Raw genomic sequence first — 144,179 nt, 5'->3', positions numbered from 1 at the left:
ATTGTTTACTTTACAGCGTATCTTCCTCAAGGGTGTTACTGAGTATCATTTCCCTGATTTTACTAATAGAGAAACGGTGTGCTTATGTGCCTTGTTCAAAGTACTTACACAAAGTCCCTGAGGACTATGAATATCGCTGCTCAAAGTCTAGAAATCTGTCCTCTTCTCCCAGAGATACTCTTCAAGTGAATGGGTGCAGCAAAGCAACTGGTACGGCACAGAGGTGGAGGACTGGTATGCTGGAATTTCAAACACTTGAGACACTTTCTGTGCCCCTCAAGAAAACTTAAATCACTTAAATATATGTGGTTAAACAAAGTACGGATATATATATCCCCTTGGTTTATTTCATCGACATGAGAGCAAACAGGGTAAGTTGGTGAGAAGTGTATGTAGAAACTCTCACTGTGGGTAAGTGAACGGAGTCAGAGAAACTTTAGGAATAACATTCATCACTCTTCATTTAGCAACTTTCTGGCATTCTCCACCAAGGAAAGTAGAAAAAAAAATATACAGATATTGATGGCAGACCCCTCTTACTTCTTTCCTGATTTTGTCTGGAAATAAAGCTTGGAAATTGTCTTTCCTGACAAGCTTTCCTTGAAGAACCACTTGATGTTCCAAAAGTGATAACTGAGAATCACTTCACTGGTTTGTGCATCCTGAGCCAGGGCAATGCCACAGGCCCTGAATGTTTGAGGAGCACTGTCCTTTGGTCACACAACAGAAACTCGCATGAGGATCTTCATGGCTGTTTGCATACATGGTGACATTTCTCTCTATATTCAAACTGTCAGTCTGGACAACATACTCCCTTGGCATGAACCCACTAAATTGTACCAGTAAGCAGCAATGACAGCATATTGCAGAAGGCTCAGGATATTACTCTGGCCTTACTGTAGAAGTTTTCAGTGAAGCGCATTGCAGACACCTCAGCTCACCTTGCCCTGTAGCAAGTCATTTCGAATCACTGTGACTATAATGCTTACTTCTTCCACTATCAATTTTTACACTGAAACCTTGTCAGGGAAGGGACAGTCACATCCTACAGAGGGTCAGCATCAAGCACAGTGACTCTACAGCCAACCCAGCCTCCCTGATCTTGATTAAGACAAATTAATAAAAATGTTTGTTTAGCGTTTCCATCAACCCTTTCTTCTAGTTACAGTTGAAGAGATGAAAGGAAGTGTGAACTCAGCCTCAAGAATCGAAACCAGGCTGAACAAACCAGATGATTCTGAATCAGCCTTGGCTCCGGCTGCTGGCTGAGAGCTCTCTGTTCAGCTCTGCTGGGGAACAAGAGGAAGGAAAGGCACACTGGTGGGTGAGGAGAAGGGAATGGGAAGCAGGCCAAGGAAGGGACCTTTCCTCTGTTGTGTAATCCAGAATGCATGCTGTAGTGCTAATAGTGAGATTAGAAGTGCCTTCCAGCCTCCAGTCATCCTGTTGGTGACTTAAACAGCGCGTGAGTAAGATTTATGGGGAAAGATTTATATACAAGCATAAAGAAAAGTACACAGCCAGAATGCTTAAACAAATACAATAATACAAGTAACCTTGAAGCACACAGCCTTATGGGTTTCTTGTTTAACTTTGTTGGTTTAGTGAGAATATTTTTATAAACCTAACTCCACCTATGCAACTATATAAAATTAACTTACAGTTGTTAGAATCAGCATTTGTTCAATAAGGAAAAAAAAAGAAGTGCAAGTTCTCATCTTATCATTGTGGCTCTGTTTTTTTTTTTCTCCAGAACATTCTTCTGTGTTTGCTCCTGGAGCTGAGGTGTAAATGCCTAATAGCACAGTGTGACACCAGAATTGTTAAGGGCTTTTTCTATCATCCATCATTACCATGGTGGCATGCTGCAGCAAACTGCACTCTGCTGGCACCAGATATATGAGGCCTGAGACTACACTGCCTAAGAGGAAGTTTGGGAAGAAACCAAGGCTCACTCACATCCCAGCTCCTTCAAGCACAAGGGGGTAGATCTTCAGTAGGGTCAAAGCATGTTCAGGATGATCTGTGCTCTCTAGAGAAAGACCAAGAGTCTGCCTCCATCCCTTCCTAAGCACTACGAGAAACAAGTCAATAGGCTAAAAGCACTATGATAGGAAAAACATCCCAAAGCTATCTCAAGTGCTAAATGTCTTAGCTCTAGTTATATTATAAACACTTGGTTTTGTACTCTGATGTTCAGACAATTAAACACATCCTTCCTCTCCCAAAAAGCTTGCTCTGCAAAGTCACTTCTCATTGCTACACATGTAGGTAGGAAATTGTGCTCTGAGTCACTGTCACAGTTGGTTGCAGGAGTCAGGTAACCAGATCAACTCGCAGAACCAGCAGGTCTCACGGAAAGCTGGGAAAAACCATTGGCTTAAGTAAGCAGCACAGCCAGCCTCCACAAGGCAAGGCTGAAAAAGGCACTCAGTGGGCTGAGCATTTAGGAGTGAGCTCTGTAACCCTCTGAAATGGAAGTCTGTAAGCCAGAAATAAAGTGACCTGAGCTGACACAATCGTACACAAGCTTCAGCACTTGCCTTATAAGTCTCAGACCTGTGTAGCAACCTCTCATATTGAGCAAAAGCCTCACTGGAAACAGAGAAAGAGCAAAACTTCCACTACAGTGCACTACAGGTTTGCAGATACCTTTGCTGAACACTCATCTAGCTTCAGTGTTCTGGAGCAACTTGATCAATATTTTATCCCCATCACCCTCACGTTTCACTGATCTTTTAAATGTGGATTCTCTAGAAGAGTCACCTGATACTTTGTGCCTAGACTATACCTCTACCTTCTATAAATATTGCTTTTGAGAGCAGTGGATTGTAGTACGCTATTGTTACCGCTCTACCTCAATGAATTACATACAGAAGGCAGGTAAAAAGGGAGTCTGGGCTGCCCCGGATAAACACCTTTGAGCTGCCAAAGCTCCGAAACATATGTGTAAGGCTCCTCTTCAAAAACAGCAAGAAATAAGAGTCCAAGATCAGATGCACCTTAGTCCTTGGAACATGGGGCCTCACCTCGAGTACAGTTCAGTTTGGGGCATCTCAGTACAGAAAGGACATCAAGGTGTTGGAGAAGCTCCAAAGAAGGGTGACAAGGCTTGTGAAGGGGAACTGGGACTGTTTAGTCTGGGGAAAAGGAGGCTGAGGGGAGACCTTACTGTTCTCTTCAAATACCTGAAGGGTGATTGCAGTGAGTGGGGTTGGTTTCTTCTCATGGTGACAGGATAAGGGGAAATGGCCTCAAGTTGTGTCGGGGAGGTTTAGGTTGGATATCAGGAAACACTTCTTTAAAGAAAGGGTTGTTAAGCACTGGAATAGGCTCCCCAGGGAGGTGGTTGAGTCACCATCCCTGGATGTATTTAAAAAGTGTTTGGATGTGGTGCTCAGGGACATGATTTAGCGGAGGGTTGTTAGGGTAGTTTGGGTAGGCTGTGGTTAGACTTGATGATCTTTAAGGTCTTTTCCAACCTGAGCTATTCTATAATTCTATGATTAATGGAGAAAATCCCCCTGGATTAAAGTTGTCCAGGAATAACACATTCACACATGATTCCAGGTTACTTTCCCCATAGCTCTGCAGGCAGTGCTTTGGCTTGGGTGCTATATGTAAGGAAAGATGGAAACCATGTCCTTCTGTGCTGCTAAAGACGTTGGCCTTATCTGTGCTTTGTGCTTGTACTGGCAAATGAAGTCAGCTCAATGTATTCCTTTTTTAACAAAGAGAGATATATTCTTGGATAGTCTACAATGCAAGTGTGGTCAGATCAACATGAAAGTGTCTGAAGTTGGAAAAGCTACTGTTCTTTACCATGCAGCTCACTAATTCTGGTATGAATGCATCCTCTATGGGGGATGTCTACTATCACCACTTCAAAATAAACAAATGTAACAGCAGTCTATAAAAAAAGGGCATTTTCGTTTTGAGACAGCAGGGAGCCCTAGGAGGTGTATTCACTGTCAAAAGTTTTGGGAGATGTGTGATTGCTGCTCAGAAATGACTATCAGACCTCTACTGTTTTCCGGGCACCATCACTCTCTAAAAACAAGTTTTTTATGAGATTTGCACCCATGTCCTTCCTCTTTCCCTCTTCCCCCATGTTTACTCTGTGACCAACAGGAGACTGGAAGCCATGCCTATTCCCACAGAGAGCAAATAAGAAAAGCTATCAAGAGCACAAAGATTAGGTATGACCCAGAAAAAAAAAAAAAAGTGGTCTATTTTTCTGGATTAGTCAGTACATGCATGGATTGAACTTATAAATATGTGCTCATATTTCTTCAATTGTTCTGAAACTGTCTATTTGATTTGGTATTTTAAAATAGACAGATTAATCCACACTGGCACTGCTTAGCCCACGACTATTTGTATTTCTACTTACAAATTTTTCCTTCACAGGATGATTATCTGCTCATAACTATAGACAGGCTTCTCATTTTAACTTGTTTCCTCTGTACTAGCACCAGGAAGCAACAATTTCCCAAGCCATATTTGACTCATGCTGCTTGGAATTAGCACTTACTAATCCTGCTGGTACTCCAGAAGTTCAGAGAGGGGCATAAAAGCTTATTTTCTGTTTTGAAAAGCATGCTTTCTTTCTTAGGGTAGTTTTCTCTCTGATAAATTATTAATTCAGTCACATGCTGTCCCAGGGTCCTATAAAGGACCCACTCTTCTGCCACAAAGACTAAGATTTGGCTCATTTTGGTTGGCTGCCCAAACATCTAAAAGTCCCCAAAGTTGCTGCTCCTTCCTCCAAGTAAGGAAAGCCTTTACTTCTCCAAACTTCTTTGTGTGAAAGAACAATACCACTGGGCATTTCCTGTGGAATTTACCACCCAGACTGTGGTCATTTGCCACCATGGGTGGCTCCATTTGGCAGGTGCAGCAAATTTACCTCAAAAACTCCAGCCTTGCCATAAGTTCACTAGTGTAGTATTTCCAATCTATTTTCAGCCAAACTGTTGTTGAAAGATCTTTGAACCAGGAATTAAAAAAAAGAAAAATTCAGTAGTGATGCAACCACCCTGCAGAATACCTAAGAGAGATAAATGCAAGTTTTGATCGAGTGATAGTTTCTCCCTTACCTTCTAGCTGAACAAAACTGGAAAAAAACAGCAGGTGTAGAACAGAGCTAACAGCTCAGCTAATCTTGATGCTGGCTGACTAATACTTCTGCTCCACCTGTTCTCTTAACCAGAGCAATTTCTTGTGAAAAAAGAGACAGTTAACAGCTTTGCTGCTTATTTATTTATCAGTGGATAAGTGGAACTATAAAATTGACTCGTTCTGTCATGTCTAAAGGTCAGTGACAAATAAATGTTTTATTGTGTATAAATTATAATACATGCTCATATACATGTGTGGATACCAAAATCCAGAGAAATAAAATATCAGATGCATCAGACCTCAAACCCTCTTTAACACAGGGCACAGAGAGAGCACAGGCAGATGAGCAGGAGATACACCTGACAGCGCAGCAGATGCAAACCTATCTGAAGGAAGTCCCACACCGCCCATGCCCACCAAAATGTGGCCCTTTGTTTCCACTGGAGGTCATACTGTGTGCAACAGTAATGCATTCCCTCTCCAACACCATCCCATATGACCACAGATGCTCAAATTGTGCTACTGGCTGCAGAAAGGGAAGAGTTATTTGGGTGGCTTAAAGATGTAGAACAGGGTTTGTATTACAGAAACTATTTATGTAAGAAGCAGCATAGAAATGACTCAGTACCCAGCTCTGTAAAGAAGGCTTGGATCTGTATGGTATTATATAGAACCTGCTGCTGGCCAAAGGCAAAATAAATAAATAGATAGATAGATAGATAGATAGATAGAAAGATGGAAAGATATAATAGGCATTGGGTATTTATTTATAAGACAAAAGCACACAAGAGCAAGAAATAGCAAACAACTAAACTATGATATCTGTTGCTACATGAAGAAGTCTGGAAATGTGGGAAGGAATGACTTCCTTTCTGAGGTCTAAACCACAGACCTTAAAGATGAGGAAGAAGAGGCAGCTGGGGAGGAAGCTCTTTATTTGATTTGTGTGCAACTCCTGTATTGCACGTGGATAGTCTATTGGTGATATGGTTTCTGTGCATGGTTCCATAAATCCCTTTGACAGCTAACGGCACATATCTAGAATACACATATATCCATGACACAAGAGAATATGGCATATGCATTGCAGCAGTAAACACATGCTGCCAAGATATTTCAAGTCATTAAGCTTTATCTGCAAAAAAGATACTCCTTGGAGTAGTTTATATTAGAAATATTTAATATGTTCACAGTACAAAAAACAATTTTTGTTCACTGGTAAAGAATGTGATGATAACCCATTTCTTAGTATCTATATCTAGCATTCATTGAGTGCTGTACAAAGCTCATATGAGCTATACAGGAATTTGTATGCAGGGGCTGAGCATTTCCTGGGGTCTGAGTTAATACAAAGCTTTTGAGAATGCTCACAACATCCTTGTCAGCAACAGTGTTGAAGGCAATTGATGCTAGTATTGACAACCTTCTTCTGTATCCTTTAGGACTGATTAGCAAATTTCTCATTAGGAGTGGGCCCATTCTTCCAAGCCATACAAAGACACAGCAGACAGCCCCATACTTAGCAGTATGAGGATTCTTCCCTACTCAGCTCCAGTGTGATGCTTAGACAGTGTGACACTGTCACCTTGGACATCACAGTGTGACACTGTGATGTCCAAGGTGACAGTGTCAGAAATGCAAAGATTAACTCTTCCTACAAAGGTTTAGTTTTCAGTAGTAAATATCAAAGTTTCAAAGTACTTTGGATTACTAATGGTTTGGCATTTTCAGTGTAGCAGATAACAGGAATAATATGCCAAGCCAGTAGAAAGCTCTCACATCAGAACACAATACATTTATTTTTGATTCTGAGCAATTCTCAGCTCCTGCTGGAGGAAAAAAAAAAACAGTAGGACAAAATTACGTGGAAGGGCAATAGCATAACAGCCTTTTCCCCACACATAACACATAGCTGGCTTATCTTACTGCACGTGGTTTCATAATTACAGAACCCAGAAAATAGAAGTATTACATAGTCAGATAGGAATTAGGTGTAACAAATAAAGTTTAGAGCTTATTCCTGGTGATATGAAGCAGAAGTTTAGATGTCTTCCATACCGACCTATCTCATCTGAAAGCATTTATCCTGCTAATGCTCTAACAGCCCAACCAAGCTTTAACTGCAGATTTGGGCCAATCATAGAATCGCTTGAGTTGGAAGGGATCCTTGAAGGCCATCTAGTCCAATTCCCCTGCAACAAACAAGGACATCTACAGCTCAGTATGGCCTTAAAGTCCTTCAGTAGAGTACCTTGCAAGTGGGGTAAGACACGGTGATGAGAACCATCATCACTATCTCCTCTTCTTTTGGCTACTTTCTGCTAAAAGCAAAATGGCCAGATGAGGTGCTAACCTCACATGAAGACTCCAGAGTCTGCATGCTGCATGGACAGAGGATCCTCATACAAAGCAGTAACCCAGTCAAACTGTAGCATTCACATCAGTTTCCTCATACTGTTTGTCTGTGGGCTGAAGGCAGATCAGCTTCTTTCAGTCTCCTCCAGAAGGGCTACAGAGGGGCTTAAGACCCATCAGAGTGGTACAGAGGGACTTATCCCACATTATAACTCTCTCACATGGGCAGGCACAGCCCTAACAGCCTGCAGGGCTCGTGGTGGAGCAGAGGATTGAAAGGAGAAACCCTTCTGTCAAGCAGGATCACTACTGAGCTCTGAAATTGCCCCCACCATTCCTACAGGCCTGGGCATCTTCCCATCCTTGCCCTTCACTCCCCTGCAGCAGGCTCCATGGTGGAGCAGGCTGGCTGTGCATAAACTGCCCAGGGTTAGGACTCAGCAGGGAAACCAGCTCCTGATACCATGTCTGGCTTTACTCCATCAAAATGCTAACAGCAGTTGAAGAAACAAATTTTGGAGCAGGTACTAAAAAAAAAAAACAACCTAGAAATTACTAAATAGAAATCCTCCCAAAGAGGCCATGTAGCCTCCAGTGGTCATTATTAAGGACTGCAAAAGAGATATATTATATTATCTTCAGTAGTACTGTCTCATAAAAGAAATCAAAGAATCATAGAATCACAGAATCATAGGGGTTAGAAGGGACCTTTGGGGATTATCAAGTCCAGCCCCCTGCTCAAACAGAATACTGGACCATGATCACAACCTGGACAAGCTGTCACACTGGCTTTGGCTTCCATAGAAGTAAAAATAGAGTTAGATGTTATTTTCAGGGAAAAGACAGAACTTTACAATGTGATACTTCCCATACACCTGTAAGACAACAAATGTTTCTTCCTTCTGTTTAGGAATAAGATGTCACAGCTGAAGCCACACTGAGGAGAGCGGAGTCAAGTAGATGCTGGCAAACTTATGAAACAGGCAGTGCTATCTATAATCTCATGAGAAAAAGTGATATTTAAGTGGGCTGTGTCGTGCAGCCTTGAACTATATTAGCTGAGCATCTTCTAGGTCGTAAGCGAAACAACTTAAGAAGGCTATCACGTCTTGCTCAACTGTTACTCCTGACTTTTGCCTTATTGAAAAAGATGAGAGCTGTGGGGTTTGGTTTGGCTTTGTGCTGTGCAAAAGCTGTTCCTTAAAAATTGTAAAAGTTGGATAAGGCTGTTCATATGTAGCACTCAGTAGTGAGACAGCCTCTCAGGGTTGGCACTAGAACAAACACAAGACCCTTCTATCTATCTGTGCTGGTAATAGCTGTATTTGTTGAAATACACTGTGGAATTCACTGTGAAATACACTGAAATTCACTGTGGTGAAGCACCTCCTTCATCCTTTCAAATCACCAGATGCTAAAGCAACTAATAAATGCAAGCACCATTTGGCCTCCCATTGATGTGAGCATTTCATATCAAAGCTCTAGGCAGCGTGACGGGCAAAGCCAGACACTCCCTGAGTGGATCAGAAGAGTTTAAACACTAGTGAGCATAAGCTGTGAAGAACTCACACTGCCAATATTGCTGTGAGCTGCCAGCACATTCCCAAGGATATGGTGATACTGGAAAAGTTTGAACCAAGGGAAAATTTTTACCTGTCTCTGTTAGAAAGGCTTTTTTTTTTTTCTTGGCATGTAGAGGGCACCATCAGAATTGTGAAATGAGCAAGATTTTTTGGTACTTTGAATGTATATTCTCTGTACAATCGCACTATTCCTGAACAGTCAAAATCCAGTCCGTCACAAACCCGAACGAATAAAGCTGGGTTGGTATGTTTACTACCTGTTTTCATTCTTTGTAGTTAACAAAACCAGTTACTAGGCAGCAGTGCACGTATACCCTAACTGTCCCAATGCTTTTATAGCTTTGGTTACAGGAAGGGCTGAGCACCAGAGGTTTTAGTATGAGTGGGTATTTCTGGATCCACTACAAGAACTACACCAGTGATTTATTAGTGACACTTTGTTACAGGAGCTATATTGGAACTTCATCGTTTTGGCCCATTACTGCTTTTCTCCATGCCATCTCCAAATATTCAAGTTTTTCTCATTTCGCCCTTTATACTTGCATTTGTGATTGCTTACAGCATACATATCATTGTGACTCCATTTGTATTAAGTCTCTAAGACTTTTCTTTCTGTGAGTTTCAGAGGAAAAAAATCCCTTTTGTTGGGAAAAAAAAAAAAAAAAAAAAAAAAAAAAGCCCTGAAAGCCCTCGGCTGAAGTCATCTGCCAGCACTGGGATAGAGCAAAGAGAGGAAAAGTCTGCCAAGAAATTGAGCAGTTTTGAAAGGTAGCACCTCTATAATGAGTATACTACTCAGCTGTATACTTGCTACAAGCCCCGCAGTTCAGGCCCCAAGACAGTGCAGAGCAGACCAAAGCAGCCATTAGGCGGCTCTGTGCTCTAGGCTTTTCCATTAGACTGTAGCAACATTGTATTTTTAGTTTAATTGCAATTAAAGATTGTCAGCTCCTCTAACTTGTTTCCTTCCTCAGCCTACAAGAAAACTTTCCGAACAAACGTTAAAAAGTCCCCTCTTTTATGTTTTAATGGACAAGGAAATTTTCCAGTTACCTCAGCTATTTCCCAAACCCAGAGGGACCAAAGTTTGGCAACTTCATAATATCAGAGAAAAGAATAATGATACATGTTTTGCATCAGGTGTCAGCATTATGGTGTTCTCAGGGAATAATGGGGACAACAAGCACACATACCACTGATCTAAAGCGGCTCTTAGGAAGCAATGTTAGAGGTCAAAGCTAAATCTTCAGATTTTACTTTCATACATTTTTTTAACCTCTGTCTCAAATAATTATCTAGAGAGATATTAACAGAAAAGGTGGGCAGCAGGAGACTGGAAAGGGGGGAGTCAATGCTACTCTACCACAAGAGTTCTTTTTGGTTGCAGAGCTGCTTATGTGGTAAAACCACCCAATCACTGCTATGAAGGACTGACCACAGTGTCTAAAATGATCCTTCCAAAGCACTCAGGCCTTTTCTAAGCAGCAGACAACATGAAATAAGTAGGTACGGAGGGACCACACTGCACCTTGTATGTAGTACCTCCATCAAACAACCTGTTCTGTGCCTCAGAATGAGAAGGAGACACAAGGGGACACAGCAACAAGAAAGTAATGACTGCTGGAAGAAAGCAGACAGAAAAAAATGATGAATAAAGAAAAGCAGCAGCTGTACAACACCTACGCACAGATGAGAGAGGAAGTGCTGTGCTCTTCCCTGCTTTTCTAGAACCCTCGGAGACAGTAGATTCAAACTGGATCAACACATTACTAGATTTCTGTCATAGGGCTGTGAGTGATGAATACTCCTGGTCATCTTCATTGCAAAGCATGGAACTGAAAATATGTTTCTTCTTTGCAACCTTCAAGAAATAGACCCTTAATAAGCATATGCAAGGTGTATGCATTTGGTTCTTGGTAGTTGCAGACCAATGGATAAGTGTTGTGTTTTGAGTGGTCTCAATATTGTACTGACATTTGAGTAGCTCTTCAGAAGATGCTGCATCCACACAGTATGTACCTTAATACCTGCAACTAATACATTAGAGGAAAAAATAACAGTACAAAACCCAACAATAGGGTATGAGAGTGCTTTTATTAAGACACTACAATACAGTTATTCAGATAGTCACAATATCAGTTTCTGCTGGGCCTGCACGGTATCAAAAAGAAGCAACTGCTCAGCTTCCATCAAAGGTATAGCTCTGCTGAAATCAATAGGCAGATCTCTAGCCCTGCCACAAGAAGAGGCTTAGGATTGTACACACCACAAACTATAAAAATATTTTTAATAAAATAGGTTGAACTTTCACTGTGTACAGAAAACAAACCTATATTTGACAGCAAACAGTGGAAGTGAGGAGACACCTACATCATAAAAAGTTAACAATTGTGTTTATCAGACTTTAAAATCACAAAGGTAAGTTGCAGTTTCGTTAATGAATTGTAATCAAATCGATTTTTTTTTAATCAGGAGCTGAAAACTGATATTTCAGCAACAAAAAGACAAGTCCAAGATTTTTACTTCTTACAGATCCACTTGAATCAAAACAGAATATATAACATATACCTAAAATTAATTTATGGATCTTTAAGCTGTGTGTAACCTCTAAGATCAACCAGTCTGACCTTTCACAAAGCACAAGCCAAATCTTTTACCCGGCAGTCTCAGTACCTAACAGTATTTGGATAGAGGGACTAGAAAAGCAGAATTTCAATGCTATTCTGTACCAGCACCTAAATGCTATGGCTGGTATGAGCAGTTGTGAGTAGTTGTGAGTTCAAACTAATGGCCAATTTCCACTAGAGAGCTGTGTATAATAGTGTTCATTTTACTTAATAAGGAATTATCTTGTTCAGTGCAAATGTCTGCATTACTGCAGTGTCAACCCAACAGCCTCCACCACTGGCCAGGAGGTGTGTAGCAATTGGAACCCAGCAGTGGTAGAGATGAGTTACCACACTCTCCATCTTCCAAAATACTCACTGAAAAGTCATGCAAGGGCTACTTCATGTGTCACAAATGTTTTTGTTCCAGTTTATCCAGCTGAACAGATTGTTGTGGTATTCACTGAAGCACGAAAACTAAACCTCTGCTGCTGTAGTAATGGTAGGGTCTTGCAGAGCAGCCAAAATATGGATCAAATTTATACCTACTGTGTGCAGTTGGAGCGCTCTCACTTTGCTGGGCAGCACACTGTACCTCAACTGCAAAATCACTCTGGTCTAATTAAACAGAGCAGGTAGGTAGCAATGGAACTGTATGGAAATTTATGGATTAGTAGCAAAACTTACTTCTTTTATTTTTTCACCAAGCCCTTCTCAATTAAAGAATTTACAGTCGAACCTCAAGACTCACGTCAAAGAATACGCCATGCAGGTTGAGTCACAGACTCATTGCGCATTTTCTTTATTTGGTGATAAATCAAGCACTTGTTCTCCAGCTTCTGTATACTTAAGGCGTAGCACAGTTAGGTCTTCAGCGTTGCTGCATCTCAAGGTTTCAACCTCACCTTAAGTATACAGTGAATAACAAAACGAAAATGAAATCTCTAATGCTCTAACGTTTTCCTGATTTACTTCCTGAAATATGTAGAGAAACGTGTAACTTGTGTAATGGTACAAATTATGCTAAGAGGGGAAAACTGCAGTGTGGCACAGTGGGACAACCCAGTCTCGAAACATGAACAGAGAACCATGAAGTCTTTCCTTTTTCTCTTTACTTTTTTCCATGTAAAACTGCTGAAGAAGTTGACTTCAACTTGGAGCTGCAGACACAAATAGCTCTTTGAACATTAGGAAAAAGCCAAATTGCTACCAAAACAAAACAAGGGATATGGAAGTCTTTTACTTGTGATGTTAAGAGCCAGTGTTGGAATCATTGGTGGTTACCATCATGAAGCGTAATGAAAGCCTGTATACTCTGTGATGAGGCACAGTCCAACTAGAAAAGAAAAAGAAAAAATCATAAGAAATGCAATGAAAGGGAAATGTAAAGGGAAGAAGAGCTGAGTTGTTTCAGCATCTAAAAGGAGGCATTGTCTGAAATTCCAACATGCTTATTATATGTAAATTTGTGGTCCTGAAAACATCCTTCATACTACAATGTCATTGTGCAACTCTGTAACTGCCAAGTGCCAAGTGTATCAAGTGTTGCAATCATTCAGGACCACTCAAGAGAGCAGAACGAGTAAAGGCTCAGAGTCTTTAAATGCATCTCTTAATTTAATAGGCCTAGATATGTTTTTATGCTGGGTTATGGGACATGTGTCTTTGATGGAACTGTACAGCTGCTGGAAGAAAAATTACCTTCCCAGTGAGCTCCAGACTGGACAGACTACCCAGACTTTGGGAAGCAATCAGAATATCACCATCACCTACAGAGGCCTCACAGAAGCTGCCGTATCTGACTACGGAAGGTGGACTTTGTAACATAAGTTTAGGGGAAATTGAGCTTATAGTGAATGTTCAAGGTTCTATAAGCAGATAGCTTGGGTACAGTCTTCCTTTTTCTTTCTTTGTCTTCTAGGTGAGAAACTCTGCACTCAGTGAAGCAAATTATCTGCAAATACCATCATGATGAATCTAGCAAATTTGCTGTGGTCATGGCAGCTGCATTCTTGTGCGTGAAGCCTCCATCAGGAAGGAGTTCTTAACTGTGGTAACAATGCCAGATAAGCCCCTGCCCAAGAATAAAATGCAATCAGATCCACAGTAAACAGCCATGAATTATGAAGCAATGTTGGGCATTATTTCTCAACACCTCTCTTTTCTGTTCTTAAAGGCACAAACATAAAAAGGGGTGTGAGCATCTAGATTTTACAGATAAAAAAGTGCTGAATCCTATACTGAATCTGTTCCTGAATCTGGAAAAGCATTAAATTTCAAAATTGCAGAAGCAGCACTTGTTAGTGATGAACACTCCTCAGAGCTGTCTATACAGACCCTCTGCAGACTCTTGCAAGAACTACTTTAGCATTATCAACATTTCAGTTTTTTATGTCTAATATTCCACCATTCTTTTTTTTTTTTTAAATAGCCCCCGCTGAGAAATAAAGAGAAACCCAAGCATATTCAAAAAGGGACAACTTCTGAATCAAACTAGTTTCTGCAGTAGCCCTGCCTGTGGCAGGGGAGTTGGAACTTGATGATCCTTGAGGTCCCTTCCAACCCAAGCCATTCTATGGTTCTGTGATTCTATGAGTTAGAGGGGCAGTTTCCCTCTTTTATTTTGCTAATCTGTGGTCTAAAACTAAAAAAAGTATACTTTCTGTGGAAGTGGTCATTGGTGCATTTTAAAGGTGACAAGTGGCTGAAACTAAAGAGATGAAGGAAGATGAGGAAAAGGAGGCTATCATCCTCCTCCACATTCTGCAGCGTCTGAAAAAAGGCAAGAATTGTAAGAATTTCATATTTCTATTTTCACCCACAGCAAACAGGCTAGGAGGTTTAATACCCTTACACAGAGAATGTTCATCTGCAATTATTTAACCATTTCATGAAGAGCTGAATAGTTAAAGAAAGTAACTTACCACGATTCAGTACTTACATCTGGTAATGTGGAAGTCATTAATCATAGAACACTTGGTAGCTGAAATTGTCAGACTTGATTCTGAAGTTGTATCTTCCCATCTTTCGCTTGCAGTGGAAAATGACAAGGCTCACAACTGCCACCACAAAGCCAAATACAGCAATAACAATGAGGATGATATATCCAACTCCCACACCAGGCTCCTTCTCTCTCTTTGAATCAGATGCTAAAAGAAAAAAAAAAAAAAAGAGGTGAAAGACAAAAGCTTTGAAATTCCTAAATCTTTTCCTTGGGTACAAAGCTTGTCAAGCAGTATAACCTTGCCTACAGATTAGCCAATAGAACTGTGGTATCACATTGATACAACATTTTAAAGAAGGTGATTCTCATGGAGAAGTCCAAGTTCTCTTTTTTATGTAAAGTGCAGTGTCCCTGCAGACATTATTAGTATGGTATACCTTGGGAATTTGACTCTACAATATTATGAAAAAATAAGAGTTAAAGGATGAGGATTGGTGACTTTGAAATGCTATCTTACTTTTGTAATGCCCCCAGAGATGAAGTCTTCTTCCATCTTAATCCTGCCTCCATCCATCTATAGTTATTAAAAATGTTGATTTGCTTTTACCTACCTATGTAATCCTTCTTTAAACACAAAACATTTAAGGAAAGATTACCCATGTGTGCATGGTCTCTAGGCAGCAGAGATCTGGCCACTGCAGTCAATGGAGCCACACTGAAGGAGTCACCCAACTCTGTAGCCTGGACATTTAGTGACACCTGAGAAGCCCAAGGGTCTCTACAATATCTGCACACATTTACCTGATTCACATATAGGCACTTCCTCATCATTGTTCAAATTTGCAAGCAGATTCCCCTCTCCCATAACACTGTATCTCTATTTATGTTTGTGTCTATGCTCTTTTACGCTTTTGATCCATTCTTGTAAGTGTTTGATGTATGTACAAAAAAATTTCTGTTTTCATATGCTTCCAGGATAATTCTCATCTACCCATGCTCCTGCACAGTAGAGCAGAGCAGGGTGTGCAGAAAACAAGGAGTGATACATACGTGTCAGTAATTAGAAATAGGATCTAAGGCAGAGGATAACAGTCCAAGTGACGCAACATCCAGGACATCATTCTAAGACAGAACAAGGCAGTATTGCACAATACATTTATTTTTAGTTAGAATGTTGGTACGTAAAAAAAAACAGACAGGCAGTGGAAATGGTACCTTGTAGCCCAACACAGACAAAACAGGACTTCCTGCATCAGTGGCCTTTCTATGTGGAAGTAATATAGGTAGATGTACAGATAAATTATTTCATGTTTCACTGCAGCGGATTACCTGCCACAATAGCTCATATTCCACTTCAACACAGAGCAGGAAATCATTGTCTGTAGAATCATGGAATCTCTAGAGTTGGAAGGAACCTTTAAAGGCCATCTAGTCCAACTCCTCTGCAATGAACAGGGACATCCACAGCTAAATCAGGTTGCTCAGGGACTTGATACAGCCTTGCCTTGAAAGTCCCAAAGGGTCAAGGCATCCACTGTATCGCTGGGCATTCTGTTCCAGTGCCTCATCACACCTCATTGTAAAATACTTTTGCTAATATCTAACCTAAATCTACCTTCTTTGAGCTTGAAGACATTTTCCCTTGATCCATCACAACAGACCATGCTAAAGACTCTGTCCCCTTCTTTCCTTTAGCTCCCCTTTAGATGCTGAAAGGCCGCTATGAGGTCACTTCAGAGCCTTCTCCAGGCTGAACAGCCCCAGCTCTTTCAGCCTGTATGTCTGGCCTCATATTTAAAATGCAATGTGAATATCCAGTATGGAAATATAAGACAATATCTTGTAGCACCAGGCTGCAACAGCTTTGTCTAGGAATTGATAACATGCAAGCCAAACAAAGCTCCCATCTCCGCAGGTCCTTTTGTGCAATGGCTGCTTTGCTATATTAGAAGTGTTTCAGTGTCTCCAGTGCAAACGGGAGTGAGCCTTAAATGATGCAAATGCTGTACAAAGAAAGCTGTATTCACTGATAAGTTTTTAAAAAAGAACTATTGAGAAATGAACACTGAAGGTCTACTCTAACAGACTCCTACCTATACATAGAGGAAGAAAAATTAAATGTGCTGAATCAGAGTCGGTTTCAAATTCCAAACAAATATTGTGGCCATCACAGTATAGGAGAAAAAAATACCCCAAATCCATTACCAGCCCACAGTCAGAAGAGCATGAAACAATTGCAAAACAGGCAATCAGTGAGAATGGAGGATGACCTCTGTCTATTCCCAGTAGCCATGTGTTAAAACTATGGTGTTTGTGTGTACAAATACTCTCAGTGAGTGCTTTGTGCCAATACATTATGAATACAAATGGCTGGAGGAGGCCAAATAATTGCAAAAGTTAACAGCAGCGGTTGCCCTTTAACACAACTCAGGATAAATGCAGAAAAGGCAGAAGCATAACAGATTGCTTGTATGCAGAACTGGCGTTGACCATCTGTTAACCTATGCTGCACCACTCTTCCAGGTTGACTAAAGTGCCATGCATCGGCAAGGCTCTCCACCTTCCCTCGCAGTAATAACGAAGTCAACATCAGGAAGTTTAAGGAAACACAGCAGCGCAATCTCTGACATCCTTTGATTTAGAAATTCAGAGCTCAATATAATTGTGACCTAAGTACAATGTAAACACTAGAAAAACTGACTGCAATCTAAGTCACAAACCACTTTCGCACGCTGCTAGTTTAATTGCTGCTTGATTTCATGGCTGTTGTACTTGCTGCCCTGTGAAATAGCTACACGTTTTTCCTCTCCTTTTCATTCCCTTGACAATTTGATAGTCTCTTTGCCAGAAGGCACACACTTTTTCATGCTGCCACAGGGCTTCAGTGAGAACTGTTCCTCAGAAAAATATGTCAAGGATTTTGTTTCATAGGTTTTCAGGTTCCTTTGCAATGAAAAAGAGTCTTAAGATGGTGGTTACTCTCTGTACCCCCTTCTGCAAACATCTATTCATAACTCACCAGCAGATTTACACAGAGGACCCCAGGATGTTCTGTGGGTAGCGACGATTTCACCGATTTTCAGGGATCGAGCTGCATGGCATCTCTGCAACAATCAATTCAGCAAGTCGTGACTAACGGATAACACAAAAGCTTTTGGAGAGTCTGTGAAAGCCCAGTGCTATTCTGACCCACAGAAGTTTGTGTTTCTTAGTGTTATGCTTTGTTTCACTGAAGCCAGTAAATCAAAGTTCAAAGGAAATGGCATTAGGGAAATACTGGTTTAAAATCTGCAGTTAGATAGATTGGAAGACATGGCTGTGAACAGATTTCTCATAGACAGTCTCTTTCTTTCTGTTAACTCTCTGTTTTGGAGAAACCTTACAGGGGAATAAAGCTTCTCACTCTGTCTATGTGTGCAACACACAGCACATTCCTCTTCTGCACATTTCCTTGGCAGTGCCCTTCAGTTTGTTTGCTGTCCTGTAAGACACAATCTAAAGGTCTGTACTGGGAACAGCAGACTGCTGAGGTTATTCAGAAGATACTGTGGCTTTCCCAGAAATGCATATAAATACGGAGAAACATAAGAAAACAAGGAAGTGCAAGGGTGTCTCACCAAGCTTGACTGCACAAGAATGTCTCACCAGTGTTACCAGCCTGGTTACCCTGAGGCACCTCTATAATCCACTGCCAGCAAGAGTCCATAGCCAGGCCAGCCCACCAAAAAATACCCCTGTGGGTGTAACTTTGGTCTATTCTTGAACAGCTTTCCCATTCAGACAGATCCACAGCTAGACAATATGCTCACACAGCCATTCCCTGGTGTCAGTGGTTCCATGGTTCCTGCTGGTGGTGAAGCAGCCTTGTTCCACCAAGTGCATGGGTGGTGGCAGCACAGCTTTCTTCTTCCCATCCAAAGCCATGTTTCCTACTCATTTCTTACCACCGTACTCCCTAATTTTTTAGAGCATCTTACTCTCTTCTCCAAGAAAACAAGGAATAAAGAGTGAATAAGAAGATAACACAGAGCAAGTAAGTCTGTTACTCAACTCAAACCCAAGCAGCTAAAGTGCTCTATCAGCAAACCTACCAGAAATGCAACTGTTTGATTCCTCACAGAAGCAATACCAGCCCGTTCAGATCCTGTCCTGCCCATCCCTCTTCTTCCCTTGCCTCTCACCTTCTTCCACATCCTTTCTCAGCTCTGCAGGACACTGCTTGTGCAACCATTCCACGAACCTGGGGAAGGATCCAGCCCCCCCAGTGGGACATAGCCTGGGGGTTGCTCATACACTGATACTTGATGCTCTAAATCAGCTGTGAAACCATCTTTCCATCTGTCAAATTTCTCAACCCTACTTATTTTATTTTTATCTTTTTTTTTTTTTTTTTAAATCTGGGGGAAGCTTTATAGCTTGAGGAAGGAAACTAGTATCTTCAGCTTGCCGTTTTTAATCTTTTAGGAAGAGATCATTTACTTTATAATGAGCTTAAGCTGAGTTATTTAGAATAGAGGAAGGTGTTAAACAATGGAGGAGTACCAAACTCTTAATGAAAACATCCTCAGTGGGAGAAAAATAAAAAAAAAAGAAACAGGAAAGTTGGCAGACAGGAGGGAGAACTCCTGTGTAAAGGGCATAAAGGGGAAGAAAAAATAAAAAGAGAGGAAAAAAAGTTATCAGCAAAGCCTGATTATTATTATTATTTCATTTTCATGGTAGCAACACATTTTTGGATTAAGCAGTGTGTAATCTTCATGCAGAATGAAAAGGAAACGATGCTTTGAAGCACTGGAGGAAGACAGTTAGGAAGTGAACTTTTTATGAAAACATTGTTTGATTTACTACTCATAAAAGCAGCAGAGTTTTTAAAAGCCCTGTTAAAATCTATTAGATTCACAGCCCTAGAAACTTAAAGTCGTGGTGCTTCCTCTCCTAGCACCTAAACCCTGACCTGGAGGAACAAATCTCAAGGGGAATAAGAAAGGACAGAAAGGCATCCCAAATCCATTTGCTTAGACGTTCTCACTGAAACTGCCAATATGGGTGGTAGCTGTTTGTGACATGCCTATGTGATCTGACACATTTCTGAACAGCCTCTCTCGCAGTAACTTCTGCTCATTGCCTTCCAGCCACCCCTAGGATGAGGTGAAAGGTTCAGTCCCCAAGTCCCCCAGCCTTTTAGCACCCATTGCTGTGCACAATCCACGCTTCTAACTACAAGGATTTGAAATAGGAAGAAAGGGGAGACACTTCCATATGGCTGTAGTTCTTCCCCATTCCCCTCTGCTCTCAGTAGAGGATGAAGGAGATATTTTAAACCCAGTTTGGAAACACGATTCCTTCAGTTACACAGAAGGACCACACAAGGCACATCAGAGAGTAACAGCACATAGCAAAACCCTTACTGTCCTGCAGGTGCTTCCCCATGTCTCCATGCAGATACGAATTTTGCAGTGTAGGTAAACTACAGAGTTGTTGACAAAGGAAAAAATCTTCATCTTAAACTGTGCTTTGCTTGAATTTCCATTCTCTAGAAGCGTGGTGTATGTATTTGGAATAGGACAGCTGAAAAGGAGGAGAAAATTACACATAGCAGCTATAGAAGTCACAGAATGGCCTGGGTTGGAAGGGACCTCAAGGATCATGAATCTCCAGCCCCCCTGCCACATGCAGGGCCACCAGTCTCACCATTTAATACTAGACCAGGCTGCCCAGGGCCCCATCCAACCTGGCCTTGAACATCTCCAGGGATGGGACATCCACAACCTCTCTGGACAGCCTGTGCCAGCACCTCACCACTCTCTTTGTAAAGAACTTGAGTCATGTTGTGGATATAGCATAGGAAGGATAAGGAACTATTGCTGCTTTACTATCACAGACAGCACATAGAATAGGAGATACAAGAGGTAGTTGTGGGGATGGAAAAGAAGAGAAAGAGTGCCAGAGAGCACTTAAGTTGGCTTCACCAGACACAAAGTGAAACCAACAACTTATTAATGGGAATACTTTTTGTTGCTAAGAAAAATGTATCCTGAGTTTTCAGATGGAAAGTGAACATAGGGAACATGATGTCAAGGTGAATTTGGGGATCCAGACAGGAACAAGCATTCTCCTTTACCAGAGGCTGCGTTAATATTGTCTGTGTCAATCAACCTACACCTTTCGTGATGAGAGTTACATAAGATCTTGTTAATATCTCAATCATAGAGATATGGGTAAAGCACACATTTCAAATGTTCCTTCACTGTTGTCCATGAAAATCATCTAATTCCTTCCAGTCATAGGTACAATGCCTTTACAAAACAATGGGGAAGATAACCAAACTCTAAAAATGACCACATTGCACTTCAAAAAAAAACTTCTCTTCATACTTTGTTCTAATGTTTGACCAGTTGAACATTAAGGGATAGTGTATATAAATGAGAAAACACACAGAAAAGATATTTTAAATAAAACACATTTACAGTTAACGCCATTGGAAGATTCAAGGTAGGGCACATATTATTTCCAAGTGACATTTGCTTTACCTGTTCTTGATAAAAGCAAATGAGAGGGGATCCACTGAATTGTTGGTCGGAGTTGCCCAGCAGTCAGTGAGGACCACTTTCAGCTTGCTGTCGTCTCTCTGAATCCCCACTTCAATCAGGACATCATCACTGGCAGAGATACTGAAATTTTTTGGTATTGGGGAGTTTCCAATAAATAACTGCATTTCTGTTCTGAAGCGTCCAGATCCATGTAAATCCTCAAAAACAGTGTAAATTCTGAAACAACAATTTGATTATTTTTTTTTTAAAGACCACAGGTTCGACTGCTTCAGTAAGTCATAAAATGGTGCCTCAAACTCTTGTGCATTTAAGTAGTGAAAAGTTATCTGCAATCTCGGATAATAGGGAAATGTTTAAGAGAAAAGGGGGAAGATGCATCAAGTTTTCTGCTGGAGTGTTAGGAAGCACAGAAATGCAAGAGGAAGAACTCCAAGTGTAGAATGTCATGGCAATACAAATAGAGCAGATAGATATTTGAGTAGTCTTGAAGGGCTACAAGACTATGATATGTCTTAAAGGCCCAAATAAGGTCAGTAAAAGCTCAGCACAGAAGGTAAGAGAGGAAAAGAAACACATTTGAACAGTGTGTGAAAGACATTAGAAAATTAGACAGCTTAGAGAGAAGGGGCTGGAGAAGGATTTGTACAAAGGGAGAATATTGACCAGCAGAGCAAAGCTTGAACTCCTGCCTTTGCTGAGAGCATAAACAGTAGATTTGATTCCGTGTTATGCTGCTACTACTTATGGCTACATGTGATTGCCCAGGAAGGCAAAGAGCAGGAATCCTGTCTCCCAGAGATGCACCAGTAGCTCCCAAAATTTTATTTTCATCTATGGCTTGTCCAGATAATGGTCATGCAGTATGCCAGCATTTCAAAGCACAGATACTTCTTACCCTTCTGCAGTGTATCCAGAGGAAGTCAAGAGATTGTTTTGAAACACACAATGAATAGGACTGGCAACTTTTAAGTGGTGGATTACTCCCTGAGCAGAATCATCATTCCGTAGCATGGTTTTCACTATGGTGTTAGTCACATTCTGGAACACAGAAAAAGAGAAAGCATAACTTGATCACTGCTCCACAAGGCAATTTCTGTACGTGCAATTTGGCATGGTCTGAGTGAAAAATTTGTTTTGGGATCCATAGAGGCATCTACAGCTTCTAATTACTGGGAGGAACTGAGGTGTTTTCTAAGTATGATACTGAAATTTCTCTTAAGAAAAAAGAAGATTCTGGCAGCTGCAGAGGAAGCCCAGAGAGGTAGAAAAAGGGGATTTTGGCTTGGAGAGGCTCTTGAGCTTTCTTGCTGAACGCCAGAGATGCTCTTTCTTGCTTGCCCTCTGCCCCAAACACATGGGCAACTTTCTACTCACATTAAAGGGTTTTCTTTTTCCAAAGACATTTATTTGCCCAACACTTCAGCAATGAACAGACTGTATCCCTAGATGGGCAACTGCCATTGCCCCTTTCAGAGAGGGAAAGTGAGTGCTCTGGGTCTTCTTGGCTTTCCCTAGCTCAGGGTACTTACGGTCTCAACTTCCGTGCCACACTCGCTCCAGCCAGCCTGCAGCACAGCATGAGTGCCATTGCTGATGCTCACGTTGCAAAGAGGCTCCCCCAGGTACAGAGAGGATTCAGGGATGGATTCCTGAAGTAAAAATCCCTTTTGGATGGCAAGAATGGTCTTCTCAATTTCACAGAACACTGTCACTGCATCTTTGATGGAAACCTCCTGGGCAAGCTTAATGAGGGGGGCAGGAGATGCTCGAGGAGGAACATTGTAGGCTGATTCAGAACCCATGGTAAGAACAGGCAGTGTCACACTGGAGAATGGGGTGTCTTCCGAAGCTTTGTTTTGAGTAGCAGATAAGTTCAATGAAGCAATGGAGGAAATATAAGTTGAAGTCTCCAAAGATGCAACAGGTAAAACTGGGCTGGGTACAGGCTTCCTGTCCACCACAGTTCCCTCTTGGCTCATAGGAAATGCTGAAGAGTAACAAAAATAAAGGTACTAAAGTAATTTACAGATTCAGATTGATTTGATAACATAAAAGCAAACCTATTTGAGGAAACTCACAGTTACTGGCAGAAAGATAGGAAATACAGAAGTAGCTATATTTTTAACCAGCTATACGTACTGCCACAGCTTTCTTTCTTTTTTATTTTTGGCTTTTTTTTTTAATTTTTTATGTTTTTTAAGAAATAACCCATAAAGCACTTGTGAGAAAAGCCAAAGTGTTTTATCTCATGAGAGCTGCAATAACTAGTATGCTTGAGCAAAGCACATATACACAGCTTTTGGATGATCAGGACTTGCAGGAGATCCTCAATTGCAAGCGTCTGAGCAAGTGTTCAAAACTTTTTGCCTAGTTCCATGGCACACCTCTGGCTGTGGGATATAAACAGGAGCAGAATTTGTTTAAAATTCTGGTCCCCTTTTGGGCAGTTTTACCCAGAAAATATTATACTGAGCGCTTTGGAAACACCACTTATGAGGGACATGCAGGACAAACTTTATGCAGCAGGTCCATCTTGCACACATTTGCCTGGAGAGATACAGTTGGCAGTTAATGAAGACACTGGTTGGAATCTGTTATGATTCTAGGAAGAAGGCAAGCAGGGGAAAAGGAAAAGCAGAGATTGAGATCAGCATGTATGTCAAACACTGCTTTCAGCACAGACTCTAGGGATACCCCATGGCACTTTGGTACTAGAAATAACCTTTGTGTCTGACTTAGAATCAGAGAATGGTATGAGTTGGAAGGGACCCTAATAGGCTATCTGGTCCAACTCCCCTGCAGTGAACAGGGACACCTACAGTACATCAAGTTGCTCAGAGCCCTGTCCAGCCTGTCCTTGGATGTCTTCAGGGATGAGGCTTCCACCACCTCTCAGGTCAACCTGTGCCAGTACTTCACCAAAAGACTTAGAGAGCACCTATATAATAAACTTAGTTTGCAGTGGAACAGGATGTGTCTCATGGCACAAAAATTCTCTTAAGCAGTTTTTAATTGACTGCAAATGCAAATGACCTTTTTTTTTTTTCCCAAGCAATGTAGATGTACATATATGCACACATCCTCTGGAGCTTTCCAGTTTTCAGGAGTGCCCCAAATTGAAAAGGTGGGGATTTGAATGTAAGCAGAATCTGAAGTTTGTGCTCTTTCCAAGCTGAATTTCCCAAAAGCTTGTTATCATAATAAATGTGATGGTTCAACAAAACAGAGCAAAAGTTGGTATCAGCTCACAGATCCTTGTGACTTCTTCAGCCAATGAGTAGCTTATCACTATGGTTGCAAAAACAAGCACAAATTACAGAAGAAGCCTAAAAGGATTTAGAAGCTCAAAAACTGATTATATGTCAGCTTACAAATGATTCAAGGAAAGACAGAAGAAGCTAGATGAATCAGCTAATACAAAACAGTCATTTATCATACTGTACTAACTTTTCATCCCTGAGGCAATACAGAGATGATACCGTGCAACTGCTTTCTACTACCTTACTGCCAATGAAAATAACATACTTCTAATGGCAAAAATGAGAAAACAGAACTAATAGAAGACTCTTACAAAGATAGCATTAAACATTAATATAATCAAATGAGATTATTGCAGTCAGAAATACATAAACTCCACTGCAAGTCTTTCTCCATTAGCATGCATACAACAAATCGAATTCAACCTTGGCAAAATTTCAGGGCCTGAGGCAAGAATGACCTTGATCCAACAGTGCTCAGAGTTCAGTTAGCTATTAGATAGTAAGAAAAAATTGCCTGCACAGTTTCTTCCAGGTCTTTCTGGATGCACATCGGCAAATCCGTCATTGCAACTGCAGTGGTAAAATCCAAGTGTGTTATAGCATGATGCATCTGGGGAGCAGTCATCTTCTTCGCTCTTGCACTCATCATAATCTGTTGGGTATATTTAAGCAAAAGGCAAAGATGAAGAGTGTATAAATGGAAACATGGTATTTCTGAAGCAGGTTCAAGGGGTAGGCACCCCACAAAGCACTACCATGAGTTAGCCACGATCTTAGAAATTAACATGAGGTGCAACTTCCCAGATTCACCGTTGCAAGGATAACAGGCAACAGGAATGTACAGAGCAGGCCACGTACTTGCTTTTGATGTCATTTTGCCTGAGACTTTAATTGGCAGCTTGTAACAATAACATTTGGACAAACTTATCACATTCAGGATATATAACTTGATATTGCTTTCAGAGATGACACATCAGTTTGTGGAACAGGATTCAACAGTAGTTAGTCAGGAGACTACTGTTTATTGTTACTGACTTAGATCTCATAAAGAAAAAGAGATTCAACAATAAGCCATTGTGCTCATCTTGACAAACTGTTTACTTTCATCCGAACTCCTGGCCCTCAGGTGAGCAAAGGAAACGCATACTCCCAGTGCAGGAATTTTCATTTATTTGAGCCTTGCATTTCTATCTTATTCAAAATTATCAGTGCAATGCAGAGAGTAATGTGTTTCAGAACAATTTTAAATGAAGTTAACTATGTCTGTGTACAATGACACGTTTCCACTGGTGGCTAATAAAACCCTCGGTTTGTTACAGTTTCTAATAACTCCATATCTTCCTTCTCTATAAAATTATTGCTAGCTAGAGACAAAGAGACGAGTTTGTTCTGATCAGGTGAAACCTCTCTTCTTATCTTTTGATGTTTTCTGAAAAAGCTTATTGGATGGATAATTAGAAGCAATATAAAACAGAGAATGGTTTCTCATCCATTTGTTTTACAGATATTTTCACGTAAAACAAAACCATAATAATAATAGGCTTTATGATCTTTCTAGTTCTGAAGAACAATTGGGCTGTAAGCAGCTCCTTACCATTTATGGAGAGACTGTTCTTGTCAACTGTGAAATAGGAGCTGTGTTCAATTGCATCACGAAAAGTGGTGATGATGTAGTAGATATCCACATCTTCTGCAATCAGTAAATGGAAACTTACCACAGTGCTCCCATTAGTAATATCAGTTATTAACACTTTAATCAGACCAGCATCCATCTGTTGAAGGACGTCAAGGGGCAGAGATTTATGTACCTGGAATGAAAACAAAGTACACAATTTTAATGTGTAGATAGAACTTTAATGAGTAGATAGAAGCAATTATACTTTAGGCATTGTACATTGCCCAGAAAAGAATATTGTGCATTACGATTGTGCTTCATACTCTGGAGGGAAACAACATTAAAAATTACTCTTTGCTTTATAATATTTTCACTCTATAGTAGCTGAAGGATAGGGCATATATTTAACTGTGAGCATTAAAGAAGTGATTAAGATACTTCATCTGTCATTTGGCACAACTCCTTGCAAAGGCCTCTGATAACAGCAGGGGAGAGAAGAAATTGCAGGAATGCAGAATCGTAAAATCACTTAGGTTGGAAAAACCTTTAAGATCAAGTCCAATCATCACATAACACTATATCTACCCCACCACTAAACGACATCCCTAAGCAACATATCTACATATATCTTAAGTACTTTCAGGAATGGGAACACCATCACTTCACTGGGCAGCCCTTCCCAATGCCTCACCAGTCCTTCTGTGAAGACATTCTTCCTGACATCCAATTTAAGCCTCTCCTGATACGACTTGAGGCCATTTACTCAGGTGACAGGTGATAGGATGCAAGAATAGAAACTGGCAGCCAGCTCACTACCATCTCCTTGCAGATGATTGTAGAGAGTGATGAGGTCTGCGCTCAAAATCCTCCAGACTGAAAAGCCACAGTTCCCTCAGCCATTTCTCATATGTCATTTTCTCATCCCTTTACCAGATCCACTGCTCTTCTCTGAACATGTTCCAATAAGTCAGTGGCCTTCTTGTAGTGATGGGTCCAAAACTTAGCACACTGCTTGAGATACAGTGTCAGTGGTGCTGCACAAGGGGACAATCATTTCCCTAGTCCTGCTGGCCATGCGATTTCTGATGCAGGCCAGGATGCCATTGGCTTTCTTGGCCACCTAGGCTCACTGCTGACTCATGTTGACCAGTGCCCTTGGGACCTTTTCTGTCAGAGAGCTTCCCAGCCACTCTTCCCCAAAGCCATGCTTCAAAGAGTTGTCATGACCCAAGTGTAGCACACAACATTTAGCCTTCTTGAACACCATACAAGGTGGATCACAAATCCTTCCTGAGCATCCAAGAGCCAGGCTAAGGAATGGCTCCACAACACTTTGAATGGGGACAGTCTCCCTCAAAGCAATGCAGTGCTAATCCTCGACTGAGCTGAGGGCATCTTGGAGAAGTCAGTAAAGTTTACGGTATTGTATACAGTCACCTTGCAACTCACTAGCAGCCAAAGAGAGAAAACATCACCTGTGCCAAAACACACTGGGCCTCAGCTTTGGGCAGCCTAGAAACAGCCTTGAGAGTTCACTAGAGAGCAGGACAGTCAGCTTTCTACAGGACAGTACCACATAGCTCTGCTTGAGGTTTTGCATCTGTTGGGCTACTCAGCTTCTTCATCTCTCATTCAGAGAATAGAAATTAGAGAGCTGAAGAGACTGGAGATGTAGATTTGACCTTCTCTTCCAATTTTCACAGAATCACAGAATCATTGAGGTTGGAAAAAGTTTCTAAATCATCTCGTCCACCTACCAATGTCTCCACCGTGCCCACTCATGTCCCTCAGTGACAGATCCACATGATCCTTGAATACTTCCACCACCTCCCTGGGCAACGCATTTCAGTGCCTCATCATTTTTCTGAAAAGAAATTCTTCCTAATATCCAACCTGAACTGCCCCTTTTGGTACCTACGCAGGGCAGCCATCCATAGGAACATCTCCTCCTGTATTAGAGTGGCAACGGGACAAGTCTGTCAGGCACACATAAGAGCCCAGGGACAAACATCAATTTTGGCATTTGCAGTACCATTGCCCACCATCTCCAGGCTCAGCACCAGTCAGAGGAAGAACAGACACAGGCCAGATGGCATTGTCTATCAGGACCAACCTAAGATGAGACAGAAGGCTGATAATTAGAGTACAGCTGTAAAGAGTATGTTGAGAAATCATTTTACACAGAAGGACAGACTTGTCTCAGAGGAACTGGAAAACATCCACAAGTCTTCCCTTAATTGTTTTAATCTGAATGCCCACACAATGAGCCTCACAGGACTGAACAGGATTCCCTTCCTACCTGCAGAGGTCCCCAAGGGGACACAGAGAACACACACACACACAGGCTTGTACACCTGTCTCGCACCAGCGTCCAACCACATTGCACGCAGAGTGCAGTGCACATCTGAAGGCCAGGTGCCAGGGTAGGCACAGACTGTGTGATACCACCCATCAACACTGTGACTTTTTCCATTAGGTCTTGGGGATGCTCACAGATCCTCTCTGTTTCATAACATCTTTTCCCCACACATCTGGGAAGTCTTACTGCATTCTTTCACACTTACAACTAAAAGGTGCAGCAAAAGAAAGAGTGGATCATCACTTCCAAGCCTGAATCAGGTGGTCCTGAGCTGTCAGTGTTATAATCGTACTTAGAAACTGCCAACAGAAATGCAACAGTAAACTGGCAGCTCACATCCCTGCTCTACTCTAAGACCATCTCTTCAGGATACAACAGGCACTTCCTTCCCTTGCTCAGCTTCCTAGAGCATTAAGGGGGTGGGTGGGGACTGTGCTGTGATCACCTCCAACCCTTTCTTCCTTTATACATCTCCTGCAGGAAATATCTGCAGCAGAAGGGCTGGAGCTCAGCCATGAGGTCAGACAGAGCTGGTGTCAGAGGAGCAATGCTCAGGGCATAGGCCGTGGCTGCTGCCAGAGAAAGCCTAGGGAGAGTCAATAGGGCAGATGTGGGAGCTGACAAGACAACTGTCAGAATCCTCATTTCTCTCACACCTGTGCACATAGCCCATGTGCAGGTTTTTGGGGTTTTTTTGTTTGTTTGTTTTTTTCCTGGATTGTCCCAGGTGACTACAACTCTATGTGTCAAAGCAGATGCATCTGTCCACTGTGTATTATCCAGCCAAGCAGACCAAGCTCTGCAGGCATGCTGTAGCCCTTTTTTGAGTTGCTGGAATTAATTGCATTGTATGGAGCAAACCTTCTGCTTGCACCCACAAAAGGGCTCCCACATACCAATAAGCCCTATGCAACAAAGCTTGCAGTGCCCCATGCGGGTGTGCAGGCAGAGCTGGGAGAATGCAAGGGGCAACCTCCCTGGGAAAGCCTGGGCAGCCCCCAAATCCCTGTTCCCTTAAGCCACAGGGCTTCAGGACACAGTCCCTTCTCCCTTTCTGCCCTTTCACAACAATTTCATAGAATCATTAAGGTTGGAAAGACCTCTAAGATCTCCCAACCCAACTACCAGCTTACTCCCACCATGCCCACTGCCCACATCCCTCAGTGCCACATCCACACGTTTCTTGAGCACCTCCACAGAGATGGTGACTCCACCACCTCCTTGGGCAGCCTGTGCTACTGCCTCACCTTTTCCTGAGAAGAAATTTCTGCCAATATCCATACTGAATTGTTGGTGGTAAGCTCTAAGATTTTGTATTTTAATCTTTTTTCTTTTTTTTTTTTTTCTGAACTTCTGGACACTCGCTGATTTCAGAGAGAACTCAGTTCATTCCCAATCTCAACTCTATTTCCTTCTCAGCTTTCTCCTGAAGTTTTTTTTTGTTTTGTTTTATTGGTGCTTCCCTGTGACTTAGTTTTGGGATGTTTGGTTGGTCGCTTGCTTTTTGTTTGTTTGTTTGTTTCTGCCCTTAACAACATTTTTCGTTACAGAGGACTCAGAGCTCAAAAAGCATCACTGTGTTATTCATCTGTACTTGTATTTAGCCACTAGGTGACACTGCAAAACCCTTTATTCAGAAGACCGCAGGACTTCACTATATGCACCACACCCTGGGCTACCAACATAATTGTTGATGAAGCAGGGCTTGAAAAGACTGAGAAGAGAAATTTTTAAAAGAAACTTCCATTTTTCTCACTAGAAAAATGAAATGTCTTGTACCTGTTGTTGCTACTATTTCTGCAGCACACACAAAACACAGCAGAACCAAACCAGGAGAAATAGGTGTGCCAGAAGAGAACCCCAGGAGAGCAAGGCAACACCAGTAGAACAAATGCCAGTACCAAGCGAAGGGAATGACCCTAATAAAATAAGACAACTACACTCTAATTGTATAGATGCCTTAATCCCTGTATCAAATTTCATTGCACACTCAGATAGCTTTGAATGCAATTATTTTAAGTACATTAAGCTATATAAAATGAAGGCTGTGTCAGTTTCAAATGAGAGGTCACCTTGACAAGGCATTGCCAGTTATTAGTTTCCCACTGTGTGTCAGACAGTATTTAAGACACTAGAATTCAAACCAACCTTTTGCATTTAGGAATTTAATACACATCAGTGAGCACATTCTCAATTCACACTTTTCGTATTCCTCACTCATTTTCTTGAGGGCAAGCCCTAGTTGTCATGATTTTCTTCTTGGCTGTAGCAAAGAAGACTAAAACACTTTCTTACCCTTAGCTACGTTGTTCTTCAGGTGCAATACAAGTAGGATGATGGAGCTAGTCTGGACAATGACAGTGCAAATTGTCACATCAAGTTATTACCTTGCTTTCACCTACGCATTATTTAAGGAACAGCATTTCTTTTTGCTGCGCTGCCAGTTTCACCACGTGGCATTTAAGTGCTAGGGCAGCTCTACACAGAAGACCATTATACACATTAAGGCTTATAAATCCTCTCAATTGTAGACAGTAACTCCAAAGAGGTTTAAGTAAAATCTTCAGCAAAATGTATTTAACTGGAATTTGAGAATGCTTTTAAAATCTCTGAAACTTTCCCTTCATACTTTAAAAGAATCAATTTCTGGCCCTTGCAATCTGGACAAGGAATATGCTGACCTTTTTTTCCTGAACTTCCCTTACTTTGGTGTCAAACAACATTTGTAATAAAACACTCATGGCACGTTTTGATGAAGTTTATAGAATCATAGCATCACTAAGGTTGGAAAAGACCACTAAGATCACCTAGTTCAATCATCAGCCCATCTCCACTATGCCCACTAACCTTGTCCCTCAGTGCCACATCCACACAGTTCCCTGGGCAGCCTTTCCAGTATCTTACCACTCCTTCTGAGAAGAAATCCTTCCTAATATCCAACCTGAATCTCCTCTGAGATTGTTAGAGCTATAGGCAGTGGCACAGGGGGTAGATGGAATCATTAACACAGCTCACCTGTAGGTGGTCCACAGAATTGGAGTGCTAGAAAAAGGAGAGTGTGCCTTATAATCACAAGTATTCTTTTTCCAACTGAAACTTTGAGAACTGGGTAAAACCCACACAAAACCTAATCTGGTTCTTTTAAATAATCATGTTACAGATTCTCCATACCAACTTGGATCCATGACTTGCTGAATTATCGCATCCGAATGAGCAGCTCACAAAGAAAACACATTCATTTTAGCCCTTTTTAATAACGTGCTATTGCAAAATAGCCTCAGGCAGCAAGTGATGCTAAATGGAAGTGAGGTCAGTGGAGAGCTGCTCCCTCTTCACTTTGCTAATCACATCCCTTTCACTCTGTGGCTGCTTTTCTGATGTGACAGCTTGGGGCTGAAACAACACAGAGAAAGCTGTGGTGTGCTAACACATCTAGAAAGATGCAAACCAGTAACAACCAGTGGGAAACCTATATGACATCTGAGAAAACACCATGCACAGCTAAACAGAGCACACAATTTCCTTCTTAGAGTATTCCCCAATTTCGTGTTGGCCTGACCTCTGCCTGACTACCAAGAGTTGCCAGTAAGTGTCCTGCAGAAGGTGCATTTGCTGTCAGACTGTAGGTCTGACCACAGTGAGAGGCTGAGGAGACCTCTGCAGTGTTTGAAGAGACAAACAATGGTCAGTATTGGATCTATCATCCAAGAAGGCAATAAAGCAGCCCAGCATAACCAGAGGTTTTCCAAGCACAGATGTGTTTGAGCAAACATCAGCAGGAACACACTTCTGATAAAATTAACCAAGAAATGATAAGAGCAATGCTGTCAGAGGCAATATCCGGGCATTAAGAGTGTGCTGAAGGAGGAACTGACATGGCTGTGTGCTTTGATGTCCTGTGCTCTAATTAGAGACGAGGGCAGAGGTGACTTCACAAGAAACCACACCCTTTGCAGATACAGGATTACAACAAAGGATGATTGGAAGGAATGTCAGCCTGTGACAAAGGGTAATAATGATCACAACGTTCATTAATACAGTGATGCACAGGGCAAGGTTAATGCAGCACTGTGCAAATATTCATTAACATTTCAGTGTATCCCTGGAGGAAATAAATAAACCTGTATAACCAGACACAGGAAGCAGAGGAAACAGAGGCTCCAGAGAATCCCAGATCCTTGTCTCAGCCTAAAACACTGCTGCAGGCTCACTCAATGGGAGTCAGATCTCATAGGTGCATTGAGGGATGCTTATGTGGCATATACCCTTCATGGAAAAAAGATTACACACGTGGTCACATCCTTTTTAGCCACTTACCTCATCAATAAAGAGTTGTTCAAAGTTCTGATATTCCTCACTGCTTGCATTGCTAAAGCCTGGTGAGTATTTCACATTTGTTATCCGCACCATTCCATTAAGTTTCTGAAAAGCTGCAGAGTAAAAAAGAAGTCAATTGTATTACATATTCCATGGTTTGTTGAAAGTCCCAAGCATGCCTGGCCACATGAGTACACACAACTGCCAAAGACTAGCTATCTAAAACATAGCTTCAGCACAGGTGTCCAGTAGCAGAGTCTACTTTTTCTGGCTTCTGGATGCCTCTCAAGAAGGACAGACTTCCCATATGACTTGGAGCTGTCAACTCTACCTCACATGCTCTGGGACTTCTGGAATGTTTCTCTATGGCAGTGCTTGGGCACTGAACTTCTCTTCCAACCTCAGCTCCTATCTCAACTCTATTTGTATTGGGAACACACCAGCCCCTCTGGAAGGCAAACCTTTCCAAGTCCTTCCCTCCAGCCTCACAGGAAGGCTTGCCAGCTGCCTGGGATTAGACTTCGACATTTTAGACAGTGTAAAATAAGATTAATCCAAGAGAGTAAACATCTCCTCTCTGAAGCCGTGTGTGCTGAATCACATTAACATGATCTCAAATAATTTAGGTCATTTTTTGATATCACTGTTTTTGGCATTATTACCACAGGCACTGAAGGTGATCACAGGCAGAAGAGAAAGCATTTCTGAAGACATGATTCATACCTCTAGCATCTTTTTATTGGCTGACCAGACAAGCTGACTGATATCACCCAATCCCATAACCATCATCACCCAATTACCTTCACATCTGCTAACAAATCACTCTTAGATTTAGCAAGTTCTAACACAATAATGTCATTTATGAATATGGGATAGTTTTTACCAAAGACTCCAAGAATGCAACCACCTAGCTAAGGATTCACCTTAAAATTATTTCTGAATCAAGTTACCAGTTTTGCTTTCTTTTGTACCATCTTACTTTCCTCCCTATATATTTCTGTCCTGATTTCAAGAGTGCATAAGACATTAATTTCCAGCCCTGATACTGTCAGACTCCTACACTGAGCTTTACTCTCCACATTAACTGCATTTTCTGATGGAACAATAATGGAAAAGCAGGGCTCTGCATAGACTGTATGGATCACACTGCATCAAAGTCTGTCCTAGTCATACTGTATACAATCTTTTGAGCTGGAACAAGTGCTGGAAGAAGCAAGTGAAGCATCAAGAGAAGCATTGCAGAGGAGAGGAAAGTTATGCCTCCTTAAAGAAGCCACAAAAAAAGGCTTCCTTTGTCCCAATATACTTCTTAACCCCAAAGGAACCCTAACAACAACCACCACCATCACCACAAGCAAGATCAAAGACTCGGGGTTTGCTTCGTGCTGTGGATTGTGCTGCACTGTAAGCATAGGTATTTCATAGGTATTTAGGATATAAACCACTTTTATCTGATAGAGAGAAGGGAAAATGTTCTGAACAATTTTCAAATGGCTATATACAGATATATACGTATATAAATACATATATATATACGTGTTTAAAAGACATGAACAGACTACGAAGGGTTGGCTGTTAATCTTCCAGGTCAGAGATGTTGCCACAAGGAGGAGCTCTATGTTAAATTTCACCAAATGTGGGGCTTTGCCCTCTCAATTTCCTGCCTCCAGCTGGTGAGACACTCCTGTGGTGCTCCTCTTGGCCCTCAGGAACAAGAAAAAAAGAAAAACTAAAAGACTTAAGCAGTAAATGGAGCTTTTCAATTGAGGTCAATATGTTGAATTCAAAATTATTCTTTCTCCCATTTGGTCAGCAAGCTCCCAAACAGGTTACATGCCTGGCTCTGTTCCTCGGTCTTGCCAATGCTGGGCAACAAAGGATGCAACAAGAGGGAAGGCAAGAGAAGAAAAGAGAAACTGGCATAGCTGCTGTCCAGGACAGCAGGATGGGATATGTGGACTCTGTGGCACAAGTGATCAGGCCTGGTGATGTGCTGGTGGCATAAGAGAAGTTGGAAAAGTAACAGATCTGGATCCGCATGGCCAAAAAACAGAGTTTCCAAGGAGAAAAGAACACAGAAATCAGAAGTGGGGATGGGTCAATGGAGGCCTTCAGGAACAGGAGATTGTAGGGAAGGGAAAAGAACAGAGGAGTATGGTTTGGGGTCAGGGAGATGTGGAAGGCATGATGGAAAGAGCAAGGATAAGCTGAAACAAAACATAAATAGATACCAGTAGCTAATGCACTAAAGAAAAAATATTTTCAGTGATGAGCAGACATGGCAGCATTCCTGTAGCAAAAAAAAAAAAAAAAAAAAAAAAAAGAGATAACTGTGGGCTGCTGCTATAGAGCAAGTAGTGGCAGAGCAAGTAGTATATATTTCCATGAGCCACACTTAGAACACTGTATGATTTGCTTCATCTGCTTTGGGAAGAGGAAGTGTAACATTGATAAAGCTATTACCTGAAAGTGAAATTATTATGACATATCAATTTAGAAAAGAGTACCAGTTCCTGCAGGGAAATAATTCTGACATAGACAGACTAATTTCAGCCACCTTCACCCCAGATCACTGAGAAAATTGTGCATCTTCCTGGACTCTGGGTGAAGTTTTCCTTCTCATGCAGTCATACTGCCATGCGTGCATGCCCAGCTGAATGCATACTCACTGTGGTCCATGGCTGGGCTTGGAATTGATCTGGGAGGCAAGGAGAAGCCTGGCAGAGCTGGTGACCCCATGGCTGTGGTGTGATTCTCAGCCCAAGAGCTGTTCTCTCTTTGTGTCTGTGTGTGTGTGTTGAGAGTGGCACTGAGAATGGAAGCTCCTGCATCTCCTGTGGCTGACAGAGCTGTGACAGGGCCATCTTGAGAGTGGACTTGAGGCTCTTCAAAAGCTGCATGACTTCCAGAGATATCGAAGACTGTCTGGTTTGATAACTTTGGCAATGGAGAACTATGTTGCTCTTGCTTGTCTATGCCAGTGGATGCATTTGTGAGAGTGGCCACTTGCTGCGATGTACAAGGGGAAGACTCAGCCAATGAGCTCTGCTGTGATGGATTCGTGGTGGTCTGCTGCTCTGCAGTCACAGCTGTGGGGCTATTGTCTCTGGCCATGTGTGGAGTCAGGCTTTTATTCCAAGTGGCTGGAGGAGTGCTGGTGGTGGAATGGTGCGGGGGTGCTTGCCTCTCACTCAGTGGCAGCACAGCAAGGTGGTGTGTGATGGTGCTCATCTCAGAGCCTGCAGTGATGGTGGGGAAGGCAGAGGCTGCAGAGCTTGCTTCAGGAGCAAGCTGTGTGCTGCTTGCTACTTCAAGGGCTGTTCTTTCAGTCAGAGGGCTCACGATCTCACCTGCAACACAATAGATGTAGCACTGGAACCTCAAACCAGACAAGGAGGCATCAGAGCATGCTGCGTCAGACCTGGAAATTGGGCTGAAACCACACAGCCACATGCAATAGCTTTACAGAAACATTCAATATTTCATAAATGCATTGTAGCCCATGTGATTTTTGTGGCATTGAACCTGTTTACCTGCATACACAAAAAAGCAGATTTGAGTCCTGAATCTCTTCTGGTTAGCAGGCCATGGGTAAATGCAGGGGAAAAAATTAGTCACAAAGATACAAAAATAATATTTATCTGCAGTCGGTCTTTAGGCTAATCAAGGAGAAGTTCAGAGAGACTACATGCAAAGATACAAAGGCAGCTCCAAAACAAATGTCTCATATTTTATTATGGCGGCCCATGACTTCAGAGGAGGACGTTGTGGAAAAGGCAGTAGAGGCTGAATCTTCCTGCCAATATCCCATTACATGTTGTTGCCATGTGACAGATGGCAGTAAGGGTCTGACATGGAAGGCCATATGAAGCAAAGGTGTGTCACTGAATTCCTCTATGCAGAAAAAATGGCACCCACTGACATTCATTGATGCTTGCTGACCAAACAGTGAATGTGAGCACAGTGAGTGTCAGTGGTGAGTTTCAGCAGTAGTGACAGTGACAGTGTGTCACCTCTGCTGGTTCATACTGTTATGAGTGCAACATGTGGGCTCTTGTTAATTGCTGGCAAAAATGAGAGCTAATGTCAATGACTGTGTTGACAAATAGTGTTCTGTAGCTGAGAATTTGCTCTATCAAATAGTGTTATTGTACTGTTTGTGTATGTTGTAATTTCTTGGAAATAAATAGGAGGCATTACTTTCAGAACAACCAATGTGTGAGTCCTACTTTCACGTATAGAGAGGTTCTTCTTTAGCCAGAGACTCCAAAGGTGCATCTCTACGTATTTTGTGAGCTATATAAAAAGTTGCAATAAAAGCACAGGTAGAAAATTATAACTTATTTCAACTTTCAATGGCAAAGGGAAATGACATGGCAGTCTTCTGCTCACCCTCACAGTTTCTTCCAGGCCGGGATGGATTGGTGTCCACGGTTGTCTTGCATCTGCAGAGATATGAGCCCATCAGATTGATACAATGTGCAAACATGGAGCAGTCATTGTCGGTGGGAGAAGCACATTCATCCCAGTCTGTAAGATAAAAATGAGGAGATCAGTGAGACAGCCCCCTATCTGCATTGAGCTAGAAATCATCACAAGAAGTCCTTTATTCAGTATTTGAATTTAAGAATGTGATCTGTCATTTGCCTGACAGACAAGCTCTAAGTGATGCAGAACGCTAACGGCGTTGTTGTCCTGTCACATAAAAATCAACCTTTGTCCTTGTACACTTAAAAATATCTTCTCCGGGTACTGATTTTTTTCAGACTTTTTTTGTTGTTCTAGAATTAAACGCTTACTTGTAGTGAGAAAAATTCTGTGTGTCTGTACCAGGGCTACCTCATAAGTACACAGTTCTGCATAGCATACCTCCATTAGTAATGGATAGTTCTCTTACCACTAGCTATCATGAGCTAGAATAGTAAATAGGAACTGAATCCAAATCATTTTCTGCTTCAAATAAAAGGTAAATGCAAATAGTAAGCACTCTTCATCTCTTAACAGAGGAAGTGCTAGGGGAAAAAAAAAAACTCTTTTTATAAATAATTTATTTTCACAGGTAACACTAAACAGATGTGATTCCCTCTGGGACAGTCTCAGAAAAAAACATCCTAGCTCATCAAGGCATCACTATGCTATAAGGGTGTTCCTTAAGTCTGATTTCCACCACTGTGAATGCATTAGAGATGCTTCTCCCATAGGGTCACAGATCAGTTTTATGGCTGAGTGCTTTCACTCCTGAAGAATTTTGCTCTGGAGTCTCATACCACCACTTGCAACTGTTCCAGTACACAGGCAAAGGATGAGTTAACGCTTTGCATATGAACAATCCCACTGAATTCCATGTGACCACTCCCTGTGTGCACTCACTTGTGCATATACATTCACTGCCTCTGAGCAGAGAGCAGAAAACTAGTCTGAGTGCCATCTCTTGGGTTAAATAATTTTGATCAGAGGCTCAAAAATTGTTCTGAACAATGTGTTATTGCAAGTACTTGTTCTGCAAATATGCAGAGATTAGTCACAGAGATTAATTCTCAGAAACAAAGGAAAGCCCCAGTCTAGAAAGAGAAAGCACAGAGCATGTGTGCATGCACATACAGGCGTGCATCTCTTTGCTTGCACGCAGGCTTCCCCTTTCCTCCCAGTTCATATTTCAGTTCTTTTCTCCTTCTTCCTCATTAGATAATTGGTGTATCCATGATTGTTTCCATTAGGTAATTCCATGTGACTGTGGCCAGCATCTGGGTATTAATTTACAGCCTGAGCCACTCAGGGGGAATGCAAGAGCACACAGGACTGACTCCAACACCAGCAGTGGAAGTGCTCTCCCTCATGACTTATTGTGCCATGAGGTAAATGTGACTCCTGATGGCTTCAGACACCATCAGAGAGATGCTCAAATGCTAATGCCAAGTAAGTTACATTCACTGGTTCCATTGGCTCAGAGGGTTTTCTTTCCCATTACCTAGCAGGGCTTTTTAAGCAGACTTCACTTCTGAAACCACATTCAACTACACATCAGGCCAAACACTGTCCTCCATAGTGCTAGCACATGCACTTGTATACATGCACACACACACATGCACAGACACACACAGACTTCCTGCACCTGCCATATTGTTTCACTTCTCTGGGAATTGGCTCCTGATGCTACCCAGGACATGATATTGCTATACTGACCCGCATGACTCCACACGTCCCTTTCTCTTTCCTTGTCGTGCCTCATACAACAGACAGCCTCTTCAGTGTCTCAATTAATCTTGGCAAAAAGTTTCATAATTGTATGAGACTAGAAAGAGGGATGCAAAACTACTCCACTCCCTGAAGTTGTTCTGTCCCTTCTGACTTTTCATCTTTGCGGTTCCAAAGCAAACTCCCTGCTCTGCCACTGTCACTAAGCCAAGCACACCAGCCTACTGGTGGCCAGGCTCCGCAGAAGTCCAGGTGGCATTGCTCTACAAATGTAAGAGGAACACTGTGTGGTCTTACTACCAGAGGGCACACTCCAGGATTCTCAGAAGTAAGGAAATGATACAGCCTTGAGATCTTCCAATATCTCTTTGGAGATCTTCAGCAGCCGCTTGGACATGGACCAGGGCACCCTGCTCTGGGTATCCCTGTTGGAGCAGGGGATGGGCCAGGTAGACCCAGAGGTCCTTTCCAACCTCAGCCATTGTGTGATTCTATGCCTTCCTCAAGCACTGCACTCCTTGGTCTTATTTTCCACATTTGACTTTAAGAAACTCATGTCAAACAAGTGCTTCTTTGGGCTGAGCTAGGAAATAGATACCTTTACGGTAGTCCTAGGGAGGATAAAGGAGAGTGGAGAATTTGGCTGCACTCATGGATTAGAGTGCTGCTACTGGAAGCCATCTGGCTTTCTGCAATTAAAAAACATCCCCAAAATATTGCCTTCTTCTCCACTCCTGCACACTCCACACTCAGACTTCATGTGCAGCCAGGAGAATATCAATAATATTTGTAAGGGATGTTGGCACACATCTGCATCTTGCAATTCAGCTCCTGCTGGTGCTGTGATATTTGTAGGCTTCAGGTGCAATTTCTCTTCTGTTTTTTTCCTGTCATCCATATGCTCTGCAACTCCAAAGGGAGTTTTCCCTGATCACAGCAAATAAGCTTTTAAGTGCTCAGTGCACCAAGAGAGAAGAATAGCCCATTCTGTTGACTTTGGCAACTCTCTAAGCTCTGGCTGGCTCTGCCAGCTGGGAAACCTGAAGCCAGAAACGAGTCCTTTGTAGATAAAAATGGTGATTACTGAAGATCAAACAAAGGCCCAATTTAACTAAATTCCATACATGTTTCTTCAGTCCTATTCACTGAGAGGACATTTGGGAATTTCTTCAGCTAGATTTGCTAAACCCTGGCCCAAGTTCAGCTCCGCAGCCTTGAAGTGCGAAACTGCCTAGGAGGCATGAGTATCTAAAGGCTACAAATACTCCAAAGTAATCCTGTCCTCACTTCAGGGCAAGGAAGATACGGCAAAATTCCCCCAGCTGACAGAGGGGAGAGGAGAGGAAAATCAATGGGGAAACAATGGAATCCTCTGCTCCTTGAGCATTGTGGAGGGTAGTGTTGCCTGCAGATACCTGAGGACAGCCAATGCTCCTTCTTGTCTTCCCCTCCAACAAACCATGATTAGCTCTGCACACTTTGTCTCCCTATTTTCAGGTAGAATGCTGGTGATGCTGCACACAATCAAAATATCAAACACTGTTCTGCTATTAAAATAATAATAATTTAAAAATTACCTTCTACTGTAGAGTTCTGCCGATCCACCAAAAGTACGGAGTCGTTGTACAAGTATGAAAGCATTGGAGCAAAGGAGGAGGCATTCACTGGAAACCCAGGATCCTGCACTGCAATTCTGAGTCTCACAATGACGCTCCCAGCTCGCAGGGATTCAATCTGCACTTTCAGTTTCCCAGATTCGTATAAAGCAGAAATGTTGGGTGGAAAGGAATTCCCAATCTGAGTTGAGTTAGAGAAGCATTGGCAATTAGGAACTCAGCAGCAATAGCTGCTTTTTAAAACTGAGCTATGGTGGTACCATTTCTAAAGACTTACATTCCTAAACATTAGTAGGAAATGTGGTAAAAAGAAAAATTTTCAAAGTGTTTCAGTTATTATTTAGGTACATAGGAGTGTGTAGCTCCTTGATGCACTCTTGAAAATGATATACATCTTACCTCTTACCTTACAAACCAAACTCTTTTCTGGTTCAAATAAGCAGAATTCCTTCTGCCCCAACTTATCATGCTTTACAAGATAAGCTTGCATGCATTACACCCTTCAAGTTAGCTCTGCAGGTCACACAAACTCTCATGTCCCAAGACTCTCCTATATTCGGCTACATAGGAAATGAGGGAGAGCTCCCAGGAGCTGGAATTTGGTGATTTTGGCATTTGGCAGCTACAGTCCCTCAGGCAATATTCAGGTAGACTTTGGTACTTAGCGCAGGCCAGGGGCTGTCCCCAGTAGGCAGTCTGAATGTGACCACCACTAGAAGACCCAACTGCAAGATGTAGGCTGAGTGTGTGTTTGAGCTTTTCATTCCCATCTCCAGCTGAAAGCATGACTTTGAGAGTGCAAAGTAGCACTATAAATCAACCCAGCTTCGGTCCCATTCAGCCAGTTTGCTCAAAAAAAATCCTACAAACAAGCTATTTAAGTGGTCCACATTCAAATCTGGGCAAGGATACAAAAAAAAAGAAGAAAAAAAAAAAAAAAAAAGAGGAGAGAGGAAAGAGGGAAGGTGATACCATGCTCCCAGTGCAGGAAAAACAACACAGACAGACATTATTGCCTTTCCTTCCCAACTGTGCAATTCTGATTATGTGATTATGTCTGAGTCAGCCTCAGAAGAGATGCCTTAAAAAAAAATGCTTCTGTGCAACAAAAACAAGCACTATGAAAAATAAAACTACATCAAGAGGTTAGACTTGAAATTTCTCATGAGTAAACACCTCTTCTGGACTGTCTTTGGAAATACAGCTCCACTGTTGATGCTCTTTTTTTCCCCCCAGATTTATATTGACATATGTTTATGGCTTGGGAAGCTGAGCCCTGGAAACAGAGCTGATGACTGAGGCCTCCTTGGTGGCTGACTATACCTGAGCATGTGTACATACAGTGAACGGGGCTGGAGAAGAAAGCCTGACTCGGTCACTTTTCCTTAAAGAAAACTTTGCAAGCAGCCCAACACTTACTGAGAAGACAGCATTGAAACAAATGCCAGTGCTGCCATTTCAATAATCCATTAGAAAGCCTCAAGTCAATTTTGTGAGAGTTTACTGCTAAAGATCCAAGAAAAGGAGTCCTTGTGACACACCTGGATTTTTAATCCCTTTACCCTTCTGTAAGGGAAAATTCTTATCTCCATTGCTAATAAGACCAAGCATTTGATCTCTTTCATCAGTTGGATTTTGTGTTAATTACAAAGAAAGATCATAGGAAACAATATTATGGTTTCCAAGGGTTATTTCAGCTGGGCACAAAATCCTTCATTACCTTAAATAAATTCTAAATTGAAGAAAAATATTTTACCCAGAGATATTTTAACATTACCTCTGTAAGCAGCAGCCTTGAAAATTCTTCATATGCTGAGCTGCTGGGATCATGGAGATCTTCGGTGAAGTTGTAGTTGAGAATCCTCACAGTAGCACCAAATATCTTAGCCTCTGTGGTACACAACATCAAAACGCATAACGACAAATCAGAGAAGATGATCAATCTTCTCAAGTCAAAATGGATGCACCCAAACCAAAATACAAAATGTAGAGAGTCCACAAGAACATGGTGTCAGTCAGCACACCTGACTCTGGCATGGACTGGGTAAAATGATTAAATCTGGAAGTGAATTTCAGGCATTTTTTAGGCCCAAATATATACCTGAATGTGCAGATATATATTAAGAGAAATATAGCTGGATGAAAAATAACAATATTCAAAAGAAGTTCATTCACCTCCTTATATTTTGTTTGCTTTGTTGGCAAGTGAGAGTTTGGGATTGAACCAAGAAAATAAAGCCAATATTCTGCTATAGCCCCCCATGCACTTATATCAGGCCCATAAAGATATATTTAAGGATCTATTTACCTGTTTTAACATTTTGATGGGAGAGGATGGATTTTCCACAACTTCTGTAGCTGATCTCTATTGAATACATCACACCTGCTTCCAGTCCAGATACACTCATTTTCACTTCATCTGTTTTCATGTTTTTTACAATCTCCTTGTCCCTGAACACTTGGACTTGGAAAGTATGGTTTAGAGTAGATGCGACATGCCAGGACATTTCAAAGCTGTTGCTGGTAACACTGAAGATTCGATGGTTTGTAATTGCAGAGGGATCTATCTCAGGAAGAGTCAACACATTCAAAAATGACATTTAATCGTTAAAACACCGCTATCCTAAATCCATTATACACAAGCACTTTTACAGTCAATAGGGGAAGCTCCTCTTTACATCACGTCAAGACAGATTTGTCCCTTTTACAGTACAACGTTCACTCATCCATGAGCCATCTCACTAGAGTGAATAATTGCTGGATGTTTGTTGTTTTTATTTCCCTTCACCATACATATTTGTGTTGAATCAATAGTAACACTAATAATCAGGCAGACTGCTGCAGGTTCCGGCAGAAGAAACAAATTTGTAAGAGTGAATCTGTGTACTCTACGTGAGTTTACATCTGCTTTGCTTGTCACTTAAATCATCAAATTGCACCCCTTCAGGCAAAGGCTATCTTGATTTATGCCTGGAAAAACACCACTGTCTGCAACTTTTACAAGCTGGGAGTGAAGTGGGGGCATGTATTTTACCTGTTTATGTCATGCTAGTCCAATGCTATCAATGTCATGTCAAGGGGAAAAGACTGCCCTTCAGAGGTGATTCCTCTCCTTGAAGCAGTAGGAAGTATCTAAATGGGGCAGGGTGAACTGCCCTCCAGCAGGGCCTTTCCACCTCCAATAACTAGAGGGAGAGCTGAGATGACAGTGTTAGACTGGACACATTTCCCATAAACAGACAGGGTCAGGTTGGTCAAATATCAGCCCACACGCTAAACTGGAGACCACAGTATGCTGCTTCCACAGCATCTGTTCCTTTGTGCTAATGGTTGCCTTAAGGAAAATGGGTTGTTTTCCTCAGCTATTATAATGCGACATCACTGTTGTCAGGTCTCTGAATAAGGGGGCTGCCAAAAACCCACAAGGTGATGCCTCCCTCCTCTAGAGGGACTTCAGTCAAACTTCTTTAGCTACATCTCAGATCAGAAGCTGCAGAGATGAAGATCAAGAAAACGTGGCCTGTCTCTGTGAACTAGGCAAAGAACTACTGACAGCTATTTCCTCCCGCAAGAAGAACAGGATATTGTTAAAAAAAGATTGTGACCACTCTCATTTGAAAGGACCCATGTCACTGATATAAAGATAAATCTTTCAGGCTTTGTTTCCATCACAGTCCCCCAGACAGCTGTAATGCATAGTGGGGAGTATTCACAAAGGCTAATTCCAACATAATGTGGATGTGGAGAGCTTCCCTGACCCATCTCCATGGACTGTGTCCCAGAGTCTTTGGCCAGGAGGAGCTCCTGCACTGGCAGCAGGGCAAGTGCCTCCATCCTGCACCTCTATACAGTATAAGCTCAGGACATGCATTCAGTAGGGCCCAGCAATAAGTGGTGCCAGCCTTCCACTGCCTTTGCTGGTATGCTTCCTCACTCTGCAGGATTTGGATTATCCAGACCAAGTCCTGTGATGGGTCCTGCCATTGGACAGCTTGCCAAGCATCAGTGGCTCAGTGAGCTCAGCGTGATCACCTCCTCTTCCAAAACTACCACCATTTTTGTGAACGCCCTCCTGTAACTCAACCAGCTCCAGAAAAAAAGGGATCACAGAGTGCCTGAGTTAAAGCAAGGCAATGTTCATTCAAATCCAAAGTCACTTACAGCATCCAGCATCAGTAGATTGGTTAGTCGTGGGCAAGAGACTTGAATTACGTATAGATGGAGAGCTACTGCTGATGTTAATGGGATCCAACTCTGAGCTTGGAGTGGATGCTGCCATGCCTAAGGGGGAAACAGCATTATCAAAGGGTTAATGTATTCCTAACAAAGCAAATCTAAAGTAATATCATTTGCACTTCCAGCAGCTGAAAAGCAGCAAAAGAAGTATTATAAATAGAAATTAAGATAAACATATTTTCATATCACGTAAGGATGAATCAATACAATATCTTAATTTTTGAAAGGATTGCAAAATTGTTTTCTAACAAAATTATTGAATCTGCAAATGCTTACTTATTCCATTATCTTTAAGCCTGTTAGCAGGCCTATTGGTGTCTGAGCATGCCTATGTATTTTTCTGGAAAGAATTATTTCTCACATTGCCCAACTCCAGCTGCTTCCAGCAAAGGACTCAGCAACAGAGCAGCAGCTGAAGATGGGGTTGTACCATGCCAGAGTCCAGGCTGCAGTCACATAAAAGGGGAAAGAGACTTCAAGTGCAAGTAAAGTCACTAATCATAGCTGCCCATGGCGCTGGGGAGGTGTACTGACAATGAATGACACATTGTCAGGGCCTGAAGCCAAACACTTTGTCAGGTGAGAAAGGACAGCTGAGGGTGAGGCATGACAAACAGCCTGGATCTTGGAAATAAGTACACTGCATTTCATCAGACATAGCCAGCAAGATGGCTCATGCAGCACCTCCTGCCAACAAGAAATGGTCCTGTGAGATCCAGAAGCAGGTGGTTCCTGCAGAAGCATTCTCAGTATTTCCCAAGGTGAGATCTACTTTTCTTACCATCTTTTCTTGTGCTCAGCTGGAGAGGGCTGACATATGCTTCTTGGTGCTCAGGGCTGCAGCTGTAATAACCCTCCATATTTACACAGGAATTTTGCTCAGGGCAAGCATTGAATTCTGCATAGGAACATTCATCAACATCTAGGAAGAAGAATACAGCTTATACAGATACTGATAGCAGCATCAAGGCTGATCTGCTCTGACTAGGACAAATTCAGTGTAAATCTGTAGTAACTGCTGATACAAATTCAGATTTATATCTGCAATTAAATATGAATTTGAGGGACATGGTCAGTGGGCATGTTGGAGATGGGCTGATGATTGGACTAGATAATCTTCATGGTCTTTTCCAACCTTAATGATTCTATGAAATCAGAATGCTGCCTTTTCCTGAAACCAGTCCCCATTCACTTATAAGCCCACCACTTTTTACTCAGCATGTTTGGATTAAGATGACAGTTAGCAGTTCTTTCTCATAGTTCCAGGGTGTCATTCAAACCGGAGTGAAGTCAGTGATGGAGGAAGAAAATCTGCCCGGAGATCAGACTGAATGCTGACTGAGTCAGCAAATACAGAATAAGAACTAATGACAAACAGTATTTATGGATGCGTGTCAGGGGTGAAGATGTTCAGATAATTATGCAATAATAAAACACATTTAAATACTTACGTAATGCTCAAAGAAGTAGATTAATAAACAGCAGTAATTAGCAGACTACAAATACTCCTTATTTAATAGAGTATATCTGCTTCCCAGGAACAATGCAAACACTTAAGAGACTGCTTAATACAACTAGTGTTTGTGCTACAAACATGACTACTTGAATACCTAGTAAGAGGGGGAAAAAAAACAACAACTGAGGAAGCATGATCATGCCTTCCAAACTATTCACTCCAAAATTAACTACAAGTCTATCTTCACCCTATAATACGTGGTTTCAATAATCTTTGCAAAATTTACAAGATTCAGTATGACTATAAACCCATGGATTCAGGTTGGATATTAGGAAAATGTCTTCTCAGAAAGAGTGGTGATGCAGTGGCACAGGCTGCCCAGGGAGCTGGTGGAATCACTGTCCCTGGATGTGCTCAAGAGCCGTGTGGATGTGGCACTGAGGGACATGAGCAGTGGGCATGGTGAGGATGGGCTGATGGTTGGACTGGGTGATCTTAGTGATCTTTTCCAACCTTAATAATTCTGTGATTCTATAACTGATAGTCATACAGATAAAATCCCAAGTGAAATGAAACTCCTTGAAAAGGCTTCCCCCAGGGCCAGGATTATAATAAATAACCTTTCACATCTGTGTCAATCACTTCATATACGCGCTTAACCATGTTCTTCAAGGAAGAAGAAACCTCTGCTAGTGGAGCTGGTTGATGCAGTCCAATCAGAACTTGAGAGGCCACTGTCCCAGCATACATTTCTGCATAGTTACTCTGGATATGGTGCACAGAGGTATTCAAGGGCTGTAATGCACCAGTAATCTGGAAAATAGGTGAACAAATCTTCATCAGTACAGATGTATGCCAATAAGGCATAACCTATGCAGTGATCATCATCAGAAACTGAGTGTAAAAAGCACCAGTTCAGTAAATTCAGGAAAGCAGCAATATTTAGGTCTGTATTTGAGCAACTCTTCTTATTATCACATTTTACAAAAGTATCTTGCCCCTGCAGATCATGAAATCCAGAACCAGTCTGTCGTAAACCCGAAGCTAAGCTGAGCTGGAGCTGCAGCACACACTGCTTAGACAGGAAGAAAACTTTGTTTCAGAACATGAAAACTTTCTCTGCTCCTTGGCAAAGACCAGAAAAATTTACTTAAGGAGCTACTAGATCAATCTTACTTAAGCTCCATGAGGATGAGGCTGACATTCACCAGTTAGGAATACATTTGGCCCAAACTACATGAGGAGCAGCTGGCCAGGCGGTGTCCAGCTCGTGGGACCATGGGTTCCCTCCTAGACTGAAGTAAGTGGTAATCAGTGAGTAACAAATGTGTGGACACGATGAGCAACACATGAGATCGCTTGTATTCATACGTACCATGGAATGCAAAAGACGTGAATGATTCAGAAGGTGGGAATCCACTCTAATTAATTCATTAAAATCCATTTTCACCAGGACTGTCACGTTGTACCAGAACATCCTTTCTGAAGTGTACAAAACAAAAGAGCCAAGTCATCTGAGGTGTGATGCCAAAGAAAGCTACAGAGCTGTAGGAAGGCTCTGAGAAACCAAAGCAAGCTTTAACTTTGAGATTACCAAGGGTCCACATGCAGCCATTGGCTTCTGCTCCAGTACGCTGCAGGCAACAGTGCCAGCTGAGGAGGAGAAGCCATGCAAAGTCCAATGGACTCAGCACACCCTGTTCAGCCCCACAGCCACAAGCACAGAAACCAAATTTCCTGGAGTTGACCCAAGGCAGATTCCCATGTTTGCTTTATAAAGAACTATGGTAACAGTTGTTCTGCCCACTCCCACCCTCAGAAGGAAAAATTAAGCACATTTCTATTAGAAGCAGCCTTGAATTTATCAGTAACATACCCTCCGGCTTTGGATTCACACAGACTGCTCCCTTGGATGAGCTGCAGCATTTTTTCAGCCCTGGACATTCAGCATCGAACGTGCAAGAATAATCAGATGTTTCCATATTCTCCATTGGACAAATACCAGGTCTTGAGGCAAATACACTGGACCTGTTGAGCGCTAAGGAACAAAAACACTTCTGAGGACAAAAATATAGAAAATTATTTCCATAAAACTGCTGTTTAAATTACAGCAAATGTCCTCTCACATTTTAGAAATGTGTCCTTCTGTTAAGAGATTTTCATGAGGAAAAAACAGCAGTCTAAATGCCATTATTTCCTTTAAAGGATGTAAAAATATTCAGAATTTTTGAACTGATAATTTTCCATTAATGATAATGTATAGACAGACAGACAGAAAGATAGATTCTAATTGTGGAGAAATTGGAGCACTACATGACAGAAAACATACTCAGTGCCAGCTATGACTAATCCAAATAATACATAATGATCAAAGTGAATAGGTAGCGTCTATGCTAGAAATCTGGAGTTTTCATTTAACCATTTCTGTTCGTTTGGCTCTAACAAATTTGTGATCCTACAAACTCTTGATTAATTTATCAGGTAATTAAAGTCAGCTTGGAGAAAAATGAGAACTATTCTCACAGTAGGAGAAGGCTGCAGTTCAGGAAAACCATTTTTGAAATAGTAAAGTCCACAGTAAATGAAAGGTCTACAGCAAATTACAGACCCATCATGGATGCCATTTCTGTGGGTTTTCAATTTGTCATCTGAAGGCTCTGAATAAAGCTAAATCTGAGGTTTCCAAGAAGTAGAAGGGAATACTGAATCTATGTCTTATGGCCTCAGTGAAGTAAGCTTCTTAAATAAGCAAATGATGTTGATTAGTGAAGTTTTAGACCAAATCTCTGACACTTGCTGCTATGTGCACATGCCAGGTTCCCTTCTCAGCACAGTCTAAAGCCTATTGCATACGGAGAGCTTTGACTTTGTAGTCCACTCCAGAACAGATCTCATTTTTAGCACTCCAAATCCCCAGTTCAATCTCCAGTCATGGGATAAAGCTCAAAACACACCACACAAAATTCAACATGTATAATTTTCAGCCATTTCTGCAATAGGGCTTCTAGTTGTATTTGCATAAATAGTCCATTATAACCAATGATTTTAATCTGTGTTCTCTGGGGGTCCCATAATATGCTTCTCAAGGATAATTAAGAAAAACAAACATCATTTAATGACAAGAATCCACACTTCTGAGGAAAAACCTGCCAAAGCCCACAAGCTGAGAAGAGTGTAGGCACTGAGCAGAGATCCTTTGGAAGTTCAGAGGCTAAGTGAATGTGTATTTTAAAGATTTGTATGCAGCATATATGGGAAAGCACCTTTCCACACCTTTATATTGCATGTGTATACTTTGCGTGCACACCATCAGGGAACACAGATTTACTGGGGCTGTGAGTAGCGTTTAAGTAGAGCTAGTGTTTGATCCCCAACATCATCGGGCGGCAGTTAAGGAAATCCTATCCTGTGCAATCTGACCCAAGATTCTTCTGTGTCCAGCAAGTTTAGTAGTCCTATTACACAGAATCACAGAATCACAGAATCACCCGGGTTGGAAGGGACCTCAAGGATCATGTAGTTCCAACCCCCCTGCCTAGCAGGGCCACCAAACATACACATTCAGATCAGGTTGCCCAGGACCCCGTCCAACCTGGCCTTGAACACGTCCAAGGATGGGGCATCCACAACCTCCCTGGGCAGCCTGTTCCAGGGCCTAACCACTCTCCTAGTAAAGAACTTCCCCCTAACACCCAACCTAAATCTTCCCTCCTTCAACTTGGATCCATTTCCCCTAGTCCTGCTATTGTCAGCCCTTTTGAAGAGTTTACTCCCCTCCTGGGTGTCTATTCTACTTCCCAGAATGGACCAGGATCTTCTGCTGACTCTGGGACTGATTCCACATGCTTTTCCCCTAGGAGGATCCTACTGCTAGAAAGCCTCCTCCTGATTTCAGCTGTAGTTTGAACAGGTTTGAGGTTCAAAGCAGCTTCTTCCACCCAGGTCCTCTTCTGCAATATTGAATCACGGTATAAACCATGGGTGTCCAACAGTTTGGCTTGCTTGGGCTGCACTGAGTGAAAGGGAATTATCTTGGGCCACACGTAAAATATATAATATAGTTAATGTAAATAGTAACAATAGTTATTTTTAAAATATATATTCTATATATTTCTTAAAACATTAAAAAAAAGGCAATAAACACATAAAACTAACGGGTTGGACATGTATGGTGCAAGCAATCTAGTGGGTCACATGCAATTTCAGAAATCACTGCTGAGTTCTGGCTGGGTGCCACTCAAGCCATTTATCTAAAATCTAAAGGCCATCATTTTCGCATCAGTGAAAACAAGGACGGATTCACTTCACATTTCCACCTAATTGCAACTAACTCACTTTGCAAATTTGATTTACACTTTCCCTTCAATCAGCTCAGGGCTGGTCACCCAGAGCTATGCAATCCACTAAGCTAGGGAGCAAGCTGGCCAAATGGCCCATCAGTCAGAAAACAGATAGTCTTTCCTCCCTCATTTTCTCCATAAACATGCAGAAAAAGAGACAGAGCATCCAAGGTTCAGCAACTGAAATCACCAGTCTGTGCCCAGGAGAGCTGCAGGTATGTCCCAGGCAGTGTGGGTGCTGAGTGACACTGCTGGCTCAGCCAAAGCCTCCATCTAGTCCTCTTTCCACACAGGTGTCACACAGAGGGCTGGGCACCAAAACACTGCATTCCTCTCAGGCATCAAAGGGGGGAGACAGATATATGATGTTCCAGAAGAAGCTCACTGTCACCATCAAGGGCAGCAGGCTTCACACTCCATACTGTGCTGAAGGCAGCACCAAGTGCTCTGGGGATAAAAATAATTAAGTGAAAAAGAGGAATCACATACTGAGTGTCTCAGAGTGGGCACAAAATGATGAGATCCAAGCCTTGCTGCATCTGCAAAAAGCAGATAACGTCCTTCCCTTCCTACTGCAGTGTGAAAATAAAGTGCTGTCTGGGCATCACCCTGGGATTCACCTCAGGAGGTGATAAATAATTCTCTGCTCAGAAAGAGGCTTAGCAAAGCACTGAACCACACAATGAACCAAGAGCACTGCTGGGATACTCTTTAGGGGGATTCTGCTGCCCTTGGAAATATGGTCCTCAGGGCAAGGCAGCAGGTCAGGGAACGAAGAGGGTTATTTGTCTGCATGCACAGGCAAAAGGAGAGGAAACAATGGCTGTTTTCATCTAATTCTAATTTTAGAATTCTAGCACTTCCTTGCTTTTAGAGACTTGGTTTTAGAAATAAATGAAGCAGTTTCTTTGTATGCATGCCAATGTCTAATACTATCCTAACAGACTGATGGGCAATTGAAGAGAATTACCAGACCGACTTGAGTAATGATTAGGTTATTTTTGCCTCAAAAGTAAAGAAATAAGAAAGCAGAGCCTGCCATATCCCAGGCAGGAGTAAATGTTTCCTTCTGGAAAGAAAATGCTGGGGACAGCCAGAACCAGATGACTGTGAAAGGTGGTGCAGCCTCTTCAGCTCCTGCTAGGATGGGGAGCATGCCAGTGTGGATAACATCAAGAAGAAAGTGACAGAAGTTCAGCAGAATGCTGTGCAGTAATTTCAGCAGTCATAGTTTCTCTTTTCATCATTTATTTAAGACTATGTCTAGACAGTGCATTACCATTCACTGAATATATATATGACTAATGCCCTGAAAAGCAAAGATACTGGAATAATTTGAACAGAGAAATCACCTAGAGGCCAGACAAATCCTTTTATGTTCTAAAATATTCCAAAATTAACTTTGACAGGAAAAGAGTCAAGGTGACCACAGTGCTTCACAGGCAAACCTGCCCGGAGCGTATATCCACAGTGTGGCAGATTGGAAATCTTGCAGCTAAACTTTACAGGAAATTTACAGTTTTGTTAAAGTTACAGGAAATAAACTCACTGACACCTCTCAGGCCTACAGTTTCTGAGGACATGCTTTTAAAAGGCATGTAATTATTGGGGGGAAAATATTGAAAGTGTTAACCAAGATGACTTTTTATCCAACCAGGAAGATTTCCAGAGGTTCTGAAACACTTTGAAAATCACAGTTCCTCAAGGGGTTTCTTGTGTGAATAGAGACAACCAGAACTAGCCAGTCACTCTCCAACATCTGGCTGACACAGTTATTTCCTTGCACTAGGGAATTAGAAAGCAGTTTTCTCCAACTGCTTCTCAACCTTGTCATTGGGTTAATTTATTTACTCTACACATGTGCACACACGCGTGCACATGTGTGTATATAGAAAGGGCCTTACTGAAGTGATTATTCAATATTAATTAGACATACTAGAGACTTCCTCAAGCCTGGAACTGCTGTTTGGAAAATACACATTATTTTAGGTGAGTCCTTTGCTTGTCAAACAAGATTGCCTGGAAATACCGTAACCTGCAGGTTACATTTTGCCCTGGCTGACACTCCACCACAGTCACTGAGACAAAAAAAACTGCAGGGTACAATAGCAAGGGGTGATGTATGCCTTATTATGATTTTCTTCTTCTTTAGCAAACTGTTTAAAGAATAAAACACAATGACCACTTCTGTCTTCTGGGTCAGAAGGGTCTGGTCTTTCTGTTGAAAGCATTTTCCTGCTAGATACAATATTCTTCTACCAACTGTTGAGAGAATCTTGTAAAAAAAATGTTTGGAGGTTCATTTTCTAATGATCTGAAGTAATTTTAAGGTAGGTTGAACATGTTCTTCTTGACACATCCCATGACAAGACATACGGCTCATAGCCTCGCATGTGTCATTATATGATTCAATGCAGGGACGAGTTCAGGGGCATTCCCATAGAACTCAATCACTTCAATTTGTGACCCAAAAGGAGATCCAGGGCTGCAATAGGACCTTTCCTTTTTGATCTTTTGTCATAGTGATGACATTATGTAAATTCCCATGAAAAGGGGAAACAAAGAAAAAGCAATATCAGGGACAACATTAAGTTTTGTAGAAGTTTTCTGGGTGCTGGAACAGTCTAGTTCTATCCTATCTAATCTGAGATGCCTGTTCAGGTTAAAATCATACAACTTTTAAGAAAAAGCTGCATTTAATTAAATATATATATATACATATGAGTGTAATTTGAGTCTTCTCAAACAAATACTTACAATCCAGTGCAAAATGCTACCTGAACAAATTTTTTACAAGCATAACTTCAGTTGCATAAGAGAAGTTCTTAAAGAACTTAATATAAATCAAAGTAAATCCCTGCTTTACCAAAAAGGATTAACAAAACATTTTGCTCCATTGTAATGCTATTGGAAACGCATCATGTTACACAAACTTACTTTAGTAGACCAACAAATACTGGGACTTTGTTAGAGGAACCCGTTGGAGATTCTCTAGAAACCCATTTTACTTAAAAAATGCCTTCCAATTCTGAGTCAGTTCTTTCTAAAACTAAAGAATTTCCTGTTGAAATGTAGAAATACTCATGTGGAAAGTGGGAAAAGCTTCCATCTTCGGTCAAAGATGTTTAAGTCCTCTAGAGTAGAGTCTTACTGTAACTCAGAAGGTAGATCAGATCCACTAAAATGGTCAGTAAGTAACCAAGGCAGTACCTGAGAGAATGGATCCTAATATGCTTCTGGTAGGAAAGCAGGTGGTAACATCTTGTCCAAAGCCTCAGGTTGTTTTAAATTAACACCAAAATTGGGTTAGCAGGCAGGAAACTGATATTTTGGTGAATAAGTGTGGCATTTAGGAAGAACCATGAGCATTAGTGTTTCAGCTCTACTCCTTATCATGTTGGACTAAGTTCACTGTGGATTTTTGCAGACTTACTTCTTTTAGTGAATCTATTTCCAAGAACTGACTTAAGTATTTACATGTTTCAAGTGAATTCTCTTTCGGAAAAAGCATTTATTTTAACAATTAATCTGACTAAAACTTACCTAGAGAGCAGTAGAGCCCAACTTGCTCATATCCTTTACAGCAGTATGTAAAGTTGATGGTCTCAGGGACTTCAACTGTATGATACTGTGTTTTGTAGTACATTCGGGGACATACCATCCATGGTATCCATCCACCACAGGAAGTGTTTTTCTCAAAGGACGTTTGGTAGGCAACCATTTTAAAAACGTTTCTGGTCAGGCTATAGTTGCACAGATGATAGCCTAGCAAAGAGAGGCCTCTTTCTAGGGGAAAACAAAACAGGAAAGAGAGGGATCAGACCTAACTTTTCACATAGTAGCACATGTTCTCTGCAATTAAATTTTAAAATGGTTAAAAATTAGTTAAATACTTAAAAATAAGTTAAAAATATCAAAAATTATGAGAAAACATTAAAAGAATCAATATAGATGAATGATTTCCAGATAGGCTGATGTTAGGAAGAACATCACCTCAGAAAATGGACAGAAGAAAGAATTAGTAGTGACTGCTTGTCACAGCAACTGCTTCAGTCATAAAAGGATGCATATTGGCAAACAATTCAAAGATTTCTCAGTGCTTTCAGGAACAACACAGAAAAAGGGCAATTTAACTCAAATAAGTGTAAATTAATATCCATTAATAGAAATGAATTGTGAAACAGAATAGGCAATTCCAGAGCAGAGTCATCCAAGTACTTCAGATGTCCACTTGAGGCTCACGCTGCCCAAGTGTTCATCTAGCTCTGCTGACTATTAATGGAAGGAAGCATGAGCAACTCATTGGCAGACGAGTCACAGGAGATGTCTGGAAAAGACATCCTTCAGACACTGCCCTAGGCTAAAACTGGGTACTCATACATCAGTGGGAAGGACTTTCAGGTATCTGGCACAAAAGGTATTCCTGGAGCTTCTTTGCTGCCTTTCTGCATTTGTTGTAAACAATATTAGATCAGGTCCTTTGGGAGATGTTGCGATTCACTGACTTCAGCATAAATGAAAATTGTGCTAAGCTCATTAGCTACATAATGTCACAAAGGTCTGAGAATGGAACTCCATTTTTGAGGTTCTGAAACCAGGGTGTGTTCTGCTTAAAACTCAAGTACTTGATCAGGAGCAGTAAAAGGAAAGAAAAAACAGAGCTGAATTAGCAGTGAGCAACCTACAGCCATATTACAGACACCAGGCTGTATTTTAATGAGATATTATACAAGCCTTATACTTAGGGCTGACTCACCCTGTGTCCCATTTGGGAAAGAGATGGGATAGAATTAAAAAGGCCTATAACATCCTTTAGTCAAAGCAAAAGAAGCTTTAATAAGGATAAACATGATTTAGCTGAAGAGTATGGTAGGATTGTTTCTGAGAACTCTTAGGGGACCAGAGCCAGACAACAGACTGAAGTTAACACAGTGTGCATAAGCATAAAATTAAAATATGTATAAATTAAAATATTATCTTATTTGCACAGCTTACCTTTTTCCAGAGAAGATGAAAAATGTAAGAAGAAGAAACTAAAGAGGACGCCTCTGCTTTTATCACATCTAGCTTTCCAGCTAAACAGATGATACATGTACAATCTGAATAGCAATGGTAAAAGAAGATGATCCATTTGTCATGCAAGAACAGTTTAGAACAATGCATGGGATAGACACCATAGGTCACAATGTGTCTCTCAAGCTGGCTTACTCCACCAAGTGACTTAGCAGGTTTTTGTCCAGGAAGAGGATGGAGAGATCATGAAAACCCATGTCCATCCATGGACTCTCTACTTGGTTAAAATTAGGGTATCAATCAGGGTGAGGGGAAAAGAGAAAAAAATACTGGTTGTGGATGTATTACCATGGTTAGAGCAATGCAGGAACACAAAGCAAACAATCAAGTAAGGAAAACGCTGGAGATCAGTGTTTTCAGAGCAGAGCTGAGGCTGCAGCAAGGACATAGCACTAGAAAGCTAGAAATTCCAAAGTCAGCTGAGCTGGCTTAGGCTTCACAGCAATGTGCAACATAAATACAGGTATGAAACTGAGAACAAAATGGTATAGAATTAGACACAGTCTATAATTAGAAGCTACAGCTGTCAGTGCAGATATGAAATCATATTTCATACTTAAACACTGATCCTAGGTATGGAATGAGGCTGCTAAAGCCAAGAGAGAAGGTCTGAGACATGGCTATGGTGGTACAGAAAGAGACTAGACTAGAAGGCAGCAGCACTAACCTTACCATCATTTTGATCCAGTTTAAAGTAATTTTGGCACTCATAGAGTTCAATTATTTGCTGACAGCAGTTTCCAGCTGAGCAATGTGACTTAGATCAATTTGTGCTCCTTAGCGAATTGGCTGTCAGTTGTTATTACCCCCCATCTATGGGATTAAAGCACTATCAAGCAGAATCAAGTAGCATTGGCTTTTTTTTTCCCAGCAGTACAGAGCTGAAGTCAACAGCAAAGCGGAAAGGAATCAGCTGGCATTGGCAATGCTACCTTAGACTTGTCATCTTTGGGTTTCAAGTTTTTATTTTAGCAATCACTAGTTTACTGCACTGGCAGAGAAAGTATTAATTTTATTATGTTAAACAAGAGGAAAAAAACATTAAAGCAATTTCTTTTTTAGTAGAAACCAACATTTCAAAGCTGAAAGGAGAGTCAACGTTAGGAGCAGGCTGCTCAGAACTGGAAGCCAAATCCAGAACAGAGTCAGTACCTGAGAGCATGATAAAAAAATCAGCAAAAAACAAAACAAAACAAAACAAATGAAGTTTGATAACATTTGTGCCACAGACTTAGTCACAGTTCTAGAAGCCTCACAAGAGCTGCTCCAAGGCCAGAAATGCCACCATGACCTGGAATCTGCCAAACCTCAAGCTGGAGGACAGCAAGAGCCAGGGACAAGTCTCTCTCCTGCCTTGACGTAACCTCAGAAGTAATCTGTTGGAACAGGTTCACAGGGGGCAGAGCCAAACGCAGCACTGTTAAGAAGCAAAGGCTCCAAGACACAGGGAAAAAATGGCTTGAGAACTCAATTTTTTCCGGGTGTTTCAAACTGTAGTTTTTTTTAAGTCTGTGCCACTGACTTTTAACAGCAGCAAACAGGGTTTTGCTAACCCCTGATCTCTTGCAACAGCTTTTTTAAAAGTGGCTTTGGCAGAATAGCAGAAAAGCCAGCAAGGAATTAAAAATATGGCTTAGATTTTAACTGAGACTTACGAAACCACTTAATTTAAAAATATGTAACAAAACCCAGCCAAAAATCACAGTATTTCTCACTGAAATAAATCAACCTAGAAATTAAGAACACATTAGGATTTAATTTAGCACTTAAAGCCTAGCAATTGGACTCAGTTCTTCCAAATTGCAGCCTACAACATACGTGAAAGTTAAGCGTGTCACCTACCATCTCATTTTAGGCATCTCTCAGAACTTGCCAGGTACATTTCCATATATAATTTCCTACAAAGATTTCCTTTAAGGACAATTTTCATAAAAATTCACACATTTCTGCACATAAGGCAACAATCCTACTCCTTCATCTATGGCACAGAGGAATCACAAGGCCTGGGGACCAGGAGCTGGAGACAAAGCTCTATTTTGGCTTGCTGAGGTTTCGTTCAGTTAATTGTCAACAGCGTTTTCTTAATTGTTCACTGTGACCTTCCCCATTCTCCAGACAGTTTTATTTGTTTCACACAAAGACACATCCCACACCTAACACACGCTGTCCTAATAAAGGCTGTGGTTCTCTGCACAGCTTTGCATCACTCACCTGTGATTTCATTCCCCTTTCCCTGCTGCATGGCTGCCCAGAGGATAAGAACAGAAACGAGAGGAGGGATTCTGACCATCTTATTGCCTGACCCAGATGGGCCCTTCTTACTGTTTTGTTTGTATAGCAGTTGAACTCGATCTTACTCACTTCCAGATGTAAGGATTAAGGGAGGCAGCACAGTTTCTATGCTTGCTGCAGGTGGATGTTAGCTACTGGCAACAGAAACAAAGGGACTCCAGTGGGAATTCTGCTGCTTCTCTCTCCTCCATGCTCTCTCCAGGGAACCTACCTCTTCTGCCTGCCCAACTTCACACCTCTGCATCACTCTGAAAGCTGAGCATTTAAAAATTCCTGGTTTAGTCCATATTTATGCTTCCCAGCACTTATTCTTTCTTCATCCCAAATACCTGACAGCTAGGAGGCAGGTTTATCTACCTCAGCTTTCAGGTAGATTTAACGTGAATTTTTGTTTCTGTTCACATGTCAGGTAATACTGGTTTTAGGTCTTATGACTCTGTACCTTGAATACAAACCCACTTAGAGTACGTCTCTGTCCATGTTTTTTACTGGACATATGCTCTTTTACTGGCTGCTCTCACAGTGCTCCTCATTTCGTCACAATTTCAGCATCACATAAACTAGAGCAATACCAGGACAAACAAGAATCCCTAGTAGTCAGATCATGAATCAGTACGTATGAGACACTAAAATCCCTTTCTTTTCATCACACAAATCATGACGGCAGGTTCCCAGGAGAAATGTGCCTGCGGCTTTACAATGCAGGACAATTAACTTCCATACAACATCACTTGGCTTATACAATGTAAAGGACTGAACAAAACATGGTATTTTATGAGGAACTGACAGTGAAGTGTGGAAAATCACAGATTTGATTTTTGAGCTGTTGTAATGCGTTCAGACTTGTACTTAAATACAAATAACAATGTCCTAGGCAGTTTTGTGTTTAAGGTAGAAACGGATGTACAGGTGCTAGAACCACAAAGTCTTTCATTTCTCTACATGCAGAATATCACTTCCATTAAACACTACCAGGCAAACACCTTTCCAATACTCACAAGGCCATGGCCTTCAAATGAGAAACGCCTTTGGTGAAAATTAGAAAATGGGTATAGGAGAACACTTCAACCAAGTAAATAGATATATACTGGCTTGGAAACATTGCAGCTGTGTCTAAGGAGAACGTACACCAAAGCACCCCTTCTCCTGCCTGCACCAAGCTTCCTGATTGGTTTGCACGTCCCAGGTGCACCATTTATATCTCCTAATAGCATGAAGAGGCAGCAGGGAGTCTCTGCCTTTAGACTTTACAGAGCATGTAATTTGACTCGATAAATGAATAAATGGTAAAATTTTAAACAAACAACAAAAAAGAAGACTTGCAAAAAGAAATATTTTACTTCATGGCTTTTTACTTTTTTTTTTTTTTTCAATGGTCAATCTGATTTTTTTTTGAAAAAAAAATCCTGGTTGAAAATTTACAGGTAGCACTATCCAAAAATATTTATAGTTCCTAAAAATGACTTTCAGTTTCTGCAAGCATATGTCCTGGTCAAATTCAAATACAGATAGTCCCAAACTGACATCTGAACTGGATTGCATTTCATAGAATCATACAATCATAGAATCAAATAATCATTTGAGCTGGGATGGACCCTTAAAGTTTACCTGGTTCAACTCCCCTGCAATGGACAAGGACACCTGTAGCTATCTCAGGTTGCTCAGAGCCCTCTCCAGCCCAACCTTGAATGCTTCCAAAGATGGGGCATCCACCACCTCTCAGGGCAACTCGTTCTAGTGCCTCACAATCATTATTGTAAAAAAAAACTTCTTCCTTTTATCCAGTATAAACCTCCCCTCAGTTTGAAACCATTTCCCCTTGTCCTATCACAACAGACCCTGCTAAAGAATCTGTCCCCTTCTTTCCTACAGCTCCCCTTTAGATACAAAAAGGCAACTCTCAGGTCTCCCCGGAGAGAGGTGTATCCTTGTAGAGCTGGTGTTCTGTGCCTTGGACCATTTTTGTGGCCATCCTCTGGACATACTCCACACTCCATGTCTCTCCTGTACTGAGGACTCCCCATCTGGACACAGTGCTCCAGCTGAGGTCTCACCAATGCAGAGCAGAGGGACAGTATCACCTCCCTATCCCTCTTGGCCACACTTCTTTGGATGCAACCCAGGACACAGTTGGCATTCTGGGCTGCAAGGGCACATTGCTGGCTCGTGTCCAGATCGCCGTCCACCATTACCCCCATGTCCTTTGGGTTCTCCATCTTAGAATCTAAATTACTGGATAGGGCTGCCATGTGTCTTAAACAGCTGTTGCTTTCCAGAGTTAGCTATGAAACAAATGTCACCCCCTTCACTGCTGAGTACTTCCACAGCTGAAGACAATCCTCCAAAGAGTTATAAGCAGCTTTGTTCTAAAAAATTAAGGTACATACTCAGCTTTAGGACTATTAAAAAGTATGTATATAACTTTCATAACAGTTCAGTCTTATGACTGTCACCTGTAGCAGGCTTATACTCAGGATAAGACAAACCATAGCGAGTTGCCATTTCATTGCAAGGGTGAATGAAAATGGTTCCTAAAAACATATAAAGAAACTCCTTTTCAAACAAAACTGGTGATTGTTTAATCACAGGTCCATAATAAAATCTCAGAAGTCTTTAGATTGGAAGGGACCTCAAATCCCACCCACCCAATCCCTGCTGTGGGCAGGGCTGCCCCCCCCAGCTCAGGCTGCCCAGGGCCCCATCCAACCTGGCCTTGAATGCCTCCAGGGATGGGGCACCACAGCTTCTCTGGGCAGCTGTGCCAGCGTATCACCACTCTCTTGATAAAGAATTTCTTTCTAGTACCTAACCTAAATCTCCTTTATTGTAGTTTAAAACCATTCCCCCTTTGTCCCATCACTGTAAGACTGTGGAAAAAGTCAGTCCCTCCTCTGTTTATAAGCTCTGTTTAAGTACCAGAAAGCCGCAATGAGGTCTCCCCGGAGCCTTCTCTTCTCCAGGCTGAACAAGCCCATTTCTCTTGGCCTTTCTTCATAGGAGAGATGCTGCAGCCCTCTGAGCACCTTCATGCCATCCTCTGAACCCACTCCAACAGCTTCACTCCTTGAGCGGAGTGCCCGAGGCCTGGACACAGTACTCCAGGTGGGGCATCAAAAGGGCAGAGCAGAAGGGGACAGTGCCCTCTCTCTCCCTGCTGGCAACTCCTCTTTTGGTGCCCAGGAATCTGTTGTCCTTTCAGGCTGCAAGTGCACATTGCTGGCTCATGTCCAGCTTTTCATCCTCCAGAATCCCCAATTCTTTCTCTGCAGGGCTGCCCTCAAGTTCTTCTTCTCCTGGACTGTACACATACCTGGGATTGCCCTGACTTGATTGCTGCACCTTACACTTGGCCTTGTTGAATCTCATTAGGTTCACACAGACGCACTTTTCAAGACATATTTATTTCTTTAGAGATACACACTTTTGATTTACTTAGTCATTTAAAAGATCCTGATCACAGAAAAGTCACTTGCTGTGACATTATTTTTTGCTTTACATTATTCTGCCTATGAAGTAATCTCTATATCACATGCCCAAAGTGGTTATGATGTTTCAAGATGGATTGGTTTGTGTGCAGGATACAGGACTATGAATTTGAACTCCATGGGAATATAACAAAAGCAGCTCCATTCTCCAGAAGCCATCATGTCTTCATGTACCTCATATGTATTCAGAACCTAAAGCTTGAGAACCGTTCAGTCATTCAATCTGACCTTTCAGCATCAGTTGCCAGTAAATTTCTCTGAACCTCTTTCAGTCTGCCATCATTTCAGTCTGATTACATTCTGTCAGCCTGAGAAAGCCCAGACTATGACCACAGCAGATGGCCAGAATAGATGGAAGTGTCACCACTCCTGAGGACTGAAAAGTTCAGCTCTCAGTGTCAAAATGCTGCTTTGGGATTTGAGTTGAGCTCCCTGAAAACAAAGTTGCGTGTGGCCACAGGCGTGACCCAACGGCTGAATTTGGCAGTGCAGCGACAGCATAGGGAGGCAGAAAGTACATTTCAGATTCTGTGGAAGCCATGCTTACAATATTTTAAATATACTTTTGCTTCTGTCATTTGGAAAAAAAAAAAAAAAAGTAGGGAAAGTACTATTTTACCAGCATATGCTATGTCTGTGTAACAATGGATGATAGCTAACATGGAAGTTTTGAAGGAGTTCTTGTTTCTGTGAGCTTCAAAATAATAATAATAATAAAGTGGAATATTAACACTTGCATATTTTACAGATATATTTTGAAGACAAATATATTACACACAACTGGATATTCACAAATAATATTAAAAAAATACTCGATGGAACTCCAAGGAGTTAATCAGCTCATCTGTGCAGATAGAAGTCCCTAACTGCATTCAGTGATTTGTTCTGCCTTAACAGCAAACTGTTCCTCGGGAAAATCTTTGGGTTTTGTTTTTCCCTGAACACACACAAACTGTATTAAAGTGACTCATGAGGAAAAAGTTCTTACTGGTAACAGTGGGAAAAACTATGAGTCAGGCGGAAGTCATGCTGAACCTCTGCCTGTCATTGCTCCTCTGACTGAGCAGTGATTGTGCAACCTCAGCACAGAGGAGGTCTTGTTTTCTCCTGTGCTTTGATGACACGGTCCCACTGCCAACATTGAGTCTGGTATCAGATGCAAGTGCTGGCCACACCTCCTACGTGGTTTAGCAGTGGTGCAGTGAAGTACATCCCATATGAGACATTTCATAGCGTACTTGTGTATAACTCTAGAAGCCGGTGTTTTTGAAGTCCTGGTGATGAGAGTCCCTTTTCTATGGAAGGCCTACTTGAAAGAAAAGTCAGAAGGTCTCATCTGCTCAGTGTAATCCATGGATTACATTGGCCAAGTCTAGAATTATAGAATCACAGAATACCCTGACTTGCAAGGTACCCACAAGGATCATGCAGCCTAGCTCCTGACTCTACACAAGACCACATAACATTCCCTATAACAATTCCCACATAACAAACCCTATGTCTGAGAGCATTGTCCAAATGCTTCTTGAACTCCAGTATTCTGGCCATGATTGCTGCCCCAGGGAGTCTGTTCCAGGGCCAGTCACCCTCTGGTGAAGAACCTCTTCCTGACACCCAAACTGACCCTCCCCTGGAGCAGCTCCATGCCATTCCCTTCGGTCCTATTAGCCCTGGGTATATGTACAGACTCAAGGACAAGAGGCTGGAGGGCAGTCCTGCACAAGGCGATCTGGAGGGTCTAAATGATGGCAAGTTGAATCTGAGCCAGCAGTGTACCCTGGAGCCAGAAGGGCCAGCTGTACCCAGGGTGCACCAGGTCTAGCACTGCTGCTGGGCAACGTAAGGGGCTGTCTCCTCTGCTCTGTGCAGCCTCACCTCCAGCACTGGGTGTTGGTTTGGGTGCCACAGTACAAAAAGGCCATAAAGCTATTAGAGAGCATCCAATGGAGGGCTACAAAGATGGTGAAGGTCTGGAGCAAGGTGTGTAAGAAGCAGCTGAGGTCCTTTGGTCTGTTCAGCCCAGAGCAGAGGAGCTGAGGGGAAGCCTCATGGCAGCTGCAGCTCCTCAAGAAGAGAACGAGGGGCAGCGCTGAGCTCTGCTCTCTGGTGAAGTCAACCTGGAGGCCCAATGCAGTCAAGACTACTGTGGCTGGTATCATGCAACCAGAGGCTCTCCTCTCTATCTCACTGGCTGGACTATAGGCTCAACGTAGCAAAGAACCAGGAACAAGATCACAAAACCAATCTCATACTTTCTTGCTGATCCAATGCTATAGGGCTCAAGAACAGCCCTATATGACTGCAAATATACAGCTGCCTTTACTCTTCTTTTGAATGAAAGTACCTGCTGGTCCTCTTGAAAGAAGGTTAACTTCCCAATTCTTACATCTCCCAAGCATGTCTGACTTGCAGCCACAATATGGATGGGAATGACAGAAGAATCGTGCACTCCACTGACAGTTGTCCTCATGAATCCATCTCTTGTACACACACTTGCACACACATGCATACACACACACATACACACACTACCTGCTTTTAAACAGGTCTGAAGCACAGAATAAAACAGACAAAATATACAGTCTCTCATTTTTAGTCAACAAAAGACCTGATCCTTACAGTACACAGAGAACCATGCGTGTTTCATATGGTTTAGTAGCTTGTGGTACTGGGAATGGGAGGGTGGTTGGACTAGATGATCTTGCAGGTCGTTTCCAACCTTGCGATTCTATGATTCTATGATTCTGATGAGAGATTTATCTAAATTTTTTGCAGATTCTGTTCTATCATCCAAATCCTAGAAAATCTTTTATATTTGTACAGATCAATAAATGATCTTATATTTAAACACTTACGGGAAACAAGTCACATTGAAGGACCTAAAGAAAAATTGTTTCTGTGTGGTCCTGATCCAGTTCAATTAAAAGCAAAGAAGGACAGGGGGCCTTTTCAAGCAGAAATGCTGGACTAAGGGAAACTATTGTATACGACAGGGCAAACTATGGCATCCCGCTCCTGCTGTGTGAATACTGAGGAAGGACTTCAAGAAAGGTTTGAAAAAAAGCTGCACATTTTAAGCTGGTTAGAAGGTATGAACCCTTGAGTAGGTTTCTTTAGAAGAAGGAATGCAGTGAGTTGTTTGGAGGATGTATATTGTTTCTTTTTTTTTCCTTCTAATTCTTGTAACTGTGACCATCTCAGACAAATTGGATTACTAATTATAAATGAGATAGCAAGGATAGGCTTTTTGGACATGCAGAAAAAAACCCCACAAAGTAATTTAAAACAGTATGGAATAGAAGCTTCCGTTGCAAGAAAAAGAATAAGAGAGTCAATCTTTGTGCCAAAATGTCCAGACAAGCTATGAATCCAAATCAGTGTCCCTGTGGGAATGTGAACAAATACAAAATTCCCCAGTAGTTTCACAGATCACACTGTATCCAGTGAGGAAATGCTTTTCTCTCCTCTATCGTTTTTTTTTCCCCCTAAGAAATTCCTGGAGTTCTGTTAAGTGTAGCTGTTATTTTTGAAATGACTTCTGTTTGGTGATTAAAACCAAAGGATCTATAGGTTTTCCATGCCATTGATCATCTCCTTTCCCCAAAAGCACACTATGAACTGTTGGTAAGAACCACTTCTCAGGGTGCCTGTTAGAGCAAACCCAGGATTGAACAACTATCCAGGGTTGCCTAGAAGGTACTGACTGGCTAAAACTCCCTCTGAGTTACTCAGCAAGAGGCAACTGGCATCCTGCTCTGACTCCACATTTTGTTCGGATATATTTGCCATGGGTTTGCCCACCAGATGACTTCTGTCATCTGAAACATCTGTTGAGTTTGAGCTTCTACTTAAACAGAGCAGCACAAAGTTCCAGCTGGCACTGTGTTTTCCTGCATGTTAATGAGATTTATTCTGTCAATACTTGTGAATTAAGTAACGGAAGAAGGGAAGACTAATATTGGCCTCCAGCCCTGGGGCAGGGGGTGCAATTTGCAGGACTCTGTACAGGCAGGAGGAAAGCTCCTTCTTCAGTAGGAATTTCCCATCATCCTGGGGAAGATTCACATTCCCTCACAGCACATTTTTTTCACACTGAGCTTTCCACTTCTGATGCCAGGAAAACTGTTTCTGTTCCTTTACCCTCTCCTCCAGGCAGCCCCCGCCTCAGTAAGCTCTGTCTGCTTCTCCAGGCACTTGGGAAAGGGAAATCATCCCTATCTCCTTACAGCAAGAATTGCCGCCACAAACATTTACAGTTTCTCTACTATACCACAGTGCCAAAAGGGGAAGCGAAAATCAAAATGCTTGGAAAAAGACAACAATGCATCATAGGCTTAGTAATTCAAAAAAGACAAAAAACAATCAACTACCTTCTCTGCAAATCTGATCAAGGAAAAGGAGGGATGTCTTGCAAGGAGGTGATCTGGAGTTCAATCTTCGGAGCACAAAGGAACTTTGAGACAACTTCTGGCATCCTCAAGTGAAGAGAAAAATGTAGTGACATACTGTAAGAATAGGAGAAAAACGACTTTCTTGGTTAAACAAACAAACAAACAAACAAAAACTACTGAAAGTATTCAGGTCTATTAAGCTAAAAATAAGTAAATCACATTTTACTAGATAGTGAGAGCTGATATTTAAAGTTCAAAGGGAGAAGCTTTTCAAAATGTTTATTGGCTTGTGAAAACAGTGAGTTATCTACTGAATCTGCACTGCACCCTTAATTAGCACAAATGCCAGTAGGGAAACTTCCTGTGTGCTTTCTCCCATGCTGACCTTCAGCTTGAGAAAAATTCTCTAGTGAAAATAAATTTTAATTCCCTTCCTGAAATCAAACATCTGGCTTTGGTTAAGGAGGCACATAATCCTGTCCTTTGTGATATCTGGATTTCAAGTGCTCTGGGACAGGGAGTATTTTCTCCATTATTTGCTGCTGAAAATGGTAAGGTCTTTGTTTTATAGATACAGTAATGCCAACGCTACTACTGAAGGATGATAACGTGATTGTCATCATGATTAACATTGGCTTATCATTCGAATGCCAAGTATAAATACCAGCGCACATCATACTCCTTCACTCTTCATCTTTGTAACTAAATTCTGACATATAAACTGAATATTGTCCTGCTCAAGAGCTCATAAACAGATCCAGTGTCTAAAGCTGTCATTGAAATGTGGAAGCCAAGGGTATATCAATCTCAAAAGCATTCTGCTGCTGATAACATTATGTGTTTCACTTTAATGAGACACAAACCTGCACATTCACTTCTTTAAAAGTAGGAGGCAAATGAAATAGGATTTCATCTATCACGTTTTCATTTATTTTGCTGCTCTTGGCTTCTCAGACATCTAGTGGAATGGATGGACCAGGACCCCTAGCAAAGTCAGAAAACACCTTATAAGAGTCTACAAGATTTCTATGCCTTATATGCAAGGGATTTAAGGAAGTAAGAGCTAGGCTGATTGCAACAGTAAATGCATGCTTTGCCTGTATGCCCTTGATTCTAATCATGCAGCAAAGAGGAAAACCATTGGAGAAGTCTGATTCCCTGCTTACTAAAGATTCATATTTGATGGATCTTATTCTTCCAGAAGCAAGAGGAGCAAGAATTCTTAACGCAGCTTTGGGCACTGAAAAAGCTCATGTGATGAGTCCCAAGGGCTTATAAACAACAGCAGATGGGCAGACCTTCAATCAGCAGCCTGAGAAAATCACCCAGATGTCAGCACTGAAATGTTATGCTTCTCCCAGGAAGTGGTGAATATGTATCCTTAACAGCAAAGTAGAAAACTCATGCCGTGGAGAGACAGCACAGGACCCTCATAATAGCAAGTATATCTTTATGACAACAAGGACTTGGTAGAAAAACATGTATCACATGATCCACAATTAAAACAGTATTTTCAGATTAAAAATGGCATGACTGAAGTAGTTTTGCATTCTGAAGAGCTGCAGTGAAAGCAGCCAAAAGCTTAACTAATTACCTGGAGTTTTGTTTGACCCAAGGGTGATACAGACCAAGAATAATGGTTTCTGTGTAATTCTCTTTTCCCTGGTGCAGAAAAAAAAGGAAGAATAATCAGATCGTTCACACCTTTAAGAAGAGGCTGAAACACCCTCCAAGGGAGATACCATCCAGAGGGGGTAAAGGCAATTTTCAACAAAACTGGTATCTCCTTTCTTTTTGAAGTGTGAAGTGCAAAAATGGGAAGTTTACTTTTAGAAAAAGCAGCTAGGTATCTGAATTTTGAAGTCATGTGCCTACATTAAGCAACCACCTAGTCTCTAACCAAATGGGCTGATTTTCAATCTAGAGTTGTGTAAAAATAACTGGAGGACTGCTTTCCCAGAAGGCTAAGGGTTATACACATAACACAGTGTCCACTTAAGAAAATCTTCTACAAGCAGCAGTAATAATTATCCAGGCAGAAGGGTTTATTTTAAACTAATTTGCATTTAGATCCCCTTCTGTCTTTTACATTCTTATCAGTCTGAATACTAAAAACAGATGAATATTTTGCTTTTTTTTTCTAATCTTCACCAAATGATAGGTTTGTATATATGTATCTGTTTATATTAAATCAGAAATACACATACATGTATATGTAACACATGCATACAAGTACACGCATGTATGTGTGCATACACATACAACTGCAAGGGGAATTATATTTAATAGGGTTAATATTTAAATTTAAAAGATGAAACTGTCTCAGCCTGTTGAAATATTTTTCAACCAGGATTGCACTCTTCACACATTACAATTTATACAGAAAAGAACTGTGACAAAGAAGAATCAGTTCTGATGCAGGTAGATAAGACAAAGGAGAAAAAAAAAAAGAAATAGAAACCATGGCATGCATTACAGTCTCAGGCAATTGTAGGCAATCAGAGGGTAGGGACATGGCTCCCTTCATGTTGGATTGATTAGAGGATGTTGTAAACACCCTCTAGAAGCCTTTATCTATCAGTTTAGTCCCAGTCTCTGTCCCTAACAAGTCTTTACATGCACACCATAAAGGCAAGTCCCATAGCACCTTATTAACTTGTTTATCCTTTCCAGCTCTCTGTATTCAAACTAAATCACATTACGCAATGAGCTGCTATGAAAGCAAATGAAATGTATTTTGTTTTTGCGTGCTCGAGCATCTGTTCAAAATCTCTTCAAAGACTATTTGACCAATTTAGGATCAATATAATGTCTTGATTGTTTTCCTGTACAGTCAAAAGCAGCTTCTGCTGAGGTTACGTTTAAAACTATTGAGATGCTGCAAAAATCTGTGACTCAAACAGTAGATTTCAATGCTTTGAGCAACCTGATCATATTCTCTACAGAATTCATTATTTTTAGGAGGCAGGTATGACAAGGTGGCCTTGACAAGTGACAGATCTTGTCCTGTAGGGTATTAGAACATTTTCTGTTGAAAAGTCTTGCTTCCAAACTGTAGCATTCAAATCATTTGATCATTAGTAACTTTTTCTGGGGGGGGGGAAAAAAAAACAAACCCAAAACCAGCGCATCTCAGCTATGCTGCATGACGTGTATTTGTATGGGAAAAGGAAAGATACAGTTACTATGTAAACAAAAGAAAAACAAGAAAATCTCACTTGCTCATCTGAGCTCATCACCAGCTAAACACAATTTTGATCAGTTCTCCCATCAACAGCAAGATCTGCTCTGATAGAATTTACCATAAAAGGAGATTTGGGGGTTTACTGTTATCGAGGGATTGACCAAATGTTACAATAACAACAATGAATAGAAACACAAACTATTTGAAACTGTTGAATTTAGCAAGCATTTGTTTTCTAAATGTGTAATAAGTCCTCTGTGGCTGTCATCAGAATGGCTCCAAATGATTTATGTCATGACTTTGTTCATAGAGTCAGTTCATATAAACCTATTTCCAGCATTAATGCATTCCAAAAAATGCAGAATGAGGGCATAGACTGGGTGTATCCCAGGTCATAGCACAAAATTAACCCAAGAAGTCCAAGAAAGAAGCTCAAGAAGGAAGGAAGGCTGTCATCCACTTCTGATCAGTATATTTCAGGAGGACAAAGAGATTCAACTTATCTTTTTACTTGTTGGAGGCTGAATTCAGTCACAAAAATATCCCAGTTCTACAAGCAGTGGGAGAAACTACTGATATTCAGGAGTAAGCAGCAGTTTACCTGCCTGAAGTGTACTATGGAATTGGATCTTTGCATTCTTCTGTCAAGCATAGCACCATGGGCATAAGAGGCTCCCTTTAAAACAAATCACATTTACTGCATGGGTAACAAAATGTCATCTACAGTAACACTAGAAAAACTCCTAGTCCTCCTTGCAGACAGGCAGAATATGCATGCATGCCAGGCAAAGGCAGGATTATTAAAAGGAAACATTTAAAAATAAATTAACATGTAAATTATATTACAACAAGAAATTTAACTATTTCAAACTAGTTCCCATCAAAGATAAGTGGGATATGCTTGAGAAAACGCAAAGGTATATTTCAGTAAATATTTATGCAAATACAGAAAGAGCAACAGAAATTTGGTCATAAACCTGCCAAGATGAATAGAAGGTGTCATTAACATTTGCTCCATCTATGTGAGCCATGGGTTCTTCCTCCTGGGGGAATCACAGTGGAAAATTGTAAGCAAATATTTCTGCTCAGCATCATAAAATAAATTCCCAGTTCTGTATTCAGTTCTGAAGATATTGCCAGGCAACAGGAAATTATTGCTATATCTTGAGAGAATTCTCTGAATTTGTTATTTTTAGGTCATCCATCAGTAACACAATGCAAAGTTTTGCCTAGGTTTTATATTCCAATGAGCCCATACTTAAACAGATGTCCAGAAACCTGAGCAGAGTATAAAACAAATTAATCTCTGTAACCCACTAAAATCTGTAGCTACAAATTGGTATCAATCAGTATATTGTTTAAAGGGGATTAAGAGTTTGATCATGTCCTTGTAATACTGTTCTTCCAACTGCCTATTTCTGAGCTTTGAGAGCCATCTCTGTGTCAAAGCTTTCACATGCTCTGGACACACTATCACTTGCTACAGGAACTCCATGCCCAGCCCATGCATGGGCTACAGCACAACTTCTAGACAGGAGTCTGCTTTGGATGGCAGAGAAGCCACCATAACCAGTGGCAAAATCTCCCAATGGATAACAACATTTGCTGCTAAAAGAACCCTGCTGCTGCTTCTTTCTTGAAGTCACAGCTTCCAGTGACTTGCTATGACTTGACACTTGCTGTGTGTTTTGCCGCTATATCAATATCCTTTTTTTGCTTAAAACATTTTCAGAGGAAAAGCTCTATCAGAAGCTATAAATTCGATGCAGGGTTAATGAAGGGTTTTATGAACTATTTACATGCATACGTATACCCTATGATTGCCATAGTCTTCTTTACCTTCTCAGCTTTAAAATCTCATACGGAGAGTTCTGTAAATAACAATGACTTCAAACACTTCCTTTAAAATGTAAATGCATTCATCGTCTTTGAACACAAAACAATTGTTACCAATTTGGCACTGTAAATGGTGCTTTTAAATATTAAACATGATCGACCTCTTCAGTGATACTTTGCCACTGGCTAAAAACACATTTCCAGCCAGATTTTTCAGCTGAGCTGGCAAGGATAATTTGTCAAGCTATGGCTCACTAGAACACTTTCCATACCCACCAGTTGCAGTCAACAGACATAAGGGCATGTAATTCGTTTGAGCCCAGCTTTTAATCACTATACACACAAGAAATTGTTGTCTCTATGTTGGTACACACTTGGATGAAGAGCTGGTCTTGGTGAAGGGGGGAAATTAGGGAAAGCAGAGACAATGACAGAGGGAAAAAAGGAAGGAAAGGACAAAGCTGCATGATGCTTCAAGTAACATTCGTCAATTGCATATAGACTGTAACGCCTCAGAAAGACCCAATTAAGGCAATGGAAATACAGCAATTATGCAGGGATGAATCATCTGACCCAAAATAGAAGGACTGATGAAGCATATAAGGGAAGAAAGCATGTCATTTTAGCTTTAACAGTAAAATAATTCCAGCTAAAATCTTTCAAAAATGTTGGGCCAACAGAAACCTGGCCATGCACCTATCGCTCCATAGCAACTGAACATCAGCGCACTCTTAACACTACCTGGGCTGAAACCAGGGCATGATGCAGTGCAGTGCCAACTCAAGTTCTGGCAAATAACCTTATGCCTTTTAATACATTGGCTTGGCATGCAGGCTCCTGGTCATCGCTGACAAAAACGCAGTTAACGGTGGTGACAAAAACAGTGTTTTTGTAGCTGAGAATTTGCTCTATCAAACAGTGTTACTGTGCTCATTGTATCTGTTGCCGTTTCCAAGGAAAAAAAACAGGAGGCATTACTTTTGGAGTAACCTATATATATGTGGCCCAAGGCAATAATTCTTGGCCCAGGCAAGCCAAAAGGTTGGTCATCCATGTACCAATAGAGGAAATAAGACCACAAGCTAGCTTCCATCACAGTGTGTCTACAGCAGGTGCAAAGCAACGGAGAAAGATTTCAAGGCAGAGAGCCTGCACATATTCCTAAATTTACAGCCCAAGTTTAAATGAAAAAATATCCAGTTGAAGGGGAGAAAGAAGATGCCCAGGCAGCTGAGCAGTATGCCAGGGAGCAGAAGACAAAGTTCCTGTTCCACATCACACCTTCCTGCAGGTGTTTGGGAGCAAGGACACCATTCCAGCAGCCTCAGCATCTGCTGACAAGACAGGAGAGTCAGATTCTTCAACCACTGATGTCAGGGTTTAAGACTTGCTGTAAACCACTGCAGCCTACTGCCTCTTCTAGTCTGGAAAACACTGAGCTAATCTCCCTTGTAAGCGAGTCAGCCTTGTAAGGCTCCAGCAGCAATTACCCTGTATGCCATTCTGACAACATGACATTCTCTGCTTAAATCTGTTTTTTTTCACAAGCGGAAAATTTGGTTTTTTTCCACCAGATCCTCTCCAACAGTGAGCATCTCGTTTGTATGTAAAGACAACCTCAATACTATCATGTATCACTTTGAAAATATGAAGAGATCTTAACGAGAGAATGACCACATACACTGTAGACACAACAGCTAGGGCTCTCTATGCTGCTTTATGTCTCTCAGCATTTTCTATGCTTTAAATGAGCTATCTGATAAGTGCCCTCATCCTCTAACTCAGTGTGAGATTATATCAGCTTAATCTTAAAGCCAAAGACTTTTGGGTGCTAGGCCCTCAAACGTTATAGCTAGTCAAATGTCTTCTCCTATCTACAGTACAGACATACAAACAACACTGTACAAAATCAGAGAACAGCTAAAGGCAAAAATTTCTCTTCATCTCCTCTTTTTTTGTGTGCTGTGATTCTGTTCAACTTCCTAATTTTTTTGAAAAAAAAAAAAAAAAAAGAGAGTTAGTTACTCAGTAACTTGTGGCAGCACACGTCACGTGCACTGCAGTGCTAAGACTTCACGGCAATCAGCCCAAAAGCACACCAGCTACAAGGTGGAAGTCCACGGTTTCAGCAGAATCAGCACTTATGTGTTGTGCACCGACACACATGCAGTACCCGTGCATTTGCACATTATTATCCTTCTGCAGGCTCAAGAACTGAGGTCTTCCATTCCACATTTCCATTTCACTGACTCCAGCTCACTGACTTTCTGACTCTGACAAGAAGTGAGGATTCAGGGTGGGAGATGTGCTACCTAGTTAGCTCTGTAGAGAGCTCCCTAAGATCATCAAACCTTGATTAAAACTTTGGGAAGTTTGGCTAATGCACAAGTGTAAGAGTTGGGGATTTTCCATGACAGCACAAAGATGTAGTAAGAAGTCACCAGATTGTGAAGAGCCTTGCAACAAAAACACTGTAGGGGATTTTACCAAGTGAGCCGTTTCCAATCAGAAACATTTGTCCTGTAGATCTCCAGCAAGCATTCCAGTTGTACTGGTGATGCGTGGTCTACAGTGATGATTCCTGTCAACATAACTGTAAAACTATAACTTGATGGAAAGCACGGCGATAATAGCAGAGTGGTGAAGTCCTAGGCTGCAGCAAGTGAGGATAAGTCCAAATGCAACAGCCATTGGCACAGAAACAAAAGAAAAAAAGCTGCTTACCCTTAGAAGGCCACAGGTAGGCAGGGATCTCCAGCAAGATCCCCTTATCTCCACTACCAACCCTACAATGAGGTCTGGGAAGGGATGGATCCTGGCTCCATCTCTTCTGGTCACTCCAGTTCGTTGCATGCACCTGAGCTCCCTGGTTTGTCCCTGCCTTCCCACCAGGCACTCAATCACTGGTTCTGGCTGTAACTTAGCATTTCTGCTGCAATAACCAAGAGATACCGTTGGAAGTGATAACATTTGTGCAACTGAGGGAGGGGAAGACAACTGTGTGATGGCATGGCCAAGTTTTGCCTCTTTATATTCAGCGTTCAAAATGCCTAGTAAACATAATGGTCTGTAAACACATACACAAGTACACCTCTCAAGCAGAAAGTAACACATCCCAGACAGCTGAGCCTTAAGCAAGATACTTCTGCTAGAGAGGCAATCAGCCTCTCTTGTCCATATATAATTGGCTCATATACAATGAACTGCCACAGGGAAGTTGGGGGAAGAGCATCACATTTGCAGAAAGGCAGGTCATGTGAAAAGACCTCTTCCAGAGCACTGGTTTTGTACTCCCCGGCCCTCCCACAGATTTCAGGCAATCAGAACTGAAAAGCATTTCAAAACAAATCCTCTTTCTGGTTTCATCACACACGGAATGTAAATTGATGGTATAGAACTGACAATAAGAATTTCAGCCAGTAGCATAAACACAGAGACATCAATAATTCGGTGTCTGTTTATTTTTGCCATGCCACTTGACCTGCGTACTCAGAAATGAATAAATCAGTATTGAGATGCCATCAGTAAGATTGCATGGGCCATAAAACTGCAAAAGCTGACTCTCGGTTGTTATGGAGCAGTATTTTGTATTCACAGCCCAAAAGCAAGTTTCAGTTCCTGATCTCAGATTAATGTCATAGCTTTATATTGAACAAAAAGGCACTACGTCCAGTTTAAAGTTGATATAGACTGCAAACTCTCCTTCAAATGTGTATTTTGTAGTCTTAGGAGCAGCATGTAAACATGCAGTGTGAAATAACCCAGTGACATAACAGCACCCTTGGGTATAGTGCATGTGACAAATTTAAGCTGCATAAAATAATATTGAAAAATGCCATATAGCAACATCTCAACATTTCAGACATTGGTTGATCAAGCAATCAAATGCAGACAATTTCTCTGTAAGCCAATAGTTTTGCTTCCTGACTTCTGCATTTTTATTTAATTGGAAATTACCACAGATCTTTTCTAGCATTCAGATAAAGTCTACTCAGATGAAAAATAATGTATTCATCATACTCTAATTTTTTGGGGCATCTTATGTTGTGCACAAACACAAATGCATTTGCTGCAGCTCTGAAAACTGGTATTCATTTCTGTGCAATCTCTTACTCTCAGAAGATTGTTGTTTGAGGCCAAACTGTCTGATTGCTACTGAGGCACTAGAGCTACTGAGGCACTAGAGCATCGAGCTGACTTTCAAAATATTCCACAGCAGTAACAACTCTTTGGTGCTCTCTGATTCACTTATACACCTTCCAGAGAAATAAGACTACAGTCACAGTGCTCCCTGCCAAGCAACTTGGTCCCTAACACCATGTTTACAGGAAAATTGGTCAATAAACATAACTGATGCACACCTGCCCCTATCAATCCATTTATACCCATTTAATTTTTCCTAGAATTATCTTTGCTAAACGTCAGTCTTCCTTCCTTTTTTTTTTTTTTTTTTTTTAGTAACAAGAATAAGACACTTCATTTTGCTTTGCTTTTCTTCATTTGGCTTCAGCATATGGATAGAATTATGGAATACAGTTGCCATATCGTCTGTCTTTCCACTGGCTCTTTCATGAGTTTCTATACATACAGTTGGCTTAAAATAAAGAGCCAGGACATACACATGTGTAACTAGGAAATCCAAGCTACTTCATAAACCTGTCTCACACACGTCTACTGTAATCAGAATACGCTGCCTTTTATTTTTAGAAGACCTGAGAAACCAAACTCCAGCTGAAGTTAATCGGAGCTGTGGAAACTGATAATAAAATCACTCCCTATCTGTTGCACACAGCAAATTGTGTATTTCAGTTGTTCTCATGGTTTTCAGTCAGCATTCTTTTGCAAGTATCCACGAATGGCTTACTAGTCTGAAATAAAGATACTAATTCATTTAAACAACTACTGTGGTGCTGTGGCCATCTACCTGCTTAGAGAATGAATGCCTTAATATTTTGAAGCTTACTCCTCTCTGAATCATTGTTTGACCCATGGAACACTCTATCTGCTTTTTAAATAGGTACGTACCTCTTCCTATTGAGCAGTTTTCTATGGTAACATTATCTAGCTTGTCATTATCTGGCAGCTTTTATCTGAAACTGCCAGAGCTGCTGGGCATGTGGATTCTGAGTGGAAAATATTAACTAGATTCTGCTATCTGCAGAAGAATGAGAAGGACAGCAAAAATAGCTTGAAAATTGGCACTCAGAAATTGCAATACCACGGGTGGAGACCCGAGTTTTACATTAGATTTTATTATAGTTATTTTCCTGTTATAAATTAAAATCTCCAGAAAGAATTTCATCTGCACACCATGCTTAACACAGGTTATGGAAACACTGTGATTTTTGTACTATGGTCATTACATATCTTTCTACCTAGTTATCAGTCTGTTCCCTTTCTATAACTAGTGGTAGCATAGCATTTCTGTGACAAGAGGTGACAGGTTCTCGCTAGCAAGAACAAGATCTCTTTCTACCTATTGACAGTCATTATGGCAAGTTTTATATGACCATAGTAACAATCAGAAATAAAACTTGTTCTTTTTCATGGACAGCTGTCAGCAATGAGAAACATGCAATGAGGTGGAAAATCTTGTGTGGCAAGATGTAAGCTACCTGTGTTTTGGCAGAATATTTGGAATCAATTAAGGTAGACCTCTAGTATTTCCAGGAACATATGCAGCATACCACAGTGGCAGAGAGGAAGTGATTCACGTGGCTGTTTTCTGTGCTACACTTCCCAGTGATTCAGGAGGCTCCAGAGGGAATGTGGAGCAGTCAGCATGCTCTACAGCACCAGCAAGCTGTTTGGGTGCCACCTGAGAGAGCTGGCACTTTTTTAGAAACAAATTAACTCCCTTTCTAATACTTCTTGCAATAATTCCTGATTGTTGTTTCTTGGAAACAACAAAGACATCACACTCTGGCCCTTGCAGTATTGTATTTCTGCTATTACAGCAGAAGCTTTGAGAAGCCACACTGCCTGCAAGGAGGAGATGTGGCAGCAGTGTATCCTGATGTACACGTGGCATATATACACAGAGAATAAAAAGGCCCTTGGAGTACAGTCTGGCCATAAGACTCAAGAATCTACCAAGACGGAAAACAATCTTTCTGCTCTTCATAGCCAAAGCTCCCCCACCAAAATGAAGCAAAGTTACACTGTGTGTCATTCTTTCTGGTGTCTGTTATTTATCCTTTCTCCTTCAGAACCAGGTGTTCTCTGGTATATGGTGCTTATGGGCACCTGAGATTTGAGATTCATCTTTAGCTCTGTAAAATAAAATAACCTGATGCCACTAGTTTTAAATTAATGACACAGGAATCAAACCTTCACTTAAAAAAATTTAGGGGTCTGCAGATCAAAAATAATTTTGAAACAATAGATCTAGAAAAATACAGCCTAGTTCTAGGATATGACCTTATTCCAAATACTTTTATATTGAAAATGAAATAAATGTCAACATAAAAAAACTGCACAGTGTACGCAATTTGGCCCTAGAGTACAGCATATGCATCTGAGAAGGGTAACTTCCTGTACACATACATAAAATCAATGGCAAGTGTTTTAGTTTTCAAACATACTTTTCTCATACAAAGCCCACATATAATCACCCATATTTTTCATATAGTTTGCTTTCCGTTTGTGTTTTGAAGGAGTTCTGAATAAAATTCCAGTGATTGAATTTGCTGGCAAGAGTCAACAGAACTTAATCTGAGCAGCTACTGGATACCCTGGATGGAAAGCAAATCTTATACTCAACAAACATGCATCTGGTAATAACAGCTGCAACTACACATACGTAGATGAAAAATATATCAAAGGGTTTCATCAAAGCACTTAAAATTAGAACTGTTTGAAATCATAAGTTTATAACTATGCTATTCATAAAGAATGAGAAAGTGTTCAAACAACTGTGAATAAATACATTTGAAAAAATTAACCTACTTAAGAGACAACTTAAACCTCACCTAACTCTAACTCACTAATTCCTTGTCTACATTTAATTAAAATCAAGAAGATTCTGGTTTACAGGGAATTAAGTCATCAACCATTGTTAATGATGTTAAGTCAATGAGACTCAAACATGGATTTTAGGAACAATTTCTTCTCAGGAAAAGTGGTGAGGCACTCCCTCGAGGTGTTCAAGAGCAGTAGAGATGTGGCAGTGAGGGACATGGTAAGTGGGCACAGCAGTAGTGGAGTGATGGTTGGACTAGGTGATCTTAGGTCTTTTCCAACCTTAAGGATTCCAAGATTCTATAATTCTGTGAAGTACAGTCCAATTGACTCTTATGTGTCTTGAAACCACAAAACCCTTAAGAACCATCTTCAAAATTTTCTCAAAATCACGAAGTCACAGAATGGCTTAGGTTGGAAGGGACCTTAACGATTAGCTAGTTCTAAATATATATCTACTTAAGGACTATAGAAACTAGCTGCTCTCTGGTACCAATATTATACCAGCAGGCTCTATTTTAATAATTACACTTTCACTAGGTATCGGCAAATAAAAAGCACTGATAACAACTCCATATTAAAACATATTTACACAGCTGTGCATGTCACACAGACCCTGCAGCATGCAGTTCTTCAGCAGGGTAAACGTGGAATGGATGTTCTCCATCTGCGACACAGACTCTTCTGGAGAACGGCAGATGAGAAAATAATTACGCAAGGCTGGTTTGTTTCTACTTGGAGGAGAAATAACTGCCGACATCTGAAAAGCATTAGCAGGGCCTTGCTGGATGGATGAGCTCAGGTTGGTTTCACAAGCGCTTCGCTGGCAGAGTCAGCGTATCCTCCTTTTACAGGCAGCTTAAGAAGTTTGCACCACAACCAAAAAGAGCTGGCAGTGGCAAAAATTCTATTTGGAAAGGGAAGCGTTAGGCTGGAACTGTTGAGGTCCACTGACATTTTTCGTAATGGGGTTTTCTCTCCTGGGGTTTAGCCCATTTGTGTTGAATCCTTGGGGGAAACAAACCAAGTTTCAATGCAGCACTAAAGGAATTACAGAGATCCTAGTAGCTACTTCAGAGTATTTGTGCGGCATATTTAAAAGCAACCAGCGTGTGGATTAGATGTTAATCTCCAGAAACTGAGCTGTCTTTAATGAAGAGATAATGGGCCAGATTAGCTTCTAAAAACAAACAAAAACAAACAAAAAACAAAAAACAAAAAACAAAAACAAAAAACAAAAAAGATAAGTTTGGTAATTTTAAATTTTATTTAAGACGAAACTCTTGAGATGTTAGTGTTAGTGTCGTGTTTTTACACACAAACCCCTCCACAAGCGGTAATTCACGGCGGGCAATCCCAACGAGACACCGCTTCACGCAGCCCCTCAAGGCTTTCGAAAGTCCCTCTGCACGGCTCCGACAGCCCGACCCCAGGGCCCTGCCCTGCCTCTCGGCAAAACGAGCATTACAAGCCGAGTGCGTGTTTGTGTTGGCGTGTAGGGGGAAGGGGAGCAGAGCTGCACCCCCACGCACCGCCCCGAAGCTTCTGCCTCAGTGTCCCTCGCGCGCGCAAACGACCGTTAAGCAGCCGTTGGGAGGGAGGGGGCTCACACCACGCCGGGCTTTGCAGGAGAGCCGCCGCAGCGAGCGGCAGCTGCCCGCCCGCGGAGCGAGCGGCTGAGGAAAAGAGAGAAGAGGGGAGGGGCGGCGGGTGGGGGATCCCCCGTCGCCGTCCCCAGCCGCTGCCCTCCCCGCCGCGCCGGCGCCTCGCCCCCCGCTCTGCCGGCGGCCAATCGGAGCGCTGCGCACGTGACGAGCGTTCCCTTCGATGACCTCATCCCTGGTGTGGGATGACGTCAAATTCAAGATGGATGGAATCACGGCGGTGGCAGCAGCGCGCGCGGGCGAACCGTGAACGGCGGCGCCGAGGGGGGCCGGCAGGGGGGGGCGCGGCCGGCGGCAGAGCGGGTGAGTAACGGCCGCGTCTCGCGCCCGTTTCGGGGGCCGCCCGCGCCGCTTGGGTCTCCCCGTGTACAAAGGCGTCTTTTCCTGACGTAACTCTGAGGTGTTTTTTTTTTCCCCCACCGAACGGGGCTGCGGTCCCCGATCGGGGCACTGCGCCTGCGCCGGTTACGAAACTCTTCTCCTTCTGCCTCGCGCACGCGCCCTGCGCCGCGAAGTAGGCGGCGGGCACCCGTTGCGCCGGCACGCACTCGCCACATAGACTCGCCGCTGGGCTTTCCGCGCACGCGCGGCGGCCCAGCTCCGCCTCAACCCTGTTCTGCCCTCCCCCCCTTGCCGGAACTGCGCCTGCGCGGAGGCTGTGGACGGAACGGGGGGCGGTGCCTCTGTGAGGGCGCATGCGCGGCGCGGGCGAGCGGGAGCGGCCGTGCGTGGGGAGCGGCGCGGGGCGCTGGCGGCGCGAGAGGCGGGCGCTTGCGCCTGGCGGCGGGACGGGGTGCGCGGCACCCGGCGGTCGCTCAGGGGCTGGTTGGCGGCCTGAGGGGAGGGGCAGTGCGGTGGGCAGGTGCCGCCTGTAGTGTGGAGAGCTGCTGCAGCTGAAACGGGGATTCCTTCTAGGTAGCGAATTTCAGGGTGGGAAGGAGTTGGTGGGGCCAGCCTTAATGCACGTCCGAACTTTAGTGTAGCTCTCGTTATTTGTCCTGACTGGATGTGGATCAGGTGAAATATCAAAGCTCTGAAACACTTCCATCTCCATGACTTATTTTGACGAGGAAAGGCATACTGTGGAACTTCAACAAGCAATGAACAAGCACTTCTTAATAACTAAACGGCACTCTTCTGAAAGCTGACCTGTTCTTGGGGGAGTGCAGTGGGAGGGGTTGGTGTAGATATGTAGATAAGACATTGTGGTGAATTACATAATCCCACCTTTTTCTTTTTTTTCAAGTACAATGAAGCTCTTGCAGTTAAGATACTGTTGGAGTTTTCATCCTTAAAGCAATATTACTGTCGAAATACAGGTTTTTGGTTTTTTTTTTAATACGTTTTTAATAATGCTTTCAATATGACATCAGGAGTAGTAAATCTGTTTCAGATAAAAGAGAGTACTGTGCTATATCTGTTTTGTCTAAAGGCTGCTAGTTACTGTGTTCTGTTCTTACTTTGCTCAAACTGACAAACTAACTGCTTTGACTAAAATTTTCCACCAGCCTTATGATATTCTTGAGGGGGGGGAACTTCTGAGCAAACCTTAGCAACTGTTTTTATAAACCTTGTTTGCAGAACACAAATGATGTGGCTTTCTCTCCCTAATAGGATCTAGCATACTTCTCTCTCTGAATCTGTTATTACGCTCATGACAGAGTATTGTCCTCTCAGAAGAACATGTGGTGTTTTCTTCTTATAGGAAGTCCACTCAGGATGGCTAGATGTGAGCACTTAAAGAATTTGCATGTCCCTCAGTGAGGACTTGTGGGGAAATATCACAACCTTTGGAGACTTCAGCTATGGGGGTGTGTGTCAGAAGAGGGTTTATCAAGCATCTCTCCAGCTGTGGGCTTCCCAGAGCCTGCTGGATCGAGGGTCACCCCTGTGGATGAAAACTGAAGGGGTGGCTGTATATTTTTTTCCAGTATGTTCTTGGTCTTCCACTAATTTCAACATTGCCTTTTGGACAATGATCCAAATTGGGAATCAAGTCATTATGAGTTAGGTGCTTTATTTAAATACTTAGCATAACTTATCCTTTAGTACATCCAGAGAAGCTGTGGTGTCCCATTCCTGGAGGTGCACAAGGCCAGGTTGGCCCTGGGCAGCCTGAGGTGGGAGGGGGCAGCCCTGCTCACAGCAGGGGTTGGGGCGGGTGGGCTTTGAGGACCCTCCTTATGCAAGCCATTCTATGATATTAGCAATTAATGCAGAAAGAGGTGTTTGTAAGAAGCTCCAGAAGTCATGTGTGCAGTACGTTTAATTGTACACAAAGATCAGAAGTTAGACCATTTGTGTCCCCTCTCTTGAGTGGATCACCAGAAGCTTGATATTGCGAAGACGTGTTTTTTTCTGGGCTCATCTTTTGTGTGTACGCAGTGCTGGAAAATACTGATAGAGAATTAAACAGCTGTTCTGATCATTTTCTCAGGAGTGGCTGTCTCTGCTTTCCTTACAGTTAGTTGCTGTCAAGCAGAGATGTGCCATAGTTTGGGTTTGAATGGACAACTTTACAGAAAGCCATTGTGCTTCATTGAAGTTGTTTGTTTTTGAACTAAAGTAGCTGTGAAGCAGTTACCATTTAAAAACATCGAGTAATTTCCATTTCTAGTTTTCCAGGTTTTGAAAGCTGTTCTGTCTGCAAAGTAATGATAATTACGGTTTGTTAATAAGTGTGGACATACAGGGGGGTAGGGAGGAGGAGCTGGGTGGAGGAAGCGGGGCTGTAACCACCACACAGCTTGTGCTGCACTGGGAGGTGCGGAGCTGTGAGTCATAGGCCGTAGCTGCAGCTGTTTTCAGCTCTCTGTTAAAAGTGGTAACTTTCGAGCAAGTGAACTGCTTCCTAATGAACGCTGCTACGCTCAATGGTCAGAGAACCTTGGAGAAGTTGGCTTCTTCATATCTTGCCCTTTATTAACAGTGGCTGAAAGGAGTTTTCTTTGGGTCACTTCAGTGAGTGAAAGATACCTGCACTCTATGGATCTTGAAATTTACCAAGTTGTTCACTTGGCAATTTACTAGTTTCAGTGCACGCTTCAGCTATTATAGTAGTTCAAGCATGCTTTGGATTAAGGACTTTTTACTTCTGTACTTGTATTCTTGCACAGACGTTAGTGTAAAAAATTATGTTTATACGGAATAATCTTACATGAGTTCCCATCCAAAAAATACTATGCCAGTAAAAAGCATCTTTATATTAAGAGAAATATTTCTGTGATTATGATTGTGGTTTGTCATTTTCACTATGCCAGCAGATTTGAAAGCAGTATGTAAATAGAATTTTATTGTGTATTAGACCAGTTAAACAAAGAGCGGCTCATACAGCAAAGCAGGTGACCAAATACTATTCAACTTGCTAAGTGTATCTCTGCATTAACAGTAAACTAATAAATTCAGCTTTTAGGAAGAATGCAGCCATACAGATTTGGTGTGCATTCCCCCTTCTTCAAATTCTTGATTTCATGCATCTCTCGTTTAAAAAGAAAAAAAAAGGGGGGGGGAATTGGAATTGAAATATTGCTGGGGATGAGTTTTTTGTTCAGTGATTGTAGTGGTGCATTTTGCCATCAAGTCTTGGGGCTTTTCCCATGGGATTTTGATGGCAGTGTTAAGAAACTTGAAAGAATGAAAACTGAAGACCTCCTTAGGAAAAGGGATTTTAAAATGCAATTGATTTTTATTTGCAGCAGTCTGGATGATGAGTTGCATACCTTGCAGTTGAGGTACTGAACCCAGGACAAATATCGTATCAAACCATGGCTAATCTTCATGAACTCTTCCAAGAAGAATGAGAAGAGTTCCCAGCCAGCACACATTCCTGCCCTCTCCCTTATATCCCGTGGTTGTGCAATCTCCTGGTGAGCTGGATCAGCTTGCCCAGCTGACAATGAACTTGTCTGTCCTTAGAGGGGGAGGAGGTGTGGACTGATCCCTTCAATCTCTGATTAGATTGGACTGAGACTAAGGTGAAATCACGCCCTTAAAAGCTGCTCGTTTGTAAACAAGAACGTGAAAGGCATTGTGGTGCTACTCAGAGACTTTGTAGCTTGGAGCTGTTTTGAATGTCAGTTGGCAAAGTGATGTCTGATCTGAATGTGAAAAACAGTTTCTGATTCCTGAGCATCTAATCTGTGTTAGGATAATCACTGGTCTGTCTGTAGTGGAGGGCAAAATAAAGAGACTGCAATAGTACAGAATTTCTTCTTTTCCTGTCATTAAATTTCTGCTGCTTCTGGTGCGCCTGTGTCAAATAGTTTGATATTGTTATATCAGTTTCACACATAAATACATTTCTCTTATGATTTTATGCTTGTTTTCCTAAATCTCCTGGCTACCGACATACTGGAAATGAAAAGATCTGTCTTCAGAGACTTTTCAGTGTTGATTGCAGTGGAGAAAACAACAGTAGCAGTTGAAATCACTTTTTTTCAAAATCCTGAAAGACAAAATCTCCAAACTTGCAGCAAGAAATAACTCAAATATTTATTTATACAAAAAATTACAGGGGTGCAGACAATCTTGTTCTGTAGGCTCAAAGCTTTTACTTCAAGTTTTAGTTATGTGTATGTGAAAAGGTGTTTGACAAGCTGTAGTCAAGCTCAAATAATACAATCCAGCACAGGATACTCAAGCAGAAGTTTGAGCAATGTAGGCTTCTTTTGCATCCGGTCTCTTGATTGATAATGAGGCTTCTTTCCACTTTGGGTCTGAAGCAGTACAAGATCAACCAGAGCCATCAAAGCCACTGCAGAGCGCTCATGGCCAGGCACAACTTGCCTGCACTTCCCTGGTGACACCACAGGAAGCCTCTTGTGTTCCTAGGCTGGGTCTTTCTGTTCGTATCTCTCTGTGTTTTGGTGGGTTTCCCTCCACCGCAGTTGTACATGTATTTCCCTTTTAGAGCCACTGTTCAGTCTCTCTCATTGTCTGTCTCCTGTGTGTGTGTTTCTTCTTTTCCTGTGTTTTCTTGTTCTCTAGCTGCAGTTTCTGTCAGCCCTGGCACATTCTTGCTGCAGCACTGTGTCCTCAGGTGTTTCGGAACAGTCTTTGCTACCTGCATCCCCAGGACGCTGTTGACGTGGCTTTAGCTGACAGCTACGTGGTTATAATGGAAGTCAGCAGGCAACAGCAACGTCTTGTTTGTTTTAGTTACTTAAGTATTTACAAGTATTAGTTGTATGAAAATGTTCATTACAACATCTGCCTGATTCTATTTGTAAAGTTTCAGCCTGAGTGACTTCATTGCTTCTGAAAATGAAGTTTCAGATGGCAAAGCAGATTGACTTGCTGACAAAGAAAAGGCGGTTTCACTGCTTCTCTTACAGCAGCTCTGATGCATCTGACCTCTGCATGAGCTGATTAACTTTCTCACCTCTAAATTAGCGCGTATATAAAAAGTTGGGTTGATTTATTTTTTCTTTTTTTTTTTTCCTGCCTCATTTTTGGGAGCTGAATCAACTTAGTAGGTGGTCACATGAGCAACTGAGCCAGTAGAAGGTAGAGGACCCCAGGGCTGGAGCAGGAGGCATGAGATTAAGGGATGGAAGGGGATCTCACATAGTGATGACAGGGAGCTTGTGAGAATCAATGATCTGCTGTGCTAACAAGAAAAATTCTTCACCCTTCACTTGTGAAGAGCTTTTGTGAGTAGAGACTTCCTCTTTTTTTTTTTTTTTTTTTTGCAGTCATTTGAAATAGTGGAGGTATCTTTTTCTGTCCTTGTTCAAAATAATAACTTTGCTCTTCTTGTTATAATATTGTGTCAAATGTGGTACTTCAGCCTCTGTAGGCTGATATTAGTAGAGGGCTGTTGAAGATTTGACAATAAAATCTCTTCCTCATCTCCCAAAGGTGCTCCTGTTGCGCCTCCCTCTTCTGGATTTGGAGCCTCGCTGTCATTGTTCCTCGTGAGGACCAGTAGCACATAAGACCAGAGCACAGACAGTGAGAGATCTGGTACATTCTGTCTCCTTGACATCACTCAGGCATCAGGGAACAAAGTAGGAAATAGCTTTGTTTCTATCCGGTACTGAAAGCAGTTGGAAGTTGGTTGGGGAAAAAAAAAAAAAAAAAAAAAAAAAAAAAAAAGGCAGCTTATCAGGAAAGGGCTTAGGCAGTTAATGGCAAAATAATCTTCAGCTGAAGAATGATTCCTCAAACACCTGGAATCAAATCTGTTGTTTACACACAGTCAGGATGCCGTTTATAAAGGGGTTCAGTGCTGTCAGCCATACATCAGCTTTAGTGGCAAACTGCTGTAAGAATCTCTTGCCTTCCCAGAGCTGTTCCATTCCCACAGTTTGCCTTCTCTTCAGTTATGCCAATGCAATTGTTCCTGGGATTGAGCTTGACTGTGAGAAATGAGCAGCATTTGAAAAGAAATATTTGTTCTCTATGTATTGTCTGACCTGTTCTGTAATGCAGACCTGCAAATATTTGTTCTAGCGCAGCTGCAGTTGTGACTGGCAGCATGCAGATAGGATGAACCAAAGGGAGAAAGAAACTCTCTGATTAACTTTGTTATCAACAACTGTTCATGCAGTGAAATTTTAATACACTGTACTTTTACACTAGTAACCTTGTGGGTTTTTTGTTTTATTTTTTAAAATCTGTCTTAAAAGGCTTTCTTATGGTCTGTGTAAAGGTGTTAAAATGGTTCTGCTTTTGTTTTTTTGGTTCTGGATTTGTTTTTTAACATACCATAACTTGTTTTATTTCTGACCATTGTGTTTAAAGGCTATGGAGCTGAAAGTCAAGCACTAGAAGTAGGAAAGACCAGGATTAAAGCCGCCTTTGCAGGATTAATTTGGTCCCCTGCCAGTTGTGTACATTGCAGCCTTGGTTACTGTTAAAGTGCCAGTTGCACCAAAGAGGTCTGCCTCTTCTAGTGCTGTGCTCTGCGAATGAAATGGAGGATTGTACTAGGATGCTTATCTCTGTCTTGTGTAATGTAGCATGTTCAAGATGTCCTACGACTAAGGAGTATATTGGAAGAAAATTGGGGGGCTGTCGGATTCCGTTTTAGATGTGTGAATTTTACACCAACCTGTAGAAATAGCATTAGTGTGTTATGATGAATAAAGGAACGCATAGTAACTGCATGGTGTTTATTCTTCAGGTGTCTTACAGAAAACTCAAGGCCTGGGTAAAGCAGATTAAAATGAAAGGTTTGAAAATACTTCTGAACATTTGACCGTCTCCTACCCAGCGTGTCCTTGAGGTATGGGTTCAGCTGCAACCTCTAGTAGGTGTTTTTACTACTATATTTTAGTTCAAGTTTCCTTCAGAAATACGTTGTTGTTTTGTTATCTCTGTAGACTATTTAATTTGCAACACAGACAAATCATATGAGCGTGTAAACTTTAAGATGAAACTAAAGGGAAAAATGCATTCCTGGAGCACTTGCTAATAACATTTCAAGTGTTAACGGGTGTGCAGACCTCCCAGCTGGACTAGGGCCATTCGGACACCACCACTTTACATTGCAGAAGTGTCCAAAAAATAGTTCACACCCCAGATGGTACTTTTAAGTCAAACATAAAAAATAGAACAAAACAGATGGATTTCTCACATTCATAGAAGCGTAATTGTTCTACCTTTTTAGAGAGAGCAGTGGAGGCATTATGCATTTATAAACATTTGAGGTGAATTAAGGATAAATTAGTGTTAATGAAATAATGCTGCAAGGCACTGGAACACTCTATTGAGAGGCAGATCTGAAGAAGAAACAGAATTTTGCTTTTGCCCTGATACTATGAACTCATCTGGTAATTTCAGCTGTAAAACTGGTAGCTCAGTCCTGTGATATGACCAATGTCCTGAGACACTGTATCCAGTATACTTTAAGTCATTTTCTCAGCATTACCAATTTAGACTTCAGTCAATTCCTGTGATTGAAGCCCATTGGTTGCAAGATTTCTCATTTAATAATTACAGGATTATAGCTTCTTTATTTTTTATTTTGATAAAATTATATCTTCTTATTTTTTATTTTGATAAAATTGTCAGCTTTCATTGAGAACTGATGAACAGTGAAACCTTTTTGTTATGGTAGCATATATCATATGTATATATTTTAAGTCTCTTAAATCAGCTGCAAAAAGAATTGCTTTTAAGAGACACATCATTTACTTGTTTTTCATCACCATAGAGGAAGGTAGTTAAAAATTTGTACTGCAGGTTGTCTATCAACCTGCAGTACAGGTTGTCAAATCTTAAACAGAATTGTAGGAGTGTCCATGGCAACAAAATAAAATTGGATATTCTTGATTTTTGTGCGTGTGTACGTGTGCACCAATAGATAAAATTCAATTTATTTGACAGAAGTTGTTTGCTCAAACTAGTTTAAAACCTGTTTGTCTTCTCTCGTTAAAAGCTAGTCAAGAGAAGCCTGTTGAGTTATGGAGACATTCTACAGTACAGAGTAGGCTGTGTTTTGAAGCAGTGTGGGGATTTCTGCACTGCAGTTTAGTTTGTGCTTATTGCACCCTTGGATGCGTCTGGGGGTAACTGTAGGTTATGGGCGTGAAATCCATGTAAAAGCTAATGAATAAGTTGGAGAATTCAGTTAACTGATTATTTTCTAGCAGAAGCAAAGTGCTGCTGGGATAGTTAATTAAAATTATGAAATTTCCAAGAAACCAAATCCTGTTAGTGCAGGTATAAGAGTTAATACATATTTCATAGTTAGAAGTGTATGCATGTTAGCACTCATTAATTATAAGGAGGCATAATGAATTAGTCTAGATTATAGGTGATAATTCTGCCAGTATTAATGCCCTTTTCATCACCCTATAAAAAATAACAGCAAAAACCTTTTAATTTGTTTAGTTAGCAGGAGACTGTCAGGGTTGCTTAACCTTAAGAAGTGACTTAGTATAACTAACTGCAGGTGTGTGTCCTTGCTTTGGCTGGGATAGAGTTAATTTTCTTCATGGTGGCTGGTATGGTGCTGTGTTTGGATTTAGGATGAAAATAATGTTGATAGCACACTGTTGTTGTAGTTGTTGCTGAGCAGTGCTTACACAGAGCCAAGGACATTTCAGCTCCTCGCGCTGCCCAGCCAGCAAGGAGCTGAGGGGGCACAGGGAACTGGGAGGGGAAAGAACCAGGACAGCTGACTCTGGCCCACGTGGATGTCCTATAACACGTGGTGTCACGTTGAACAGCAAAACTGGGGGAGCTGGCCAGGGGGACTGCTGCTTCTCGGGATCTGGCTGGGCGTCAGTCAGCTGGTGGTGAGCAATTGCACTGTGCATCACTTGCTGTCTTTTCTTTAGTTCTTTTTTTTTTTTTCTTTTTTTTTTTTTTTTCTTTTTTCTTTTCCCTTTCAGCCCCTTTTGTCCTTATTTGTCTTTATCTTAACCAAGGAGCTCTCACATTTTTACCTTTTTCGGTTCTCCCCCATCCTACTGCAGTGGAGTAAGCGAGTGTCTATGTGGTACTTAGCTGCATGGTGGGCTAAACCACAACAGTAGCTAATTCAAAAGTTTATTGAAGTAATTGCCAAGATCTTTTTAAAGCTAAATTTGAGAAAAAGATGATCAACTGAAGTAATTAAATGGAATTCCTTCATGTGGACAGCTATACTGCAGGTAGAAAACACAATACCACCCCCATCTCCCAATTAAATGTGATATTTTTAGTATAAGATCAACTGAAAGTATTTGAAAGTGTTCTTTAGCATGAGCTGCTTCTAATGCCTGTACATCTGCTGAAGCGAAACAATGTTATGTTAAATCCCATACCTTTGCTCCAAACAAACTCTTTTCTTCAGCAGCATTGATGGTCAGTTAGCTTGTTTATGAAGTACAGAGAGTTTAGGTTCATTTACATTAACTCTAACAACTGTCTACATAAAGCAGTGTAGTTTTTCTTATTGTGTTAATAAGAAAATAATTCTTACTATGTTCTTTTTCAGGAACATCAGGATAATGGAGGGGCTCTTGCATTACATAAATCCAGCACATGCCATTTCACTTCTAAGCGCACTGAACGAGGAGCGTCTAAAGGGACAGCTATGTGATGTTGTGCTTATAGTAGGAGATCAGAAATTTCGAGCTCATAAAAACGTTCTAGCTGCCAGCAGCGAATACTTCCAGACCCTGTTCACAAATAAGGAGAATGAGTCGCAGTCAGTGTTTCAACTCGACTTTTGTGAACCAGATGCTTTTGACAATGTGTTAAACTACATTTATTCTTCATCCTTGTTCATAGAGAAAGGCAGTCTTGCGGCTGTTCAAGAGCTGGGTTACAGCCTTGGAATATCCTTTCTTACAAACATTGTTTCTAAGAGCCCTCAAGCTCCATTTCCATCTTGCCCCGTTAAGAAGATACTGTATCAAGATGAAGATGAAAGTAGTTCTCAGAAGAGGAGTGTCATTGTCTGTCAGAACAGAAGCGATGCACAAGGAAAGAGTGTAAATCAAATGCAGCATGATTTAAGCCATACTTCTAAACCTTTACCCTCTGCTGCTATCAAAACTAGCATTAGACCACAAGTAGCAAAGCCAACTGAAACCCTTCACAATTTATCACTGACTGAAAGGAGATGGCTGAAAGAAAACCCTGGGAGCTATACCAAGTTTCACGAAACTTCTGGAACTGCAGAGGATCAGAGCAGAGGGGGTTTAGTGAAAAGGAACACAGTGTTGCCTCAAAAACCTTTAGCAGAGAAAGAAATTGCAAGTGATGAACCAGGAAGCAGTAGTCAGCTTTTAAGAGGAAAGGCTGCAGAGTTATTAAAAAGACCACGTCCGCCAGTCTTATCTCTGCGTGGCTCATCAGAATCTGCATTTTTGTTACGAGAGGCAGGGAAAGGAAATGGTCAAGGTGAAGACAGGAATTTGCTGTACTACTCAAAGTTAGGACTAGTAATACCATCTAGTGGATCTGGTCCTGAAAACCAAAGCATTGACAGAAGTGGTCCACTCGTAAAAAGTCTACTTCGAAGGTCACTGTCTATGGACAGCCAGGTTCCTATTTATTCACCTTCTGTTGACCTAAAACCTTCACAGGTATCATCTTCCTCCTCACCAGGAACTACTGATTCCCAGAAGATATTTAATGTTGCATCTCAAAAGTCATGCTTGAAAGAGTCATCGGAGAAGTTAGTCTTGGATGAAAAGCCACAGGTAATGCACCCACATCGCCTTAGGTCTTTCAGTGCCTCTCAGACAACGGATAGGGAAATTTCTTCCCCTCTTACAGAGGTGCGAATAAAAACTGAACCCAGCAGTCCACTTTCAGATCCATCTGAAATAATAAGAGTTACAGTGGGTGACACATCAGTACCTACAAATAAAGACTTTCCTTTTAAAACTGAGGATGATCAAAAGGAACCAAGTAGACTTCCAGCAAAAAGGAGATTTCAAGCAGATAGGAGGCTACCATTCAAAAAACTCAAGGTGAATGAAGAGGGTTCTCCTGAATCGGAAGAAAACTTCGAGGAAGGCTCAAGCCCTACGCACCTTGATGCTGATTTTGCCGATTCTGATGTCAGTAAAGATGAATACAGTGAAATGGAAGAAGCAAGACCAAATAAAAAATTTAAATGCAAACACTGCCTTAAAATTTTCAGGTCAACAGCAGGTCTTCATCGTCACGTTAACATGTATCATAATCCAGAAAAGCCCTATGCTTGTGACATATGCCACAAGAGATTTCACACAAATTTCAAAGTGTGGACACACTGCCAGACGCAACATGGAATTGTCAAGAATCCCTCACCAGCTTCCAGTTCTCATGCTGTTTTGGATGAAAAATTCCAAAGAAAACTGATCGATATAGTGAGAGAGAGAGAAATTAAAAAAGCTCTGATAGTTAAACTAAGACGTGGCAAGCAAGGCTTTCAGGGACAATCTACTTCACAAGCACAACAAGTCATCAAAAGGAATTTAAGATCAAGAACCAAAGGAGCCTATATTTGTGTCTACTGTGGAAAAGCTTATCGTTTCCTCTCACAGTTCAAACAGCATATAAAAATGCATCCAGGAGAAAAACCAATTGGAGGAAATAAGGTTCCTAAGCAGAAAGACCATATTCATATTGAAAGTCATGTAGAAAACAAGGAAGTTTATCAGTGCCGTCTCTGTAATGCTAAGCTCTCTTCACTTATCGAACAGGGAAATCATGAGCGACTCTGTAGAAACGCTACTGTCTGTCCTTACTGCAGCCTTAGATTTTCATCCCCAGAGCTGAAGCATGAGCATGAAAGCAAGTGTGAATACAAGAAGCTTACTTGTCTTGAGTGTATGCGCACCTTCAAATCATCCTTTAGTATTTGGCGTCATCAAGTTGAAGTTCACAATCAGAACACGATGGCTCCATCAGAGAACTTTTCTTTACCTATCCTGGATCACAATGGAGACATAACTAGTTCATTAAGATTGCCTCCTCAGTCAGAATCCAACAAAATAAACAATTTTGCTGCAAAGGAAGACGGAGTATTCAGTGACTCGTCAGAACAGATTAATTTTGATTCTGAAGATTCCTCTTGCCTGCCTGAAGACTTAAGTGTTTCCAAGCAGTTTAAAATTCAAATCAAGGAAGAGCCTGCAGACGACGTAGAGGATGAGGTCACTGAGACAAGCAGAGAACCAAAGGAAGTAGTCTCCAACAAAGATGCTGGTTTGTGGCCCTGTGAGAAGTGTGGGAAGATTTTCACTGTACGCAAACAACTGGAGCGTCACCAAGAGCTCTTATGCTCCGTGAAGCCGTTTATTTGTCACGTGTGCAACAAGGCCTTCCGAACCAATTTCCGGCTCTGGAGTCACTTCCAGTCCCACATGTCGCAGGCTGCAGAGGAGTCCACAAATAAGGAGCCTGAGGTATGTCCACCAGCTAATTCCCCATCACCACCACCTTTACCTCCGCCCCCGCCACTACCCAAAATCCAGCCTTTGGAGCCTGATAGTCCAACAGGCTTGTCTGAAAGCTCCACTACTACTGAAAAATTATTTGTACCGCAGGAGTCAGATACGCTCTTCTATCATGCTCCACCACTCTCAGCAATCACATTCAAAAGGCAGTACATGTGTAAACTCTGTCACAGGACTTTCAAGACAGCTTTTAGTCTTTGGAGCCATGAGCAGACACACAATTAGCTTTCAGAGATACCTTAAAAAGCTGATTTGGTGGAGGCTGTTTTCAGGATCTCAGATGTATGCCACGTAAACTTGAAATTTAAGAGGATCAAAACAACGACGACGACAGAAGATTCTGAATTTGTGATGCTGCTTGGATTTGGAGATTAAGGTAAACTAACTTTGTTAGTAGCTAGAAAGCTGGGTAATTAAAGATAATATGGACTGGGATCTAATAGTAACAGAATAATTTTGATTTCATTTAACACTGAAATGCGATCGCATCTGGATTGTATGCATGGATCTTCATCCTGTGATGTTGGTGTGTGCGTGTGTATTATATATAGAGTTATATATTAAATGGAAGAGCAACAAAAATTTGGATTCTAACTGTGAGTTTATAGTGGTGAAATACTGTAACCAACTTCATTGTTTGTTGTTTTCTTTGTTTTTTTCTTAAAGAAACCAACACAGAAGCTCCATATAAATAGCTGCCATGCACTTGCAGTTAGAGAGGAAGTGGATGGAGTGTCTTAATGTATTGACTTAGGTCTTAGAGATCTTTAGCAATAACGAATAAACCTCACGTTTCAGTAATCCCGATATTATTGGATACGAATGTTTGATATTTTAAGGGAACATAAAATTGTTTTGTTGTTATATGGAACTTGTGCAAATTAAAGTAGAATTTAAAATCAGCAATATTATTAATAAGATTTTATATTAAGAAAACAAAATAGCAGCAAGCCTGCTTTCAGCCATTTAATTATAAGTTTCTAAGGAGAAGTGGGGGGTGGGGGTACATCGCTTTATATAACGTCCCAAAGACTAATTTACTATGAACAGTTCAGTAACTAAAGTCATTGTATTGACAGCCATCATAATGCAAATGTTACTGTTTGTAATACGAACTAAGATTGGATGGATGTCGGATAAGTTTCATAATTTTGTTTCCTCTGTTTGTACAACTGTTTGTAATTCTAACTGCAAAGAAATGTAGAACTATTAAGAAGCAAAAAAAGCTCGGTAAGGGATAGAAGATGACTTGTGTTCCTACACTCAGTGATAAGCTTGGCCATGAGTACAAAGATGAGTTTTAACATAAAGTAAAAATGTAAATATTTATATAGACATCTGTATAAATGAAGAAGTATGTATTTGAAATTTGTATTAAGCGTGCATATCCAGCTCAAAGCAGAGGAAAAACCATCACATTGCTATCACTGTATTTTATGAATACAACGCTTAGAATATTTCTTTCTGCTGCTTCCTATCCTTTGTGGTACTGTGTAGCAGTTTTCTTATCTGCTGAAAATCATGAGAATAATGTGCTGCAGATACTTTGTGCAGTTCCATTATTTTACCACAAGTCACAACTGGAGCATTTAGTAAAAGTCGAATCATAGATATTTACCAGAAACTACAGCAAGGGTCCAAAATTACTTTGTTCAAGGAAGCGTTTACCCAAAAGTTGTGGTAAATTAAGTGAAAAATTGTTCTACTGGAATTTAAACTTCATGGAGTAGTGCAATGAACAGTGAGAACATCAGTGATGCAAATGGTATTTATGATTCTGACTAACTTTACTCTGGAAGTTGAGGGACTGGGGTTGCAATCCACACTATCTAGTCAGAGCCCAGTCTTTGCTCACTGAGAAGAGCAAGAGTTTGGTCACCAGTTACAGTGGGAATAGGAGTGAGGCTTTCATTCTATTTGACTCTAATAGTGCTTTTTTTTTCAGCATCCTACTCTCAAAGTTAGAAAGTGTTGCTTGCTCGTACCAGCATTTAGCAAAAATAAAGCACCTGTGTAACTTCAGGATCTGAGGATGAGCACCCTCATTTAGGCACACACCAGAAAAGATTTTTCTCAATTGAAGTCCAAGTGTGCCACTGTTAGTTTTCTCCCAACAGAATTTTTTAGTGTTTTTCCTTCAATTAAGTTTAAAAATATAGGCTCCGTGTGGACCACGGGCTTCCTTCTTTTAGCTACCAAAAAAAAAAGCAGTGTTATTTTCAAGCCTTTCCGTTCATTTTTTTGATGGCAATATAAAACTGTTGCTAAACATTCTTTTTGTTCTCTTCCAGGCAAACTTGATCACAACTTAGTCATGTTAACCTGTCACTATCAGTTAAGTTCTTAAAAACCCTGATAAGACTAAATTTATTTCTTACAAGAAAAGTGAAATGCATACAGCTCTTAAGTAACCCAATTTAACAAAATGAGAAAAACGTATAGACTTGCTCAGTATGCTTTAAATGTACTTAAGAGATGTGTGCATTGAAAATAGGTATGAGTTTACAAGAACATCTTCATAAGTTTTCACCAGTTATTCCTCTTCCCAACAGCATAGTAGTTTATATCCAGCCTTTCAAAAATCAGGGTGCTTTCTAAAAGAAAATGGCAACTAGTCAACTATGTTACAGTCATTGAACTTCCAACTGGGAATCTGATACGTGGTGTGATGATTAAAAAAACCCCACACTTAAAATGAAAAGCTCATACAATATCTTTGAAGAAATGACCTTCTTCCTAGCACGCTATGTATTATATTTAAAAAGAAAAAAAAAAAAGTTGGGTCTAAATAGCTTCTTCCTAAGCGTTTCTTCAGATTTTCTTAAGTCTCTTTTTTAACTTTAAGTGTGTTCTGTGTTTAGTTCAGTTTTTTACATTCAGTTCCTGCTTCGTAAGGAATTAAGGATATCTGAAGTTTAAATATGAGATGTTTATATAGTAGTTCTGGTTTTCTATTAGCTTTTATACAGTACCTTTAAAAAAAAAACCCTTGATAGAAGTGTTTATTTTGGAGGATACGGAATAAATATGCTTCCACTTATATAACTTTAATATATGTTTAAAAAGTTAAATTATGGAAAAAATGTTAGTTGTTTGTTTATAAATATCTTCTGAAGAGTGTCTAGCTTGGCCACAGCCAAAATAAAAGGCAAATTTATTGATACAAAAACCTGTCCTCATCATATTTTAATTTTGTAATTGTGTGCTGAAGTGATGCATATATAGAGCTCTTGCTAAATACAAAAAGGGTTTTTTTCCTTTAAACTTGTGACAGGAATGTGCAGATGTTTTAATATATATAGATTAGAATTTTTACTACTTTTTTTTAATTTGTCAGATAAATCTCAGAGATCTATACTGCTTCAGTGGAAGTGCAGTGAAAACTTCTGTTGCATTTAAGAGAAGCAGGGTTGAGCCATAAAATGTATTTTGGTTTGGGACTTATTTTCCTTTGAGGCACTGTGTTGGCAAAGGTCTCAGCATGCGATTAAGTTCCAATGAGATCAGTCTTAACACTTTTTTTTAAAAAACATGCTTAGGTTTTTTGATACATTGGGACCATGGTCACCCACTGAAAGTGAGAAATGACGTATGGGTTTATCTTTTAGTTCTAGAATGAAAAGTTAAAATGAGTTTTTCTCTGCATAAAAATGGCATGTACACCTAAAATATAATTCTGCAGTCTTACAAAAATGAAGGACATCAACCAGTAATAATCTACCTGAACTGCTGTAAGACCTTTTGATATGGTCCCCCACAACATTCTTGCCACTAAAGTGAAGAGGTATATGTTTTGGGGGTTTGACTGATGGATAAAGGAATGCCTGGATGGCCATGTGCAAAGAGTTACAGACAACAGCTCATTGTCCAAGTGTAAGCCAGAAACAAGTGGTGTCCCCTGAGGGTCCATACTGGGACCAATACTATATAGTATCTTCATGGGTAGTGGGATTTCACAGGGATAGTGGGGTTGAGTGCACCCTCTGCAAGTTTATGTATGATGAGAAGCTGCTCAGATTATTTGATTGATAATTTAAGAGGGAAGAGACCCCATCAATGGGGGTCCTTGATAGGTTTGAGGAGTAGGCCCTCTCGTAAAGTTCATCAAGCCAAGAGCAAGGTCCTGCATTTGAGTCAAGGCAGTTTTCAATTTCAGCATAGACTGAATGATGACTGGATTGAGAACAGCACTGAGAAGAAGGACTTAAGGGTTCTAGTAGATGAAAAGCTGGACACGAGCCAGCAGTGGGCACTTACAGCTCAGAAGGCCAACTGCATCTTGGGCTTCATCACAAGATGCTGATCAGCAGGGCAAAGGAGAAGATTGTCTCCCTCTGCTCTGTCCTTTTGAGGTCCCACTTGCAGTACTGCATTCAGCTCTGGGACCCCCAGAACAAAAGATACATGGAACTGTTGGAGCAGATCCAGGGAAGGCTATGTGGATGATTAGAGGGCTGGAGTGCCTCTCCTGTGAAGGGAGGCCGAAGGTGGTGGGCTTGTTCCATCTGGAGAAGGCTCCAGGGAAACTTCATTGCAGCCTTCCTCTATTTAAAGGGGACCTACAAGAAAGCTGGAGAGGGATTGTTTATGAGGCAACGTAGTGATAGGACAAGGGGAAGGAACTTTAAACTAAAAGATGATTGATTTAGATTAGATTTAAGAAAAAATTCTTACTCAGAGAAGCTGTGGATGCGCCATCCCTGGCACTATTCTGGGCTGGTTGGATGGGGTTTTGGGCAACCTGGTCTAATGGGAAGTGTCCCTGACCACAGCAGGGGGGTTGGAACCAGGTCTTCATAGTCTCTTCCAACTCTAAACATTATATGATGCTATGATACTTGTTGTATTTTATTATATTTTATTTTGCATAAGGAGAATAGAAACGTCCTGACAGCTGAGAAGATAACCTACTGAAGGTGACACTAGACTTTTTCTCACATCTTTCAGAGTGGAGGTGTAGCCTTATCCGTGAACCAAAGCACACAGCTGTGAGATTTCTTCCCTGCATTTCCTATTTAAGCAAGCATTCTGGTGGCATCCAGTAGAATACATTTTGTTTTTATTTTGCTACCTTTTTCCCCCCAAATAGCATGTGCAGGTTTGGTCTGAAGTTACATGTACTCTGTTTTTGTTCCAAACTTCAAGTGATAAAACTAGAAGTTCCACACATGGGATAAGGACAGATTTATGTCAAACTTCTTGGCACTAACAGTGAGGGTGCAAATATCTGGCATGAGCCTGTAGTCTGGCGTGTGCCTGTACTGTTCAATAAAATTGTTTACATTTTCCTACCAGAAGATTTAGATAAAAATCACAGTCAGGTTAGGATTTTTTCAATGTTGCTGTTGATTAATCAGTGTTAATTTTTTTATTTTTATTTTTATTTTTTGTTTTTGGTTAAACGCAGCCTGATAGTATTTTTAATGTCATTGATTCTTGTTTATTTAAAACAACTTGTGAAAAACTGTACTATAACTGTTGTACATAAAGGGACACTATCAAGAGAAAGGGTGTATACTATAAATATACTTATATTAAAAATACTTGATATGAATAAATTCAAAGAAAACACGAGCTAACACTTGAGCTCGTTAGGCAGGAAGATACCTATTATGGGCATTTCCCTAAATTGTTGCAAAGGTGCCAGAAAAATAGACCTGAATTCTGTGGGTGGAGCTCACTTTCATGTTGTTTTTTCTCTAACCCAGAATAAAGGACTTGATCTATTTTTCCTTTGTTGTTCCTTTCAGTGATACGTGGTACCTTTTCAAGATGCACGCTTCTCGCTACTGCAGCGCGTTTAATTAAAGCATGTGTGTAAAAGCAGGAAAAAAAAACATCTTTTTGCAGAATACATACAAAGTACACATTGTAAAGCTTATTCTTGACAGTGTCCCTTTTTAAAAAGCAGGAAAATGGAATCACTTGTAGTATTTGGGTGTGGGGAGATAGTTCGATGCAGTTTCTAGAAGTTGGAATTATCCAATATATTTGCTATGGAATTCTCCAATTCGTTACACACAGAATCACTTGTCGTTTTAAAGTGTTATAGAGGTAAGGCAAAAGAAGCTGTTTTTTTAATCCTGTATACCTTACAGTTGTTGTATATCAATTCGATACACCAGTATTGGATTGTAATTAAGAGTGGGTTTTTACTTTTTTAGGACAGAGACTTAATAGCTTAGGGTAACTTTTTCTTTAATGCAATGTAAATCCATTGCTGCTTTGTACAACTTTTTCTACTGTATGTTTTCTTTACTTAGAACTTGACTAAGAAATGTTGGCGTCCAATAAACTTACACTTTCTTTCTTTGGAATTACTGTGTTTTCTACTGGAATCTCTTGGCAAAATGTGATGTTATTGTGCATACCATTGTGTCTGTGGGATGAGAATTTTGTTTACAAAAGAGCTTCTTTTGATCCATTTGCTGAAAGTAAATGATAGTTTTTACATGACTGAAATAATGGCTCTTTATTTTAGTAAGTGCCCCGGCAAATGTTTTATTGGAAAATACAAGGAAACCAACTGCTCTAGAAAGTGGTAAGTTCTTAAGCAGTGCTCACGTTCTGCTTCCTCCTCAATCAGTGGTTGAAATAGAATTTAGTGGAAGCAAGGTGACATCAACTGAGTGTCTCTTTCATCTAAAACTGAGGTGAACCAGAGTTCAGAGCTTGAACGTACACTGGCAGGAATGCTTGTGGTATTTCACAGCGCTGTCATCAAAAGCAGTTTTCCTGCATGTATTTCCTTCTCCGAAAACCTGTGGATGAGAGTGCAGAATGTGAATCCAGAAAATTGTATTTTTGGGGAACAGCATTCCTCTCTTCAAAGTAGCAGAGACCTATCTTTGGAAGCTCTTAGGGCTGTTTTCTGAATTTTCTCCATTCCCTGTCTTCTGTCCTTTACCGTTTTCCATTTATGCACTGATGAATTTAAATCACATTTAATAAGAAGAGCCACGGCCTCAAGCGAGTTAATCTTTAACATCTTTCCTTTGTGGGTGGGAAGGGTGAGGCTTGCAGTGAGAGCATGTGCCTAGCAGTTATCTGATATTTTCACCTGTGTGTATGTGGTCTTGCTGGGAGTTGGAAGGGGCAGTGGGAGAGGTGGAAAGCTCTGAAAGAGCTGAAGTACGGGGTCCACCAAATACTCAAAGGGTTGAAAGGACTGTTCAAGGTCAAAAGGATTTCTGCCTTTGATAATCCCTAAATCTCTGTGAAAACAGAGGCAAAGAGCTGCTGGCCTGTTCCTCCACAGAGCACCATCCTGCGTGTCAGAAAGTGAGCGAGCTGTGGAAACAGAATGGGGAGAACTGCTGTCTGACCCATTCAGAGAGGGTAAGTTGCTGGGTGCTTGGCTCCTCTTCTTCTGCATAAGGAACTAACTTCCAGGGTTTATTTGAAACCAGTCAAGATCTACACACTGTCTCCCCTCTGTTACTTCTATTAACATCTGCTTATATGTTTTCAGAAGATCTCTGCTCTGGAGACTGTAGAACCTCTGTTTGACATGAAAGTCAAGAAGAAAGCCAAAATGATAAAAAGTTACTGATAATGTATTGAATTTTGTGCCTGTTTTCGGGCACAACGGAAGATAACCTCACGGTTATCTTTTGTTCTAATTCCAACTGTGTGTTTCTAAGACAATTGCTCTGCAGACATATCCAGCAACCTTTTCTTACTCTTATTACTCATAGGACATTTCCTGTTATCACCCTTTTCTTATTTCCAAACACTGGATACATTTTATTGTTAGACCCACATGGATAATGTTTCTACTTCCAGTTCTGAAATGCTGTGGCAATAGAAAATTTCAAGGTGTTGGCTTGAAGCAACACATGCAACTCTCCTCTTCTGTTTGCATGTGTTGAAGGAGTACATGAAAAGCAAAGCCAGATTCTTTTTTTTTTGACATTATCTCTGCAGTTTTAATACAACTCTCAACAATACCTTAATGCTGGGTCATTCAGAACCTAGGGTGTATACAGTTCTTCGAGTCATGGAGCCTCAGGTGCATTAGTTGAAGCTGATACTTGAGAGCAGGCTCTTAACTAGCAACATACACATTGAAGGGTGCTTGAAACCAATGAAGCTGTTTTAATATGAAGCAGTGATGAGGCAGCGTGGCCTGGTGGGATTACTAGCATCCACTGATGCTTGTGCTGGAAGGAAGAGACCATGCTGCAGGTTTGCAGACACCACTGGCGGGTGTCTGTAGGAACAAAGGGCAGTGAGCAGAGGTGGGAGAGAGAAGGATGACAACAGCAGATCACGAGATGCAGAAGAGAGCTCACTATGGCCCCACTGAAAACAAGAAATTGGCCTCAGTTCTAAGGTGTCATTTGCAGTGGATGGCTCCTTGGCTCCCGACTTTTCTTTATTTCCTTGATGAACAGCTAGGAGTCCCTAGGGTATGACACCTCCTAACCTTTTTTGGTTGATGAGAAACTGCATTCATTCCTTTAAGTTATAAAGTATCAAAGAGCTCGTGGAAGAAAGAGTTTCCAAAAGGTTGTGTAATAATAATACTTCCCCTATAATACTGCATTGGAGGAAGTCTGAATACTTTTAAAACAAGCTTTAAAATCTGCACGCCCTGAGGACATCCCCGGGCATGGCAACTAAACCCATGGAGATACATTAGCAATTTCTCCACCTTACCACCCGTGCCTGTGTGTCCTGAAGAGACGGGGATCTAAAACCAGAGGAGGATGTACAGAGCAGTAAACACAGTTCTGCAGGCCACCATCCCCCTTTCTCCTTTCACAGGTGGCTAGTCTTTGCCTTCAAGCACATCACTTGCTGTGTGGGCACCCTGTGTGGAGTCCAGTTAGTGTCAGGGAAGTTATCACTGCTCTGCCAGTAAAAGGAAAGGTAAAGCCTTCCTCTTTGCATGGCAGCCCAGGGCAGCTGCTGTTTGCTGTTGCCTCCTCTTCACTCATCAGTCAGCTGCAGCTAAATGCCACCAGAAGGAAACTTAGCTTTGTTAGATTTTGTTCAGACCACTTGTTTCGTTATCAAAAGAAACACGACTGAAGCATGCAAATGTTTTTTTTTTTAAAGAATAAGAAATATGAAAAAACAGCAAACTCACCATTACAGAATCGCACCATAAATAAGTCTGGGGAATAATTACTGATAGAAATAATGGCTTTGGAAATTAGATAGCTTTCTGGGAAGTATAATACAGTTCAGGAGGCTCAGGAGGAGAATTACATCAAGCCTTAGTTCTGCGGAAATAATCTTATCATCTATTACACGCCTCTAACTCTGTGTGGGCACTAGGAGGAGCCAGAAACTAAAGACTGCAACGTGACATCCAGCAGAAGAGCTCCACCAGAACACACCACACAGGGGACCCTGTCTCTATATGTGTATGTTTGTACATAAAAGCGTGAATATGTTTAAAATTGGCTCTGTTGCACAGCAATTGCTGAGTTTGGAGAAAATTCCTTCTTTGGTCAAATACTTTATATTTAGACTTTCATCTAAAAGCCATCCACTTCAGTACTTTTTCCACTAACCAAAACATTTTCTGCTCGAGTGAAACCTGGGAGCAGAGAGATGAGGTGCATCTCCAAACTCTTCGGTCTCTGTCCCCCATTGAGACTGCCAAGGCAGATGCCAGTTTACCTCAATGGCTTCTGCAGTGCAGACAGTTCTCTGAGAAAATATAAGGGGATGAGTTGTAGTTTAACACCTATGTATAGTCGACACACCTGCACAAAAAGTGAACTCATGAATGAAGATACATATGTATTTTTTTCCCTTAGAACCATAGAATATCCTGAGGTGGAAGGGGACCCACAAGGATTGAGACCAACTCCTGGCTCCACACCTAGCGTAAAGAGCAGTGCCGAAAAACTCCTTATACTCCAGTCCCTCACTTTTGCCTATGCCGTACACACAGCATCCTCATACACGAGCGTTGTGCAGCTGAGGTCACCCATCGCCTCCTGTGAGGCAGCTCACAGTGCTGCAAGCGAACGCAGCCATCTCCCATCGACTGAGCCGGAGCTTCCCGACCTCCGGTACTACTGGCGCTCTCTGGTGGATAGAATGTAATTGGCTTCGGCAGACGAAAATAAAGAAGAAAACTAAAAAGCCGACGGCGTGTTTTAGTTTCTAAAAGGTCAGGATGCTTTCATAGAATCATTAAGAAAGACCACTCGTCCAACTTTACTGCTGCATCGTAGTAAACATCTTTCTGAAGGGTCAATATAATAGGAAAACAATACTGTCAGAAATACCTTTCCTTCTTTTACTGAATCTCCAGGTACAAATAGCAGGAGAAAGGATTGGCGATTTGAGGCACGATGTCTGTCATCCACCTTTGCTCCTTTTACAGAGTCGTAATCACTCTGGTACGGACTATGTACCCAGATGCTGTGATGATGGGAAGGTGCAACCCCACAAAGACAAGTGGAGATAATACGATAAAATTATAAGAGACTTCTACAAGTAATAGAGGAAATACTTATGCTTTGACGAATAAAGCAGGGCAGTGCCATTATTTTTGTGTTTTTTTTTTTTCCACGCATCTAGGCCCTCAACCTCGAAAGATCACATAGAATTGTATGAGTTGGAAGGAATACTTAAAGGTCCTCTGGTCCAACTGCACTGTGATGAACAGGAACCCCTACAGCTACATCAGAGCCCTGCCAACCTGGCCTTGAGTGTCTCCAAGGATGGGGCATCTACTGCCTTCCTGGGCAGCCTGTGCCAGTGCCTCACTGTCCTCATTGTAAAATACATTTTTCATTATATCCAACCTAAATCTCCCCTCTCAGTTTGAAACCATTTCACTTTGCCCTATCATCATTCTTCGAGGGTGAATGGTTTCCAAAGAAAGAACAAAATGTACCAAGTTGGTTCCATCGTTGGCTTTATAGCTTTGCTTTATATCTTAACACATATATTGAAAGGAATTACATTTGGTCAAAAAATAACATTGTGAACATTTTGTTTTGAAACTTAGCCAATTTGCTAACAGTTACATTTAATGGGACATGGCTGTTTTTTCAATTTTTTATTTTTGGGACTATACCTGTATATTAATAACATATGTAATAACGAATCTATAAAAGCAATTTCCTGATTAAATGAAAAACTCTGCTCCTGGCACTATGCCTTCTTAAGCACTTAGGAGATGTAGGCATTTGGGCAAAGAAGAACTAAATGACCTAAATGAAGTATTTCTACTGAGGTCACAGTGAAAATACTACATTTTTGTCAGCAGAGATTGGTAAGCATCAATACGTAATAGATTGGATATCTCCTGATCTCACAAAAGAACCAAAAATAAGAATAATTAGTCAAACTGAAGTTCTAAGGATGTCAACATCTCATAGCCCTTCCGTATGGAGAATGACTCCCTTATTAAATAAGAGGATGCTCTCTGCAGTTCAAGAGGTGTGAGGATCTGTTCCCAGACAACAGCTAGCCCCATGCTAGCCATGCTCCCATGCTAGCACCTAGCTATTAAAGCTTGTTTAGTCACACTTCCTTTTTTTGCAGATTGCTGACCATCTTCCAGCAAGGTTTCCCTGGGCATTTCATCCCATCCTTGTCCCAGCCCTTTGCACAACCATCACTCTTTCTCAGAGAGCTGTCACAAAGCAGGGGAAACATTTCTAGTGTGCCAAGCCACGTGAGACAAAACAGCTGAATGTCACCTTGAAGAAGGATGCAGAAAGCATAATGGAGAGTACAAGTAAGGGTAGGTCAAAATGCATAGTGAGAAAATGCTAGTGAGCTCATCTAGCTTTAGGATCGTGCCTCTCCTTGCCTACAACCCTTGAGCAGACTTGCTAGGTTCAGGCCTGTCACCTGTCCCTGGCACAGCTGGTAGAAGTGTGGGAGAGAGGTAGAAATGCTACATGTGAAAGAGATGATGGTCCTCTTTATATGAGAACGAGCAACCTGCCCCGAGGACACATTTCATATGTGAAAATGGATGGGCCTACCTCTCTTAGTGGAGCTGTCAGTGGAAAGCATGAAGTACTCTCATTTCAGGCTGACTGCTGGGCTAGCAAAATCCTAAGGAAGACATGGTTATAGGCATGTTACAGTGAGAATGGTATCCCACCACGTCCTGGGTTGCTGGAAAAAAGCCATGCTGGGCAGTGTGCAGCTTTGCTAAATAAGCTCCTCTTACACTTGTACTGTCCTGACAAAACCCTTTGCTTCATATTTCATGTTAGACTGTAAGAGGAGCCTCATTTGAATCTTTTCTTTCTTACATCTGTGTAAAAATAATCTCAAGCTCAGAGACAGAGAATTAGTGGGAACTTTGAATTGTTTTTATCCCTGTTGTGTAAGTTTATGGCAGTTGTGTAAGTGGTCATTTAATTGCAGTAACTGAGCCTACAGTTTGGGTGGTGTTTTTTGATTGTTTTTGGTTGGTTTTGTGTGCATGCATGTTTTTGGTTTTTGATGTTGTTTGGTTTGTGGGATGGGTTTTGTTTGTTGTTGTTTTTTGTTCTACTTACAGATTTAAAACTGAGATTGACAAAAAAAACTGATGATCTCATCTGCCCTCTACTTACATCTGCACCACAGGACTCAGGGTCACCTTCCAGGTCCTCCATCTGAGTGCACACTCTGCTGTGTCCCAGTCCAAGGCAGGGCAGGACCAATTCACCATTCATCAGGGCATGTGCCATTCCCACCTTTCCCTGTGCCAGGCCCTAACCAATGTTCCTTCCACCTGCAACAGACCTGGAAATTTCAAACATGCACTTGAGGTCCTAAGATACTGCCCTTATTCTGTCTGTCGATGGAAAACAGCATATCTGGAAAGTCAGATGTATGGTGAAGCCAGCAGGTAAGATATATTATTGTTGCTCATTTGCCTGGGGTAACTTTACTAGAAACCTGTTCTAGGTAGGCAGTTTTCTTCTTGCATTTCTAACAGAGTAGGAGAATTCATACCTCAAAGGACCAAAATTGGATATGTGAGGGAACTGTGATAAACGATGCCTTTATAACTCTCTTTTTACAGAATCCTTGTAAGATCAGGAAAAAGGTCTGCTTCGGAGGGCGGTGGGCATGGAACGGGCTGCCCAGGGCTGTGGGCATGGCCCCAAGTGCCTGAGTTCAAGGGGCATCTGGACACCTTCTCAGACATACGGCTTGAGTTTTGGATGGTGCTGTGTGGAACCAGGAGCTGGATTCAATCACCGTAGTGAGTTCCTTCCAGCTCAGAATATTCTATGATTCTATGATCAACTCTTTACTATTCTTACTTGCTTCATATTATTTCAAGCTTGTTTTGACATAATCACTAACAAAGATGTGTACTTTCTAATTAAAAGGAAAGATGGGATTTGGGAAATACAAGGCTTGATTAATAGACAGCCTAGTAGCAAGGCAAAATCACAGTTCCCAGCTTCAAAGTACAACTAATTACTTCACTAATCACATCCCCAAAGCTATACTTTGATGAGTACGATTCCGGATGCTCAGAGAAGGCTATTCCAAGTTCACCAGTTCATGGAAAAGGAAAGTAATTAAATATTAGCTAATGCATATCTTTGCTATAGTTTCAAAGTAAAAAAACGTAAAGTATTTCTAGCAACAAGACAGGGTCTGGAGAATCTCTTACATGAGAAGATAGAACCAGGGTCTTTTCAGAACTGGAGCACTGGGGCTCCCCCTGAGCAGCACTGCTGTGTTGTGTGGGTGACGGAGCTCTGGCACAGGCTGCCCAGAGCCTGTGTTCTCTTCTCCTCGGAGACTTCAAACGCCAACGGGCCGTGGGGCTGGGCACCCTGCTCTGGGTGTCCCTGCTGGAGCCGGGGTTGGCCCAGGTGGACCCAGAGCTTCCTTCCAGCCCCAACGGCACGATGCCTCTGTACTGTATTCCCTGTACTGTTTTCCTCCAACCTTTGCTTCCAGCTGTGAATCTGCTTGAAAGCGCCGAGCAAACAAGCACTTGCCGTCAGGTCTGCCCGCCCGCTCCACTTCTGCACCCCGACATCCGCGGGCAGGCACCGGACAGGTGAAGCCGTTCCCTGCGGCGCCAGGCCAGCTCCGCGCCGGGCCCCTGCCTCCCCGTCCGCCCGGCGGCGGCGTGGGCGGGGGCTGAGCTCGGCGGGGGCGGCGCGGCGCTGGGGCGCGTCCCCGTGCTGCCCGCCGGACGCGGCTGCCGGCTGGGCCCTGCGCGGGCTGCGGCTGCCGGGGCGGGGGGCTCCCATTATGGTCAGGCATGGCGTGGCCGGCGGGCGGGCTGGCCGAGCTGCGCTGGTACGCGCTGGTCGCTCTCTTCGTGGCCGCGTTGGCCACGCTGGCCGTTTACCTGGTGCAGTACGCGCTGCTGGCCCTGCGGCGGAGGAGGGGGAAGCGGCGGCGGTCTCCCCAGCAGCCCCCGGCGGCGCCGCGGGACGAGCTGCTGGAGGAGGGCGGCTCGGCGCTGGCCTGGGCGCTGTCGCTGGGCAGCTGGCGGCGGCAGTGGCGGCGGGCCTGGGTGGCGGCGCTGCGCGGCGAGGCGGCGGCGCGGGCGGTGAGTGCGGGGCCGCAGGTGAGGCGGGGGGGACAGAGGGGGGCGTGGGAGCGAGCCGTGGGCGGCGTGCTGCTGCCCCTCGGGGCGTCCGTGTGGGGGGAGCGCTGTGCGTGCCTCTCTAGGTCTGATAGAGCCGGTGGCCCCGGAGAGAAGGCTGGGGGCAGGAGGAAGAGCCGGGCAGTGTGTGCGTGAGAGATAAGGAGAGCAACGCAGCCCGGCCCGCGACCAACGCTGGCTGCAGGCGGGCGGCCCGCGTCCCGGTGTGGCTCGGCGCACGCCCCGCCGCAGCAGCTCCTTGCCGTGAGCTCACGGCGTGGCACCCTGCTCCTCACAAGGCGGCGGTGCGCTGGTGGCTCTGGCAGGCTCACCTCGCCGCACAAACTGCTGTGTGCCCCGAGCGGCTGTCAGCGCTGCCCGTGTCCCCTCACAACGACGGCCGGGGAGGGGCTCGTTCCCATCTCGTCGAGCTGAGTGTTGGGGATTTGGTAGTTTTGGCATGGCCTAATGCAGCTGTGTGCCTAACGGGAGCCCTGAAGGCCAGCCGTGTCCTGGGCTGCATCCAAAGAAGTGTGGCCAGCAGGATGAGGGAGGTGATGCTGCCTATCTGCTCTGCACTGGTGAGACCTCAGCTGGAGCACTGCGTCCAGATGGGGAGTCCTCAGTACAGGAGAGACATGGAGCTGTTGGAACGTGTCCAGAGGAGGGCAACAAAAATGATCTAAGGGAAGGAACACCTCCCTGTGAGGACAGGCTGAGAGAGCTGGGGCTGTTCAGCCTGGAGCAGAGAAGACCTGGGGAGACATGAAAGTGGCCTTTCTGTATCTAAAGGGAAGCCATAAGAAAGAAAAGCACAGACTCTTCAGCAGAGTCTGCTGTGACAAGACAAGAGGAAATGGTTTCAGACTGAAAGAGGGGAGATTTAGGTTGGACATGAGGAAAAAGATTTGTACAGTATGAGTGGTGAAGCACTGGCACAGGTTACGCAAAGAAGCAGTGGATGCCCCATCCCTGGAAACACTCAAGGTCAGGCTGGATGGGGCTCTGAGCAACCTGATGTAGCTGTAGGTGTCTGTGTTCATTGGAAGGGTAGTTAGATCACATGGCCTTTATGCGACACTTCCAACTCATACAAATCTATGTGTTCTGTGGAAGCTGAGGTGCAGCTGGGTCTAGATGTGAGCCCTAAGTGCAGGTTTTCAGGCTCTCCCTTGTATTTTCATCCCTCATCTCCAAGGGGTAGGTTCATCATCTGACAGTGTTCCTCTTTCCCTCCCTAGGACTCACAGCTGCTGACATTTGAGGAAGATGACCCAGCAGAACCACTTGAGCTCACAGTTAAACAAGTTGTTAGCGTGGTGAAGTCTGTTCAAGAGAAGGTAAACTTCATCTTTATTGTGCTTCAGGGTACTTTTAGTAGGAAATGCCAATTTGGTTTTAGCGTCAGTGGGAGTTTTATTCTTCATTGCCTAAGTTAGTGAAGGTTGATTTCAGACCTTCAAGGGCCTCCAAGGGACCTCTTTGCATTGATTCACTTCTTGAGCAATCCGTGAGCAAAGCACTGCAGGGCTTCTGCCAAATGAGCAACAGCCAGGGCTGCAGCAAGCTGTTAGAAACGCCTCCATGTCCTCCTACTGCCATTCTAGTTCCCAGTCCTGTTGTTGAGATTGGAGATTCATACAGGAGGAAATGCCCTGGGGCTAAAAGACCTGCCTGCCTTCTGCTGTGCTGTGGCTGAGGCAGGCCTGCTTCCTGGCTCCCAGCCGCACAGGGTCAGTGTGGCAGATGCTGAGTACTCCAGGTGACTCCTGAGGAGGACTTGCCTTGTCCTTCTTCTCCCACCTCCACAGCGCATATTGGGAAGTGTCCATGCTGAGTACAGGCAGTATTAGAACATGGTGGAATGTAGCTCTCATATCAACATACAAATGCACTAAGAGGAAAGGAGTGTGTGTGCTTGTTGGCACTGATAGCTCCTGTATTTCCATCTTGTTTTCAGGAGCTATTAGCCAATGACTGTTAGCTCAGCTTCAGGCCTTTGAATCAATTTAACCCATTACTTTTCTTCTAATTCTCCTTATTTATATTAGTTTGCTTGTCTCATTTAGATGTTAAGCAGTTCTGCTATGATTCCTTTGAAAATTATGCATGCTTATCTGTCTGATACCCAACTTACAGTCACACCCTGATTGGTGGCAGCTGGGGATTGCCAACATGTAAAGCTCTTTGTGCACTTGTTCTCCAGCCATAGTTCTGTTTTTTTTTTCTTTTTCTTTTTTTTTTTTTTCTTCCTCCAATGTTTCGTTTTCATAATAATGCTTCCTGCCCCAATGGCACTCTCCTTTCTGTGGGGCCTGGTGCTGCTGTGGCAAAGCTGTGGTAAGATGGGCAGCAGGAGCTGGGCAGCACTGGCTGTGGTGTGGCTGGGCTCCTGCTCTCCTCTGTCAGGGGCTTTGTGTCCTGGCATCCTCCCTCCTGCCTTGTCTGACCTTGGGTTGAGCCATTTCGGTATGTTAATCAAGCTGTTAGTATTGCAGCCAGCAATCTGATGTGGTTTCACAGCAGCTTAAAGCAATATAAGCACATTTAAAAACGTATTGGATTAAGAGAGTTTTGCTTACGTAATTGGGTGGTTCTGAATTCCCCCAAAACCTGTTTCCATAATCTTGTGCACAGCTGCTGGGAAATATTCTCTGAATGATTCCTATTCCTTCAGTTAAGGTACAGCTGAATAATTTATTTTTATTTCAGTATGTAATAACCTCAGAGTGGCACTCTGATGTGTACCTGCCTCCAAACACCCCAGGAGTTCTCTCATAGTCTCACTGTTTTGCTTACATATTCCTTGGGTAATACTGAGCATCAAAGTGTTTCATGTTTTTCCTTTTTTATTGCACTTCAAACCCTTAATCTCTGCAAGTATTTCCAAAAAAAATCAAAATGAAACTGAAATCTCCCTTATCAGCTTGTCTGGACACAATCTTTTCATGCATGTTAACCCTACCCATGACAGGGGGTTGGAGCTGGATCATATTTAAGGTCCTTTCCAACCCAAACCATTCTGTAATCCTATGTTGGTGGCTTACTATTGGTGCAGCTGACTCTGCTTGTGGCTAGTGACTACATGCTGCTTGCTTACCAATGTTGCAGCATCCCTTAGAGATCAGCACGTGCCTGGGCCATTGCCGGACACAGGACTGTTGTCTTGTAACTGGTTTGGCTTGCTTCTTCACTTGTGATCAAGATGGTGAGTGTATGGGCACCTTGCTCAGCAGCCAAAGTAGATTTATTGCACTTTGCTTCAAATAAGTTTTTTTAAGACTTTATACTGGAGAGGTTGTGGTTATCAAAGGAAGCAGAGGACTGAGGGTGAGGGATGAAAATAGCAGTAAATGTGGGAAGGACATGGTTAGTGGTTGTGGTGGTGATGGGTTGGTGATTGGACTAGATGATCGTAGTGGTCTTTTCCAACATTAATAATTCTATGGAGTGTAACACTTTAATGCAGGTGGGTGCATGCTTATGGAGCCCTGTGGTACTTGTCCTTAGTGGAGCAGTCTGTGCTCCTATGCACTGCATGGTGCTGGGAGCAGCCTCTTGCCTGGTACACACCCACGCCGAGCTGACAGGAGATTGCCAGCCTGCTGTAGTTCTGCATTGCTGCTGACAGCCTTGTTTGTGACCAGGACACACGCTGACACATCTGGCCCATAGGTGTGTATAGCCATGCTTGTGCTGAAGGAGCTGGAGGCTGTAAAACATTCCACAGCATGCCAATGCAGATACAACAGAGCTGCTCTGTCAGGAAGGTGGCATCACACTGCCCCTGGGCAGAGCCTCTGCTTGGTTGTAGTCTTCGCTCCAGGTTTGGGTCAGAGCCTAAATATGTAGAATGGAGCAGGCTGTTTTCATTGTGTGGGGCTGACTGTTCTGTTTCAATAAAATAAACATTTGCAATATTCTCAGCTATTTCTGCCAACCTTTCCGTTAGCAGAATCTATTTCCAGAAGCTTTGAACTTCCCAGCAGCATTAAAAGGCAGCAGAGGAGATGACTCTCTTGTTGGGAGCTTGGCACGGAGGGGTTTGGACAGAGCAGACTTGCCTGTTTCCCGACTGTTAAACTGCAGAAGTCCTCCCCTTCCTCCTGCTTCATGCTTAAACAAAGAGGGGAAGAAGCCCTCTGAGTGCCCACAGTTTGCTTTTCCTTTGATAAGCAGTAGTAAAGAGCTGCTGCGGAAGGAGTAGCTGTCCTGCAGCACAACAGGCAAGAGCAGATAGTAAAACTTTGTGTCACTTCTTTCTATTATGAATTCCATGGGGCAAATGGTGGAGCAGAAGGAGGGCTGCTTTGTGGCCTTATGTGAGGTCTCATTTTGAGACAGGCTGTGCAGTGTGACAACTCGTTTGGCTGTGTGCCTTTGCTGCTTTGTTCCCATCCAGCACCACTCTGGGGTGCAGAGCCCCCCAGCTCCCCTTGTTTCAAAGCCCACGAGGGCAGTTCGGTGCAGTGGCTGCTTTCCTCTCCAGGAAGGTCTGCTTTCTCATCCTGAATGCTGGAGCATTAACTGTATTCATCCCCTGCTATGTACATGTGTTTATCTCTGATTGTTTGTGGTGGACTGCACTACCCTGACCATCACATGCAATCTGTATTGTTCCTTAACTCCTTCTTTTGCTTGGGAAGCTGTCCCAGGGATTTGCTGCTTTAATGATTGTATTGTTTGTGTTTTATTTTTTTTCCACGATCCTAACTGGAATCATGGCCCACGCAGCTTTTGCATTTATTTATATTTTTTTCTTCCTGTACCAGCATGATCCTTTATCTCGAATGTATTCACTTTTTCCCTCAGCACTTGCTGTCCATGGGTATATCACAAGGGAATTACATTTCCTTCCAGTCTTTGTTTGACTGAGCTAAAGAAGTTGTTCCTCGGGTCTCTTTTCTCAATGCTGCCTTGCCTGTCCCTCATGCGTGTCCCTCTCTGCAGCTGCTCCAGTTGGATTCATTCTTGAATGTGATACTGAAGTGCAATGGCGCTACAATGAAGTCTCACAGTGTGTTGAGATGTCTGCCTTGCTGTGCTTCTTGGCAGTGCTCTCAATGCCTTTAAGGATGTTTTCCTGTATGACCTACTGCAGGGAACCTGCTTTAGCAAGGGGCCAGTCTAGGTGGTCTCCAGAGGTCCCTTCCAACCCCTACAATACTGTGATTCTGACCTGCCTCTCTTTTGGCTGCTTCACATTGTTGACTTCATGCTTGCAGGTCATGGCTTTTTCTTAGAGACATACTGCTCCTATAGAGGGGAGTTCTTCTTAATTCTAGCATGTATGCTTTGTATTTTGAGTTGCATTTCTTTCTTCAAGGTTTTCAGCTTTCTTTCTTCACTTTCTCCTACTGTTAAACTTTGGAAATAGGTGTCCCAATTAAAATAGGCAAGACAACAACATAGCTGATCTAACCTACTTTGAAACTGAGTATCTTGTCAAAAGGAGGCATCTGTGCTGGAATTTGTTTGCTTCAGTGGTGATAATTACTGGTTTGGGCCCTGTCAGACAGCCTGCTTCAGGTGCGCATGGTCCTTCTTCAGGCTTTAGCCCCATTCGCCAGCCTGGTTCAAGTGTCAGCAGTAATCCAGTGTCCACAGTGGCACTACATGCAAACTGGCAGACCTCTTGAATTTTGCTGTCTTCATTTGTCTCTTCATCCATGCTGAATAAGCTCTTTGCAAAGATTTGTGTGTTAGTGAGGCCAAAGTACCAAGTCTTGTTCTGCTACATGTTTTCCCCCTTCTTAAATATAGATACTGCTTCTTGTCCTCCCACCATCCAACTCACTTGGTTTGGTAGACTCACTGAAAATTCTCCCTCTCCTGTCTGATTGTATTCCCTGATAATTGCTTTTTTTAACCCTTCCTTTTTCTCTACTTCTTTTAATTTGCATGTCTATCACTCACAAAAGAATGACTGAAATCACTTAGTATATCTGTTTTTGTTTTTCTTCTGTTGCTTACACAGGTAGCTCCTTTTTCTGTGCACCCGTTCTATCACCCTGCCTTCACCCTAGAGCTTATCATCATTTTGAAGAGCTGCCCTGAATTTGTCTTATTATATTTGCAGGCACGCTTGCTTTCATGCTAGCTTCTAAAAATCTTCTTCAAGCAGTGCCTGGGTTAGACATTGCCTTTTCTCCTCTTCTCAATATTGTTTGTGTCATGTAGCAAACTACTTGGGTCAAGAGGGAGCTGTATAGGAGCTACAGAAAGCCCCTTAAGAAGCCAATCAATGGGCTCAGGTTGCCAAAGCAGGTGGTATAATTTTTCTTTTGAGTAGCTGAGTGTAATGATTGCGAAAAGGCAGAAGTTTCTGAGTGGAAGGTTTTATCATGGAGAGGTTATACATTAATCATGCAAACTTATCCATGCGGACATTGACAAGAGAAACTTCCTGCGCCAGAAAAGAACCTTCTCTTTCTCACAGTAATACCTCAGAGAAAAAAAAATAAATGGAAATTGTGGAGCTCCCAAATCTTATAGCATCCTGATCCCTGCAGCTGAGGTTAAGGCAGCTTTTACTCTGTGGCTGCTTCATGGTATTGTATTTGTATTAATTTTTGATTACTTACATGCTGCTGGTATGTATTTTGCAACCTCGGGTAACTTTCTCTTTCTGGAAACAAAATGCAGTAAAGCTGATTTCTGTCCAAAACACAATTGAGCTGATAATGCTGGGAGTTTTACATACCCATGTGATACAGTCCTGCTTGAGGAAGGTGGAGGACTTCCTCTGTTGGGCTCTAAGAACTTCCTTCAAGTTCTTGAAGAAGTTCACAGCCATTCACCATTCCCTTTACCACAGAAGGGACTGCTGTCCTGCACGGCGAAATGGGGGAGAAAGTCTGATGTGGAGGAGTAACAGAAAGGCTTTGCGTAAAGAAAAATTGTTTTACAATAAGGGTGGTGAGGCATTGGCACAGGCTGCCCACATAGGTGGTGGGTGCCCCATCCCTGCAGACATTCAAGGTCAGGCTGGAGGGGGCTGTGAGCAACCTGGTGTAGCTGTAGGTGTCCCTGTTCATTGCAAGGGGCTTGGATCAGATGGTCTTTAAGGGTCCCTTCCAAATCGAATGATTTGGTGAGAGCATGAATCTGTGTGGTGCTACTTCCAAAAGTGAAACGTCTTAATTCTGTGACAAGCAGGGGTATTCTGGTTCTTCTTGAACTGAAGTAGCTTTGCTGCCACTTCAGGGAGAAGAGCACATGAAATGTTTCAGTTCTGTCCAGAGGAACCGTGAAATCAAGATATGGAGAGGGAGGGCAGAGCAAGGGGACAGGTCTTCAACAGCTGTGAGGACACATGTCCAGACACTTCAGTTTGTTAGGAAAATATCTCTGTCTTTCTTCAACTATAATACTTTTCCAGACATATTGTTTTCTGAAGTTTACCTCGAACAGAGTTGGTTTTGTTTTGGTGTTTTTGTTTTGTTTTTTTGTTTGTTTGTTTTTAGGAAAACTGTATAAACAGTTTTAGAGAAAGGCCTGAGCACTTCTGCAGTGTGTAAGATCCCAAAAGTGCACGCCCTTGCTGGTGACAGTGTGCCTGTGAATGGGGAGATACTGTAGGGAGAGAAGGCACCTCGGTCTTGCTGCTGGAAGAGTCCTGGCGTTGTGCTGCTGCTGCTGCTTCGCTTCACTCTATTTCTGCTCATGTAGAAGCTTGTAGTTTGTATAGTACAAGACAGTAGAATGACTTCTTGGTCTAGTATTAAATGGGGAGGTTGGAGATTCATGATTCTTGAGATCCCTTCCAACCCAGGCCATTCTGTGATTCTGTGACGTCTAAACTCTCTGGGAGTCCACTTAGCCAGCCACAGTTGCTGTGGTGGTACAAAAGGCTTCATTTTGGAAGAAAGTTTGTCATAGAAACTATAGATTTTCTAGCCTCCATTGAAAACAAAAGGTTGATGATGAGGTGTCTCTTGCATGGAGTATTGGGAAAGAGACTAAGAAGATAAATGAAGTCGAAGGGCAGCTTACCAGTCCATCTGTTTTCTCATGCGTATTTGTCCTTTCTCAGCCAGAAAAGGGTGCTTCACCTGACCCTCTCCTCTGCTGCTAGCAAATGCATTTTGTCTCTAATTAGAGCTTCACAGGATAAGAATGAGCTTGGGTTTGTTGATGACTGCTCTTCACCTGCTCTGAGATAAAGAATCTGAAGAGGCAGATTGAATAGGGCTATGGGGAAAGAGGAGCCCAGCACAGGAAGCTTCAGTGTTTTTCTTCGTATTAGTGTTTGGGGAGGGGCACTCAAATGGCCTACATATTTCTGCAGAGGTCTATCAAAAGCATCTGCTGCATTTCTAAAGGAATGTCACTTTAGAAGGGAAGTAGCAGTTGCAGGCTCTCTGTTTCCATCTTTTACTTGAAAATAAACACATCCTGAGAAAACGAGTAGTGCGTGAACACAGCTGCCAACCCTCCTGCCAGCCTTGTGTTGTTTGTTTGTTTTTAAAGCAGTAATTGCCTGTTTACGTGGCAGCCCTGCCTCTTAGGCCTCCCGAAATTCCAGACGTGTGGCTCTGCATCACGTGTGCAGCAAGTCCAACTTGTTCTAAAGGCGCTGAGTTTCCCATGCATGCATGGATCAGATGCTTATGGGTGGTAAAGCTCTGTGCTTAGGATATGCAAGTGTCAGTGTTCTTTGTATCACACCTGTCTTCTTCCCTCTTTTTGAGCTCAAAAAGATAAAAGAAGCTGTCTACTTTTGCTGTACTTAAGAAAAAGCCACATCAATCCATTCTCTTTGTTAATAAATTGTATTCTGTATTTTGACTCAATTACAAGTAAAATGAGCAGTCAAGGTTTTTAACTTAAGTTAGTTGTTAACTAACTTCTGTTGTGTCCTAATTGTGGCTGCTTATGTTGATTATGTGGGATTAAGGAACATAAATCAACTTAGAGGGAATTTAGCTTTTGGGAAAGAGGTGCAGAAGGCAGACATGTCCACCTCCCAGCTGTGGTTTGCAAGACACAGCTTCTGCAACTCTTGTTGCTCATAGGTGCAGTTAGGTTTGTTATTTGCCATGAACACTCTGTCCACTTGCTCCTTTGTAATTTCTGCACAGATGTGCTCTGAAGCCCTCTGGTGCTTCTTACAGTGTGTACAGTCCTTGGAGATGGACTATATTTAAGGAGAGACTGATAAGGATCTTTCAGAGGGTACCTGACTCATGTTGAAGCCTTCAGCTTCCAATCCAGTGTGCATAAGTGAAACAATAAGTGCACAAATATAATTTACTAGCATTTGCACAGAGTTTCTGTCAAACAGATCCTGCAGCAAATAATTTGTCTATGCACTGCATTAACATGGTTAACTTTGCCTGAGTCCATCTACGGAATGTTTAACTCACCTTTCCAGTGGTGGAGCTGTGGGGACACTAACCATGGGGGAGCAGCAACCAGCAGGTGTCTTCAACCAGCAAGGCTGTTAACAAAGCATCTCTCTTTGGCTTAATGCATGATTTGTGGCTTCTGGGCCTTTTCTCTGCTGCCAGGTGCTTTCTGCACCTTCTTGGTTTTTGAGCAGTTCTGCAAACTCAGTTGGCTTTCGAGGGGAGGGAGGAGAAAAATGCTCGGTGTAAACTCAATGTGATAACAAGTTAAATTGCTGCTTATAAAACTGAGGGTGTGTACTTCAGTGAGCATATAGCAGTCAAGTAGCAAATGAGCTTGTCCCACACATTTAGCTTCACCACCAAACTTCAGTGCTCTCCTGGGTCCGGTCAAAGACGTCTCAAGTCTTCTACCTGTCACCACCCCACTGGAATTACTCAGTCAATATCCTCTCCAGAAGCAGCAGCCTTATGCCAAAGTTTCTCATTTGTAGAATGCCACTAAAACAAATGTTGTACAGTTCATTTTTACAAGCCAAATGTTTGGTGAAACCAGCTGTCCTGTGATACGATGCTTGGTTTGTAGCAGGAGAGGAAGGAGAAAAAACTGAATTATATCCAGTGACACAAAAAATTCTTGGAAATCACCGGTATTGCCAGGTATTAACCTCTGTGTCCAGAAGTGTAGCTGAAGTGCAGGTTTTAGAACGGAGCATGTAGAAGGAAGTGTAGGGGGTTAATGAAACTGACTGGAAATCTCCCATTTGCAGAATATAGCATAATTGTAGTAGCTTAAAGTCCTTCTTTTTTTTTTTTTTTTAATAGTTCTTTTCTTGCCTTTACCTTCCTTTCTTGTTCTTCTGAAGGCTGAATTGTTCTTTCCTTCCTTTTTTCCTCCCTTTAATTTCTTTAGGTGGTTTCTTGTAATGTTGTGGGAGATTCCATTACGTTTATTGTCAGCATCTCAAGCTCTTCACCCACAGCTGCAGGAAGTCGGTCGTACAGCGTGAAACTGTCTCCGCTTCACTTGCAGGTAAGGCCTCTTAAGTATTATTCTCTCTTTTTCCTTTTGTTACATTTCATCCCACAGCTCAGCTGAAAGGTCTGAAAGGTGTGTTAGGTTTTCACTTCCTGCATGCAAAAATGCATACAAGCTTGTGTTAATTCTAGTAAAACATTTAATAATGTTACAGTTCTGTCTTCTGCTTTAGGAAGACTGTGGATAAATAAATAAATCTTTTAATAGTCTGCCCTGATGTGTAGAACAGCAGTACCCTTTTTGACTGGCATGCGCTCTCTCTTGGTATTTAGTTTGCTTTCTTACACTGTTGCTTGGATGTATACCAACTCAGAAACTGTTATTTTTCCTTTGGCAAGCCTTAGTTTGGAGCTTGACTTAAAATTTCCTTACAGGATATCAGAACACACTCCAATAACTGCTTTCCTATCCACAGCTTCACCTCTATGTGAGAGACAAAGGGGATGATGTCAAAGTGGAGTGGCTCCTCGTTAACGTGGATGAGACCAACTTTGAAATCCAGCCAACAGTGCAGGAGGTCAGTCAGGAAGTTTTATTTGTCATAGTGAAAGTTCAAATGTAAGGATACAGTTAGACTGGGAGAGGACTTCTGTTCTGCCATACCTTACTGCTGCTGCTCCCCCCCTAGGCACTCTTGTCCCTCTGCTCAAGGAGTCAGAAAGCATCTCTCCAGTGCAAAACCCAGTGCAGTGCATTAGGTTAGCAATAACAGTAGCTAGAGCTAAGATATTGGATGATGCTGGAACAACTGAAGCAAAAATGCCTGTTCCTTTCTGCTGACTGCATTTAGCAGTGGAATGGGGCAGTTTTTTATTGGCAGTGGTTTCTTGAACTGCTTCAGTGATACTTGCCATGCCTCATCCATCAAAATCCTGCATCTCTGAAGTCAAAGAGTAACTCTCAAGATTACTGAAGCATTAAAGATAAATCTGTGTTTGACAGACAAGTGACCTGGCAAATATTTTTGACCAAGTTCAAAGATGTGAAAAATGTCTGTTACTAAAAGTCTTCAGAGCTCTTCTAATATAATGAAAAAGTTGTGATTATGTTCCCATCAAAGTCATTTACCCTGCCTTAACTTAATTAGTTTTGAAATCTGATAGCCCTCATTCAGAAACAGCTCAGAAAAACACAAATTTTTAAGGAAATAAGTTATTTAGAAACATAAATTCTGAAGATATCCAATGAGGAGACTCCATAGCCTCTCTAGGCAGCCTGTGCCATAGCTCCATCACAGTAAGTAATTTTTTCCTTATGTTTGCTTGGAACCGCCTGTTTCGGTTTGTGACTGTTGCCTCTCATCCTTTTGCTGGGCACCACTGAGAAGCATCTGGCCCCATCCTCTTGCCAGCACCTTGATCAGATCCCCTGAACCTTTTCACCAGGCTGAACAGCCCCAGCTCCCTTAGCCTTTCCTCGTAGGAGAGATGCACCAGTTCCTTCATCATTTTAGTAGCCCTTTGCTGGACTCTCTCCAGTATGTCTATATCCTTCTTGTGCTGGAAACCCCAGAACTGGAGCCAGTGTTCCAGGAGACTTCATCAGGACAGAGTAGAAGGAAAGGATCACATCCCTTGGCCTGCTGGCAATGCTTTTTCTAGTTCACCCCAGGATACCGTTGCCCTTCTTGGTCTCAAGGGTTTATCACTGGCTTGTGATCAGCTTGTCCAGAAAGTCCTTCTCTGCAGAGAGCCTTCCCAGAAGCTCAGCCTTCAGTACTGGCTGTGATGGTAAAGCTGCTACTGAAAACTCGTAGCTGAGTGACCTAGAATCATAAAAATTTATTACCGCAGCTTTTGTACACAAAAATGCTAAGCTCATAAAACTGAAGACAGGCAAGTCTTTTGAAGTGTGTTTTAATGCTTTAATTAAAATGTAATATCATAGTAATGTGCGTGCAACTGACCTGCACGTGTTGGAGCGGCGTGCTGATTGTCCACTTATGAACAAGCACTAAGTATTCACTGCCACGTGCAAATGAGTCTGGCACTGTCTCAGGCCTTCAAAGCCTGTTTCTTGAAAACGCCGAGTGACAAAGCAGTTGTAACCTCCTGTGCTTTGCCTGTGATTTTTAAAATGAGCCTGTTAAGTTGTTACTACTTAAGGGCTTCTTTTTCACTTTGAAGTTTGTGTTAGCATTCCGGGAAGCGGGGAGGTGACAAACAGAGCTCTTTAATGAATAAAACAAGGAGCAACCTACCCCTTGGTAACTCCTTCAGCTCTTAAACTTTTAACATCAGCTTTTGTGTCCTAGTTTGTAGTTCTTTTTTTTTCTCCTTTGGAGGAGGTATTTTATATACAAATTGACATCTTTATTTGCTGATGGTTATCAATGCAATAGTTCTGTCGTCAGTCGAACAAGGGGATATAATAACCTATTTTCTGCTGATGAAAAACAACAGAAAACACCTATCAATAGAAGCTCAATGATGGCTATTGCTGCTGTTATTACAAAACAACTAATACCAGTTTTGGTTGGTGGCAGCGTGAGGGTTGGCTGGAATTGTGCAAATTGGCATCATTCTTCATCCAACAGTGTGTAGGTAAGGGCAGGGGAAGGGAGTCACCCCCAAAACAGTGAGAACAACCAATGATTTATCTGCATATTTAAGTATCTCAGAAAAAGTAAGTTACTGAAACAAGTATATTTTCAGTATTTTTAAAAGCAAAAGCTTTGGAAGCTGTAGGAATGTGCCTCTGCCTCTTTCTTTAGCAGTTGCGTTGGGGACCACAGTGTGAACAGAGCAAAGTTGCTGAGGAATTAGCCAATATTGTTGCAGGTTTTCATCAGTAGCTGCATATCATCAAGGGGTGGGTGTGTGAGGAGGTGGTGCAAAAGGATTTTTGTATGCAGCATTCCTGGGATTCTTACGAAACACTTGGGCTGTTTCTATAACACTTGAGGAATTGGGAAAGGGGTGTTGCTCCAGGTTGGTTTGACCTGCTGCACAAGCTTCAAGCATCCCTGTAGGAGTGCAGAAATGACTTCACGTGCATTAAAAGAGGACTGAGGGTTGCGAGTGACAAAATCTGGTAGAGGGCTCTGCATGCAGAGAGGTATGGCTCCAATAGAGGAGGGTGATGCAGCATGTCCACTCTGCTGTGTTCACAGGGCTGTAGCTTGATACTTGAGCTGCTACAGTCCTGTGGGTCTGCTTAAGCTGATGGGAATGCTGGAAGCTGATGCTGCACAGCCTAAGCATTATCAAGATAATCTGCAGGAATTAGGCATTCAGTTCCCTGCCTGATCTTCCCGCTGGTACAAACTGTGTGTCCTTGTCACCAGTGCACCTTGTCTTCTGCAGCTGGGCCTGCTTTGTTGGCACTGCTTGCTGGAGGACTGCTCCCATCAGACAGACCTGTGCAGGGGTGCTTCTTTTTCTGCTTTGCATGTTTATTGCACTTGCCTGGATATTCAGTATCTGTAAGTCAGTCCCCTTCGTTTGAAAGCCTTGTTCTATAACGCTGAAATTTCTCATTTGTGGTAACAAGTTAGAAAGGATGGATGAGTCCTCTGTCATTCAAGTCAATCTTTTCCTTAGAAAACAAATCTCATGGAGGTTTCTCCTGGGCTGTCTCCACAGCAAAGGTAGCGCCAAACTGCCCTTTCTTGACATCTTCATTTGAAGATTCATTCTGGTGTAGGTAACTGAGCAGAGGAAAGCTTTCCAGCAGCATGACACGAGGATCATGGGGATGGGTTGAATAGTTCACTCTCTTTAGATGCCTTACAGTTATTCCTGTGAAGCCACATGGAAGCAAGATCTGTGACAAGTTCTGATGTTCCAGTGAGGAAGTATGCAAGCAGGCAGTGTGTAATACAGATGACCACAGGGTTTTTGAGTAGGCAAATGTGTCATTCCCTTGGAGTGGCATGACTGTCTATCCATTCTATGCATTTTTCAGCAAGGCTGAAGACCTCCTAGAGATGCTGTAATAACTCTTCAGCGCAGCAGAGGATTAGCACATTCTCAGCTGTCGCAGGCTGGCAGAATTCCCATTGAATCAGTGGAACAGTGCCTATCTGCTTATCTGGGGACCTGATCTGCTCTCTCAGCAGAGTGCAAAGCAGTTCAGCAACTTTAAAACAGCACCATAAAGTGTTAGTGAAACACCTAGTTTTGTAGCTAAGAGCTCTGCCTTCCTAACTCTGAAGAACAGCACGCAGCTTTGTTAGTGTACATTTCTAGTTTTTCTTCAGTGCATAATGTAGAAATGTAAGTAATTATTTGCACAATCTCCTAGTACGTTTTGTTGCTGGAAGCATAAACTGTTTCTCTCTGACAAAGGTAATTGGCAATTGCTTTGGTAGTTTGGATATGCCAGGTTAACTTTTTTCTGCCTTAACTTGTACTCTCCTGAATTTTGAGCAGCATGATTGTTGGTTTCCTTTTAGGAACAGGGAGAAGGGACTTGTGTAATATCTGACACACTCAGAGATGTTTTGAAGAACCTCTTCAGCTCAGTTACTCCATCTGTAGTGTTGAGTACAAGACCTACAGACATAAAGGAGGTTCAGGTAAGTCCTATTCCTGCCTGGATCTTTTGGAAGTCTCTTCTTTGTAGCGTTTTTGTTTTAGCTGTTTATGACCCAGAAACCAGTACGTTTAACACCACTCAGTGGTCAGATACAACTGGAACACTTGCTTTAAAACAACACAGCCTTTGGCTGTGAAGGTTTTGTGATTATAACTCCCATGTGGCTATTTGTGGATGTTTCTCCAAATCACACCTACTCCCTAATATTAATGTGACAGAAGTTAAGCATTTGCGTATGCTCCATCCCTGTTGTTTTCCTTTTCCCAGAATGTACAGAACACAAGCACTATCCCTCAGGGCACCAGTCCACCTAAACCTCCAAGGGCTCATGAACTGAAACTGCTGGTAAAGAACATCACGGTAAACCTCACTGATCACAGTGCTGCAGGTAATGTAGCCCAGAGAGTGCCACTTGTTTTCAAGTAGGATGTTGGGGGTTTTTTTGTCTTTTTTTTTTTTAATTCAGCTGAAATCATTAGGAAGTTCTAATTTACAAGCTTGGCTCAGAACACGATGCACAAAATTGCTGTTCTCCCAGAAACAAGCTTAGTCATGCTTGTACAAAACTGTGAGTGTTTTGGTTTACTCAGTCATTTAGACATCTTGATCTTCCCGTAAACAAATGCATAGTGTTTGAAAACAAATTGAAATGAGCATATTCCTCAAGTTGATTGTTTATTCTCTAGAGTTTGTTTTATTTTAGAAGTTATCACTTTGAGTGATATAACAAGTTGGATTGGGCTCAGGACCAACTCTTTATTGACTGTTAGCAGTGGCATTGCTTTGGTTCGGTGTTGCCCTATTTTAACAGCTGTTTTCCCTTATTTGGGGGCAATTTCCTGATTTATCTGTAAGTCTCTTCCTTTATGTAAGCTGTCCTCAGAGGGTTTTGTTGCTTTACCCCTAGTAGAGTATCTCTGTGGGTAAGGGAAGGTATACCTCTTGCAGATAGAGAATAAAGCCAAGAGGAACAAACAGCCTGGTCAAGTTGCACTGCTGGTTTAAGAAAGAAGTACCAAACCTGTCTGACAAGTGTTCAGACTTCTTCAAGTGCAAACTTGCTTGCATCATTGCTTGAGGCATGACTGAGCATATTTTGGGTTGCGTCAGAGAAAATGCAAATTTGAATCCCTGTGATTTATGGCTGCTAGCAATTCTGGAACAGTCCTTTCAGTGGAAGCTTCTGGCAGCTAAAATGGGCAAAGCACTGGTTTTGGATAAATATATTCTGCTTGCTTTACTCTTTTTCAGTTAGATGTAGTAAATTGCTGCCCCGGACTGTTGCATAATGCTGCTTTGCTCATCCTGACTGGAAGTATTTCCCCTAAAACTTAATACAGACTGTTTTTATACATATATATATGCTTGTGTGTGTGTGCATATATATATAACATATCTATATATAGGTATGTATGTATTATAGCAGTTCTGGAAGTCTTGGCAGTGTCAGTAAATAGGACTGTGTTGGAAACTGTAGTTTGCAGCAGGAAAACTCCTTGAGAATTCATTGCTACTCTACAATTTCATAGTGTAGACAAAGCTTTTCAGAAGAGCTGCCATTAACAGTCATGAGATGCCTTTATAAGCACAGGATGCGTACAGCAGAGGGTTTGCCTTCTGGGAAGCCCTTTTGTACTCTCCCTCAAAGTGTGAGGAAGAGGGAACTATTAATGCTGTCTTCTTTGGGCATCCAGATACGGAGATCCCGAAGCCACCACTTGCTTTTTAACAGTGAAGGTGGAAGAAATTTTGCTTGTTCCCTAGCAACTCCTGGGGTGTGAATGATTTGAAACTGAGTATAAGAAATAAAACCTCATAGTGGTGTTTTGTTCATCACTGTAAATCCAGTGGAAATAGTGGCACAACTGGGCAGATGGTGGCTTCTGGACAGAACTTGCTGCCTTTTTGTTCCTTTCCCTTTTCCTGGTCTTGTCTTGTACCAATGATTTACCATCCCATAGCATCTCCATCTTCCCTTATGGTGTGCATTGTTGTAGGCTCAGCATAGTGGGCTGAGGGCTGAGATTGTCTGTCCTGACCATTGAGCTCAAGCATGGGTCGGCAGCATAGTCTATAGAAGCCTGAGGCTTTCCTATGAGTGTAGCTGGTGAGCAACCAGTAGCAGAACTGGGCTCTGCTCCTGTGCTGTGCCAATTTTTGTTTGTTTCCTTAGTTTGTGCATGTGATCACAGGTAGTCTTGGATTGGTGCTGTGTGGCTCACAGCATGGTAGCTAGGGCAAAAGAGATTCCTGGTGTTAAAGAGTTGTTAGCTGTGAGCACCAGGAGAAGAGCTGTTGGAATGCCCTGTTGCAGTGTCAGTCCCCGGGTGGCTCCAATGCAGGGCTGTATGCACATTTCAGCAGGGCCTGTGGGGGCATATGGCTGCTTTGACAACAAACCACCTGGGCCTCATTAACTCAGGCTCAGCGCATTGGGAAAGCAGCTAAACTGCTTACTGCAGGGTTAGCTTGGATCCGCATAAGCTGTGTGTCCGTAGTGCTTTGTCTCCTCTGATAACCTTGCCAGGCCCAAGCTGTTTCTGTGGCCAAGATAGGGCTCCTTCACAGCCCACATATGTCACCAGAGGACAACTGAGAGTTGATGATAACAAATATAAGCCTGGATTCTTCTGGAGAGCTGGAAGCAGCGTATTTGTTGTTGGCTGTGCTCAAAGTCAGCAGTGAACTTTTTGCTGCTGTCCTTGCTGTTTTGGAACACCAAGAATGAAATGATTTCCATTGCTGTGGAAGAAATAGACAATGAATTGTTTTCAGAGTGACACGTTGTGCAATTTGCATTTGGAGTAGTGGTATAATTATTATGCCAATTAGTCGTAAGCGGAGGGGAGAAATTTATTCTACAGGTGGGTGAGGAAGTGTTTCCAGATAGTCTATTCAAAAGAGCAGTATGTAAGGAAAGAGGTTCTTCACTTTCATTTGAATAAGAGTGTCTCCCTGTGATGGAAGACTAACAGCTTTCTTTTTGTTGTTCTCACAGGCAGCACAAACCTTGTGTGCATAGCTCAGCTGAATGACCCTATGCAGAAGTTCTCCAGCTCTGTAGCCAAAAATGCTGCAAATCCCTTTTGGAAGGAAGAGTTTGTCTTGTGAGTAACTCACCTACTGAAAATGTTTTAAGCATCTTCTTTCTTTTTTAACCAGCACTGTGTGAGATTTCAGCAGAAGAATGGTGTTTTGAAACACGGTCTGTCAGGCAGCCTCAGAAAAATCTAGAGCTGGTGGAGACTTTGGGGTATCTAATTACCCTTTGCATGGATATGAGGTCAAACAGGCCTCTAGATCTTCTTCCTTGATAGATATCTGACTTCAGTTCATGACAGCAGTAACAGGCATAATAAATCACCCTGTACTTTAATTCAGTGCCAAAAATTGTTAGCAAGGTTTTGAAGTCATTTTACCTTGAAAACTGCATTTGAAGAAGTCCAATGTCTGACCCTTTCTTCCTTCAAATGGGAAGTGGGAATGTGCGACCAAGTTGAACATCTAAAAGAACGATGGCTGTTGTAAAAAGCACAGTGTAATAAAACTAAATAGGGCTTTCTTTTCTGTAGAACAAAAATGGGAATTTGAGGCAACGTGCACACTATGGTGTGATTTTTACAGCTTCTGTAAATGAGGTCAGAAGTGAGCTGTTCTAAAACTGTTTTCATTTCCACTTCCTAGTGGCAGAGCAGAAAACATCAGGTAGGTTCTGTGTTGTATGAGGAAGGAATAGAGGGAGCAGCTAATGGTGTGGTCACAGGTGCATTTCTCAACTGACTTTTCTCACACACACACACGCACGCACGCACACAGCCTCCCAGGAAAATGTGGCAGTGCTGCTGCCAAGCAACATGCTGCAGGTGCTGTATTTTTTTCCTGCTACTGGTTTAGTAATATGAGAGGCACTTGGTACGTAGTGGTTCTCTATGTAGCTTTCCAGTCCCTTCTCAGTTTCATATGTGGAGTCATCTAGGTTGGATCAGACCTTCAAGATCATCAAGACAAAGTCCATCTGTTTTTTGTGACGTTTTTCTTCACTGTTTAGTCAGAGCCTGACATCCACTTCTTCTCTTGGTAAAGCAGAATCTCAGCTTGCAAGGAATTGAGTGAGTGTTCAGACCTGTGTCTGTCAGTGCCGAGTGCTGCCTTTTTTGAGGAGTGGTGTGTGTGCTTCTGTGTGTTTCTCTTCAGCTCCAAGGGGCAGGAAGTGTGCAGTGCACAAATCTTCTGCTGCCTCCCCATTGCAGACGGCTGGTCTGTGCCCATGCCTTCTATAGGATTGTGCTTCACAGGAGGAGGAGTATTGAGGGAAGGAGCAAAAGGAGTTGCTTGGTGTAAATTTCATCAGAAGCTGGACAGGATGTGGAAAACACTGGACCTCTCAGTGTGTGCAGGGATGGAGATGAGAAGTGACCATAGTCAGCACAGAAAACATGATGATGTAGAACAACACTGAAAACTCCTATCTTCCTCTGCAGTCTGATGGAGAAATACACTCTGTGTCTCATCCTGCTGGCAACTGGACAACCAGCTAGGAAACTCTTCTTTGAGACATGAATGGCTCAAGACATTTTGTCTTTCAAAGTCTGCTTTTAGTTGGAGGAGCTCCCGCTTTTGTGGGAAGCCACAGAGCAGGCAGCATTCTTATGTGACGGCGCACTGTGTTGCTATTGCAGCTTAGCAATTGAAGTGATGTGATTTCTTCTCCACAGCAAGAAAAACAGTGCACTTCTGTAGCACCTTTCTTTTCTGGAGCATCTCAATATACTCCACCCCTTGTGTACGTGAACCACTTCAGCCATCTATTGGTGGAGCAGCACCAATGCTGTTGCAGAACAGACACGTACCCAGCACTTTTGGACAGGAAATTTACAAGAATGAGCCCCTTTCGAACTGAAAGTGCAGAAGGGAGGGTAGGCAGGATATGATTAAGTGGACTGGAATTTGGCCTAGACGCTAGGGATAATGCTGGGTTTTCCCAGCATTGGCTGTTATTCAGAAGTGCATGAGGTAAGCTTGGGAACTTTGAAAGACAAGCAAGTTGTCAGGATTTGTCTGCATACTTTCTTTCAAGTCCATTCCCTCCTGCCTTCTTTAAAATAAAGAAATGAAAATGTCTGCCACTCTGAAGAACAGTGTACTGACCACTGTGTCAGGCTTTGTTTTAGCTTCACAGGAGGAGCAGCAATTGGCAGCCTCAAGGTGCATGCTCACAAGTTTTGGAGGTGCAAGATGGGGAATTATAATGGTGGAGCAGAGATTTAAACTTGCTGCAGAGAGAATGGCCCAGAGCATCTCGGTGGATGATGGAAATGGAGCATCTGCAGCCAAAATAACACCATCCTGAAGTGGATACATGGAAAAACACACAGGTTGAACTGGAAGATTCCTCAGTAGATACCCAGATTACTTCATTGGGGAAAAGGCTTTGTACCTGTCTGGTACATCTGACAGACTACTACAAATGCCAGTAATTCTGCTAATAGTGCACATAAGTTTGTCACAGAGAAACTAGTTCTTATTTTGCAGCATCCTCAAGTCTTATTTTGAAAAAGTCATGCTTCTGATTTGAGCCTGTGACTGTTTGCTTGCTTCTCTCCTGCCTTACAGGGCACTCTTCTGCTTGGACAGGGCACTGAGCAGCTCTGAATAGGCAGTTGATTGGACCTGTTCCAGCATCTTAACTTAAAAATTTCAACAATGTTGACTGTTGATCCTGCCAAGGAAGAAATGGCTTCTTAGTGCTGCTGTTAGCAGTCAGATTAGGGACCAGCATCACCCTGAAAGGCAGTGTTTGCAAACTGCTGGGGAGAAGAAAAGCCTCTGAAATTGTAGGCTGTCGAAATGGGAGCTGGGGGTGAGCCAAACCATGGTTTTCTGGTTGAGATTCCTCTAGCTGCTCTCACAGGTCAAAAAGAAGCCGCTCACCCTGGCAGGTCAGCCACGTGGGGTTGTGCTCTTTGTGGGATGAGGAAAGCAGTGGGGCTGGGGACCAGAGCGGGGCAGGGAAAACCTGCATGGGAATGAAGACCCACCTGCATGCAGAGACCTAACACACTTTCATTTATTTGACAGTGAACTAAGTGCCAAATCAAAAACACTGCTACTGCAAATAGCAGAAGACGGAAAGTTGGATAGTAAGTATTTAAACTGAAATATTTGGCGTGATCCCCTCACAAATATTGCTGATGTTGGCATGAGTTCTCTTTCAGTTCTGCAGTATAGCCATATAAGATCGTATTTGGTTCCCAAACCTGTTGAAGTTCAGCTGTCTGGTGCTGCTTCGTCCTGGTTGTCCCATTGGGTGCATCTTCAGAACGGCCCTGCAAGGGAGAGCAGCAGAAGGAGATCATCTGAGAATAGCCAACCAAGTGTATATGAAACAGGCAGTTTGGGGAAAATGCAGTAGCTCAGTTTGTGTTTTAAAACTTTGTAAGTCTGTCCTCATATTTAGCTCCTGGAGTTGAAATCCATAGAAAACTATGAAGTTCAGGAGTGAGAGTGGTTTGTTTGCCTGGCTCCTCCGCTGCCTGTGTACTTTGTTACTTCTACCAGTAAGCCTGGAGGGAAGAGAAATACACTGTTATAGAGTCTCTGACCTCCTCAAAGTTAAGGTTACAAAGAAACCTTAAGTCACCCTTTCCTTTGGGGGGCTGTCAACAGCTGTGGAGAACTCTTTTGGCCTTTTAAACTTCTAACAAATCATGTGAGTACTGTTGGTTTCAAGTTATGCTTTCCCTGTCTTTGAGGGGAATCATGATTTTAATCCTAAAGTCTTCCTTTCCAAGCCCCATAATCTGCCTAGCAATTACCAGCTATAAAGCCACTTAACTTTGGTTACATCGGATTAAATATAAAACATGAGGAATATAATATTCTTAATAATTGATTCTGTTGCAGTTAGCCTTCAGTGGCAAAGAAAATCCCACCACTTAACTATTGCATTTTGGTTATTTGGAGAATTACTGCCTCACTGATGTGAGAAAAACAGATAGGCAGGCTTTGAGGCCGAGGAGCACTTTGAGCTGTTTGCATGAGCTTTGTAAACTTACTCCAAATACTTCACTACTTGGGCTTTATTGAAGTGATGCTACTTCATAAATCATGGTCTGATTTTTGGGTGGTCCAGTGTTAAGCTAGGATTTGGACTCAGTGATCCTTATGGCCCCTTCCAAGTTGAGTTATTCTATGATTCTATTAAATTCCTCTCATCTGTGCTTATCCTTTTGCTGAGGAGTAACTTTTGCTTTCACTGGAAATGGTAACTTTATTTCACCTCTTGTTTCCATTTGCTTTTTCCTTCTTATGCCAGATTTCAGATATAAAGAAATCAGATAACAAAAGTTTGATGATTATAATGAAGGATTAGGAAGTAAAATGTAAAAATACTAAAAAATAATTTCTCCAGGGATGCTGCTTTCCTATTAAAAAAAAAAAAAGAGAGGAGAGACACATGAGACCTAGGTACAGTCAGCATGTGTGTATTGTTTCTTACATAAACTCTGTTCCTGCCAGTTCTCAATCACCTTTCATAACATGTCTTTCAAACAGTACCAGCAGCGTTCCAGCTGTTCTCCCAAAAATTTAAATGAAGAACTCAAAGTAGAATCACATTAGTGATGGGAGAGCCGAGTAATGTGAATATGATGTAGAACTGTATTTGCCTTTGTGTTTTGCAGAACATTGGGATTTAATCCCTGAAATCCTGCAGTAATTTTGCTAGTAGTTTGCTTCAGTATAATGTAGCTTACATTAAATGTTAGGTAATGGGAGGAACAAGAGAACTGCTCAGCTTGCACTGAAGATCAAATAAAGAATGAATATTCTTAATGATGCTCTAGTTTAGCAGGAACCCAGAGAGTGTTCTCTGAAGAGACAAAGTAACCAATTAAGGAGATAGTACAAGAATGTAGTCGTAATATTTCTAGGTGTTTTCTTTTCCTCTAAGCATTTGGCATATATAGGGGAAAAAAATGGCTGTAAATAGTGACAGGTAAGTAAGGTTTCATCTCCATTCTTTCTGTTGCTCAGTATTTAGGCCAGGAATAGTTGTAAAATGGAAAGAAGGCTCTGACTACTGCCATGTTGCCCCATGGTGTATAACCAGGTACTGTGATTACCTGCTATAGGTCTTGTGCTTCCTTTTTGTTTCCTCAGCCTTTTTGTTTCTTCTAGGTTCTTCATCCGCAAGGGCAACTATACCTCTAGACTTGTTCAGGAAGCAGCCTTCTGGCCTCCAAAGCTTTGCACTGAACAGCAGGGCCAGTGATGGTAGCCCAGAGCTGAGGCCTGGGCTAGGATCCATTACTGCAGAGGTATGGCATAGGGATGTTTTTATGGTGGATCCTTTAGCTCTGGACCTCCTTGTGAGTACTTATCTGTGAGTTCGCAGTGCAACGTGTGGCCGAGTTTCTGTATCACGTTCATAATTTGTGGTAACACACTGTGCTGTATTTCTGTGTATCAAAAGCATTAGCTGGCCCTTGTGTGTTAATAAAAATGTTGAAGGAGCACTAGTTGGAAATATTAACATCCTTGAAATATTCTTTTTGGTCTTCCTAGTTCTTGTTTATCGAACCTAGCGAGTTAAAGACTTGGCAAACATCTTCTCCAGTGCCAAGCACTAAGGTAGAAAAGGATCGAACTGTGATGCCCTGTGGGACTGTGGTCACTACTGTAACTGCTGTGAAAACCAAACCTCGACTAGAAGGGAGGTCATCCCCATTGAGCACAGGTGAGGAAGTCCGCTTCGTTCTGTGTTCACTCTTAGTGTTGTCTGTGGGGGGCAAGAGAAGTTGGTGCAAGGAGGAGCAGGGATGGATGGAGAAGCATCATCCAGACTTCTCTGAGGCATTGATGGCGGTGTTTTTGGGATTCTTCAAAATCAAGTTTTTAATTTTCATGAAACCTTGTTGCTAGAAGAGGAATGGTTCATGCTTCTTTTTGTATGCATATTTACATTTCATGGTGGAGTGCAAGTGCAGAACAGCTTGGTTTGAGTTGTTTTTCCACACGATAGAGGTATCAGACACACGAGTGCTTGCTGATGGCAGTCTTGTGCTGTGCCTTCTAACCTCAGTGTGTATTATAATCCCAGATAAGGATGAGTGTCATCCTGTGGCAATCTTTTCAGCGTACCTTTCTGGAGTAGACTGATTCCTCTTGGGATAAGTATGAGAGTAAAACCTCTTCACTCTTTGTGTGCAGTCTCACAAAGAGCTGTGTTCTTTTAAGCTGTCAATGCTGATCTTTTATTGAAGCATATACTGTCTAATATATTACAGGAGATGTTTAAAAGTGACTTCCTGTGTTTCGCAGGTCCTTTGGGGTGACGTTGCCATAGAGAGCATGCCCTGAGAATTTCTATAAACAGCTTTCTCAAACATTTGTGATTTGAACAGCCTTTTAAATTGATGTGACTTGTTATTTTCATACTAAGTGTCTTAAATAGTTCAAATAACAGAGTAGCTTGGTTTTCAGGTTCTCCTGTGAAAACTCCAGTCAAAGTCAAAGTGATTGAAAAGGATTTTTCTGTTCAAGCTCTCCATTCTCACGGTGCTCCAGTCAGCAAAACTTTATCGTCTTCAGATACAGGTAATAGAACCTTTTGAAGCTTCAAATCAGAAGACATCTCTCTAGACTGCACACGGGATTAATGTAACCCTGCTAAAATAGCAGCAAACCCGCTACTGGCTTTCAACAGGCACTGAGATGTTTATGTTAGCAAGTACCGTGGTTAGGGGTATAGCAGCCTTGTAATAGAAGCCTGTTTTTAACTGGTGATTAAAATAACTGATTTTGAAAAAGCAACAATGAGCTGTGGTTTGGAAAGGGGAGGTGACTGTGGAAAAGCCAGACTGACTTTCCTCTTGCTTTTGAATGAAAAACTCCTCCCCTGTAAAGACACAAATTACATTGCATAAAGTGAAAACTCTCCGAAATTTAACCTTAAGGCCATTATGAAATCTGCTGTCTGAAGAAAAGGCATGAGGCTGCCTTTAGGTAAGGCAGACTGAATTCTCTTCCTCGCCCTGCCACTGTTATTTTGCTGTTGTTTTGTTTTTATGCTGATGCAAATACATAATCTGGCTGAGCCTGTTCATCTGCTTTCTTAAGTCACCAGCCATATAGTTGAAGAGCCTCCAGAGCCCCACATAGCTTCAATAACACCTTTAATTACAAATTCACTTTGACTGAATTAAACTCGTTTTTGACTGTGGCATTTTACCTTTTTGATGCACAGCTCTGAATCTTCAGCATGTTCTTCTGTCCTTGTGGCTTCACCATTCGTTCCTTAGATGTATAGGCAGCAATGATGGAAGATGTGGTGTGGTATAGTTGCAAATAGCACATGATCTGGAGTTCTGTTTACTTTGTACTGGTTTGGGTGCATATGGGGCAATCTGGAGATGATCTGGAGTGCTCCTGGAACAGCCAGAATCTTGCTGAGAGACACATGTGTTGGCCAAAAAGCTGGGCAAAAGCGTGAACCAATAACCATGAATACCTTTAAATAACTCTTGACTCTTCCTCCAACAGTAAACCAGTGATACCATGAAGCAGGGTGATATTACTGAGCCAATTTGGAAAGCCCTAAGCTTCTGAGTTTTCCATCATAACTGGTTCTGATATTGAAAATGCAAAGCGCTTACTGGAAAACTTGTCTGATCAAAGCTCAGAGCACACTGAGATGGACAATGTTTTCCCTTCTCTGGGAATGCAGGGGAATTCCTGTGCAATGTTAATACACTATTGCAGGAAGAATTACTCATTAGAACAAAACCTTGAGGCAAATGAAAGAAATGCAAAGAAGCATTGGTGGTAGTTGCAGACAGCATGCCAAACTAGCTACAGGCTCTCTGGAAAAGATCCTGTGGCCTTTCCATGGTTCTAAATAATGGCAACAATAAGAGTTAGCAAGTGCCTCTGATGCAGTGTCAGGCACTTAGGAGTTTCTGGAGGCCTTCAAGTGGCTCTGAAGATGGAAAAGTGGGGTTTGTCATGAGTGCACGTGCATGTGGGAGTGCATACTGCTTGTGCATATGTACTGCTGAGTTCCAAAAGAATCTGAGGTATTTGGTGCAGTATTATTCAGGCCTTATCTTTCAGTCCCTTAATGTCCCAACAACAAAAGACACTGCTTAGTTTAATTCATGCTATTCCTGATTGTATTCCTTTGTTGTTAAATCTCTTACTGAAGAGCCCACCTCCAACAATTAAATCTGTGAATATTTTTGTTTGTTTTATTAGCTTTATTAGATTTGTTTTTCTAAGCTTAATGAATTTGATTAGTGTGTACTTGCTGTGCCAGAATTAACCACAGTGTAGCAAGTGAAGTAACTGGCTGTGTGGTCTGGGTTTCTAAAGTCTTATGAGTGTGAAGGGCATGGGTTTGTAAGTGCAACTTCCGTCCCGTTTCTGTGTAGGATGGATAATGTACACCAGATTGAGCAGAATGGAAAGACAAGACCCAGTAGCTTGGTGGTGGATTGGAAAATGTTTTGTTTTACGTGGTGTTTATATCATTCCTTGTAATCTCTTTACATTTAAAATTTAGAACAAGCCTTGCCTCTCTTTGTGTTCTGTTTTTTTTCTTCACTCTGAAATAATGCTTTCTTTTCAGAGCTGCTGATACTGAATGGCAGTGATCCTGTTGCAGAAGCAGCCATTCGACAGTTAAGTGAGTCTGCCAAGCAGAAGCTGAAGTCTCCCAGAAAGAAAAGCACCATTATCATATCAGGGGTGTCCAAGGTAGAGCAGAAAACAGCAGGTTTACTTCTTAGTGCTGTAAAGTCTTCGCTCTGCTGCGCATGATGTGAATGTGCATTCTGTAGAGTCCTGCTTGTCAGTCTCTGCAGGACCTACGTCTGCCTGTTTCAATAACTATTTCAAGTTGAACCAAATCAGGGTGGGCTTATTGGAAAGTGGGTTATTTTTTTATACTTAGATTTGAAAGCTTAACTAAAAATGCATGGTGACCTTGGCCAGGAGTGAGATGGTTAGGCGTTTGGGAAAACTAGCCTAAGTAAGGACAAAAATTAGTCTTTCTCAGTGTATGGGAACTGCTGAGTGGCCTGAACCTCTGATTGATCACCTGAGGCGAGCACTGAGTCAGCCATGGGAGCACAGGTGAAGGCAATTCAGCTGTGCTGCTGGAAGGGGTGGAGCCTGGCTGCACCTCTCCTAGACCCATTTAAGAGTGACTACAGGTGGGGAAGGATCTCTTCTGGAGATCTGCTCTGCTGGAGTTTTGTAAGTGAGCCCAGGATAGGGGTAAGCTTTCTGTCTATTCTCTTTTTGTTATCATTATCTGCTTTGCCTAACTCTCTTGTTTATTTCATAATTATAACATCCTAACATTCATTGATTATACACTCTGTTTCTGCTGATAGAGGCAATGTGCACACAAATAATATCACTGTTTTTTCTACATGTCAAAATTGTTTAAACAAAACCCTTTGGAAAAGCCCTCCCTCTGGGCTTCATTCTAGAGTAAGGGAAGCAGAAAACTGCTCCTCACTTGGCATACAGCACTCTTCCAGGCATCCATTATCCATAGCCTCCATCTGACTCTTGGTCCCTGCCTGCAGTCCTTTCCTTGCAGGCTGCTCTGTGGACGTTTGCTGTGGTCTTGCTGTTCTGCATGGGTTTCCTAATGAGCTCTGAGAGAAAGTTGAGCCACTGAACCTTGTCATCACTGTGCTGTGTAGTATTTAAGTATTAAATACTAGTACTTAAGTTTTTTTTTTTTCCAGTCCTTTGGCTTTAACAGGACAATTAGGTGGTGACGGTCAGTTCTTAGAACTTGGCTATATGCTCCTCTCCTTTAGTAGAGCTTAAGGAGCCTCATAATGGTTTTCTGATAGCTCTGAGCAGAGCAAATGAAAGTGTAAAGAGAAAAAAAGAACATCTTTTGCAGGGAGGCTTGTTTTGCTTTTGTTTCTGTTTTCTGGTGTGTGTTTGTTTGTTTTTCTATCAGAGTGGCTTGTGTCAGCATTGTCTCTCTATTTATTTATTTGTTTATTTTCCCTGTTGGGCAGACCTCTTTATCTCAGGACAGTGAAGCTGCACTGATGATGGACTATGCTGCAGCCATGGACAGTTCCCGCAAAGAAGCAGATCCACCACCTGCTGGAGAAGAAGTGACTGCAAAAGTAACTTCTGATGAAAAGCTGTCATCAGACACTTCAGAAACAGTACCTGATACTGACCCACAGCAAAGTGCCCATAAGGCTTGGGCTTTGGAGAACGGCAGCCAGCAGTGGGACTCCAATACACTCTTAGACCAGAGCTGTGAAGAAATGTCTGGGAGTTCATTAAGTGTTTCAGAAACTGGGAGTGTGAAAAAGTCTAAAGGTACATGATCCTTACCTCTCCTCTGGGAAATAACTGTGGTCTACACGTCATTGGCAGTGTCATGCAACAGTGTATAGTAGTTTATCCTCTGGTACTGTTTTTCCTCCTTAAGCTCTGTGTAATTGTGGTGTTGGTGGAAGCTGTCTTGCTAAAAGCCAAAGAATCCAGTTCTCTGGCTCTCAGAGATGTGGCAGGCACTCTTACGCTCTTGTCCATCAGCAAATGGAAGGACTCACCCTTAGAAGTTAAAAGGCAGATCATTGAGCCCAACGCATAGCTGGGAGGGTAAAGCGAATGAAGGATCAGATATTTTGCTTTATGTAGTTACGCACCTTGATAGCCTCAGCTTGAAAATGCTGTAGCATTCTTTGTGTTTCCTTTATAAACACAATAACCTCTGAGGCTGTTGTGCCTGGTTTGTGGCTGTGGGGTGGCTGTTAGGAAGTCTGGAAGAGAATCCAGTGCAGTGGTCACCCACCTGTGCCTTGAACAGGTGGCACACCATTTATATGGGATGCATGTTGAAGTTGGAAAAACTGTTGTATTTCTCACCCATTTCCATCCCTCTTTTATTGTATTCTTTTCTGTGCATTTCTTACCCAGAGACTTCTATACTTACTCAGAGACACTATAAAGTGGCAATAAAGCTTAGTACACGACTGGACTACTGTGAGGCTGCCCAGGGAGGTGGTGGGGTCACCATCCCTGGAGGTGTTTAAGAGCCGTGTGAACATGGCACTGGGGGCCATGGTTGGTGGGCATGGTGGGGGGTGGGCTGATGGTTGGACCAGGTGATCTTAGAGGTCTTTTCCAACCTTAGTGATTCTGTGATTCTAATGCATTTCACATATGCACTAGACCTCTTCACCAAGCCTTGATGTCTTCTGGTCTTTTCACAAGTCTGTTGTTCCATCTGATAGTTCAGGATGGCCCAGCAACCATCAGTTTGGCCAAGATGGTCAGGCATTAGACAGTTTGGAATGGATTTAGGTGAACTAAGCACTAAGTAATTTGACTTGTTTGGAGCCTGAAGAAGTTTAGGGAGCTCTATGAGGTCTGGAAAACCTCTGGACTCTTTAATGTTTTACTCTAAATCAAGCAAGTGGAAGCTTGTAGGTGAACTGTTGTTTACTTTTGCTTTTCCATGTGCAGTGTGTTGCAGAGAGGTCAGGCTTCTGAAAGTTTACTTTGCGCAATGTAGGGCAGGACTGCTAGAAAGAACAAATTGTCTCAGCTTTAAAAATGTTTTCTAAAACTGTCTAAAATCCCTTACAGATCTCTCTGTGGAAGTCTTGAACCTCTGCTCACAGCTGAGTGGGTTCAATGGAGTGAGATAGGAAAACTTTTCTACTTCCTTTCCCTTGGTTAGCTTGGAATACTTTGATTTTTTTTCTTTTGTCAAAAATAATTCCCTTTCCCTTTCAAAAACAAGAACAGTAACAAAAACAACAACAACAAGAAAAAGCAAACGCTTTTCTGCTTTAAAAACCTTCCTGAATGGTATGAATGTCTTGAAGTTAGCATTGTCTTTCACTATGATTTCTACTCTTGAATACCTTTTGTTCTTCACTTTTCTGACTTCCTGTTTCTTACCCGTTCCCTTTTATAAACTTAAGAGGACCACTGTGCCAGCCAGAATTAATTACCTACACAGTAAGTTGCTTTTGTCTTATCTTTTAAAGAAAGCGTAGCTTTACAATGATGCGCTCATTGTAAAAATCAGAGCAAAATGTAGTTTGGCACCTGTTTTCTTCCCCCATCCATTTCTTTCCTCCTGCAAACTGCCTTCCTGTGCTCAGATGCCTTAGCAGCTTTGTCTGCCCAGACAAATCATTCCACTGGTGGATGTGCTGTCTAAGTGGGTCATGCAGAACAGGCTCCAAGGAAGGCTTGGAGGGGTGCTGTGTGCTCCTGCTCTCTCTCCATCATGCCCATTCCTGTTGAACATCTGCTCATGCAAACCCATGTGTGACCTCATAACTGGATATGCATACACAGAATACTTATTTTAAAAACTGCTGCTTACAGTTATATAGATTTCCTTTCTAGCTCAACTCCTAAAGCTACGAGTACTTCACAGACACCTCAATTAAAAACTGTTTTGGAGTTAGGAAGGAATGGAAAGAAGCAGTCTCTGTTCACGTCCTTGTAGATGTGGAAGGAAATTGTCCTTCAATAAAAAAAAAAAAGAGATTTGGGAGTGACCCTAGCCCAACCAGCCAGTTAGAACAGCCTGAGCTGGCCCTCAGGAGCCTGTGAAGACCAGCTAGTCTGTACAGCATTCTTGAGGTGCTCTCTGCTTATCTCCTGGTGTTGGGAGCTGAGTTTGGCACATGGATCACGTAGAACTCAAGAAGTAAGCATGTAAACAGCCCAAGCATCGCTGAGTTTGTGATTTGCTCTGTAGCCTGCCTTCTTAGCAGGGGTGCCTCCACAGAGCTGGAGCCACTGTCAGGCAGCATGCACCCAGCTGGCTGGAGACCAGTGGGTAGCAGTGAGTGATACAAACTTCCAGCTACTAGCAATCTCAGTACCTCTGAAAACACAAGGAGCTTTCACCTTGGGGGCTGCAGCCACTGATGAAGCTGTGCTGTTCTCAGGGAAGTGCAGCCTGCATTTTTTTTTTCCAGCTGCAACAAGTTGTCCTAGACCACCAGCACAAGTTGTAAGCATTCTTGGTTTGGTTCTGTTCCTTAGGATGGAAAATCAGTGAATGGATAGGACAAAATAGCTGTTTACAGATAAGCTCCTTTGTCCTGCTCCTCCTGCTGGCACAGATTCAGCTGCAGCTGCCAACGCTGCTGGGCAGAGCAGCTGAGGGCTAAAACAAAAGCTGCACAGCAGCAGTGGCTCAGCAACCTCCCCAGCCTCTGCATATTAACAACTGTCAGTATCAGGGGCAAAACACTGTTTCTTTTATGCTGTTGACAACAGCTTGAAGTGGTGCTGCTTTGCCAGAATGATCAATCAGAGGGTGATGGGAGAGCAGACAAGATTCAGGTCTGTGCGTTCCAGTTGCTTTCAGCTGACTCTTGCATCAATCCCATCGTGGCCCATGTCTTGGCCACAGCAAGACAAAATGCGCTAGAATATCTTCACAGATGCTGAGTGCTCAGTCCTTAAAATAAAAAAGTAATAATGCTGAGCACGTGTCTGTAACTGTTCCAGTCTGAACAGAGCAGCTTCTGGCTGCATGAAACAGGGCTGCCATGAACTGCCTATTCTGCAGCTGTTGCTGTGCAAAATGACACGCAGCCTGTGCCCAGTCCTTAGATGGCAGTGATGTGATCCTTGCTGTTGCACAGTCACATGCAAGAATGGGTCTGCACATTGCTTTTTGTATCCGTTTACAACGGGAGGAGAAGCAGAGCTGAGACTGTGCAGTGACAGGATCTGATAGTTGAACAGAGGAAAAGTAAGGAAAGCTGATGGTTGTGTGGAAACAAGTTGTGGAAGCTTAGCCAGGAAGATGACTGTCCTCATGTACCTGTCTGAGTGCCAGAAGGCTCCCTCTGCTGGCTTGCTACCTGGGTCCTCCTTCGTTCAAACTGGCTTGTGTCACTGCGACAGCAGCACTGCCCAGTTCTGCACTGAACTCTTGCTATTTTGACATTGGGCTGTTGTACCAAGAGCAGGCAGCCTTCCTTGTGCCTCAGGCACACAGAGTGCATGGGAAAATGGAAGGTGGGAGCTGGCAGAATGCTGGCTGCAAAACCATCTAGGGCTTGTAAAGAGGGAAGACCATTGATGTCTTGTGTTGCCAACATGAATCCATGGTGCAGAGATATGCAGCCAAGGCAATGGCAGCTAGGTTTGATATGGAATCAAGAGGAAGGGTATATAAAAGAATCTGGACTAATTTGCCACAGAAGGGATTTGGGCAAATTTCTGAGCTTATTGGAAGCAGACATAATACTATTTTTAATGTGCTTGAAGTGAATTGTTATTTCCAACAGTGTTTTAAACCGGCAAATGATTGCTGCTCTAGGTGTTGCTGCTGAATTCATATGGAAGATGGGCAGTCTGACTGTTTGAGCCTGCTGCATGTGGGCTGACACACAGCTACTGACTTCAGGCATCAACAGGATCCTCCATGTCAAAATGCCTCCTTCACTTTGTGTATAATGGGCTAATCTTTTCAACTCCATTGATTGCTGAAACTACAGAGTAACATTTCTTCCTCTATCTTTTAATAAAATACTTTGTACTTTTATTGCACTGGAAGGATGGAATGTGCCTGTTTGACATTTGAGAATCCAGCATACAAACCACCCTAAGAGCTGTGCATGTGTACATGTGAACACTACTGTACTTTTCAGAGGAGCATTAGAAACAAAGTAGAAGGAAGGTGACTTCCACAAGATGTGTGAATTCAAAGTTGCAATCGGAGGATTAACGTTTAATTCCTCATAGCTGCATAGTAGCTTTCCTTCCTTTTCACCTGCATTGTTTCAGAGAGAATAGAAGGAAAGAACTTCTTTAGTGCTCCTCTAGCAAAATATGTGTGAGCTCTTCTCAACTCTTCTGCTGACTGTAAGAGCATGGACATATGCATAGATCTAGTACTACCGCCATCTGTCATGAATCCAAGTGATTCAGTTTGCATGATACTTGCGTGGAACGAGGAGAAGCAGAAAGATGCATAACTTCATGAAGCCTGAATTTCTCAGTGGTGTTTGCTTGAGAAAGAGCTGGTCAGTGGTGGGGGAAGGTGGATTCAGCAGCATGTAGCACGTGTGTGAGTGCCTGAAAGCATAGTGACCGCTCACCTTTGCCAGTATCTGAAATCCCTTCATTCCAGCATGGGGCTCGTACCCTTGCATCCTCTCAGTTACAGATCATCAATACTGTGGCTCTGAATTCACCACTCTTAGCTTTCTAACATAGTTTAATTAGTTATGAGAGTGGTGCTTAAGCTCGAAATGCTGAGACGAAGGCTTTCTTCAGTAGTGATGCAGTCATAGCTGAAGCTGCAGGCTAGAAGAAAGCAGTCTGGTTTGTCTAAAGCGCCTTTGCCTCTGCTCTTTGCTTTCGCAGGTGGGATCTTGAGGAAGAGCGCAAAGCTCTTTTTCCGTCGGCGCCACCATCAGAAGGATCCAGGAATGAGTCAGTCACACAACGATCTCATCTACCTGCAGCAGCCCCTGTCAGAGGAAACGCGCAAGAAGGGAGGCACTCTTTCGCGAATTCTTAACAGAAAGTTGCTTTCCAAGAACAAAAGCAAGAGCAAACTGAATGGTGCTTCAGCAGAACCGTTTGCGTAAGGCTGAATGAATGCTCTCTGAGGGGATACTTGCACATCAGTTGTTTACAGAGCAGTACCAGAGAACGCAAATACAGCTGATGACTTGCATCACACGATGCTCGCTGATACAGTGGTGCGGGAGGGAACAGAAGGATTGTATTTTCTGTTTATTTTTCCAGAACAGCTTTCTCTCTGGTTACTGTGAAGGTGCTCCTCTGAATACAAGCAGCTCTACTTGCATCATGACAGCTTTTGGAGGACTGTGTGGTGGTGTTGTGCAAAGTGAGGGAGAGCAGGGAATGGCGCAGGTGGGGAGAAGCGAGCACCTAGTTGGCTGAAGCAGGGAGCTGAGAACTGAAGAACCATACCTGCTCTATGATTGAACCGCTGTCAGGAGAGGAGATACCACTGTGCTTCCGTGCTGAGGCATGGAGCAGCAGCAATGCAAGTCTCTGCTTGTGTTTCTGGTCAGGCTGAAAGGGAAAACAGACCCAGACCCACTTTGTATTGTGATTTGAAAACGGGTAAGTTTTCAGAAACAGAGCTAAACCGCTGATTAAGAGAGCCTGCTGTAATAACTGTAGCCTGCTATAAACTCTGCTCAGTCCATGTAGATGGAGAGAGGCCTTTTGTATTAGCCATAAATCAATAAATTATGCAAATACTTACACTAGCATATTGTTTAATGTTCTGTACGTAAGTTATACTCTAAAAAACAGAACTTTTTAAAGAATTTACTTGAGTCTACTTGCAAACATTTATAACTTCTCCTCTGTAGCTTTTCTTCCCTGTGTGAGAAGCTGTTGCTGCTAATTCAAAAACCTGTCATAGGGGCTCTACTTCCTTCTCCCAAGTACTTGTTAGACAAGCATATATATATGCCATCATATCAAATGCAAAGCTAGGAGCAATAAGTCTCGAATAGAGCATATTTAACCCTATATAAGCTTTTCATTAGACAGCTTGTTTTACTTGCCAAATATTTACTGAGATCTTAGAAAATGCAGTTGTGAAGAGAGCTTTTTAAAACATAATGATCGGAATTCCCTCAGTCTTTCAGTTTCTAGCTCCACCAGTGTTGTTGTTGTGCTGAGTGGTTGGTTGAGTTTCCTGATTTATTTTCCTCATTAAATGAGAAAGAAAAACTGGTGAAAGTAAAGGCGTAGTTCTTGTTTTAGCTGCTGAGAAGAGCAGAAGGCAGGGTTTTACAGGTGCCACCTTGAAGTTTGCCTTCCTGTACATTCCTCCTGAGGACAAAGGACCAAGCCTGTTTTCTTTAGCCAAGGAAGACATCCATTCCATTAGAGCTACTGACGTGAATGAATGATGGGTTTGTGTTGCTTTGCCAACAGCGATTCGCACCCCCACACCTCACCCCTGGAAAGAGATACAAGGCTTTTGCAGATATTTTGGTCTTCAACTTCTCTTCAAAAGTAGAAAGTCACTGAGGAACAGAAGTATGTTTTGAAACTTCAGATGGGCTTCAGATTCCATGGTAAATTCTTCTACAAAGAAAATCTAGATGCTTGTTGGTTTTTTTTACCAACAGATTAGTAAATAAACAAACTATCAAAATCTCTTAACTGAGTCTACAGTTGAAATATACCACTTGTATGTAAAAAAATCACCTGTAGTGCAGCAGTCCAGCCTATCAAACAGCTGTACCTCTTAGCACGCTGCTTATTATGAAAACGTTTGAAGGCATTTGTATGCTTTATGTTTTGGAAATGTGTTACAAATGACTGTCCTGGAGCTGTAATGTGCTTTAAAAATCCCACTGCAGTAATATGGGTTTGTCCTGCCTGAGTGTGCGTGAGCACTTGTGTTTGTTGTTGGTTTAACACAAATTAGAACTCTCCATTTGTACTACAGTGACTTGTGATCGAAGCATTCAAAACAAACTGAATCTCTGTTCCCTCAACATGTACTTTTTCCGTGCAAAGGACATCTTTGCATGATGGGGCTGGGCAGATAGAGATCTTTCTTGTGTTCTACATGGTCAATTTTGTTTACTGAAGGAAAAAATCTAACCACAAATTCAAGAAATCAAAGCGAGACTGAGCTCCATGTGTAGCATCATCTCTGTACACTGAGAGCAGAGGGAGCACGTAACACTACTTCAGATCTGTTTGCATTGCTGAAGTGGGATTTAACTTACGGAAGTTTTATCATTTACTCTAGAATGTGGTGGAAATAACACTGAATAATGTGCTGACTGCAGAAGGGTTTGCTTGTGTATTATTGTTTTGAAGTACAGATAGACCCTGAAGTTTTGGGTTGGTTTCTTTTTTGGTTGATCCTTCTTCAGGTCTTGGTTATTGCCTAAACCCGTGTCTTGATGGTGGGAACTGCAATTTATATATATAATATTAATATATATATATGCACATAAAAAAAAACATACTGCAAATTGTGTGAAGGTTTGGGCTTGCCTATATTAAGAGAATTAACCATTAAGATGAGGAAAGCAAGGCTACTTGTGTTAAGAGGGAATCTTGGTCTTTAATTGCCTTCATTCCTCAGGAAAATAAATAGTGTTTGGTTTGATGTGTGACCTCCACATGTGGCTGGTTGTTCCTCACCTCTTCCTACAAATACTTTGTATTGCGTTGTAAAAACAAGCTGAGCTACCAAACCCAAGGGACGGCTGCATTCCTCAGTGGTGGCAACCGTAAGGGCCCATGAAATTCAGTGCTATTTTTCTTTCCTAGATGATTTTTGCCTTTTAAGATCAGATTTGAGCAGTGGGTGTGGGTTTTTTTGCCTCTTAGTGGCTGTGTCAGTTGTGTGCTGACTACCAGAAGGAGCTGAGCTTCTGTTCCATGCAGGAAGGGCAGGATCTGTGAGCTGGCATTGATGGTGTTGCACCTTGCACTCTTGGGCACTGATCATGTCCCATGCAGTTGTGTGAAGGATGCCAGAGAGAATCATTTAGCTCTGCTTTTTGCAGTCTTCGTGACTTTAACAACCATGCATTTGAAGAGCAGAACAAATCTCAGCGTGGTGTAACATAGGAAACTTCATGTTTTCTGCCTTCCAAGTGAATTACTTCAGAACAACAGTTTGGAAACAATTTGTGAAATCTTTTCTTCCTTTTTGCCCCTTTTCTTATACTTTTGTGTTTCTGGATCTTTTGTACAGCAGTATAAATGCAGTATTTCAAGAGCTATGCTGCGACAGCTTCCTTTCTTCCTTTCTGAAGCATCATGTAATGCTTTGGTGTTGTTTGTATGTGAAATTTCTTAGGAGAAAGCAATGACGACATAAAATGCTGTCAAATTTGTAAAGGGAAACAAAAACCCTGTTTTAACATCTCTCTTAGTTCTGGTAATTCTACGTGTTACAAGGTGCAAGAGCTCTATACAAGGTGGGAGTCTGTTTCTTTTTATTCTGTTGCAGCATTTTAATTGTAGAGCCAAAGTTAGAGCTAACTGCTTGTCATGGTACAGAATGAAGCACAGCAGGCTCCAGGCTGAGGCATTCCTGCTGTGAGAGGGAACAACCAACCTCCTGCTCTGACCTCTGCAGGACATAAGTGGATTTATTCCTGTGTTTGAAGTTAGTGAGGTGCTGAAACACATGCTGAGCACAGCCTCAGTGACAAACAGCTCAAAGTTAACTCCATCACCAGGGTGATTACTCGAAGCTGAGGGTGAATAATGTCATTTCACTCAGGATATCCAAACTGCTACTATGCAAGGTGCTGGCATGGTGTGGAGGTAACTGGGAAGGATGGATGTGAGGTGTTTCCAATCCTGTAGCTTTGTATTTCCCACTAACGC

The 144,179-nt window shown here is 42.2% G+C and overlaps 3 protein-coding genes across 13 annotated transcripts; 2 read left to right on the top strand and 1 right to left on the bottom strand.

Moving 5' to 3' along the window:
* Window positions 1-11,134: 11,134 nt before the first annotated feature.
* On the bottom strand, window positions 11,135-65,868 carry UMODL1 (uromodulin like 1). Its single transcript, XM_048952673.1, has 22 exons — window positions 65,775-65,868; window positions 54,098-54,340; window positions 48,091-48,252; window positions 47,590-47,696; window positions 46,835-47,027; window positions 45,540-45,680; window positions 44,684-44,803; window positions 42,831-43,085; window positions 42,300-42,412; window positions 40,484-40,703; window positions 37,104-37,241; window positions 35,381-36,061; window positions 32,712-32,824; window positions 26,015-26,228; window positions 24,935-25,072; window positions 22,690-23,147; window positions 22,056-22,198; window positions 21,140-21,376; window positions 20,018-20,177; window positions 17,629-17,713; window positions 14,607-14,814; window positions 11,135-13,001 (listed from the first exon to the last, which is right to left on the bottom strand). Exons 2-21 carry the CDS (start codon window positions 54,273-54,275, stop codon window positions 14,627-14,629), a joined length of 4,044 nt encoding a protein of 1,347 aa, XP_048808630.1. The 5' UTR covers window positions 54,276-54,340; window positions 65,775-65,868; the 3' UTR covers window positions 11,135-13,001; window positions 14,607-14,626.
* Window positions 65,869-79,614: 13,746 nt separating this feature from the next.
* ZBTB21 (zinc finger and BTB domain containing 21) lies at window positions 79,615-98,643 on the top strand. Of its 10 annotated transcripts, none has more exons than XM_048966849.1 (5): window positions 79,623-79,742; window positions 85,299-85,447; window positions 86,566-86,667; window positions 89,368-92,275; window positions 92,417-98,643. In XM_048966849.1, exons 4-5 carry the CDS (start codon window positions 89,381-89,383, stop codon window positions 92,549-92,551), a joined length of 3,030 nt encoding a protein of 1,009 aa, XP_048822806.1. In that variant the 5' UTR covers window positions 79,623-79,742; window positions 85,299-85,447; window positions 86,566-86,667; window positions 89,368-89,380; the 3' UTR covers window positions 92,552-98,643. The 10 variants fall into 10 exon arrangements, with proteins under 10 accessions (XP_048822798.1, XP_048822806.1, XP_048822753.1 ...); XM_048966815.1 differs by lacking the exon at window positions 79,623-79,742 and adding exons at window positions 80,280-80,354; window positions 83,135-85,090 and having other exon boundaries at window positions 89,368-98,643; XM_048966804.1 differs by lacking the exon at window positions 79,623-79,742 and adding exons at window positions 81,612-82,400; window positions 83,135-85,090 and having other exon boundaries at window positions 89,368-98,643.
* Window positions 98,644-106,451: 7,808 nt separating this feature from the next.
* Window positions 106,452-142,957, top strand: C2CD2 (C2 calcium dependent domain containing 2). Of its 2 annotated transcripts, none has more exons than XM_048966879.1 (14): window positions 106,452-106,829; window positions 108,107-108,205; window positions 117,129-117,248; window positions 117,670-117,771; window positions 121,651-121,773; window positions 122,061-122,181; window positions 124,792-124,900; window positions 127,872-127,933; window positions 129,972-130,111; window positions 130,359-130,530; window positions 131,277-131,390; window positions 133,420-133,547; window positions 134,837-135,152; window positions 140,190-142,957. In XM_048966879.1, the coding sequence occupies exons 1-14, from the start codon at window positions 106,536-106,538 to the stop codon at window positions 140,414-140,416; spliced, it is 2,127 nt and encodes a 708-aa protein (XP_048822836.1). In that variant the 5' UTR covers window positions 106,452-106,535; the 3' UTR covers window positions 140,417-142,957. The 2 variants fall into 2 exon arrangements, with proteins under 2 accessions (XP_048822836.1, XP_048822827.1); XM_048966870.1 differs by having other exon boundaries at window positions 106,452-106,847.
* The last annotated feature ends 1,222 nt before the right edge of the window (window positions 142,958-144,179 follow it).

This window comes from Lagopus muta, chromosome 1 (assembly GCF_023343835.1).
Source record: "Lagopus muta isolate bLagMut1 chromosome 1, bLagMut1 primary, whole genome shotgun sequence".
Taxonomy (NCBI): domain Eukaryota; kingdom Metazoa; phylum Chordata; class Aves; order Galliformes; family Phasianidae; genus Lagopus; species Lagopus muta.
Note: the sequence above shows the minus strand (reverse complement) of the source record. Positions and strands in the feature narration are given on the sequence as shown.

Excerpts from the sequence above, each read along its gene's own strand:
- UMODL1 (XM_048952673.1), bottom strand. The coding sequence starts at position 54,275 with ATGGTTGCCTACCAAACGTCCTTTGAGAAAAACACTTCCTGTGGTGGA. Across the intron at positions 44,804-45,539 it reads GCTGAGCACAAGAAAAGATG|GCATGGCAGCATCCACTCCA; the intron begins GTAAGAAAAGTA and ends TTTCCCCCTTAG. Across the intron at positions 23,148-24,934 it reads ACCTGGAAGAAACTGTGCAG|CATTTCCTATGAGCCAAGAG; the intron begins GCAATTTTTTCT and ends GTTACTCTTCAG.
- ZBTB21 (XM_048966841.1), top strand. The coding sequence starts at position 89,381 with ATGGAGGGGCTCTTGCATTACATAAATCCAGCACATGCCATTTCACTT.
- C2CD2 (XM_048966870.1), top strand. The coding sequence starts at position 106,536 with ATGGCGTGGCCGGCGGGCGGGCTGGCCGAGCTGCGCTGGTACGCGCTG. Across the intron at positions 108,206-117,128 it reads TGAAGTCTGTTCAAGAGAAG|GTGGTTTCTTGTAATGTTGT; the intron begins GTAAACTTCATC and ends TAATTTCTTTAG. Across the intron at positions 121,774-122,060 it reads CAGACATAAAGGAGGTTCAG|AATGTACAGAACACAAGCAC; the intron begins GTAAGTCCTATT and ends TCCTTTTCCCAG.